General features: G+C 39.9%; 4 protein-coding genes across 7 annotated transcripts; 3 read left to right on the forward strand and 1 right to left on the reverse strand.

Annotated features, from left to right (window-relative positions):
- Positions 1-26,990: 26,990 nt before the first annotated feature.
- Positions 26,991-31,239, reverse strand: ido1 (indoleamine 2,3-dioxygenase 1). The gene is made up of 10 exons (XM_042488509.2): positions 31,062-31,239; positions 30,467-30,562; positions 30,272-30,391; positions 30,052-30,170; positions 29,935-29,949; positions 29,740-29,839; positions 27,963-28,080; positions 27,833-27,884; positions 27,588-27,736; positions 26,991-27,497 (listed from the first exon to the last, which is right to left on the reverse strand). Exons 1-10 carry the CDS (start codon positions 31,152-31,154, stop codon positions 27,115-27,117), a joined length of 1,245 nt encoding a protein of 414 aa, XP_042344443.2. The 5' UTR covers positions 31,155-31,239; the 3' UTR covers positions 26,991-27,114.
- A 141-nt stretch (positions 31,240-31,380) lies between these two features.
- On the forward strand, positions 31,381-47,194 carry rhobtb2a (Rho related BTB domain containing 2a). 3 transcript variants are annotated; one of them, XM_088076934.1, is made up of 10 exons: positions 31,381-32,702; positions 37,297-37,498; positions 37,716-37,819; positions 37,910-38,095; positions 38,195-39,135; positions 39,234-39,352; positions 40,255-40,405; positions 40,512-40,600; positions 41,319-41,424; positions 42,395-47,194. In XM_088076934.1, exons 1-10 carry the CDS (start codon positions 32,680-32,682, stop codon positions 42,598-42,600), a joined length of 2,127 nt encoding a protein of 708 aa, XP_087933060.1. In that variant the 5' UTR covers positions 31,381-32,679; the 3' UTR covers positions 42,601-47,194. The 3 variants fall into 3 exon arrangements, with proteins under 3 accessions (XP_087933060.1, XP_042344660.1, XP_042344661.1); XM_042488726.2 differs by lacking the exon at positions 31,381-32,702 and adding an exon at positions 32,712-35,533; XM_042488727.2 differs by lacking the exon at positions 31,381-32,702 and adding an exon at positions 35,668-35,731.
- A 50-nt stretch (positions 47,195-47,244) lies between these two features.
- On the forward strand, positions 47,245-110,461 carry pebp4 (phosphatidylethanolamine binding protein 4). Of its 2 annotated transcripts, XM_042488584.2 has the most exons (7): positions 47,247-47,383; positions 49,052-49,155; positions 50,151-50,283; positions 72,732-72,830; positions 101,598-101,643; positions 103,076-103,192; positions 110,266-110,461. In XM_042488584.2, exons 1-7 carry the CDS (start codon positions 47,381-47,383, stop codon positions 110,355-110,357), a joined length of 594 nt encoding a protein of 197 aa, XP_042344518.2. In that variant the 5' UTR covers positions 47,247-47,380; the 3' UTR covers positions 110,358-110,461. The 2 variants fall into 2 exon arrangements, with proteins under 2 accessions (XP_087933062.1, XP_042344518.2); XM_088076936.1 differs by lacking the exon at positions 72,732-72,830 and having other exon boundaries at positions 47,245-47,383.
- A 2,474-nt stretch (positions 110,462-112,935) lies between these two features.
- On the forward strand, positions 112,936-121,615 carry egr3 (early growth response 3). The gene is made up of 4 exons (XM_042488229.2): positions 112,936-113,279; positions 114,255-114,304; positions 115,435-116,178; positions 118,829-121,615. The coding sequence occupies exons 3-4, from the start codon at positions 116,025-116,027 to the stop codon at positions 119,905-119,907; spliced, it is 1,233 nt and encodes a 410-aa protein (XP_042344163.1). The 5' UTR covers positions 112,936-113,279; positions 114,255-114,304; positions 115,435-116,024; the 3' UTR covers positions 119,908-121,615.
- Positions 121,616-121,896: the final 281 nt, after the last annotated feature.

Consider the following 121,896-nt stretch of genomic DNA (forward strand, 5'->3'; position numbering starts at 1 on the left):
ACGCATTTTCCACTGATCCATCAAGAACTAAATCAAACTATGAGAGCCTGAGAAGTGCAAACAAGGCAGGGCTGGGTCACGGCCTCTCCTCTTTGTCTCTGTGAACAGCAGGGCGGATATTAACACACAAATAGCAGATAAAGCAGTTGAATTAAAAGGTGATATAAAAACACGTTGAGGAAAGACATGCTCAGTTGTTTTGGCTCTTATCACTCATCTCCACCAAAACAATTACTCTTGAATGAGATAAATAACTACTTTTTTAGCTGTGTAATATTTTCCAGGGCGTCCAAATGATAGGCTACATGTTTTCTACACATTATTATGATAAAGGTTTGTGAGCACATACTCTGGCTGGCTTTAGTGTCAGTGTAGAGTTGGACTTGACTATATTGTAAATACTATAGTGTTAGTGTTAATAAGTCGATGTAGCAAAATAAAAGCTGCGTGTTTACACATCCAGCAACACAGAAGACCATTAGCATTCATTTGGACTAGTATTTCTCCCTATTGGTGCAATGCAGTACCAATATGCACTCATTGTAGTTTTTGGTTTTTGAGAAGCCCTTGAATGCCTCAGGCCTGGGTGGTAAGGTATTACCTTGTTATAGCCAATGAGTGCCAATCAGAGTTGAACATCTTAACCTAGCGGGTTGTTAGAGAAGGCATGACCTAGAAAGAGGAGAAACACACAAAGAGGGAAGAAAGTATGTGAAAGAGCAGAACTAGTTTCTCCACCGCACAAATAACCACTGGACAGGAGATTTGAACAGACTGCTGCCAACTGCTCTCTGAGTTAAAGGAACAAATATTTTTCTTGAGGATTTCAATGAGTTCCAACAAACGCACCAATATTGTGGTACCACAAACTGAATTATAACATTGCGGGCATTTTTTTTTAAATTTTATTTTCTTTGGGTCACCAGGCAAGGTTAAAGGTGTGTTTCAACTGACTTGGAATGAATATTTCCATTGTCATTTCATGCCATCCTTGTGGTGTATGAACCATCATGCGTTAAAATGTGTGTGTTAAAGTGTAAATGCATGGGAGTTTTGAACCAACTATAATAATATACCCATAACATAAGCTAACCAAGCTTCTCTGCACCTGAATCAGTCATATGCTCTAATATATCAGTCTTAGTTTTACATTTTAGTAGACCCTCACCAATTTACCTCCATGTAAGATATTATCAGATGCACTGTGGTTATGTGTGCATAATAATTCTGTGACAAACTTGGAAGTGAGTAGGTGAGCTACAGAGGTAATCACTAGCCAGTAATATGTTTGTAACACGTGTAATCAGGAAGGCTGCGGACACATAACAAGTGGGGTGACAAGAGTAAAGAACGAAGCCGTCTGTGTGAGGAGGGAGGTTGGGGCGGTCACAGAACACAGGACTTTCCCCCAGGAGACTGGTGTTCAGAATTGTGTGAAACTTGAGTTTTGGTGGGTTTTTTTTCAGGTATGTCGTCACCAGGATTCTTTTTCTAAACCTAACCTTCATAACTTTACTTGCCCTAACCTAAAAAAGCCCACCCGTGTTTCTTTTTTTTAAACCTAACTTACAAAACCTTATGTTAGGTATGTTATTTTGTCTTCAGTGCTCAAATGTATGTTATGCACATTATGTAATTCCGAGCTTGCTAATTAGTTAGATATCATACAAACTGTTGTATCAGATGTTTGGTCATTTAAGATTGTGGCATAGTGATGGTCCTAGAGCATAGATCAGCTGGTCATCAATGTTATTACAATTCATGGAGACTATGAAGGAAACAAATTTAATAATTGTTTAAACACTTAAATCTCAACCAAATTGGTTAACCAAGTGACATTCCCATCCTTAGAGATAGGAATTTATTGATTAGTGCATCCTTGCTAAATGGACTTGTGCTTTTCTGGTCGTTCGACCATTCAAAGCACTTTCACACTACTTGACATTTTTACCCATTTACACACACATTTTTAAACAGGTGGCAGAGACTGCTGTACAAGGTAACTTTATGCCACCTGCTACTCAGTTTTTATGCCTCTGCGCCAGCAACAGCCGTGGTTTGAGGCATTATGTTCTTGGGTTGTCCGTCTGTCCATCTGATTATTGTGAATGTAATATCTCAATAACACCTTGAGGAAATTTCTTCCAATTTACCACATTTACTTGGACTCAAGGATGAACTTATTAGATTCTGGTTATCAAAGTTCAAGGTCACTGTGACCTCATCTGTCTCATTCTTGTAAATGTAATGTGTCAAGAACACCTTGAGGGAATTTTTAAACATTCGCGCACATTCAGAAGGAACAGCTGTCCTGAGCAATTTGGGGCTCATTATCTTATCCAAGGACACCTCAACATGCAGACTGAGGGAGCTCGCGATTGAACCACCAACCTTCCCATGAGTGGGCAACCCGCTTTTCCAACTGAGCCACAACCGCCCCCAATTGAAGTGGCATTAAGGCACTTGCCAATGTGCAGAATTTTATGTTGAATGAAAGTCAAGACCAAGTTAAGGGAAATAAAGCACATGCAGTCATAATTAGTTTAGGGTTCATTGTTTAGAGATTTATCATTTTGCAATTGGACGTACCATGTCCAGCGGATGTGCTTGATAGTTAAAACCATGCGTCCAGTGGCTTTGGCACACATTCACAACATCTTTCAGTCTTTTCATTAAACCTGTTTTGGAAAGTTTGAGACCAGTTTACTCTTTACTGTCCACAGTCATTAGAATTAGAAGAAAGGGGACAAGAAAGTCTCACTGAAGGTATTTTCTTGCGTGGCTGGTGTATATGTGTGAGTCAAAGGGAAAGTAAATGAGTGCTGTTTTTATGACTCCTTTTCTGTAGCACTTCGGTCCCAGGGGTTTATATAATTTTGCAGCATAAACCACATCGAACACTCACGGTGAGTGGGACGAATAACGAAAACAAGAGGGGTCCTTGTAACCTTTCATGTGAGCATTCTTGGCAAATCCATGTTCACTTCCCTGAGACATTTTAAATTTCAGCTGCCCAGTTGGAGAGCTCTTGAAAGGACTGGAGCTATGATGCATTAATTGGCTCACATGTTGCTCAGAAGCACGTGGATAGCGTTAACTTCAGTGTACTTTAATAGTCATAATTATAGATTTGATAGTGTTACATGTGTTTGAGCTAGGAATAGGCAAGTGTCCTTTCTTTGCTCCTACAAAGTGACCAGAAAAGGTTTGATAAGTTGGTTTAATGTGACAGTGAGATTGATGAGCTCCACTCTGACCATTGCATTCAAAATCCTCGCTTAATTATTAGAGTTCAGCATACTCCACTAGTGATGTTCACGGTCTTCATTCCTGGTATTTGTTAGTGAGTGTGTTTGCATTCTTGTCTAGGATGACAGATAAACCAGCTTTGCTTGCATGGAAAGCAGAACTGAAGAATGGCTTTGTGCGCAGTGGGGAATGTGTAAACCACAGTGTCTGCAAATGTCCTCAATGGACCCTGGTGAGGTCTATCAGGTCCCTACAGTTTCAAGATGTAATGGTTTACATACAGAGCGCAGCGGGACATCATTACCAGCCACGACAGTGGGGCTGGTATTGTTTTCACCTTGTAAGTCTGTGTGTGTGTGTGTGTGTGTGTGTGAGATCATGGCAAATTGTGGTCTTGGGGGTACCAACTGTAACGGGAACTACCACAGAGTGGTTTTAAGTAGTTTGTGGACAGATTTCGTCACTGCAATAGCGTTACAGCCGTGCAAGATGCAGTCACCAAAACATTACAGGTGTGTACAAAGAAGTCAGGAACAGTGATGGGCTTTGGAGTCGATTTTACATAGTTGCAAAATGTGGAATTATACCATCCAGGTGCATCATGTAATGCCATGGGGCCAAAAAAGATTTTTTCCTATTGACTTACATTGCGAAAGAGATGTATGTGAATCAGTGGATACTTTTTTTTAAGCATCATAACCCCTGAAAAACAACTTATTTAATCAGCAAGATTTGATCCATTCAGTCTGACAACATTTTGAAAGTCTAAAAGAGCCACACAATTTAATCATTTTACCCCCATTCAAGTTAGCAGAGCACCAAACCTGACCTTAGCCATTTGGACGCACCCAGTGTAGTGCACTTGCTCTGTGCTCGGTATTCCTGTAGAAATAGAGCCTTTTTGGCTTCATGTGTCACTGAGCAACTTTCTTTGCAATTAACAGGGGCTGGCATCCAGCACTATATCCAGGTCACTTTATACATCCATGGTGTGTAGTTGAAATCACAAGGCTGAGTTAAAAGATGGGTGTGGTTCAAGCAAGGGCACAGAAAGCAGGGAGATAAGAAGTATGTTTTTATGTGGTGGATCACTGTATTGCGGCTGTTGTAAACCTGCGTTTTATTTATTATCATATAAGTGAGCAAATCTTTTTTTTACAGTGATGATATAAGCAATTCATTATTTTCATTAGTAGGGCATTTATAAAGATTTTATAAAATACTTGAATTTATGATAAAAATTCAGATACATTTAAAAAATGTATTATTAAGTTAGCTGAAACAGAAAAAAATAACAGTATTCATCCTTGTCTATTTTTGTTCGTCTCTTTTGAAATACTGTATTGTATCACAATGAAAAGGACCTTGGAGAGGTTAATATGAAAGTTTTTTTAATTCAAATAGCATATAATAAGCTTTTGATAAGTAGCCCAGGCAAATTAGTGGTACAGTTGTTTCAGCTTGGCCTTCTCTTTAGTGGTTGCAACTCTGTTGAATTGACTGAGTAAAGAAAAAGAGACATCTGAATTTCAGTCTGTCGGTGCCACAAAACCATTCATTGCACAGAGAATTGCCCTCTTAATGTTAGATCCACTGGTAAAACATGGAATAATAATGTTGTTCAAAACCTTATTTTTCCTGAAAAAGCATCTTGCACTATAACAGCATAACAAAGGTCTAACGTGAAGTCATGCAACATTTTAGTGCAGTTATCTAATGCTTGTTTTTCTCCTGTTTTTCTTTCTCTCTTGTCTTTTTTTTTTACTCCCCTGTCCTTCTTGCACTATCTGGGGAGGAGACACGATAATTCAAAGTGAGGTTAAACTGAAAACTGCACAATTTAGACGCAGCAGTTTTATGTGGAAAAGGAGAAGCGGGCACTTAGTAACACATCCAACAACACTGCCTGTGACTTTGTTGGGGGCGAATATTTTCCATTAAGAAATTCATGAGCTTGTAAACAGCTCAGATCCTGGGAAGCATAGTTACATCTGGGATGATAATGGGTGAAGAAATGCTACTCATTTTGTTTTCATTGACATACCATTTTCTGTTGTTCTGCACCAGAACAGCTCCCCGCTCACTTTGCAATAAACCCCGCACTAATCCTGGAGGAAGCTCTGCAGAATCCACCTCCGCTCCAACGTTTGCTAAAACTTTTTCAGTAGATTACAGATTAAGTGAGTGTTACTGGGTGTTCGCATGTTCACGGCTGCTTTCTTTCAGTGCTTGGCAACCTCTGTGTGTGAGCATGCAGGTGCACACAGAGAACTGGTGAAGATGAGTCAGTGCAAAGTCACTTAGCAGCTTTATAGAGGATGTTTGCAAACTTTAAAGGGCCACCTGTGAACAGCCATAAAGCTGCCATTGTGCCAACCGTGTGTGTGAGCTGAGTCACATCATCTCGCCATGCTCCGCTCACATTTCTTATGCCTTCTTCTTTGGCCCGTGCTCTTTGGGGTGACACTGCTCACTGTGCTGACATCAGTGGAAAAAATTCCCCTCATTTGAGGATGACGTCTTCTAGGCTTGCACGCGATAGATTTTAAATTCGAAACATAAAAAAAGCCCATCAGAATTTCGTTTCAGGTGGGGAACAATAACCAGGGTCAGCGCTAATTAAAAATACAACTAAAAGAGGCAAAGGGGCAAACATAAAATGCAGCACTCTAGGAAATTGTGGGCCATTAAATAGCCTCAAGAGCTCTTACCTTGCCTTCGTGCTTATAGTCTTTACTGAAAGTGATTACTCACAAATGCAATGTTGGTCCGTTAGAATATAGCTCTATAAAGCATAACATAAGGTCATGCTCTGGATCCAAAACAAGTCTGCATTACTGAGTAATTACTTATTGTAGTGGATATTTTTTTGTGCTATATTTTATCTCTCTTTTTATACCTTTAATTGGGTGCAAAAGTCTGGCATTCATTTTCTGTTCCCCCGTCGCCATGTGTGGTGCCAGAGGTTTTCAAGTTAAAGTATCGGTTACTTTGCTAAATATGAGTCCTGCTGTTACTAACTTTAGGGCGTCTTGTACACTTTATTTGTGTTCTGTGGAAAAGTCTGGCTTTTATGATTGAGAGCAAAGACCAAAAAACAAAAAACAAAAACAAAATATCCATAACTGAAGGAATAATAACAGCAAATGTGTAGGTGAGTGATTCTTAAGAAACAGTCAACATGTCAGTTATATGACAAAGTATTGCATTGTTATGTGTGAGAGCATTACTGATAAATGAGTGCAAATACCAAGAAGCTGTGAATGACTGCCCTCTCGGCACTCACAATCATTAACGCCAATTATTCACATCTTGAATGGGAAGCAGGGCAGCTTCCCGTTCACTTGACTTCATTTCCTCCTGTTGCTGTTACTGCGTTGTTTATCCTGTGTTTCTTCCTCTACGAGTCTATCCGTCACGAGCACTTCAAACGCTTTGCCCTTCAGTCTACACTAAATAGTCTTTCCCTTTCACACTTAAGTTGGTTCCCATGTGTTTGCAAAGCAGTTCACTCCTCACTTGCTCATACAGGGACTCATCAGCAACCCAGAGATCCTTTATCCAGTCCTCCCAGGATGCACAGCTGCTTTTCTGCGCTCTACTTGCTGGAAAGTCTATTTTTGTGCAGATAATATTAGCTACATCCCCTTGTTTACACAATGCTGAAAACTGAACCATTGTATGTGGAGCAGTCAGGGTCTCTGGTGGCTCAGAGTCACGGCTACAGGCAGGGTGTAGGATTCCCTTGGAGAAGAAGGATAACACCGTCCTACCTGTTCAGTGGCTGGGCTGGTGTAGATAGACTGCAGGGAAGAAATGAAATCTGAGAATTATATGGTCACAGGGCGATGTCATTTAAAGTGATAAAAACTAACTTTTTACTTACTTGGCTGTCTTGTTCAGCATATAGTTGGTAAATACCATGTTTTCTTTTATGACTGCACAAGTCTTTGACGAATTGAAGAATTGGTTTGAGAGTTTTTACTGACTCAAAAACATGTCTGTAGGGGATGATTTTAAAAAGTCTGCACTGCACCAAGTTTCAAGTCAAACCAGTTATCAGATTGTTTTTGATTTGCTTTGTATTTATTTCCCAATAACTGCTCTGTATTAACAGCTCCACTTTGCCACGTTTAACCTGTGAAACCTGCAAAGACATCAGTTTTCTTGTGGTGCATTCAGATGCCTTTCACATCCATTTAAACCTTTGAGACCTGAGCAAATTGGTTTCTTTTTCTTTTGAATGCGAGGATTAAACAGAAATGAGCAACTTGCATGGAATTAGGAAAAGAAAATCACCTGAAATTTAGTTTTAAGAAACAGAGAGAGAGAGAGAGAGAGAGAGAGAGAGAGAGAGAGTGAGGAATAAAATATTGGAAGATGATAATAAAAACTAGGGAAAACTGTCCAGAAAACTATATTATACTAACCTATACTAAACTGTCCCTGTGTTAAAAACTGTGTCTGGATCATGCTAACATTATATCAATCAATAAGCAGTATGCAAAATACCCAGTGGCAATCGGTGGGTCCCCCCCATCCAGTGCTCCAGTGTTACGCTGAAGACTTACACAGATTGAATACTCAATATACAAGATTATATTTACTGCATATAAACGCACACACATCACCAAGGCTAATATCATTGACAATTAGGCCACTTGCACAACCACACAATCCAGCATAACTGGGCTCTGCTGCTGCAACAAAACCAGTCAGCACATATGCGTTTCTTCCGTGCGCACACACACACACACACACACACACACACACACACACACACACACACACACACACACACACACACACAGAGGCACAGGCACAGGCACACACCTAAACCTGACATACGCATACGTTTACAAGTATGTCACTGTACAAATTTTCACCTCAAGCACAACAGGTGCTCACTCTCTTACACTCTGAACTGCTGCCGAATCTCTGTCTCAGTCTCCGTCTTTGGAGCCCTTATCCTCAACTTGGTCAGGTTCTGGGGTGTGGCTGGGCGGGAGGTGGCTGAGCGGTGACTTTGTTATTCCGATTCAGCTTTTTAGTGGTGAATCCAAAGTTATTAAGCAATGAACTCTGCTTTCTCTTTGACATATTTACCTGACTTGTAGCGTAGCTAGGCCTACTGAGTCCACCGTTTTTAACCTTGTGTAACTGTGTTGAGGTGGAAAAAAGTTCACTGCTTTCATGCTGTATGGGGGTTATGTTAGATCATAGTTTGCAGACCATTTTAAACATCGCCACCCACGGAGGGATGCTTTCCCAGAGGCAATATTTTTGTGCATTCTTGTTTGGGAATAAATATTTTCTATTTAAATAATTAATACAAACACTTTCAAATGGCATTTATAGTGACAGTCGCAAGTGAAAAATAATTTTTGAAAGATTTTTTAAGAGACCCCCCAAAATTTTGCAGTTCAGGCTTTCAGGGGGTCTCAAGTATCAATCAAGGGGTCTCAGACCCCCTGAGACCCCCCATATTGTGTATGTACACACTCCGATACAAAAGGTGGCAGTACGCACATAGTTCACAATCTGCCAATACAAAGAAGAGGAAACCACTACAAACCACTTATCAACTAGGCAAATTTGTTCTTGTTCTGTGCAGAAAATGGGCCCGGTGCTGTGCGGATACGAAGGTTTTGAAAGAAACAGGAGACATTTAGAAATGTCTTTAAAACTCTGCTTGCTGACTGCAACTTGCAGTTGTAACTGTAAGGTGAGATACAGAGCAGTTAGACAAGCTGCAGAACTAGTTACAGAATTTATGTTATTATAATGGCAGTGATCGCAGCACACACATGAACAGGCACGGTTTCTTTCACAACTCCTGCAGACCGCACTCGAGTACACGTGAATCATACTTGAGACCACCTTTTCAAGCAGACTCTGGCACGGATCTGGTGCACTTGTTTCACACAAATCAAATGAACTGGACTTTGAGGTCAAGCGTACTCGGATGTGGGCCTGGGTCCCTAATGTGAAACCACCCTCAGACTCTAACAACTTCAGGAGAGGAATTTGTGTTTTTCAAAAGTTATTTGGAGTGGGAATGTGGCGACATGGAGCTGTTAATTTGAGCATTCGCCACTTTACAATCGGCGTCTGATTTAAAGAAAGTGTGGAAGTGATACAGTTTGGAGTTTATTTTATCTCGGTCAAACATTGCTTCCAAGAAATCCACAATGTGTTACTTGTAAAGTGGGAAATATCCTTCCGTGTTGCTGCTTTGTGACTCAATGTGAATAAGGTGGAAGTGGTACAAGGCAACAGGGAACGGTGCTTTCCTCTGCGTTAAGAGTGCAGAAGTTTGGTGTGTGTTCTCGTTGAGTCACAGATCCTTTTCCAAAGCAAACTGGATGGAGGCCACGTAACATCTTTAAACTGCTGTACAAATGAGATTGCCTCACATGCACGCCCACCATGCAGCTCTGTACCACCTTGATGTTACATCTTAAAGATTTGAAACCTGTTACTTCTTATTAACCTGTCTGACATTAAACTGGAGATTGTTGTTCTACCACCTTCTGCGCACAAGATCAACAACATCCTTTGTGATAGCGGAGGAACTGACTGCTTTCCTTGGCATCATGTCATACATAGGGAGATATTCTTAGGCCGTCCTGTATGAATTAGGCAGTGTTTGCCGTTCTCTCTGTGGGGCAGTTCAGATCTACCTGATTTTAAGGTTGCTATTAGCCCTTCTAATAAAGGCCAGATTGTGGGAAAACTGGTAATTAATGTGACCCGGCTGTGCCGTGCTGACAGACGTTCCCACCAGCGGTGTAGGACAGAGGCTGCTCCATTTTCCTATCCACAGGAAAAATGCTATCAGCTCCCTCAGTGCTGCAGACTCTTTACTTTGCATTATTTTCCCTTGAGAGATTTAATAGCCTTCTATCTTACTCTTGACATCAGCTGCGAGATTCAATGGCTCCATTTCGAATAGTCCATTCACTGCGTTCTGTGGCAGAGTGGCAAACTCAGCTCCACAGACATGGACACAAAAACCCAGTCATATATCGAGATACCCCTGAAAGTCACTGTGACAAATGAGAATAGTGCTTTGTCATGCAGATTATCTTCAAGCTCTTAGGTTTTTAGAGACTTATACATTCTCGATTAGTGTCAAAGACACAAGACCCTGCAGGGATATCTATTTATATTTAAATGTTATCTGATTGTATGAGGGCGGTGTATTGTTACATGAAAAAGTGACAAGTGTGGACCATCACTCATCCTCAAGAACTTAATCATCATCACAGACTTACTCGCTCTGACATGTTTGCACTCGTTTGAGCTGTATATACCTGGACTGGCTCCTCGGGGTCTGGGTTTTATCTCACACATGTATTGTCTGATGTTCTCATGGCTCACTTTAGGCAGAATACTACTGTAAAGATTATCCACTAGAAGAAAGTAGGGGATGTCCACTGCCAGAGCTCAGTGGGCAGCTTGGATTTCCTGTCTAGCAGCAGTTTTCAATTGCATCACCTTTAATATGAATAAAAAGCAGCTATTGTCATTTTATATTGACAACTGATGAAATAACTATGGGCATACCATATATATTCATATATATGCAATTCCCTTAATTCTACAAACATTTTAGCGTATTTTGACATTACTGTTTAGAATCACTTTCTCCTGTCTCATCCGCATTATTTCTAGCTGCAGCAGGCAGCAGTTTTTGACGCCACAGTACACTACCAACAGAGCCATGTTGTTCCTAAAGATTTGGGGGAAACCTCAACAGAGCTAAAAGGAGAGTGAGTATTGGATTTACTTTCACCAGGTGGCCAAAAGATGACTTCAAATGAATGTTGATGTTGCTGCATGTCTGCTGCAAGTGTGTGTGTGTGTGTGTGTGTGTGTGTGTGTGTGTGTGTGTGTGTGTGTGTGTATGTGTGTATGTGTAAAACTACATGAGCATACTAGTTATTATCATCGTACTCTCTGTATATATATATATATATATATATATATATATATATATATATATATATATATATATATATATATATACACCTGTTACAAAATGGCGCTTATTTCAAATTGACAAATATGTCTAGCCCATACAAATATGTATGTTTATGTCTATGTATACTGATACATTTTAGGGATGTGAGATAGGACTAAATATCTGTCTCAGATTCAAGGAGATTTCAAAATATTGAGCTATATATTGCGTATTGTGATATAGCCTAAAAATATCATGATATTATTTTAAAGCCATATTTCCCAGACCTAATACATTTATTTATTATGTATCCCACATTGCTATTTATACATATAAATAGACTATAGGTATATGTAGAAAATATGGTGTAGGTGCAGGTATTTCATGTTATACTTCATTGCTCACTCTCACTGAAGACTCCCAACCAGAAGCAAAGCCAGTGCTCTTGCTGAGGTATCCAGGTGACCCGTTTATGTTGGCAAATAAAACATTTTCTTAATTAATGTGGGATATACATGATGATAATATATGTCAGTATATAAGATACATCCTTTCAACAAGGATGTCAAATATCCATAAGAAAAACATGTATAAACATAAATAATATTTTCATATTTTCTTCTTTTAAATAAACTTAAAAATATAAATGTTACATAAATTATTAACATTTATTGTTGCAACATATATTGTCATATAAAAATCATCATACAGATGATATTTTTGATGTATGTACATATCCAAATTTTACTATGGGTATTTCATAATTGTTCAAAATGTATATCTTCATATATCCAGAGGATGCATCAATGTAATAATACATTTCCTTATAGGTAAGATGAAATACATTATATGGCAACATTACTCTTGATATAGGGACCTCTATGTCATATCTTACATTTCAGTTTGGAAAATTTAACTGAAGTATACAAAGGTTTGTGTAACTGCTTATTCTACCGAACCCTAGAAGCAAAAACAAGTCTTATAAAGATCTATTAACGCTATTTTAAGTAGAAGGGCACTCAGAGAGTGCCAGCCTGCACCAAGGCCAAATGCTCTAACTTGCCATGTTAAGGAAAGTGAAAAGTAATTTGTGTTTCTATCCTGTAATTCAGATCTGCTTTAAAATTAAATGGGTTCTTTCTTGGCCTATGCTTCACCCTAACATCAAGGTCCATGAAAATCAGGCCAGAATTTTTTTTTCCTTAATCATGCTGACAAACGAACAGAACCGAAAACATATAACCTCCTTGGCGGAGGTAATAATTGGCAGTGCCACTGACTTAGCATTTTCATTTTCTTTTTTCCTTATTCTCTTTTAAAATTGACCAGGGACTAATCTATCAATATTACATGGTCTTAGTTATATAACTTATTATAGTATTTATATCACTTATATAAAGTCAGTCAAATACATGGTGATAGCATGTTAAAACGTGGGTGGTAAAAGGTTAATTGACAAACTCCATAAGCCAGGATGCACAGCAGCCACAAGACCCCGTGGGCTAGTATTTTGCGGATTAACTTTTTTTGAAGTAGAAAAGCAGTGTTCATTATGGTATGGCTTACAATATTCTACAGCTGAATGCATCTCCAAGAGTTGTCCTGAGGCACTGCGGGGAATTAAACTATGATGTAAAAGTTGGCAAAGAAAGCTGAGATTAATGATATAATAACTAAAAATAACCCGTTGAAACCAGTTTCCATAATTTCCATTACTTTTGACAAATTTAATGCCGCTCTCTGCAGCGCCACACTCCACCTCAAACGTCAGATCTTTTCCACCTAAATCACATTACAAAGCCTCTAATTGGCATCCAGCTTTGCACCCTAAAGCACGGTGAAACATGTCTGTCTCCGTGGTCCTCTGTTAATGGAACAAGCTTGTCTGCATGAGACCGTTTAATTCAAGCTGCTGCGTGATAATTTCTTCTAGGTCTGCTTGGTGCCAGGCCAGCAGGTGAGGACTACACAGCCAGAGTATCCTGTCCCATTAACCACAAAGGACCTCAACTCTAGTTCCCACAACATTTTTTTTCAATAATTTGGCTCATTTCTCAGAACTCACATCAAACACACAGGTATGGATTTCATCTGTTGTTAAGAAACATTACATACATTTTCCATACTTTTTTCGATTCATACAGAAAACATGCTATTACGTCATTTTGAATCTTAATTATTTTTAAGTGCTTTGTGGAAATTCTGGCAAGCCGGGGGATTAGAAACACAGGTAGGGTGGTTGCTTGGGCAAATTGCAACTAGCTAAAACTTCTCCTGCTTAGAATTGCTTCAGTGCTCATTGTTCAGGATTTTAGAGCCCAATTATAATCAGAGGTCTCTTCTTTTCCAAAACAAATGCACCGGGTGATAAAACCCAGTAAACCCCGAATAAAGCAGTTTCAGATTATAAATCTGTGTTTCTCTTAAGTTCTATTTATGCAACTATGAAAATGTTATTGTGTGGTCATTTTTTGTTCTCATAATTTAAGATCCAGACATTCAGGATGTTTTTACCAGGAGCTGAGACATTAGCAGCTACATTACGCAGTTTCATGTTAAAAAAAAAAAAAAGAAAAGAAAAAAAATCTGTGTTTTACTTACACTGCTAGTCACGATGGAGCTCCTAACATAAAATAATATGGGAATGAGCCTTGTCTGCTCTCGGCTACTGTAGAAACATAGCGATCTCTGTGATGAGGATCTTCTTAAATAGATATAAACAGCTCATTCTAAGGTTTAATAAAATGCAACAATTCTTATTTTAAGATGATTATACACTAAAGAAAACATACTTATTATATTATATTCCATCTCTGCAGTATATCCCCCTAAATCCTACAGACTCAGGAGAGTAATGTTGCAGCATTTAAGCATCAGATGTACAAAACAATTGTAGCAAAGGTCGTCAGCCGGAATCAAACTCACCACTCCAGTAGTACACGACACAGTGTGCTGAGCTAAGAGGGAGACAAAAAGTCACTGAGCCTCATAAACATCAGTCAGCGTCCTGCTACAGTGGAGCTGATGCACAATCGCTCACAGCGGGACGATGTGCTCGAGGATAATCAGCTCAATAAAAGTACATCTGCCTTTCACACTGCTGTATACTGGGACTGCACAGGGACACAATGTCCTGTTGTGCTTTTATCTGTCACTCCACTTGACAAATATTTACATGCTGGAGTATGAACATTAATCTATCCCTCCATACATGAGGACTTTCTCCTAGGGATGCAGTTTATTGTGGGTTTTTTTTTGAAGGGACATGCCAAGTGACTTTTGTAAATTCATTTCATGTTATGGACAGCGGCCTTTTTTTGAAAAATTATTTTATTGATGAGCCTTTAACTTGTGTCACAACAGCATCTGTTTTCAACAAATTTATGAAGCACATTTCATTACATGTGCTTTGCATTAAAAGGTATACACCAAGATGTACAGAAGAGTAAAATACATAATATGAAAAAAAATGCAGTGATAACCGAAATGAAAGAATTCAAGGACATTTGAGTACAAGTTCCACTTTCGGAAATTTCCATGTGCTTTCATCGACATTTTGTGGCCTTCATCAGCAGTTGTAGCTGGATTACAGTCTTCAGCCAATATATATTATCATGTGACGGAAATTTCATACTTAAGTGATGTGATAATGACTATTACTATTACTGACTACAACTATTTCCATGACAACTGAGTAAACTTCATCCATTGATGAAGACCACATGCAGCTGTACGCTCTGGAAAATTTTAGCTGGCTTTGTTCTTATTGTTTGCCATACAGCTATATTCCAATTCAAGACGCAGATCTAATAGCTCTATTCATAAGACTGTACTTAAGTTTCACATCAAGAGTTACTAAAGGTTTCTCAATCTCAATCCCATGACATTACATCATTATGTAGCGGATATGTTTTCAAATTTATAAAACTGTATGTTTCAACAGTGCATTGATTAACATGTGGTTATGTTTTGGTAACCAAAAAACCCTACAAAACATTCAGTGATGGTTAGAATAAGGTCATGTTTTGGCATAGAAAACCCAGTTTTTGAGCAAATTTCCAGCAGGGAAGTGCATTGATGTCTCTGTGAAAAACAAAAAAAAAGATTCTTTTCAGAGGCACTAGCCCACTGGGAAAGCACAAATGGTTCTCTACAAATCATCCACCTTAGGTGCCTAAGAAGTCACTGTAAACACAACGACTAAAACGCCACCAGTTTTGTTGTCTCAAACAGTGGTCTGCAGCTTGGCTGCCGCCCCCCCCATAGATGTCATCCACCATCCCCTCCACCTCTTGACTGATGAACTAATATATTCACTTATTTTACAAACATTGATGTGATACTAATGAAATCTGCAAATGTAGCGTATCTGTGGTTTGCAGAAATGTAAAAATGGCAACATTTTGTGGCGACTGGACTGGTTGTCTTGAGGCTTCCCAACGTCATCATGATATGCATTGTCAGTTTTATAGTTCTTTTGTCTTTCAGTATTTACAGTAATCATTAGACTTATCAGGGGTTGCATCATATTTACTTCATGACAGTAATCTTGAAAATTTGGATGTGTTGAACAGGTCACAGTGCCCTGCAGTGTTAACACAGTCTGTTCAGGGCAATTACATTTTATAGAGCTCTCTTGCTTAGAGCCTGGTGTTGAAAAGTGAAGATTCGGCCCCTGCGGTGGAAGATTTACTTCCTGTGTATTTGTGTGTGCTGTGTGCACTCTTCACTCTCATGTCTGTTGCTGCTTGCACTGCTGATTTCAATATGTCTCCACATAAGAAAAGAACTCTGTAATTTGTCAACTAATTTTTACAATCAAGCCTGTTTAAAATTATAAAATTAGTGCTGGCCAGACTCACTGTCTTGACAGAGAAGAGAATCATTTCACAGAATTATTTTTGGAGAAAGTTTACATTTATAGGAGGGGAGCAATAAGCAGCAGCGTGCGATGCTGCAGACGATGGGAGGAGGGCTGAAAATGGTGTGCGGAGACATTGTAGACATGGGAAGCCAGAGAGAAACTCCTGGAAGTTGCTCACATACAAATGGGTAAGAATGAATAAGAATAAAAATAAATGTTAAAAGAAACCTGGTGTGAGTGCCCAAGACTGCCAAGGTGCCACATGATGTCTCAGAAAATATGGTACGCCAATTTATTTTAGTAAATAAAATGTAATTTTTTCAAGAGGATTTGTGAGCAGTTAAACATCTGAGGTTGAAATGGCGGCAGATCTTTCAGTCCTGAACATTTTTATTTATCCTACTAGACTTGTCAACTTGGTTCAGTGTGTGTCAGCTCTGCATATAATGGTTAATATAAATATCTGAGCACAAAGACCCTCTCAGAGTATTTAAAACAAGCTCAGTTATTTGATTATACAGCAGCAGACTAGATTATATAATTACACAAAAGAAATGAGAAAGAACTTTTCGCCCTACTACTGTATATTTGCACTTCACAGCAGTAATCCAGATGACACCACATAAGAGGTTCCCAGAGCTGGAACAATATTTTTTGGATTTCCTGATTTTTGCAATAAAAAGTATTTTAGTTCTCAGAAACTAATTTTATCCATGAAAATACTGAACAAGTACATTTGGCAAGCACCTATTTATGTGTTTTGCATTAAAGCCCACTGCGGAAAGTAACAATGTTGGCTTCCCCAATTTTTTAAATAACATGGCAGAAAGTACAGCGTCTTAAATCTAAATTTGGTTGTTGTTGGCTTAGGTGAACATGTTTTGGCAGAACAAATTGTAATAGTTTGTTTTATGAATACAGTTTTTCAGGACATGGTGCCTTGGGAGCAGAGACGAACAAAGTGAGCTCGCGCTGTGTGGGCAGCAAAGGGCCGACCTCGGGATGGGACAAAAGGTCTGAATGTTCTCTTACATAAACCAGTGAAACCAGTGCACAAAGCTTTTCAGTCCGTATGAGCAGCTATAGGTGGACCATGGTGTCAATCAGCCAATATATGTTTAATTTCTTATATGATATCAATGTGATCTATAGTGATGTTAGTTTCCAAGGCAACCAAATCAGACCTTTTGTTTCTAGCCATGGATGTTAATGTTAACTGGTCCAGAACTGAAATATCTCAAAAACCATGTAATGGATTACCATAAAATTTCATATTAAAGGGTCAGTTTACCCCAAAATCAAAAATGCTATTTTTTTTTCTCTCACCTCTAGTGGCATTCATTACTCTAGATTGTTTTGGTGTGAGTTGCTGATAACTGGAGATATCAGCCATAGAGATGTCTGCCTTCTCTTGAATATAATGGAGCCATGTGGCACTTGGGTTGTGGTGCTCAAAGCATGAAAAAAAAAAACCTTTTGGAAAACTCAACAGAGATCATGATCCGCTTACTCAAGATGATTCACAGACCTTGCTGTGAGCAGCTTCATGTAGAAATTATTTTCTTTCTGTTGAACAACACCCACCGACCGCATGACTGCACAGAAGGAGGCGTGCAGTTGTTGTGCATAAAAGTAGAGCTCTACCCAACTTGTGTCAGTCAAATTAGATTTGACCATTAAGTATGATTATTTGACGATTCATTTTGTCTTTTTTTATGAAGTTTGAATGTGGCTCAGCAGGACGTTCAGTGTGACAGTAGCATTTGTGTGATATTGTAAACAAGCTAATGGCGCTAACAAGAGATTTAAATTACAGATACAATTTCGCAGCAACATTTTTTGCGTACACTCGATATACAATAAAAGTCAGAGGCTGTGTCGTATTAAGTTGCTGTGAGCTGTAAATTCATCGCTTCTAAGCAGAAGAGAGAAGATAATGTTATCTCGGAGCCTTACAGTGCAGAGTGTCTCTTCTTCCTCTGTGTTGCTGCATCACTTCCGCTGCAGCCTCTACTAAAGAGTAGTGTGAAAGTCAAGAGCGCTCAATCTACAGCAAAGTCTGGCAACCAAAATTTCCCCAGAAGCACACTTCACAGGACAAAAAACAAAAAAAGACTGCTCATCTTGAAGCTATCTCTGTCAGCTGAGGAGTGATGACTTGAATCTCTGACTTTTAGAGGGCAGCCCTACATAAAAGTATGAACATGGTTTCCATCAATCATGAAATCTAGGCAAAAAAAGTAGGGTATGGGATGCTTGCAGTGTCTCTGGCTTTGCTGAAGTGTTGTGACCATTATGAATGTCAATGACAGAAGACAACTATTCACCTTGAAGGCTTGAGGAGCTAGGTGAAAGATGGTGCCTGTTGTATACTGCACTGTCAGAAATCTGTCTAATTTTTTGTTACTCTTTTGAACATAGACTCAAACTCTCATCTTAAGATGAGATCCTGTCCTCCGTTTTGACCAGTATGAAAATAATCCACAGCTGATGCAAACAGAACAAATCTGCTCACGCGTCTTCATGTCTGTGGTAGAACATAGCAGCTCCTCATGTCAGTGGTCTCCCTAGGCCTGTAAGTTGCACCTGACCGCTCCTCCCATCTGCCTGACCCCGTCTGTCTCCAGCTTGTCCCCCGGTTGGAGCAGCCCACCCTCTGCCTGCCTCAGCTCTGCATGCGAACAAGTCCGGATCTCGCCTGGGAGGAAGTGGAATGTTTTTACTGGGAAGTTTGGGATTAGACGACCATTGAAGGATTTTCATTCCATCTCTCGGTAGCTGCACTCCAAAGGAAGCCCCCTTTTTTTTCTTACATAAGTAAGCCATCGCCAATGTGGATTAATGAGTTTTATCCCATGCAGAAAAAGCAAACTGGACAGTGTGTCCAAAAATTGCAGTACAAAGTGTCCATGACTGGACTGCAGCAGTTTCCGGGAAGAAAGACTCTCCTTTCTCTGCTGCCCATTGATGAACTGCCATAAAACAATTTTGTTGTGAATTACAGCACTTTTCTTTTCACTGCTTGGAAGCCTTTATCAATCATTGAAATCTGATCTGCCAGTGTTTGTCCTTTTCAGTCTGTCTGAACGTGTTTTATGTCTGTTACATATTTGGCTTGTCATTCAACCTGAGGCAGAGCTCGAGTCTATGTTGTTGTTGAATATGGAGGTGTGAACATCCCAGTGGTGATATTATCTCCAGTTCCCGAGGTTACCGGTGTTATCTTTTTACACTGACATGCAGTGTAACTCTGTTTTTAGCATGGGATACATGTGAGTGTGTGACAGGGAGAGATGGACTTTTCTTTTCCACGCAGGAGACCCCCGGGGAACTTCCTGTATTTTTGTAACCCGGATGAGGAGCTGTTGATAACATGAGCGTGTGGGCGCCAGCAGGGAAGGTGACATTAGCGACAACTCAGAGGAAGAGGAAGTCAATCAGCAGAGCGAGAGGGAGGAGGACAATAGCTATGTGGTATGAGAGGAAAGCCAAGTGGGGAAAGTGGGAGTAAACACACACACACACACACACACACACACACACACACACACACACACACACACACAAGGTATCTCTGTCTGCAGGTCAGACGCAGTGAGCTGCTACGTCTGCACGTGCATGCATGCGTGCTCATTTGGGCATGGCGTGTGTCTGCACATTTAAGTGCATTTGCATGTGTGTGAGTGTGGGAGTGTGTGTGTGGGATCGCGCAGTTGTCTGTTTCGCACCTGGCCAGGCCAGTAGTGAGTCAGCAGTGGTGAGAGGTTGAGCTGTATTCCCTGCCACACAGCTCAAAGTTGTGTTAACCTTTAAGACAAAAGGCTGTGACGTGTGTGGGCTTCTGCTAATCCTGTGAGGAAAGCCATCTGAATGTCATGTATTCTTCTTGCTGCCATCAAAATCTGATTTAAAATGTGTGATTGAGGTCTCTGGGGAAACTATTCGGCAAGTCTGACTGAATTGTAAGGGCATTCCAGTCACTGTGAGTGTTCCTGCTCTAATAACACTTAGGCTACAGTTCAATGAGAGGGACCAAAAGCACACAGGAAATCATTTACTAGAAGCTTGTACTTCCAGAATGATCTGCTGTTTTGATTAGCTGCTGTTTTTCTTTCAGTAATTCAAGTTGACTTTGTGTTATTACAAGTATTTGTCAAAAATATTAAATCAAACCTCATGGGGAAAAACATGTGCTGACAGTACTTTTCGAACTTTATTTTTTAACTTCTCTGTTCAATGCTTTCCACAAATGTAGATTTTAAAGGTCCAGTGTGTAGGATTTAAGGGGATACATTGGCAGAAATTGACTGTAATATATAAAGTATATTTTCTTTAGTGTATAATCCCCTGAAAATGAGAATCACTGTGTTTTCATTACCTTAGAAAGTGCTGTTTCTATCTACATAGGGAGCGGGTACTCGTCCACAGAGTCTGCCATGTTGAACCATCATGTTTCTTCAGCAGATCCAAATGGACAAATCAAAAAGTGGCTCTTGATAGGGCCATTTGCATTTTCGCATTGGCTGCTGCAGTAAGCAGCCCCTCTGATACATGCCAAACAGCACTGGAAAAAAAACTGATTTTTAAAAGGGAACTGCTTTATTCAGCGTTTTACTAATATAAATCCCCAGGTCCATTTGTTAAGGAGTGAAAAAAACCTCTGCAGGAGACTCGGTTTCTAGTAAAAATCCTCTGAATATCTGGATCGTAAGTTATTAGAAAAAAAAGGTGAGCACACAACAGTTTCTGGGCTAGCCTGTCTGTGACAAGACAAACAGCATCAGTGAAACAATGAATTATAATGTCAAAATGCTTTATTTAGCATTTTACTGGTTTTAATTACCAAGTCTGTTTGTTTTGGAGAGGAGGAGACCTCTGCAGATAATGTGGCAACTGATATAAATGTCCTGAAAACTGAACACTGAAGCAATTCTAAGAGAATTCTAGGAGAAGTTTTTAGCTGTTTGCAATCCGCAATCCTCACTACTAGATGCCACTAAATCCTACATACTGCTCCTTTAAGGAGGATAAGACTGGAGTTCTTCAAAGTTTTTGATAGAGGGTTCACATATCTTTAGCCCTTAAATTCACAGTCTGGCTAGCAGCCACTACAAAGACATGAAAGCATGAGGCATATCGCTTGGGTTACAGTTTTTAGTGGCCACATTTCCTTTTTTCATCAACCTTGTCAAAGCAGATTTTTTTACAGTATATATAAAACGGAAAACCACAAGAGCATTTTAAAGTTGCAAAAGTGCATTTATTTGAAAAAGGCCAAAGGTTTTGCTCAAACATGAGTGGAATTGGGACGGATCAATAAGCTGACTGTGCTGGAGGTTACTATAGTGTAAGTGTTTTGCAGGACAGTATTTTGACCCTGCAGTTCTTGTACACAAAAATAAGATTGAGAGCCATCCTAAGGTCAAGACTAGGAGAAGCACACACACACACACACACACACTAGTGTGTGCACACAGACTATCTAGGGACTGGAGTGTCTGTTGGTTCACTTTGGTCAAAACTGAAATATCTCAAAAACTATTGGATGTATTACGATTAAATTTCCTACAGAAACTCATTGTCCCCTGACAATGTATCCTAGTGACTTTCCCTGTTACCCCACAAGCTTCAGCTTTGTGGCTTTGAGTGAAATGTCTTGACAACTGTTGGAATATAGTTCAGCCATTTACAAATCAGGTTGAAATTAATTTCATATCTTTTGTTATCATCAGGTTGAATTTCCAATTTGTGCTTTCTTTTCACCAAACAGCCTGCAAACTATGACATTTCCGTAAGCCTCAGCTGTACTTTGTGTTTAAGTGTTAGTGGGCTAACCAAGACGGTTGACCTGGTAGACATTATACCCATAAACTGGATTAAAGATGATTTTCCCTTCTTAACATCTTCATGTTAGCATTTTCATTGTGAGCATGCTAACATGAAGATGTTAAAAATTAACCTCTATGCTCAAATACAAAGCCACTTCCAAAGGGTCAGTGGTGACTCAACAAAACTGGCACAGCAAAGCCATTTGAACACATGAAGACAATCTCCTACGTTTATCCAGAGAAACAAGAATGGAGCGTAATTATCCATCAAATGCAAAAGTAAAAGGATATCTTTGCAGTACAAAGCAGCATGACGCTGTATCTCGATCACAGGGACCAAAGTGTCACGAGTTTTTGCCTGTAAGAGGAAAGACTGCAATGTGACGTGCACTTTCCTGTCACGTCATCTGGGCTGGACCATCAAAACTGGCAACAACAGTAATTCTACACCTGAAAAAGCAGCCTTTCAAGCTGGCTGCGAACATGACAGTTTCTTTTTTTTCACCCTTTTTCATGTGGGCAGGCTTTTTCAGTCGAGTCAGTGGGGAGGAAATGATAAAGTTGCTGTAAGATGACTACATCAAAGGCCTTTAACCTGCCTTAACAGACTGCACAAGCGATGTTCAAAGAGGAGCTAGAGTTTAAAAAAACAGATTTCAAAGACGGGGAAGGTGAAAGATGAGCTTGATGTCTTGTTTAACAGTGACAAGTAGGCAGAAAAGTGAAGTCTGAAAACCCACAACACAGTGAATATCAGCTACATTTGCTTGTGTTTAGAGAGGCTTCTATGGAAACTCTCCAAATGGAGGTAGAGATGATTCACCAGTCAGCAGGTGATCATGGCATTATGAGAGTTTGAGACACTACAAGTAAAGAAACCAATGCCCATGGGGTATACTGTCACATTTCTTTTAGACCACTAAATGGATACTCTGTGGGAGGGGGAATTAGAGCGATGATAAGCCAGAGTTACTTTTATTAACTTTAATTATCCTCTATAGACTGAGATCTTTAACACTGGTTGTGAAAGAATGGTGGTGACAGCCGATCATTAGGATATATAGAGCTCAAATTTAACCATGGGTGTGCCCAAACTGATCAGTAAGTGAATTATGAAGACATGTTTGACCCCTGGGTGTGTAGACAGATGTTTGAAAAAGATAGTGATGTCCAGATGAGTAGAAAGAGGTAACACACCCAGAGTCACCTACTGAACTGAACACACAGCTCATAATTCCCCGACTACGCCCGTCATGTGCACGCCAAAGACAATCAATCCCTAGCTGCTGCCATCGCGGCTGCTCGCTCCCAGGGTGAGAAAAGGTCCTGGCTTTGCTTGGCTTGAGGTGAGCAGCAGCATCATAAATTCAATTTTGAAATAACAGAATCCAGGATATCCTGTGGTTAACCACCGAGGCACAGATATCCGATTGTCTAACCAAGAGGAGAACCCACGCCTGTAATCCTGTCGGCTCTGATAGATGGAATATGGATGTTTGCGGAGATTTCATCAAAACAAGAGTGACTCCAGATGCCTTGCTGTGAGGAAAATTACTTATTTAGCTTGCCGAGTTGATTCTTGATAACATTTGCTTGGCGAGTTTGCACTCAAATACTACAGATGATTGATCCCTTTAGAACATATAAAGGGACAGTTCACCCCGCAGTCAAAAATACAAATTGCCTTTTTTTTCTTGCCTGTAGTGCTATTTATCTAGATTGTTTTGGTGCGAGTTGCTGAGGGTTGCACTCATCCCTCTGGATGGTGATAAGTTTGGCGGGTATAGTTCAGAAGACAGAAAATAGTTCCCATGAAACTGTTCACAACAAAGTCTATGAATTATCTTCAGCAGTGTTGTGCTCGTTACTCAAAAAATGTAATTTACTACCCATTACACTTTTTTGTTACACTAGAAAAATTACTTCTGTTACAACTCCAAAAAATTGAAATGCGTCCTTTATCTTCAAAATCCAGACTTTGCCTGTGCACCTCTGTTTGAATGTAAAGGAAATCTCCAGTACGTGCAGCTGAGGCTAGATAGCTTGCAAATGATTTGAATGGGAGTCTTCTGTTGCCATCAATATTTTCCAAGGATCTGTATGAAAGACCGAAAGTCAGGCAACATTTATCCACCACATGTCCGGCCACAATCTTCATTCATTCTTTGTTTCTTACAGCCTGCAGCTGTCCATGATTAAAATCCAGTTATGTTTTTTTAGCCAGTGTAGGGTTACAGCTATCATCAGCGGCCGAGGAGGGCTCAGCTTTGGTGAGCTGTATTTCCAAAACGTTAACGTTGTTGTGCTGTCTGTGTTTTAAGTAGTTTTAGGTTGTGTTTTTCACATCGGAAAGAGTTTTAATACCACTACTTGGAACAATGATGTTTTTGTCATCTTGTCTGTCGACAAAATCGAGTAATGAGATTATTTCTAGCTACTAAATGTTAGGTAAGCATTTCCGTCTCCTAAGGTAGCTTGCTGCTTTGTGACGTGCATGTGCTCCTATAAGAAAAATGAATCCAGGGATGGGATTTATTATTAGATTTCAAACTGAGATTGTGACAAGTTATTTTGTGTGTGTGTGTGTGTGTGTGTGATTTGTGAGTAGTGTAATGAAAAGTAATATTACTGTGACACGTTCATGCCAATTACCGAACTTGATTAACCAGCTCATAATTTCTTGCTACTGGTTTTTCAAATGAATTTTTTGGTGCTCTGAGCACCACAAGCTGAGTGCCATCGAGTTCGATAATATTCCAGAATATATCTATGTAGACTGTTTAACAGCCGATATCTCCAAACACATGATTGATAAATAGCACTACAGGTAAGAGGAAAGATTTTTAGGTTTTGGAGTGAACTGTCCCTTTTAGCCAAAACGTCCTGTATATAATAATCGAAAGGTGACATCTTACAAACTATAATTGTGTAATATGTCTCACTGCATTGTCAGTACAAAACAAGCAGGTTTGTGCCTGCATGTGTGTGTGTGTGTGTGTGTGTGTGTGTGTGTGTGTGTGTGTGTGTGTGTGTGTGTCATGTCTTACATTGAAACCAGCCACTGTTGTGATATGAGGTGAAACTTCAGCGGCCGTGCAGGCCCAGCCCCGACTACACAATGAAGACATCCTTAGAGATGGCTTGTGTTTACTGCCGGGTTGTCAGGGAGTCCTCCACAGTCTGGCAATAAGGAAGGGGATTATTTGCTTTGGCTGTGGAAGAAGGCTCTAATCAGATCACTGTGACATTTGAACACACTATTTGTCCTCCGCGCCACCCAACTCTCTCCGTCCTTGCGTAGTTTCTGTTCACCTTTCACCTCATCACCTCGGGGTCGTCCTGCAAACATTGTCTCAGGTTGTGAATCATGTCTGACAATGGTTTGCAGTGACTACCAACCCAATGACTTCACTTTTTAATGTATTTGCTGTACTTCAATCAGAATGAAATGGCTTTAAACATCTGTCTTTGTAAACCCATCCAAAAAAACCTTTGACAAAATGCCTCTCACACTAAAATCTTGCCAGGCTGCATGTGTAATTGTTTTCTCTCTCATTTGCTCTTCCATTGTCTTCCCAGCTACCCAGCTACCCAGCATGCGAAAAAGAAAGAGGGCAAGATAAAGTAGATCGCTCAGGTTGGAGGGAATTGTCATGTCTAATTGCCACATCGTCTGCCTTATCTGATCTTGCGAGGCTGTTATTGTAATGAAACACCGGTGGAGACAAGCCAGCAAAGGTGAAGATTACACAGCGTGAGCCATTCATGGCACAATCCATCCCTTCATTGCTCTGGGTTTTCCACACACACTCAGTCCAGGAAGTATATAGCAGGGCATGTGAGGGCTGGATGTGGGCTGGAGTAGTGCTGAGGTAACCACTCTGATAAGTGATGCATCTCTGCGCTGCATTGTGCATTGTGCTTCATGACAACCCCATTGTGAGGACACGTTGTGGAGTATTTTTCTGAGAGGGAAAGGTCGGGTTCCAGCCTGTCGATACTTTGGTTTGTCAGGCTGGTGTGGATTTTACACAAATGATTGTTATCAATGATGAATGTTTTAATTCATCAGATTGGCTTTGTATGTGACTGCGCTAAATTAGGGGCTGTTGGTGCACACAGGTATTGCCCACTGTTTTAGCTGTTTAAAGGTAAACCCTGTGAAATCTTCATTTTGTATGAATTGAAATTCTGCCCTTTAGTGCCCTGCCATGGATTCACAAGGTATTGCAATATATATATGTTTTCATTTAATCAGTTTTGACAGCTTCTCTCAGTTGTTAGTCTCAATTTGAAACCTAAGCATATTGGCTTGCTTTCTGTCAAAAACATAGGAATAAGGCAATGAGCAACAAATAAAGAAGCAGCCCAAAAATTAGTAAGAAATTAGTTAAAAGTTAAAGAAAACTACTTGAAAATTGAAAATAAATAAAAGAATAAAATAAAATAAAGGAAAAAAACAGCACGACGAAAGTGCTAAAGACTATAATAATTTTGTAACACAATTATAAATATTTAATCATGACAATTATAAATTTAGTTTCCCCTAGTTTTTTTCTTTTCCCCCTAGACATTTTTTTCCCTAGCTTTTTTCTTTTTAAATTCTAAATCTACTAATTTGTAAAACATTTGTTACCACTTTGCTCAGAGTTCAAAGGTTCAAATACTTTTAAAAGATATCTAAAAGCAGCACAAGAAACGTGATGGCGCTCCAGGTTTCAAAGAGTTAATCCAGTTCCACCAACCCTAAAGAGAAAAGAAGCAACAGAAGACAAATCGTCTTTGTTATTTCTAAACTGGATTTTCAGTTCCAAAACGTAAGGGGGTTCAGGAGTGACTTAAGCTGTCTAATGTCCAAATGTCTTCTAGATACGTGGGTCTGGAGCAGATGTCTGATGCATTTTTCTGTCGTTCCAGTTTGGATTAAAGAAAGAATTAGTGGTTGAATTTAATGGAAACTAACAGCGACGGTTTGAATTATGGTTTGGACTGAATGATGGGTATCACTCATGTCTATTAAGCTGGGGTTTGTTTACAGACACAACAAAGCTACATGTAAGACAAGGCGATGGAGGCCGCTCGCTCTCATTCTGCCACAAGGCATCCTTTTTAATGACATATAAAATAGCATGTTAGGTAATCAGAGGTGATTTAAGGCCTGTTTTATGTGATGCAGTTGACACACTGCTGTGGATATTCAGCAATGATCAGCTGTGGCTCGTCTCAGGCATCAGGGCGTCTTTTGTGTGGTCCCTCACAGTTTTAAGGAAGGTCATGATACCGGAGCCACCAGTGCCCCTCTCCTCTAACGCTGTGGGTGCTTTGCCGATCATCTCCCCCTCTGTGTCCTGGCTCTGAGTTCGAAGTTGCCGGGCGCGGGCAGCTGGGACAGTGATGAAGCGGCTGACGACATTGATGTGGTAGCTGCGAAAGGCCAATAGTTTTGTGACACAGTGCTGATAGGCCTGGTTAAGATGCTCGCTGGACTGCTGCTGGACAAAACTTTTCAGGGAGGGTTGCAATGAGATGTCCTGGATCAGCTGCTTGTGAGCAGGTGGCATGTAATTCCTCATGCGTGTTAGAAAGGCAGCTATAAGAAAGCAATACCATCACAGTGAGTCCCTCCTAAACCTCTTTGGATTGTTGTGATCCATCAAAGAAAAAAAAACAGTCATCTTACCACTTTTTGCTTCATGTTTGACTCCAAGAAGTTCATCAAAGCAGTGCAGCAGGCTGCTCTGTGCAGCACTCCCACCTGAATACTCCATTGGCTCTGCCTGGACCCCTTCATAAACCAGCCCCTTTGACATAGAGGGGTTGTCTTTCCACCTATGCATGTAAACATAGACATAAACACATTTAAAAAAAACATGTTTCGCTTGTAAAATGAATGAGTAGAGTGAGATAAAAGAGAGATTTCTGTACCCAGACAGGTAGATCCTCATTATGCCATAGAAGACCGAAGGCTCCACGTACACTAGAGAAAAATCACATCAATCAAAATAGTTGTCGATAGGGAAATAATGTTACTTTAAAGTTATGTTTAAATGGTCACCATGCATCAGTTTGAGTGCATCTGTCATGTCCTGTATAGACTGGCTGATGTCCTCCAGGGCTCTGGCCACAGCCTCAGTGTCTCCGCTCCTGACACCATTGATCACAATGGGAATGTTCTGCAACGCAGGAAGTTACAGTGGCTTTGTCTGAAATGTCCTCAATTTAAAAGTCAATTTAAATTAAAGAGGACTTTAAAGGTTCAGAGTGTAGGTTTTTGGGAATATATTGGCAGAAATGGAATATAATATATATAACCAGTGGTGTTCAGCGTTGTGTTAAGATGAAGTGGCTAACAGGATATCTTAGGAAACGATCTCCTTTATTCTGGCAAAAGACAGGGCATCAGGTGGCTCAGTGGATAAAGCAGGTGTCCCATATATGAAGGCCATGTCCTTGCTGCAGCGGCTGCGGGTTCAATTCCAGTTTGTGGGTCTTTGCTGCATGTTATCCCCTCTCTCTCCCCCTTTCACACTAGCACTGTCCTGTCCTATTTAATAAAGGCAAAAATGCAAAAAATATAATCTTAAAAAAAAGACTTAAATAATAAAATCCTCCGTCACTCGCCATTTAAATGACTTGAGCCCCTATACAAATTAAATGACACAGGACTGTGTTAACATGCGATACAATAAGTTTAAGCTAGCAGGGAAAACTTAAAAATTTAGTTTAACAGAAAGGCTAAAACAGACATTTCTGTCATTTCTGTGACCACACTGTCACTTACCTCTCCCCTAGGGAAAAACAACAAAAATCACAGAGGTAAAAGCAGGACTCACGTAAGGAGGTGCCGGAAGTGAACCTAAGGGTACAGCGACTGAGCCTCACAAGTTCTAAAAATTGACTCTGGAGGCCTGACATCAGGCCATCAGGTTAACTATTTATAAAGATTTGGACTAATTATAATGCTACACATTACCAACAGATGTACTACTCTGTCACACATTTTGCTGGTTTACTATATAATTGTAATTGTATAATCACCTGAAAACAAGAACCTGTGTGTTTTGTTAGCGTGAAATGAGCCATTTATATCTACATAGAGAGCAGTTCTTGTTAATGGAGACTGCCATACTGCACTGCCATGTTTCTACTGCAGCCCACAATGGACCAACTAAACACTGGCGCTAGACAGGGCCAATCATGTTTTTGCATTGGCAAACATGGTTAGAAGTGCATCTGTGACAAGCATCATTGGAAAGTCACTGATTTGTAACCTGAAACTGCTTAAAGTGTTTGTTTTTTTTAAAGATTTTTTGGGGCTTTTTATGCCTTTATTATAGCGCAGTTACAGAGTGAAATTAAAGGGGGAGAGAGAATGGGGGATGACACGCAGCAAAGGGCCGCAAGTCTGAATCAAACCTGGGCCGCTGCAAAGGACTCAGCCAACATGGGGTGCACACTCTACTCACTGAGCTAGAGGTTGCCCCTGCTCAAAGTGTTTTTAACGGCTTTTATCACCGGGTCCATTTGTTCTGATCATTTCTGATCTGATCAAAGAAAAAGAGTGAGCACACAGCAGGAGCATGCAGAGGGTAAACCGCCCATCTCCGACATGTCAAATGACATTGAAGAAACAATCATTTATCACGTGAAACTGGTTTATTCAGTGTTTTTGCTGGTCCGTTTGTTTTGGATAGGAAAAGAGCTCTGCAAATAATTCGGCTCCTGGTAAAAACCTCTTTAACCCCCCTTATTTTTATACACTGAACCTTCAATAGCTTTTAAACAATTTAAACATAATTAATCCCTACAATTTTATGAATTGACTTATTCACCCTCAGTGCAGGGACTGCTGCCAGCTCCACCAGCAGTGTAACCATAAAGAAACCTCGCACATTGTCTCCACCTGGGAGGCTGACCAGCAACTCCAGATTCCTGTGTGAATGAATATGAATATAAAAGAAAATCTCTGCGTACCTCAGAATATCATGATACAACATGTGTAGAGGACCAGAATTAAAAGTACTCACTCCATGTCCAAAGGCCTGGCACAGGAGACATAGATACGAAAAAGAAAGAGAACAGATTCACACCTGAGACTTGTTTAGGAGACAACCAAACCACATGCAGAGGATTGCTGGCCTTACCCCGCTGGATCCCTCTTCTTCCAGTTAGCCAGCACTCCATCTGCATGGATGAGAATTGGGGGAAGTCCTAAGCGCTGTGACACCTCCCAGTATGGAACTGCCAGGTTATGTGGCAGCATCTTAGAGGAAGATAATTTAACATGAAAAGTCTTTCATATAAATTATAGAGCAACTGATAGCAGGCAGAATGATTGGGGAGGAAAGAAAAACTGAAAGATACCTCCACTGTGTTGTTCTCTCCCTCCTGCCAGACGTAGCCCATGGTCATCACGCTGAGAGCCAGGTGGGCCAGTCGTAACTCCCGGTGTTTCTGCAGAAACTGGCTGCTCAGCAGCGGCATCTGAACAGACGACGTATCATCGCTGAACCATGGCTCCATAAACAAAGTGAATTGTCCTTGTCAGTTTATTGTTACCTTGTTAACATGGAGGCGCAACTCGTGAGACTGCACAAGCTCTGGGACTCGCCGGGCAATATCCATCCATGGCTGGTAGTAAGCGGGAAGCTCTTCCTTTGAAAGTCAAGTTGGTCCATCATAAGAAAATGTGGATCACAGTAGCAAAAAGAAACTGAACAGTGCACTGATGTGAAGGTACAAATGATGGATTGATCTGAGACATTTTCATTTTAAGTTTTAAGGCCTCTCACCTAAATGTGCATTTCATGAAAAGTGAACTTGGACTTGGCGGAGGGATTGAACAAAGCATTATTTTGTCCACATATGCTGCCTAAGGAATAAAGTTCATTACATGAAGCAAACGGGAACAATGCCAAATGTCAGCTTCCCTAGGTCAATTGGTCTAAATCAATACCACCAGTCACAAGTTTACAGTTTTATAACTATGAGTATTATTTTCATTTAATGCAAACTACATTATAAATTCAGTTAAATGACAGTCAAAGGGTTCCTGACAGTTATATATTTCATCATGAGTGCTTGTATATAAGGCAGAATGTAATACTGTAAAACTATAGAGAAAGAAACTTATCCAGTGGGCTTTTCCACCTACCAGAGGATCAGAAAGGATGAAGCCGAGCTCCTCAGAGACATGGTAGGAGTCCAGAGAGAAAAGATGTTTAGAGTCTGATTCAGCAGCAGCCATAGGGAAAGGAACAGAAACAGACCGACAGCGACGATCCTCTGACTGCCTGAATGGTTCAAGAGACCCCAACCAGTCTGGACTCCGGCACAGAGTTCACTTTAAAGCTGCTGTCAATAACGGTTACACAACATTTATCCCCCACCTCTACTATTGTGCAATTCAACCGAGTTATGTGTAGCAAATCAGTACCTGTGCTTCGTTTTGTAAACCATTAAGTAGTATGTGAATTCAGGACTTCAGGACTTTGCTGCTCATTATATTACAATACGCCTGCATTTTACCAGTTTCTGTTGAATTGTATGACTGTGCGGACTTTACTTTTTAGTTTTCTCTTTCGTTCCCAAAACATTTTATGCATGAGTTATGTGTCCATTATCAGACCATTCTGATAGATAAGATCATTTCAATGTTGTCTTTGTAAATTACTGCAGTGTAATTTAAAAGGCAACTGAATGTGTAACAATGCTGCATTTATAAAAATAGAGTTAAAATAGTTTAGAGAACTTAGTCAACCCTGAGTCTATTTTGCAGTAGACAAAAACAGCCCAGTGCTTGTATAAACAGCACAAATATGCAAACAACCTGGTTTAAAAAGTGACGTATTGACCAAAAAAAACACATTTAAGAAAGCCTAGAACACCAGTAAAAGCAAAACACAAAAGGTTATATCAAACTCCACAACCAGGCCTCCAATCTGTACACATAATGACACAGAATCTAGGGTTTTGATTTATATATCTATTATTCTTATAATAAATTTATAAATATATTTTAATCAAAACACAAATGCTGCATATCATTATGTAATACATGTCATAGTACAATGCATTACAGTTTCCATTTATTCTAATTGTGAAGACAATTATTTCAGTCTTTGCTCTGTTTTTACATCTGATTATGTTTTGGCTCAATGTTTGAGGATTGTGGGAAATTTAGACTGTCAGCCTCACCTGGTGGAGCAAGCTGAACATTGCAGGAGTTACTCTACAACAGGCTTTACATGTTGGTAAAAGTGTAGAGTAAATCAGAGTCACTCAGTCCTTCAGAAAAACATAAAAAGTGCCTTTAACTCTGTGAACTGGTTGATATCATTTTGGAAAGTTGACCTGACATGTTCACTCAGACTAGAATTTGAATAAAATAGAAATGCAAAAGGATATGAATCTGTAAAAGTATTTCCACAGAGTGATGCTTGTTGTTGAGGCATTTCTTCCACAATATCGGCAGTGCAGCTTTGGCATAAATGTCTCGTAAAATTCACCAGTATAAAGGTCGACTGTAATTTGATCCTCTTGGTCCTGGGACAATGTTACGAGATACAAACACTGGATTGCTTTGTTAGACTGTGTAATGTGAATGACGCAGTGCGTGACGGAGATAAAAGACAACTCTTGAGACTTTGATTTATTGTGGATATAAAGTCTCCCTAAACTACATCATCTGAGGCTGTGAGGACAGTTACTGAATCGAACTGCAGTGGAAGTATCCTCTATTTAACAGAGAAACCTTCAACCATTTGTGCAATATGGCTGTCAGTACCTGTGAGTGGTGAGTAGCCTTTTATCACAGACCATGGCAGGTAATTTCTTTGCTTAGCACTCTGACGTGAAGTTATCAGTAACTGCCACAAAGTGCTTAACACTAGCTAAATTGATTGCCAATAAGAGCCATTACAAAATGTGTCAACACTGTTAAAGACAAGAAATAATCTGAATCTAATGCACACAGGGTAGATTTAACCTGTTCAGCATTTCTAACATGACATTGACTGAATTATTTTCAGGTTTACGAATCACACTTTTTTAAAGTATTGTGAGCAAGTTTATTGTCACACAAACTGTGATCCATAAGAATTATTCTACCTTGTTGGTCTTTATAACCCAAAAATCGTATTATGAGATTTTTGGATATGCAGAAAATAACATTTAGGCCTACGGATCAAAAAGAACATAAAAGTTTCATGTAATATATTTGAATCAATAATAAAAGTGCAGCAGTAGATTAAATACTGTATTAAAGGCATGATGATGCCATCAGAGTTATCTTTAACCTTGGAAACGTCTAATCTTTAAACAGAACAGGCAGCATTACAAACCGAGGTCGTGGTTTGATAGCATTAACCAGATGTTAAGGGTCAAACAAAGAGTGGCCACTGGTTGCATCATGGGAAGTGTAGTATTGATTATTTCTGGATTTTGGCATGTAGGAATTAGAAGTCAAGAAGTTTTAGCCAAGAATTCAAGAACAAGTTTTTTTACTTTTTAGAAAATAATATGTGTCTCTGTTAAAGGGCACTGTGCAAAATACAGAGTGTATGAGTTATCTGGACACAGTAAGCAACATGGAGGTGGCAGCAACTAATTTTACCATCTCCATAAAGAGAGCTAAACAACAGAAACACTGGTAAAAGAGATAACGACGTTAACTTGGTGTGAACTGGAGAGCGGGTGCTATGGTTCTACTACAACGTAGTCCCAATATCAGTGGTATGCTAACTGCTGTATGAGTGCAGTGGAAAGCAGTGGGCATGAGCTCGCCAGAGGGATACAAACTTGCACTAACATGCATGCGCGGCCAGACCAGTTTACCACAACAAACCACAGAGAAGCTCAGATTACATCAGAGGCAGCATGACTTCATTCTCTGCTCAGGATGCCATTACTCCATTATATTTTTACAAAGCAGATGGTTGTCTGCTGCTATATTACTACCGTCACATACAAATATGTTTCACGTCCTCAATCTTTATGAAAGTCTGGCACTAAATTGAGTGCTAAAAAAGCTGTATCAAACAGTTGAGCTTCCTATTTGATTTCACCTTTATTTATTGAATACTTTTCTCCAAACGTATCAGAGGAACTCATGCAGAGTCAGTCAGTAAATGCACGGTTTAAAAGAGCCAGCGGAGTCAATTTAGCAACAGGAAACAGCTCATCATTTATATAAAGCTCAACAGCTGTCATGACTCATGCATTTTTTCTTTTTACAGCCCTCTTGAATGATACAGTGATAAGTGGATCCAATCAAACTGTTTCATTGTTTGTGTGCCAGCCAGTGTTGGGAAGGTTACTTTTGAATGCAGATTACAAGTCCTCTCTGTAATCACCCAAATTAACTGTTATTTAAATAGGCTATTTTTTCCCTCAGTAACTGCACCAGATTACAGTTACATCTATTTTGTAATTTAATCACCAACTCCATTACATGTATCTTGTTACTCCAGAACGCTGGTATCAACCTTTTATATCCTTTTTTTGAAATTGAACATGTGTCATGCATTTGCCACACATGCAACCATCACTTATGTGTGTGTTTATATATGCTTTTTAGGCTGTTGTATACACACACATGCACAAGTTAATCACTAGCCCCAACTGTCCCAACTGAAAATCCACTAGACCCACCCCTGGGTACAACACTGTGAGTTAACCCTTTGAAACCTGAGCAAATTGGTTTAATTTCTATCAAAAACATGGGAACAAAAGGCATTGAGCGACTTGACGAGAATTGTCCTGCAAATTGCGATAAATTACTTTAGTTTATCGTTAGTTTAGTTTATTTACTTTACTTTTTAACATTTTAAGCCTTTTTTTCTGTAAGCACTTTTTATTTTATTTTATTTATTTGCTAATTCTCAGGTATTTTTCCTGTACTTTTTACCCCTTTTTTTTTTTTGCCAATTTCTGGGTCATTTCTTCTTAAGTTGCTCATAACCTTCCTCCCTTTAAAAAAATATTATTTAATTTTTTTTGTTTCATTTTTCAAGAGCTGATCATTCATGCTTAAATCTGTAGTACAACAATGTACACGAGTTATTTAACCCAACCTGAATGCATGTGTGGCGTGTAAATTATTTTATCACACTCACAACATAAACACTGTGAACTGTGCAAAGTATAATCCAGATTCTTTTAATGGAGAGGTTAAAGGAGAAAACACGTGCTACGCTGGAGGCCAGTCTATCCAGGCTACTTAGGAGCTGAGGAATGAGATTTGCGCGACTTTAAAGTGGATCAGTGTTTTGTAATGAATGGGTTTTTTTCAGTCGGTGCCTGCCTATTATTAGCTACGGAGGCCTTACAGTAAGCGGAGGTGGTTCCATGACAGTCAGGGCTGCAGCTCTGCATCGCACCGACAGGCTTCACATCAGCGATCGTATTTTTGGCAGTGCTACCGGACTAATCGCACTGATCCAGGCAGCAGGAGGACGTTTCCTGAAACATCTGCGGGTCGGCCGCCTATTTTCAAGCTTGGTTCACCTTGTCTCGAAGATGAAGTTAAATACGAGCTGCCGTCAGGTGCAAGCCGCATCCGATGGAGCCCTGCTTTTTGTCTCGTTCATCGACCAACCCGATGCAGCAGCACTTCCTTATGTTGCGGTAAGACTGGCACAACGTTGGCTATTCCCTGCAAATGAATCAAACTGGTTTTTACATCCTTATGGCTGTTTTTTGTGCGCTGAACGCGGAGCCAGATAAACAGGCTCAAGAGTCAGTGACGGGGTGTTACATAAGGTGTAATGCAGCAGAGCCTCATGACTAGTGTCTCGGTGGTGGTGGGACTGTTCGGTCCTTCTGGTAGGATATGCACAATTTTATCATGTTATGGATGATAACGGAGACCTGCAAGCTTGTGTAATGATGATTTATTTCGGATAGTCTACAGGCTTATTTAGAGTGTCTGACCATATAAATAATGATGAATTAATTCGGGATTTGCGCAGTGTAGACTGTAACTGAAAAGGGCATATGAATGAGCAATATTAGAGGCGGTGTATCTCTATAGTGTAATACAGGCCCAGCCTAAGGTCAGACTGTCAGATGTTTTTAATATACCTATAAGTGCAGGTGAGCCTATAGGGATGCAGATTGTGCAGTCAATGAAAGGCTGCTTTTATGAATGGCTGCAAACGTCAAATGACCGTCAGAAAGAAAAAAAATCATAGTAATAGTAATCTGTAGGGCATTGTATACAAGTATTAAATCTTGCAATAAGTATGTTGTTTTCTGATTGTATTCCAAGAGAAATAGAAGTGGTTGTAGGTGTGCAAAAGTGATGCTTTAGGGAGGCGGCCAGTTGTTTCTGTAGAGCAGGTCCTTTGTGTCCACGAACAGCAGGAGCATCTGACCTCATTCATAAGAAGTTAGCACCATCTGACTCCTCCGATCAAAGGTTCCCAGTGCAATAACTCTGTCAAGAGAAAAGATGCTGGGACAAAACTCACATCTGACATTTTTTCTGGTCCATGATATTATAAAGCTCGGATGTAGTACAAAAGAGTTTGACGTCCTGCGTGCTGCGGTGGCTGAAGTTAGAACCAAATTAAAGCAGCAACACCAGCATGACAGTAACAGCAGTTCAAAGTAACGTGTATATTCTGTTGATTTTCTCAAATAAGATCATGATCAGTGTGATAGATGTAAGATTGTAGGCTGTGACACACAAAGACACGGGCTACAGTTCCCTTGGAAACCAGCTACCTAAATCATCAGCCACCATTTTCAAGAGACAGAAGTAATCTGTTTACCTTTTCCCCTCCATTTCATTTAATCAATGTGTATTTGTGGATGGCAAATTTTTAGTACTCCACTATTGTTGTGTGTTGCTGTGGTGATTGAAGGTAACATTTGGATTGTAATATAGGAACTGTAAACATGGAAAGGTATTTTGGGCTTGCAGATGGTTGATGGGATTACATAAATATCTGCATAGGACTGTGTCTGCCTTTTTTAACCCATAGTATGCAAACTAAACTGTTCATTTTGAGATGGGCTATTGTTTTAAAAATAAATGTGCCATTGCCTTGTAATTTAATTCAAATGTTGAAAATTGTCATATTATTTTTGCAGTACTGAGCTTGTTGCAAACTCATTGGTTAAAAAAAACAGCTCCCCTTTTTTGTTTGCTTGTCCCTTTAAATTTTTTTCTATATCAGTAGCAAGGACAGGGAACTTGTGAATGGGCACAGGGAAGTGACGAGACCGTCCATTGATAGCTCTGCAGACGGAACGAGCAGTGCAGATGAGGAGTAGTCACAGTGTCTAATGTCCATATTGATCCATGTTCCTGCCCGTTTTCAGGACAATAGTTTAGCATTTCAGGTGCTGATTTGACTTTTCTGTGCTTCTTTGTGTTTTGACAGGTCCCAGCTGACAGATTCTGATATGGACTATGAGAGGCCAAACGTTGAAACTATCAAGTGTGTGGTGGTTGGAGACAATGCAGTCGGAAAGACCCGCCTTATCTGTGCCCGGGCCTGCAATGCCACACTGACTCAGTACCAGTTACTTGCTACACATGTGCCCACAGTCTGGGCAATTGACCAGTACAGAGTATGCCAGGAGGTGAGTACGCAAGCTTCTGACTTTTAAACATTAGCTGCAAATTTTCTAAATGTGAAAATATGTTTTTTAGGATTTTTGAGGATTTTGAGGTCATTCAGCTAAAATAAATCTATACATGAATAAAACACTAAATGTGGCTAATGTGCACATTCACCTTAAGCATTCTCAATAGTGACTCACTGAAATGAATATCCCTGAATGTGTCACCTGCTATTAGGTATTAGAGCGCTCCAGAGATGTGGTGGATGATGTCAGTGTGTCCCTTCGCCTCTGGGATACTTTCGGAGACCATCATAAGGACCGGCGTTTTGCATACGGCAGGTGGGATATTGTCAAATTCAATGTCAGTCTATGACATTGTGCTCTTTTGATAACTGACTTAAGTAAATTTGACCTGCACCTTCCCTTAAGGTCTGATGTGGTGGTACTGTGCTTCTCAATCGCCAACCCCAACTCTCTATACCATGTGAAGACCATGTGGTACCCTGAGATCAAGCACTTCTGTCCCCGTGCTCCTGTCATCTTGGTGGGCTGTCAGCTGGACCTGCGCTATGCAGACCTGGAGGCGGTGAACAGGGCACGGAGGCCTTTAGCTAGGTAGTTGGACTCGTGTCTAAGCAAGATTTAAAGAGATTGTTTGCGATTTACTCTTTTCGCGTTCTTGAATTGCCTTTGATATAATTTCTTGTCTTTCAGACCCATTAAATCCAATGAGATTCTTCCTCCAGAGCGAGGCCGGGAGGTGGCCAAAGAGCTGGGAGTGCCATATTATGAAACCAGTGTTGTTGCTCAATTTGGAGTCAAGGACGTCTTTGATAATGCTATCCGAGCTGCGCTCATCTCGCGCCGACACCTGCAGTTTTGGAAATCTCACCTCAGAAATGTTCAGCGACCTCTCCTTCAGGCGCCCTTCCTGCCGCCAAAACCTCCCCCACCTATAATCACTGTGCCTCCTCCCCCAACTACCACAGAGGAGCATCCAGTCGGTCTTCTGGAGGACCCACACTGTGCTGATGTCATCCTGGTCCTGCAGGAGCGACAGAAAATCTTTGCACACAAGATATACTTGGCAACATCCTCTTCAAAGTTCTATGACCTCTTTATTATGGACACGCAAAATGAGGAGACTGAAAGGCCCTCTCGTGGTCCTCTCTCTGGCCGAGAGCTGCTGATGCGTGCTGCTAGCTTTGATGTTTGTGAAAGCAGCGATGATGGAGACAGGGCCAACCTGAGGGCTTGCACTAGTGATGGGACCTTAAAAGACTCTGAGGGGGGCCGACGGGGCAGGCTGCTCTCCTCATGGAGCCGAGCTTTTGTCAGCATCCAGGAGGAGCTGGTAGATGACCCTGTCACATACAGCCCCAGGCCCATGACCGTAGTGCACATGGACCAATCCATGCAGCTCGGTCCTTTCCGAGCAGTGCTTCGCTACCTGTACACAGGTCAGCTAGACGAGAATGAGAAAGAGTTAATGCACATTGCACACATTGCTGAGCTGCTGGAGGTCTTTGACCTGCGGATGATGGTGGCAAACATACTTAACAATGAAGCCTTCATGAACCAAGAAATCACCAAAGCCTTCCACGTACGGCGCACAAACAGAGTCAAAGAGTGCTTGGCCAAAGGCACCTTTTCTGGTGAGTGGAAATCCTTCATTTGTTGTTGTGTTGTGCTTGAAATAAAATGGATGCAGGTGTAAGTGAGGTGTTTTCTGTGTCTCGCCTCTGTATTACAGATGTAGTATTCAAGCTAGATGATGGGACCATCATGGCCCACAAGCCTTTACTCATCTCTAGTTGTGATTGGATGGCAGCTATGTTCGGCGGGCCTTTTGTGGAGAGCTGCACCAAAGAGGTAAATTGACTTACATTACTTGTTTATTGGGCTGTGACATAAAAGTTGACCAAGGCTGGTACTGGGTAATTTTACATGTATCTCATAATTTCTAGTGGTAGTGGATTGAAGACTTGCTCCCTGGTCAGGGTTTCACACCTAAGTTTGAAATCAGAGGACTGTGGAACGCTGACTTTATTCTGACCATCTCTGTGCAGAACAATAAAACTTCAGCTGCCAGTTTGAGTGGACTGAGGTTACAGATGCATAAGTCCAATTCGAGTCCAGTGATCTGAACACAGTCGATATATAAAGCATTTGCATTTGAATGTAATCACTTTATAATTACACAAAGCACGCGAGTGCAGCAAAGATCATTAGCCTACCTGTACTGACCCAAGTAGAGCACCAATGAAGTACGTGATCTGTGCACAAGGTGTAATTTAATTAGAGGATTGCAGGTCTGTTGTAATACAATTATGCGGGCTTCTGTGATCCAAACATAATGTAGTTGTGTGTGCTCAGTTTGTTTTTCTGCCTGAACAGGAAATAATACCACTGAAATATAACAAGAGCAAGAAATTCTTCTGCGAATAGTTTGACATCCAGATACTGTAATTTCAAACTATCAAAAAAATATTTTTAGATGCTCTGACCGATAATCAACTTTAAGACACCTCATGATGTTTTGTTGTCGTTGTTGTTGTTGTTGTTGTGGCTACTGTCCTGCAGCTAAAGCAGATCTGAAAATTAAACTTAGAATTATAAAATAACTAGATTTTCTCTTGTGGTTAATCACTTAACATAAATACAACAGTAAAAAAAAAAAAAAAGATTTCTCAATGGTTTTCTTTTGAATGCAAAACACAGTTAAATCTGTGGGCCTCTAAGTCATGACTGTGTCACATGTGTCTGTTTCTAAGGTGCTGTTTCCCAACACAACTCGCAGCTGTATGAGGGCTGTACTAGAATATCTCTATACGGGGCGGTTTTGTTCTCGGCCTGACCTGGATGCAATGGAGCTTATTGTTCTTGCCAATCGTCTTTGCCTCCCCCACCTGGTTGCACTAACAGGTACTACTTTTGGTATACTAGTTTTTACCTTGTAAACCACAGGAACATATTACACAAAGGCATTTGTGGTAATGCATACAGTGAGTAGCTTTTATGTTTCTTTCAGAGCTCTATACAGTAACAGTACTGACAGAGGCAGCGATGATGGGGGCTGACATTGACGGAGACGTGCTGGTGTACTTGGATATGGCCCAGGTAGTGTTACCTGTCAATCATCAGTAAACAGGGAGGGCACTTAAAGCTCTTATATGATGCTTAGGCAAATTGCAATTTTATTAATGAGGGCATTTCTCTGGGAGAGCTGCTCTGGAGGCTGAAATAATCTTTACACCTCGTAGGTGGAGCCAAAGAAACTCTGTTTTTCAGAGTGCTAGTCAGCTTTTTGGCAAAATGAATAGCAACAGATCTTTGGGGCAGTGGGCATTTAGGACACAGTGTACTAAAGGAGTCAGCCTCTGCATTTTAGTTTATCTCATCATTCAGCTGTATTTTCACTCAGCTGGAGTTCCTCACTGTCATGTGTATGGCTGGATTACCAAGAAGGCAAAGATGCTCGGGGACTACATGTTCATTTCATGACTTTCTGATTTCTTTGGCATAATGCACCACTACAGTACAAAAATAAGATATAAATTGAAATGGAAGTGGTCTTTTCTTCCCTGCATTTTTCTGTCTAATCTTGAGGCTCCATGTGTACTTTTTAACCTTAGCTTGCAATTCTAAGTATTAATGTTAAAGTATAAGTGGAGTGCCTTAGTGCAGCTGATCTGCAACTACTTACATTTATTCAATACTAAATACTAACAAAGAACCACTGAAACAGACAGTGTAAACCACAATAATTCATTACTGCAGCTGAAGCTGATGTATGTTGAGGAAGACAAAAAATATAATATGATTTGCATTTTGACAGTTCCACGGCGCCCAACAGCTCACTGGCTGGTGTCTTCACCACATCTGCACCAACTACAACAGTGTCTGCCGCAAGTTTCCCCGAGATATGAAGTCCAAGTCTACAGGTAACACACGTGATTTGGTAGCACACAGGCGAACTTTAACGCTCTTTTAGAATGCTAAATACTAACCTGACATACAGCATGGCAACAAACGTGTGTGTCTTTTGTGGTCATTTGAGCGCAGACCTCCACCTAAACCAATAGTCCAATCTTCTATGATATGCAAATCTGCAAGTGCAACCACTTACATGTGTCAGTATAATGATGTCAGGGTATAATGAGTTCCATCGTATCTGTGCATTTATGTTTCCATAGCCACACCTTAGTTTGAGAAAAAAGTGTTGTTATAATATGTAATGGTGATTGTGATGAAAATCAGGACAGTATTTTTTTTCGTAATCCTGCTGACAAACAAACAGACTGAACTGAAAAAAATTCAAAAATTAAATTAAATCTTTAAAATTAACCTCAGTGGACCCATTCAGCCTGTGACAGATACATTTAGTTTTTAAACTTCAGAAGCAAAATTATTATTTTATTATACAATCAAGGACCACTAGGATTAATGGTTATTGCCTGGTTATTGTACTGAAATGATAAGTAATCCCCAAAGATGCCTGTATCATCTGGTTTTTAGGTTGCTCTCTTTTCTCAGAAAAAAAGAAAAAAACTTTTTTTATTATTAAAAAACTGTTTTTTTAATTATTAAAAAAATAAGTAATTATAGTAGGCTTTTATATTATTTTTTAAGTACCTTCTTCCTCTTTGAATGATGTTATTTTTGCTGCTGAAACTTAATCCTATGTTTGTATAATTTTAGCAATTTTACACAGTAAGATTTCCTCTCCCTATTTCTTGCAAATTTATTATTTAAAAAAATGCAAATATCACTTAAGTCTGCTTTTTCCAACTTATATTTTCTGCAGTTTGTTGATGTGACAGTATTGGAATTTAAAAATCATTGTGGGAAAACTGACTATTTCAATTCCTGAAATGTCTTTTCAAATTCCTTAAATAATTTATTCTAATGCAGAGAACCAAGAGTACTTTGAGAAACACCGCTGGCCACCTGTGTGGTACCTGAAAGAGGATGACCACTACCAAAGAGCACGCAAAGAGCGCGACAAAGAGGACTACCTGTACCAGAGACGGCAATGTAAACGCAAGTGGCTCTTCTGGAACCTTCCTTCCTCCCCTAACTCAAACTCTCCTTCCTCTGGCTCATCCGCTGTCATCTGACGGAGCGGTAAGGCCAGGTCCACTCTGAAGTACATCAGTGTGGATGCGAGTGGTGAAAGATACAATAGAAGAGAACCACTGCTGGCAAGGTACGCCCCAATTATTCAGGCACACAGTCTCTCCTCCTGTTTGTTTGTCTCTGCAGTCAAACGGCACTCCTCCAGGTCTGCAAGGTCAGCTCAATCTGACGGTTAAAGTAATGAGTTTTGTTCCTTAGATTTTTAGCTTGGTGTACACGAAACTCAAACCTCAGTGATATGAACCTCACTGACAAATGGCACAGTGTAACTGGCGCAAATAACAACTCATAGTGATTGTTATATGTTCCACCACCTGAGTTTTAAAATAAGGACTCTGCTGGCACAGAACTTTCCACCTATGATCATAGTTATCATCAATTAACCTGAACTGATAACCAAGTGCTGCTTATCAGCTGCAACAACCAGCAATTAAACACAGAACTTCTCCGTCTCAGAGATATAACACTTTGCCCTTAAGTGTTTGTACAATCTACCAAACTATGTGTACAGTATGATCTCGTCAACAGGATGTAACGATAGTGTGGCCTGCCAGGAATCACTTTTTGAGGTCAATCACTCAAACCCGGCTGATTGTGATCGTGTAAGCATAAACGAAAACACCGGCAAGTTCTGCTCTTGTTAATTTGTGTACAGTCATTCTAGTTTTGAATGTTTTTGTACAGCTTGCACAACTAAAAGTGATGTGAGTCTGGACAAATTTAGCATTTTCATGTTGTGATCTTGTGATTTGTGGCTTCTTGTCACAAAAGGGCTTTAGTTTACATGAATGCATTCAGTGTCCTGAGACACAAGAGATCCCAAATCAAGGAAAATATCTGTATTTTTCTGTAAAATGCCAGCAAAAACAAACCACTATTATTTCCTATGTGGCGCTTGTTGAGGCTTTTCAGCACACGTTTCCTTCAGTTTTATACTGAGTGATTCCATCAGCTCAATCACTGTCATCCTGGAAAGCAACACATAATGCATCTCCGAGCAAATGCACGATGTGGTTTAGCCAAGTAGGACACGCTTCTGGATCAACATCCCACATTGCAATCAACAAATCAAAGCCGTCTGACATCATCAGCTCCTGCGCTTCTGTCAAATCTCCTTTGTGCCTCTGTAACAGAAATAAAGACAATAATGGAAATCACACTAAAGGCAACAATCATGACAAGACTTATGGGTTGCAGTGACATCAAAATTACCAGTACACTACACTACACACACAAGATAAAATAATGAATAAATAATTATATAAAAATGACTAAAAAATGAAGCAAAGAAATGGGGAAAAAATGGGAAAAAAACAAGGAGGCTTAGTCTCACAACCAGGCAGGGAGGTCAAAGAATCAATATTATTTAGGAGATGTCTCCATTTTTTTTCAAAAGAGTGAAAGGAACCTTTCAGGGCAAATCCAAGTTTCTCGAGTCTAATGCATGGTAAAATGTCTTTCAATTTAATAGATTTTTAAAGAAAACATGCTTTTAAAGCCCACTAGTGGGCTTTGGAGTTCAGAAGGTATTTAAAATAAACACACAAAATATGACCATTAAAAGTTGGATGTCCCTCTGAAAATCAAAAATTTAGGCTAACTCCCACTAAGGATAATACCATTCCTCAGTTGTGAAGCCCTACTTTTTTTTATATATCCTATTATTTTTTTTATTTTTTATTTTTTTTGCAAAGCTAGTGTCAATCTGGGACCATCATCACCATGCTGACCCTGGATAATGTGTTTGTATTGATCCTGGACTATCGCCAAAATTAGCTCACTGATGATATCAGAGGGCTGTGATTGGTTGATTGCAGTATTGATTTAGAATTGCATTGTGGGATGTTAAACCCGCAACATGTCCTGCTTGGCTGAATCGTGTCGCACCAGACGGCACTCGCAGCATTTCCAGAGCTGAAGCGACCACATCATGTTCATCATGTGCACCCGCCCTCTGTGTTGGTGTGTTTGACGTATCTGTCACTGGTGGTGATTTGGCCTTTAGAGATTTTTCATTGTCGATCAGAGGATGCTCCCCTGACTGTCTGCAGTTGGCTATGTTAGACCTGTACATGCAGGAGGCTTCCTCATGCCTGGGTGAAGTCATCCATACTACACACCTCAAGCACTTTTTGGACTCTTCTCCATAGAGACACACACAAGAACCTCCAGTAGCAGCATCTTGGGGAACGGCACTAAAAACAGTATGGTGTCATGACACTCTGTGGCAAATTTTAAAACAAAAAGGAACTGGCAAGGATACAGAACCCTGATATTTAAAATGTTTAAAAAAGGTTGTGAAGAGGTTTGGATTAAGTCATTTTTTCTTGATTTGTGTTGCACACCTCACAGTGTATGTTCAAGATTGTCATCTACCGTTATACTTGATTGTAAGATGGGCTGCAGGGTTATTTGGGTTTGTAAGCGCGATGCTCAGTGAGGAGGGGTAGTATTGTAAATTGTACAAAATATCAGATGAACTGCAAGTAACTTGCATCACTTTAATGTGCTGTTACCTAATATTGTGCACTGCAGGCAGTGAGCAGAACCGTACAGTATTACTGAGTAATACATATAATGAATATAGACTTGACTTGCATTTAGTTACTGTGCAGCTACAAACTGTTGTTGAAAATAACTGAATATTCATTGTGCTGACCTCCAGTTACATCTACTATATACTGTAGTATACATGCAAATTACAGGCAGTTCACACAAACAGTTGACTAATAGTAAAATAGGATTACAGTGTAAAGTAAAGTAGACACATGTTTATATAAAGGACATTATAAAGACTTATGGTACATTCATAAAACATGCCATTTCTATCAAAAAAAAAAGTCAATTCTGATGGCAGCATTATGTTAAAGAAAGGGTAGCTTTAATCCTGCATATGATTGGTTAGACTTTTCCATATAGTTTTTGACTAGACTTAGAGCCCAACAAATAGCGTAAAATGATGTTGAATCAGTTCAGTGACAAAATCAATTTCTTGCTTGTATTAACTCTTGACCTAATGACTACACTGCATGAACAGGGCTCACCAAAATAGATGATGTTTATTCCTTGTCATTTAAAGTGTAAGATGTAGATATAGAGTAGTGGTGCTGGTGCTCTAAGCAGTAGCTTTAAATTGTTCTCAATTACATTAACTTTTGTTTATTGCTGAGTAAACACGTCTCTAAATTGAACTAATCTTTTGGCACCCATGGTCAGACGTTAAGCTGGAGGAAGTTTTATCCTAATTCTGAATGTTTTCCTTCATTAGAGCATCTGCCTAATAAATAAAGTGTCCAGTCTTCACACAGAAAACGGTTTATTAAAATAGTTACACAGCAGGAGGGTCTATATTGTTAGAATTTGCCTTGGTTGTGTGATTGATAAATATCATAGACATGCATTTCATTCCTCAGTGCATTGCATTTCTCAACGAGTCTTCTGCTGATGTTTTGCATCAACAACACCTCATGCCTTAATGTACAGTATAGTGTATGGTATCGAATGTAATGTAGTGTTATTGTGATTTCCAGTTTGTTTGCTCTGTGTTCAGTTACCATGGTGCTCTCTAGGTTGTGTGTGTGTGTGTGTGTGTGTGTACCTGTAAATGTACATAATCCATAATTTGGATCTAAAGCAATCGACGTATGATCGATTCATGAGTGTGCTTCAGTTTGAAGACTGCGGAGGGTTTGTGTCCTTTTGAAGCCGTGAACATAAAACTAATTAAAAACTCTGACCATCAAAGCCACACTAGACTAACATAATGACAAACCATCAATTTGTGACATTAACCATGTAATGAATGCAGGGAATTTAACTCAGTTCCATTCTTTGAAAATCGCTTTATGCTAAAGATCTCCAGTTTTGGAGTTTGCATAATTACAAAATGCTGAGACAGTGTGGCTATTGGAAGTTAGACTATAACTCGAAAATGTAAATAGAAATTGTGTGATGACTTGCAATTCAAACTTGGCATAGCAATTGATACAAGCTATTGCATAGTTTAACATATATAATGTTTTTGTACTATGCATACTGAAATGTCTGACTTTGAAATTACAAACTTGCACTGCTTTGTAGCACCAGGTTCTATTCAAATTGCATTAGATGGAATAGCAACATCAATATTAGATATGTAGACAACATCAGGTAAAAAAAAAAATAAAAAAAAGAAAAAAAAAAAATTAGATCATAAATTACTAAGAAGTTGTCACTGGGGCCCTTTTCCATATATTTGGGTGCTAATTTCACCGCTGCAGAGAAGCACAAACCAAAGGGAGCTTTAGCAGCACCAGGAATATATTATATATGCTGCACAATCACTATTGCATAGTTTAAGAGGCCTTGTTCTGAAATGGTTTAAAATTAAATAAATAAAAAAAAAATGAAATGAAAAGAAAAAAACTTGAATGTTTTCTCAGTGTTCAAAGCCTGAATGACATTTTCTTTAGTCATCAGGTATTTTTGTTCTCAAGAGCTGTTTTTATTGTTTAGGAGCTGTAAATCTGAAATTCTGTAGCATGTGTTCTTGAAAATGTGTAAATAATATTTACTAAATAAAAAAGCAGCAACGTGTCCCGTCGCGTCAGTCTCTTGTAAAACCTATTTTTAGTCGTGTTATGTGACACTTTTGCAGCCTCACAGGTCGACAGAGGTCAGCAGGCTCGTGCACTGCGCAAAAAGGGGGCGGCGGCAGCAGCAACTGCGCGTGAACCAGAAGAAGAAATCAGCAGCTAAACACTACTGGACAACTTCTGAGAGATGGTAATGCTAAACACAAATAAATGTATCTACCCTACGAATACTGCGGTTTGTATGCAGTGATATTTAATGTCTGAGCTCTATTTCAACGGACATTTGATTAACTGCACTGTCTGTGTCGACGTGTAAACGATACACTGCACAAATATAAACAAGCTAAAACAAGTGCAGGCTAACTTTAAGCTAATGTGAGTATTGTGCTAACTTACTGATAAAATTCTCTTCAAGAGTCAAAGTTAGTCTGAGCCTTCTCAGTTTATCAATAGTTAGTCATCAGGAAGTAAATATCTGAGTGACACGACAGGTCGCTGCGTGTCTGTCTGTTTTATGGCAGGGTGTAGCCAAAGATTAATGTTAAATATAGACACGCATTAGCAGCACGAAGCTTAATATGTTTGTTTTTTTAGTTGAAGCACAATTAACGCGCGTGACACACATTAAAATATTGCAATTCAACTGTGACATTGAGGAATAAAGAGCAGTGTTGTGTGAAGCAGAGTTCTCATCATGTGCAGTGTAGTGTTGCTGCTGTGTCATTAGTTCAGCAGGTGCAGGCAGAGCCAGGTGCTTAATAATGTCATATATCAATTGTTATTTTATACAATTCACAGAGACATTGTTAGTCGTTTTTCAAAAAAAAAAAATGTTCTGGATGATCCCTGCTTTTCTTTGACTTATACACACTACCATTAGGCCTGTAACTGTTGTTCAGACTTCTTTTCGCTCTGAGACAAAGTAATTTATCAGACTGTCAATATTTAAAGTAATTACTAGCTGCACGGTTGATGGTATGAAGCGCTTCAGTTACAGTTACTCCTCACCGCTGGCAAACGCAAATTTTATTTACTTTTTAAGTGCTATACTGCTTGACAGATGATAAGGTAAAATCTTCCCTGACTCATATGCAGAGGTGTAGTGGAGGGTGTACACTGATATACAGGTTATACCCTCGTCGACAGTTTAGCCAACTGTCAGCCAATAAGACATTGGAATATATTGGAGAGAATAATTTATCAATCTACCTAGTATTACACCCACCTCATCAATACCACTACACCACTGCTTGTATGAAATTACACTCAGTATTATTAGGTTTAGAATTGTTGTCGATGTTGAAAATAATTATTAGCTGGCAGCCTACATTAAAGCTGTAGGTAAGAAGACCTTCTGTTACAGTCAGTCTGCTGTTTAAGAGTCATACTGCTTTACAGATGAATGATATGTATAGCGTAAACTGCTACTGAACTGAACCAAAATGACAAGTACTAAAATACCAACTGTCAGTGCGGACAGGTCTCCTTTGACATTGACTGTCTAAACATAATTAATGGCATTTCTGTCAGATTCCTCAGGCTAGTGGAGAGTATACACAGGTATACGCAGTATACTCAGTATAGCCACCTCTTTTTCAGGATGTTTACAGTATATCCACCTATTAGCCACAAAGCCATTGGAGTATATAAGACAGTGCACCCACCTTCTCCTCAGTAACTGGCCCCTACTGGTACACCCACCCCATCGACTACCACTGTAAACACTAGTCACATTACGTTGCTCGGCAAAAGAGTATTACTACTTAAATCTAAAAAAAATTAAACAAAAACAAACAAAATGTATTTGTCTAGTCAAAATATTTGCTTTTTGACTAACTTGAACACTGCTATTCTGCAGGCTGTGCCGGCAACGTTTCTGGTGTTCTGTGCCTGTGTTTTGGGGTTTTACCATGTGGAAGCAACACCAGACACCCTGAGCTCTCAGGATTCTTCGTTCTGTCAGTAAGTAGTCCATAATGCCTCAGAGAGCTGTGATTAGAAACTGTGAAACTGTATGCAAGTAGGAGCAGGACAAACCAAACACCATAAATATTGACGGCTATCATGCAGTATACATTTGCTTATGTAATGTGTCTGGAAAAAAATGCAACAGAAAAGAGAATCTCACCTGCGTGTGCACATATCCCATCATCCTCGACTGGCTGTCAGACATTTACACATACTTCTATTAAAATGTCCAGTTACGATAAGTAGATTGTTCAGCCGGGAAAAAACATCCTGTTTTAATTTCTTTAAATATATAGCTACCATACAGGATTTTCCTTAAAAACAATGTACAGACTCACAGAGAAGTACTCCCTCTCAATCATCACTTATGACGCACTACAAATGTGTGGTTTCGTATTGTTCTGCAGAGACTCTGCCCTCCTCCTGTATTTCGTACTTTTGTCTTTTGTTCTGTGCTTGGGATGTTAAGGTGATTCGGGTGATCAGTTCAGGGGCCAGACTATAATCAGAAGGTATCCAAGAGACAGAGTGCTGTAAAAAAAAGCAAGTATAGCAAGGCAAAAACACCAAAACCAGAGTAAATTTGGGGTTGGCTTTTACCCTGTCTTTTGTTGGCAAACGTCTTTACAACCAGTAATCGACAATACTGCATACCTTTAAGGGTCATTATAAGTTATACATGTACGATTAAACTGTGATATTTTCTGAGATGGTTATCATTCTGTGAAAATCTCATCAATGGCAATGACAGGTAAAAAAAAAACATATATAAAATGAACACGGCAGAGACAGAAGGATGTGAAATTAAGCTTTATTTGCTCACTCAATGTTGCACTTGAGCACTATTTACTCATGACAGTACTGGAACCAGTTTAAGTATGTTGGCTATGTTTATCTCAGGGTGTGAGTCTGTTTACTTTGCCATCAGTACAGAATGTAATACAGAATTTTGTTATATGAGTTTCCTTTTCTATCTCTCTTCAATAAAGTGGCGGACTAGAGGTCATCTATCCACAGCTGGACATTGACAAATGCCTCGTAATTCCAAAGGACCAGAAACTCAGACAAAAGATCAGCACACTTTGGGAAGCACCACAGATTTACTTTTCCGGAGCAAACAAGGTAAGAGATGTGTGTATGTATGTATATGTGTGTGTGTCTGTGTGTGTCTGTGTGTGTGTTTATGCTGTTTGTTGTCTGGGGGTTGTCAGAGTGATCAAATAGTTTTAGTTCGCTGGTATTTATGTGCATAGTGATTATATTTCCACTATTGTGAGATATTAAATGAGAGAACATTTCCCACCCTTTTATGAAATAGTTGACAGAACAACAATATTTTATATATTCTAAATTAATATCCATTATTGGTACATCTTTGATACCAAAACAACATACTGTAGATGCTGTCAGTTTTTCATCCGACAAGCTTTGTGTCTGTATATCATCTCCCTCTCTCTTATCAAACAAATAATATCTTAGACAAAATGTCTGGATTATGTTTTTGTGGGTTTTTGGGATTTTTTTTGACATTATACTAATTGTGAAAGTCTCTGTGTAGTCTGTATTATTTGGCAAACACGCACATGCTTATTTTGAACACTAGGGTGCAGTAATAGATCAAACACAATGCATGTCTACTTTAACAGAGAAGGCTTTAAGTTATTGTAACAAGAAACAAAAGGTTCACAGCGTTTTCATTAAGTATAAGCATAAAAAAAATCATATTTTTAATGTCTGCTCATTATCCGGTTTTGAGCTTGTGTGCCAGCTTCTAATATCTATCACCTGCACAGATTACTGATACGCTGTAGTACTCTTTGTTACCAGAGGGTGGTGCTAGCACATCATGCTAAGTAAGCCCTGCAGAGAACAATTATGTTAAACCAAAGTAACGTCCTATCTACAGTTTATACTATTCAGAATGTCTGATAACATAAATGATAAAGTTGATAACATTGTCATTGATGTTTTAAATCCAGTAACAGATTTCGTCTGAAAAATGCTCAAATCGCTGTTTCATACTAGTGAAGCTACAGACAATAATAAATGTCCGTCCTCAGTTAGGTGTCATTACAGTTATTTAAAAGAATTACAGCTGAGAACTCACAAAAATGTGCGTGCTATAGAGTACCAGTATGTAAACAGGAGACTTTAGTGGTAACTCGTGTTTAATTAAAAAAATATATCCTATATATATTTTTGTAAAAACTGAAACGATGGCCCTAAGACTAAAATCCATTTATATATAAGATTAGGTTGCTTTCGAAGGTAAAAGCAGTAAAATTACAGTTTGAAGTTTGTGCTTTGTCACAATATTTCTTTAGATTGGACATTCATATTTTGCTTGTGCTAAATACAATTTATAAGCCATAAATTGCAATGTCGGATTATTTGCTAATGATAAAACAAAGAAAAAGCTTTTGTGAGGAGAATGACATCAACATTACAGCCCTTAAATAACTTTCATACCACATACACTGAAAAAAAAACATGTTTAGAAAATGGGTCGACAGCACATGAAGTGAGGCTTATATGACATGTAGTACATTCTTCTAAAAATACTTACTCTTGTCATGCCAGACATGAAATGATCACAGATTCATTAAAATATGTAGTATTCATGTATTTATACGTGATTTTCAGTGAATCATGTTCATTTATTGTTGAGCGACAAATTGAGAGAGACACAGTTCCCAGTCCACAGAACCCCTGCTGAAGCTGACAATGAAACTGCATCAAGCGTATACCATATCCTATATCTGTAAATTGAAAACTTAAATTGAAAGCCACCTCGATTTAGGAGGTAGTTTATGAATTCCAGAGCTAAGCAGTCTAGCTTGAACATGATCTATTGCCCTTCTCTTGCCCAAACTCCATTTGATCTATGGTCGTATTATCTATAATGCTGTCTTACATGATTCTCTTTTATTGCCAGAATCAGTGTCAGACAGCAAAACAGATTACATGTTAGATTAAATCAATACAAACTTTATTCACTGGGCTTTGAAATGTAATTCTCCATTTCTCCTGACACTTAAGTAAGCACGCACTACTGAAGGATCAGATTGTTGCCTGTGGTTCTGTGGTTGGTCTGCTGGTCCACCACGCTTTCTGTCACCATGCCACGCTGCCAGCGCTGCTGCTATTCTCTGCCACTCAGCCCTTCTACCCAGTAGCAAGAATACAGAAAAGTGGCCGCTCAGTTTCAAATCCACCCACTGTAACACCCACTTCATTACTGGGACGGGATGCATGCCTGCTGAGTAATTGTAATGGAGCGCAATGGGCAGTAGTCCCATAAACCCGCCTCTAAATAGGTGCTTATAACCAAAAACAAAAGCAAAAGGGCCACAAAAACTGCAGATTTCTGTGTTCAAACTTCAGATCAGCAATTCAACGCTTGAACTTGTGTGTTAGTGAAATCTGGCATGTGTGTCGGTGAAGCATTTTTAGAAATCCTAATTATACTCAGAAGCCAAAAGCATCTACAGTTTTATACAAGTGGGACATTAATTGGCTAATAGGACTAAACTGTAACAACAGGACTTGGTCACAGTTAGTCGCATGAATAGATTAAGTGCAAATTGGTAATAAGAAATGGAAATTAAGCAAACCTGACCATACTATTTTGGGGAAACATATTTAGAAATTATTGTAATATGTTTGAAGTACGGATTGCTAAAGGTCGCCATGTAAGTTTATTTATGTATTTTTTTAATGAGTGCAAAGTGCATTACAAAAAATAAATCAAGGTAGTGACAGACAATGTATATGTGCGGGGGCTGCTGAAGGTGGGAATATAGACAAAACAAACAAACAAGCAAAAGATAATCAGTTATAATAGTATTACTGCTGTTATAGATATGTAAACTAGTTGTTTTTACTATACTATGGGTGGTTATTATGGGCACTCCTGTGCATGTGTTTGAATACATCTATGTTTGTAGCTGATAAAGGAGAGAGAGGCCATGTAAGTTTAAAAAGACATGGACTTTCCTTCACTTAATTTTATTAATAAATTAACCTCTGGACTACAAAAGACAACAGTAGAAAATTAGACTGTCATCTGAATTTCCTGTTAAAGGTTTTGAAATACTTGACCACGATTGTACAACAAAGACTAAGAAAAGTTTTGCACTTATATTTAAAACAAGTGCATTAAGTGGAACATCTACTACATCTGATTAGATTTGAGTTACTTGTTAAACACTAGTAAATTCTCTATAACATAAATTAAATGGGATATACCCAAGCAGAACAACAAATGATCAACATTTGTTAAAATGCGAACTCAAGCTTTTCTGAATAATAATATCTGAAATGACAAAGCACAGTGACCTCATGAGTAGTGTCTTTGTTGAAATTAGGGTCAATACTTGAGCTGAAAAGCCTCGCTTCTTGCTCCAGTCTCACACACTGATGCATTTTCTTAGTAGGAACCAGAAGTATCTGTTAACTTTCTAGAAGTGAGGAGCCAAAGCTGTGATTATATTTGGAACCAACTCCTTCTAGATTCACAAGATAAATATCTTTAGTTAGAAACCAATTGTTAAAAACACGGTTTGTGTTGTTATAATAGGGTCTCACTGGGCAGGAAGTCAGCTCACTGTTGAATCATAAAAAACAAAAAGTATTGATTGCAAATTTCACTTTTGGTAAAATCCTGATACCTGCACAAAAGATCATTTTTTGTACTTTAGACTGTAGTAACATTATTGTTGATTATTAATTGTTTAATAAAGATGCAGATTAATTATGGACTTCTTAAGTGGCTTCTAAATGCCAAAAGGATTTATTAACTCCTTGTCCTGTCTAAAATGGAGAATGTGTGTCTCAGTTCAACACTAATATCTACTCTAAGTGCCAAAATGCTTTTAGGATTTTTATTTCCCTTTTTTTTATTCTTTTGCACTGAAAGGAAGACTTACTTGAGTTTCTCATGTTGGTAGAGGTTCTTTGGAAACCCAACAAACTTGGCTACAGGACAGAAAACCTCTCAGATAAAGCTTTGCCTGCAGAAAAGAATAGAAGACTAGTGGAAATTAAAAAAGAGTGTAAAAATAACCAAAGAACTTTGAACTACTGGAGAGAGGATTAAAAAGGTCCTTATGTGTTTGGCTACATGGCAGCTCATCCAGGTGTGCTTCTGGCAAAACTAAAGAACGTGAGATTCATTGTTCTTAAACAGAAACTTTGTGTTGATTTGGGCTTTTAACTGAGATTTTCAATGTACTTTGTAAACATCCCGATTACAGTCATTTTAGTTAGAATGTTTTTAATTGTTTTGTTTTTTTTTTTTCAATTATTTTATTTTGAATTTTGTCACTGTTCATCAATGCCTGCATTTCTGCCGGATACATTTCCCTGGACATTAGTGCAGCATTTAGCAAAAGTAAGCCACCTCAATGAAAAGTGAAAAGTGTTTGTCTCTAGCCTTTTTTTTTTTTTTTTTTATAAACTGCATAATTCAGCTTTTTATTTTAGAAGGCAGAGAGCTGGGTCTTATTTGCATCCACGGGAGCATTCGTATGTTTTATCTCTCAGATCAGATCACTGACATTAATGATTGCTACATATTATTTGAAAAAAAGGGTCTTTATTTTGATGCAGGCGCGCTCATCGCTCCTCGAAGTAGTCGATGTAAACAACACAGGCCACTGGAGCTATCTTTACCTCGTAGTTCCTCCAAAAGTGGAGACAGTTTTGGAGTTGTTGTTTTCCTTTTTTTTTTAGTAAGGACCATAGCCACAGGGCACATTCTTAGACATGGGGGATTTCAAAGCCTTGTTTTTGGGTAGACATTTCTTGCATCTGGTGGATGGAATGAGGGTTTAAACCATTACTGCGATTAGAGCTGCCTCACTATGATCTCTTGAGCTTGCTTACTGCTGCTAATAGCTGTTTCCTCTCTATTTCCCTCTATCTTTTTCTTTTTCGCTTTCTCTCTCTCTGTGAATGATTTTTATGCTTTGCTAAAACATGTGGGGGCGTTGAGAGAGGATTTAAATGCAACGATCCCCCTCCTCTTTTTTTTTTTTTTTTTTTTTTTTGGTGAATCTCAGCGTTCTTTTCTGCAAGCCTCTGATGACGACAGGGCAGCTTTAAGCCTGGCAGTGCCCACGGCAGGCTGCCGTCTCAGCGCTGCCCACTCTCCTCTGTGTTGGCATGCCGGAGAAAGCGAGGGTGGGGTTCCTCTTTAGCAGACCCTGTCATTCCTAGGAAAGCCTACATGTCCACCCATGCAGGATTCCTGATAGGTCTTCATGTTGGGGATGTGAGAGCGCAGAGATAGGGATTTTATTTTCAGTAGGCGATGGTCTTGCTTCAGCAAAGAGTCAGGGATGTATATTTAGATAAACAGGCGAGGCACTTCCTTGAGCCGTTACATGACAGTGAGGGTCAACAAGTGAAGCATGTTCTGTAATATCCATCTAATTGCATATTCTGTGTCATCAGGTGGGTGTTTTTTGGCTCTGCTGGATTAAATAAGCGTGTTTGGCCGAGATTCAGGGAGTTTATTTCCTTAGCTAATGTTCCCCTTTGTCATTATAACACCCTGTTAAGCTGACCTGCGTCCCGCTCCATTCAGTCATTGCCCATTACTACACAACATATATATGATTCATGCAAGCTTCCTTAAGAGAGGAAAGAATTACAGCCTTCTTCTACCAGGAGCGCTGGATTGATTATGCATATTCAGTGAAATGAACAGAAGCAATAAACCTCCTAAGCCACCTTTCCACACAGAAGAATAATAATTTGCACCTTATGAAGCATGGCTGTTGCATGCGGACCACTACAGGTGCAAGCTACTCAAAGGGCCATGTGCAAATGTCTCTCATGCATATTGCGCCTGACACATCTATACCTTCTGACCAATATTTTCCTATTTCTCTCACCTCCTTTTCCTGTCTCCTTCTTCCTTCCACTCACCGATGCATTCACTTACAGACTGACAGTATATTTTTATTTTGTCAAAGCGACCCTTTTTTACCCTGTTGTTGCGGTAGCACGGTATTCCTTCACCTTACATTTGGTTGAAGAGCGTAGGCAGCAATACTTTTTACTCCGTGGCTGTGAGTAAAATATGATTTCAATTACCATGAAAATGTATTGTATTATCAATGGGAGGATAAGAACAGATTAAGGAAGCTCTGGGATGCTCTTACAGATGACAATGGTCAGGTTTCTATGCAAGCTGCGGTATTGGAGAAAATGATAGATTTGCACCGTTTGACAAAAGCTCAGAGGAAAGGAGGTGGTTCAACATGTAAAGCCGATTCAAAAGACCGTGATATGTTTAAGATGGGGTTATTTGCTTCGATACCTTTATAGTATTGGTAGAGAGGTCAACTTCACTCACTCAGCAAGCTAAAAAAAAAGTCAGAAAAATGTTGGGTGAAAATGTGCAAAAGTCAATTTCCACATGTTGGAATAGAGTGCAAATTTCCAGCCCAAGGCCACACATGATTATTGTGAAAATTCATTAATTAGATCCAAATTTGTCGCAGCACAGAGGCAATAGCAAAGACTTAGAAAAGCAGCAGATCTTTAATACCACCTGAACCTGTGCCTCCTGATTATTATTCAGTCTTCACACAGAAATTCTATCTTGTCAGTTCATATACATTGAAGGCCTGATCTGTTCAAACAGAGATTCATAATCTGCATGGGAAGTGCATCTGCTGCTGTGGATACTTAGACAAACATACAAGATTAAATTTCTATTTATATGAGCCACAGAAACCTAACATTTACCAGAGAATCATTGTAAGATCTGGAGAAGACTGGGTCGCACTTTGGCACAGTGAGAAACTTTATTAATGTGATGTGTCCAGTAGGGTGACGTCTGCAGCCTCGTGATCTAAAACAAATCACCTTTTAAAAAGCTTGAGCTGCCCTGTGCTTTTTCAGATTGTCTGCTTACCTCTTGTCTTGCATGATCTCAAACAATCGCCATGCCTCCCATCTCTAGATCCTTTCTTTGTGAGGAAGTTTAGGATAAGAATTGAAATGGAAACTTTATTTTTTGGATTGAACAGAATTTTTGCTGTTTTAGTCTGAGATCTCAAGATTTAGTCCTGTTGTCTATTCCTATTGCACAGAGCTGGGAAAGAAAGCTTTTATGTGCTCTCCTTCCCTCAGATGGAATAGCCTTCAAAAAGAGAACTGATAATTGCTCTCTCTGGCTGATTTTAAATCTCTCATAAGTACAAGGGAGGATGAATCAGTTGGTACTTGTCATTGTGCTTAGATTTTTTTTAAAAAAATATTTTGGCATGTTAATTCATATCTTCCATGTTAATGTTGTTTGTTACATTTTTTAGGCTGAAGTCTTGGCCAGGTCTTCCTTATAAAGGAGATTGTTGATCTCAAAGGCGTTTACCTGGTCCCGGGTTCTTAAACCTGGAAAAGGCATGAAATTTCACTGTCTCATTTTCCAGCTCTGTGAAAGTCATGGAATTTGTAAAATCTTTGAAAGTCTTTGGCAAAGTCATGGCATTTTGTTGTGTGATTATATTAAATGTTACCATAATCTTCTGTTGATAATCTTCCGCACAATGCCACAAAACAGCAAATTTATTGTCTGCAGCTCTAATGTGTGCCGATTTGTGACGTTTTGTTGACCATCAAGTATGTTTCATCATTCTTTTGCCTGCATCTGTCTCTCTTGTCATGCATATCAGCTAGCTCAAATTATGTTTCAATAGATATTGAATCTGATATATTTATATAAGAGAAAGTGTTATACCCCACTACTACGGTACTGCGTTTATAAAAAGGAACATTGCTCCTGTTATACATTGTGAGTGGTCATGGACATGTTATTGTGGGTCCTTAAAAAGTTGAGGATAAATTTTGAAATTTTGCCCATGAAAATGCATGGCAACCCTGCTGGTTAAATATTGGTTATATAAAATAAATGAAAACAAACAAGATTCTGTAATTTATATTTAATAAAAAGAGTTATAATAGAGTTACTCGTCAGGACTTTGCAGACAGGATTACTGCAGTGCTTATGTTTTAAACTGAGGTAATTTACTTTTTTTCTTTGACAGCCTTTTTTTTCTCTGAGAACTAAGTAATCACAAAGTTAAAAGTGGTGATTTGAAGTTTACTTAAGACCCAGATGCTTGGCTTAGTGGCACTTTGCCCGAAATGTTTTGTGCTTCTCATTTGTGGTCCGGCGCAGGGTTTAGTTACAGTTGTGTCCCAATCCTCTGATTCACCTTCTTTAGGAACAGCTTCAGGGCTGCTCATAATGCTTAACTCTCCATAATGCCATCCCCTTCATCTCCCCAGTGGTCTTATTGTCTTAACTCTGGATGGAGAGACAGAGTGTTAGGAAAAAAAACAGGTTAATACACGTTTGGCACAGTGAAAGTAAAGTATCTTTTCAAAGATGCACTCTATTCAAGTTTTCCTTTGGCGAATGCTTTTCATCAGATGATTTCTGTTTCTTCCAACTTGTTTAGTTACCTTGTGGGTTTATTTTTTGACTGTTTTTTTTTTAAAGATATTTTACCAGCGATTCATTCTGCTTTTGACATTAAAAGGCTGTCGCTAATGTTAGCAGCAATCAGGTCCAATGGTGCGTTGATTGACCTGAGAACAGGGGATGATAAAACTGCCTTCCTTGTCATTCTCCTGATCCTGTAGTTTGGAAGCAGAGAAAATCAGAGAAAATGTTATGCAAATGATTTGTTAATCCCTTTACATTATTTGTTCCATTTCTCCCTTTCGCTTTCACACTCAATTTCTAGCACAGCGAGCTGACAGGCGGACACCCTCAGATTGCTAATTCTCAAGATAGAAAAAAAAAGTCAGCCATCCATTTTGTATTTAGTATATACTTGCTTCAATTAATTAATTTGGCTTGAGTGATTTACCTGAAAATTGCACAAAGAGATCCTCAAAGCCCTTTGAGTACTTCACTTTAGAAACCTTCAACTTTAAGCTCGATCTCCCCTTTGTGTTTGAGTCTTGAGTCTAAGCCGAGAGAGCAGTGGCACATGAAACTGTGACCAGTGTTTTTTTTTTCTATAGTTTTGTTGTCCCAAAGGTTGGTGTTAAAAATAATAAGAAAGAGGTGGGATGGTCTTAGATTCAAGAAGCTTAAAATGCAAAATCTCAAATAAGCCCAATTTCCCCTAGCCAATCGCATTGCATTTTGGTGGGCTTGTGTTGATCGTCTCAACTGACTCACATACCGCCCCTCCCCAAATAAAAACACTACAGATTTACGTGGCTTTTCAAAAAATGTATCTAGACATTTATCCAGCTTAATCTTCTTAACATATTAAAGTGATTTGCTTTACCCTGAAGTGGCTGAAGCTGCGAGCTCACCGCCCCTCATGGCACTAAGACCTGAGAGGCATTGTGGACATCTTACGCTCCTGAATAAGAGCGAGGTGGGCAGAAGTCAACCTGCTTCTCAGCTGTGTAGCTGTGGCTGTCCCCGCTGTGCGTCCATTTTAATTTTTTTGTTCTGTTATTAGTCCAACTGTTGCACTCAGTCAGTGTTCTTAGGCACATGGCTCTGCCAGAACTGCCCACACTGTGGTGTGGAGGTTTGGAGCTCTCAGCTTTTGAGCTGAACTGAAAGAGCTCTCTCACAGAGTAGGTGTTGGCAGGATGCTTTGTTTCTTTCTGTGAATGTCATGAGAGGTATGGATAATGAGAAAACTGAAGCACAGTGATGGCATGATTTATCTGGGTGCCAACTTTATGCCTGACTGCAGATCTGGGCATTTTCAGATAGATGATGTGCTTAACCTTTTCTTCAGACGCGACACAAATCTGAGAATCACTAGTGACGGATACAATGTGTTTTCCCTTAAAACACCACTTCACAGGCCGGGCAGCTAAAAGGTCTTGTTCAAACTCAAGTACTGCTAATGTCCTCATTTGGCATAATGCTCTATGGATCTGCTTCGGGGCATTCGTTTTGCCAGATCGCATCAGTAGAACTGTAAGTTTCAACATGGAGACATTCATTGTAGCTGAAGCCTTAGTCCATTTATTGTCTTCATGGTATTTAGCTTAATGTCTGTCAAAGTTAAATCAGACATGATGGGGTCAAAGTAAATGTGGCCGTGCTACAAGCATAATTTGTGTTATCTGCCTAAGTTTTCAGAGTTGCCTGATTTATTTAGACATTTTTTAAATTATCTTAAAAGTTGCTGTAAATTAGTTTTCATTTGTTTTATCTCGAGGATAAATATATTTTAATGTTAAATGAAGGAGTGTTATATCGGCAATCATACCATTCTGAAAAGACAAATGTTCACGTTTGTCTTCTGTTCAGAGCAGATTTTCTCACTTTTTCACACTTTTTGGCTTGATTGCTGCTGAAATATTAATCTACTACGGCCACACTTAGTGGCTTTAAACAGCTGCAGGGTCTCTCTCCTTGAGATACATCCAGATAAGCTGCTGTACCAGAAGAAGATCAAAAATAACAATATAGAGCAAGACATTTCAATTCTATTACTACTATGAACGCTCATATTTAATATTGTGTATCTTGCTTAATCTTGTGAATTGCTTAACCTGCTTGTTAATTTATTGGTTATTCAGTTGATTGTTTTATCTTTCAAATATCAGAAGAAATTTGAACCAAAACACACCGTACCATATTTACATCACATATTTTGGTGTAAAATATTCAGATCATTAAGGATGAGAATCACGAAAGAACTCAAAATATGACGTTATCACAATACAATGTTATTGTGATTTTAAAGGTTTTGCGCTGTGCTGAGTATTGCAATGACTAATATTATAATAAATCCTGATCTATCAACGTTTTTAACGGCAAGTTGTGTACTGTAAGGAAAACATTCAGCTAACAAGACGTCTTCAGCGTAAAGAACACCGGCGGTATTTGTCTTTTCTGATTTTTGCCTCTACTGTGCACTTTTTTTGATGCTATCAAATATACTTTTGGAGTTTTATGCACTGCTATTTTACCTACATTGATAAAATATTGCCACGCAAAGTATGTGTGCTGTATCAGTTTTTCCTCCCACCCCTAAAAAGCATAAAATAAAGAAATGACGCAAATCCTCACAATTTAGACGCTTAAACATTAGATTGTTTGTACTTTTGCTCGAAATTATTTTTCTGTCAATCAAATAATCATGAAACTAATCGTTCCAGCTCCAATTTCTTGTTGTGACACATCAATGAATGTTTTTCTGATTTTTCATTTATTGTATTTTGAATATGTCGATGTCAAAAGATTATAAAGTTATTATCATCTGTATAAATAAAGTTTGTTTTTTCACCATGATGTAATTCAACAAAATGACAAAATATAACATAATGCAATATGATATTGAAAATTATGAATTATTTAAAGTGTTTTATCTATACACAGAAGAAATAGTCCTGAAGTCCCCAGCTTGTGCGTCACTGTGTCTGCCACAGTTTGTAATCGCTGAAGTACCAAACCTTAGAGGAAGAAGAGAAGGTTATTTACCAACTTGGCACAACATACAAATATAGTTTTAAGGAAATGCTGCAAACAAAACAATTTACCAACCTGCAAATAGGAGTGTGACAGCACGCAGTGATGACTTATTCCTGCAGAGAACAAATGTCCCTGTCATATATGTGCTTCTGTGCCATAATGAATTAACTATGATGTGTTTCTGTACGTGTCCACCTATTAGGATACCTCACGGGATGAAATTTAGCGTTTTCCTCCATCCGCCCTCTTATTCAAACTGACAGGTACTTGACCTCTTGTACTTGGATTGAATGTCTGACAGGTGTTAAAATCATACACTGAGGCTGTCCATACAAAATGTAGTTGAACGCAGCACAGCTCCACACAGACGAGCACTTCAAACAAACTATGAGTGGTTGCTTCTTTTCATATCACAGAGAATAGGAGAAATTGATTGGAACTGGGAGGCTTAGGACTGGATTTTCCTCAACCATAATATTTTTTCTTTAACAACTGCAGCTTAAATTTAGATTTTTTTCTGGCTTTGTTTTTTATTTCTTTGTCCAAATCCTATCGAGTGGTGCTTCAGGTTTTTCCTTGAGTAAAAAGTTGATATTGTTGTGGGGAGGGAGAAAGGACTTTTTTCATGTGTGCAGGAATGTAGATTTCTTCCCCCCGTGAAATCCTAATTGTGCCTTGGAGGGCTGGTAGGGTATCTCTGCTCGGCTCAGCTCAACAGGATTTGTGTCTGTGTATGTTAGAGTATGTCTCTTAGCTTGAATGCGGATATAACCCTTTCATTGCACAAGCTGCTGATATTTCAATTTTGCCGATAGGCTGATCCTGTGCATCCGTAGCTTTTTTGGGGAAAACACTGAAAGTTTTTGTTAAAAGAAGCTTCCATATTTAATTTTCTTTCCCTAAAATATATGTGATTTCTTAAGAGTTGATGCAGATAACAAGTGGACTCCATTCCACTGATCAATCGCGTATGAGAACTAAGCTCCTGAGCGCAGGTTTTGTCAATGGCATACGGTCAGATTGAGAATATATCTCAGGTCAAAACTACGTTTGTCCCATGTGCTTCTTGAGTTATTGCTGCACATTTATCTATGCAAATCCAGGATAAGATCCTATCTGCCTGCAGCGACATATCCCCCTGGATTTGGTCTGTGTGAGTTAGGCAGGTTATGGTTGACAGTCAAAAAGGAATTGCAACAACATATATATGCGAAGATTATTGCTGTAGTCATTAATTGTTGCTTGAAAGGGGATTAGGATTACCAGTCCTATAGAGCACTCCAACACCTGTCCTTCTTCATGTCTAACAATGTGACTTCAGTTTTCCTTATTTCAGTATCAGTTCAAGTTGGCAAAATAAAAAAGGCTGATTTATTCAAATGAATCATCAACGCTGGAAATGATTCAATATGTGCCACATTCAGATGGGTGATATATTATTCCCTTGGGGAGAGGCAAAGATGGAGCTGTGGAGCTGTTTTATTTGTGCTGTCTTTATCAGTGTGTCAGGCAGAGAGGCTGAGCTTGTTCTCTATGAATGGACGAGCCCTTGAACCATAAACCTGTACCTCCTCTGATAACAGTTTTTGCATTGTGATATAAGTGCCATTCTCTGTGATGTCCCCTCTGACAGCGCTAAATATATCAACGTACACAAAATGATCTGTCAAACGAATTATTTTATTTCAACCAGTTCTCCAAAACTAAGGATTTTCAGAGCTGCATGCGCAGTGTGTGTTTTTGAGGACATATTGTGGATTTTGTTAAGGATTCAAATCAAAGCTCAGTATTGTGGTTGCATTTCACCAAGCTTTGCTATTCATGCTCTTAATGTTTTGCCTGTAGGTGAACAGCTTTACTGTTCTTTTTTTGTCTGCCATACCTTGTGCTGTCTGTTGTTTAGTGCTATTTCTGCTGCTTGGACCTCAGACTGCTCTGACGTCTGAGATTGCCACATCTTCTAAGGTGATAAGAGTGCTCCCTGAATTACTCAGAGCCCGTGTGATGACATGGCCCTGATTGTCAGACGGGTGGGCTGGTGACACTGGAACACAGACGGTGCTTGTCTGTTTGAAATATTCTGTTTCAAGCTTCCAAGCCCTGGGCAGTCCTCTCTCCCAGTCTCCCAACACCCAGCTTCGCCCACTGAAACAAGACTCTTCCATACTGGAAAATCTGGCCCTGTCAACTGGCAGTCTTGACTAGGTTCAGCCCACACGCCAAGCACCCCCCACCACCAATTCCACCCCTTAATAGGCACTAGAGTTTGCCACCCCATGTAGATGCCTTTTGGTCGCCATCCATGGATGGCGTCAATAGCATCTTCCTACACAACAGTGACTGAACGGAGGGCACAAGAAAATGTGGGAATAATTTACACTTTCTCACTGTACTACCATCAGAAACCATAATTAATCATGATAGAAAAAATGTGGAAGCCATCTTGGCTGGTGAGACACACAGTGCCTGTGAACAGGCCTGACACCTTTAACAGCTCTGGTGGCCAAATAGGAATGAGTGTCAGAGTGCTTACAACTAAGCTCCCGTCATGGCAGCATGTATCCCATCGTCTTCAGAATTGTGTTTGCTGCATGATGCTTCTCCACAAAGTGTAAGTGCTGTAAGCCTTTCAAACATTATATTATAGTGAATTCTTGAAAAATGTGGCAGTTAGTGTCAAAATAGATGCAACAATAGCAACAATTATTCTCCTATAAAAATAAACAAGACTGATAATTTTGCACAAGCTTTTCTCACTCCAAATAAAAACTGGAACAATTGGTTTCCACAAGAACAAAATAGCTGTCAAAATAAAATGTGATGACCCAGATAAAGTTAATTTGTATAACACATGTTAATAATATGAGCGCTAGGTGTTTGCAGCTTTGAAATATCATGTGGTGCACTATGCAAACTTGCTTGTTTCCAGTTGCACATACCCTAACATAATCACTTACCATACATCCAAATTTTTTCCTCACTTTTTCTCCAAACTTCCCCTCAGTACTTTTAGAATCAAAATAGTTGATTTAGATTCCCAAATCCTGGTGAAGTAATTAGAATGTGCTCACCATTAACTTTTATAGGCTGCACTTGGTGGTAAAATAGCAGATCTATGACTCCCAGCGTTTGACATGTTTGACAGGCTAATTATGGACGTGAGTCCAGTGCTGCAATTTGCCCTGTTTGACTGTGTTGTGTTCTCAGCAGCCAAACTACATGACAAAAATATTTCCCTCTTGCCTCATTTAGCCTGGCTGCATGCTACTTCAGAGTACCTGTTAGTGGTAGTTATACTGTGTTTGAGCATGTGCATTTGCAGAAATGCTTTCATGGCAGTGAGTAGGTGTATGTGTGTAAAGCCACCACTAGAAAGTGTTGAAAGCCTCAGCTAGCAAGATCGCATCCAGGGTGACTAATAAGCTTAACATGAGCACGGCTGTGTTCGCAAGCATGGTGCGGTGAAAGAGGTCTTCAGTGTTGAGAGAAATGCAGAAATGGTTCCCTAGGCTGCTACTAATTCCTTCACCCCCCTCAAGCTTCAATCAGACTGTGAACCATCTTACTGTTAGCTATGGCTTCATAGCAGTTCCAAACTGCACCACAAAAGTACGAGGCTTTGCAAACAGAGTTCAGGACAGACTGCATTCAAATATTTAGAGTTTATCAGAGAGCTCTTTATTTGTGGTTTTACTAGCTAAAAAGAATGGATGTTTAGTGATATGATACTAGTTATTGTCTTAGACTGTTTATTACAGTATCACAAGTATTGTAATTTCTGCTTTGACAGGCAGCATTACTGTAAAATAATGTAATTTTCTGAACATACCTATCTGTTCCAGCTATTCTATTATTTGCCTTTACCTACTTCATTATATATATTTTTAGTCATTATATCCATTAGGGATGGGCATTTTAAATTAGGTCCATGCTGAGTACTTGTATAAGATAATTATAGAGTACTCGAGTACTTGCAAAAATAAAATCTCACATAAGAATGTAAATGTAGAATTCCAACAACTTAAAGCAAGTGCCATTTAAGATTAATTTATTGAACAACCAGGCTTCAATAGGTCTAGTAAAAAATAAATTCAAAGTTAACCTAAAATAAATCAGCAAACTTTCTGTTGCTGTCTTAACATTCGTTAGATGCAGCTCTCAAGGACCATCTCTCGAATTTGCTATGGTTCTCCTGCCGACAACCACACCAACACCGAAACAGCTCATTAAACCCATTAACCATTACATAATGTTAGCTGTGTAATGCTAACAGTTAGCCCTGTCCTGTATGTATGTTAAGTCTCATCAACCATTTCCTGTTTCAGAGCTCACATTCATGTTAAACGGAGAGAGTGACAGCAGGCCAAAATGGTGCTGCTCGAAGCAGCACAGCTCTACAGTGAAACGAGATTCTACCCATTGTCAATGTTAAAAAAAATAATTAAAAAAAATAAATAAATAATATATATATATATATATATATATATATATATATATATGTACATGTACATGTTCACATGTGGGAGGTTATACACTAACAGAATCCTGACATCAAAATCAAGAGTTCAAGTACTGATGCCCATCCATAATATCCACATTACTGAGCATTATTTTGCAAAATCTGATTGTGTGAACATTTACTGAAAGTACTAATAGTAAACCATACAACAAAAAAAATGTAATATTTTATTTTCATATCCCCCTGCCCTAGATTTTTCCATGTTCTGCAAGTGACAAAAAGGCAAACAAGATTCATATTAGATATGCAGAATCTATAGGCTATATATATATATATATATATATATATATATATATATATATATATATATATATATATATATATATATATATATATATATATATATATATATATATATTGCCTTGTCTCATCTTACCTTCAGTCATGTGTTAATTTGATAGAAATGTATCATTGTAATCCATGTCTTTATGTTCAAACAGAAAACGTGTTTATGTGATTATGTAATTATGTAAACTGGTGTTTCATATTCTTCAGTGACTCCACTTGAACCGCTCCTCCTCATGCTGCAGCTCACTCTTTTGTTTGGCTACCTAGCGGGAATCTAGTAGCTGTGTTGTTGTCTTTGGGCCTAGAATATGCGTTTGTATCCACATGTGACTTTCCTTTGACCATGTGGCTCCTCGAAGTGTGGATTTATAAGCCACTTCACACTCCACTCCTGTGTGGGAGGGAGGCTGAGTTAAAAATAGGCAGGTTTGGAGGTAGTGAGCAGCCCGCACTGTGTGAGGCGCTTAAGAACACACTGAGAAGTATTGGCATTCTCTTTGCATATCATTTATATGTATCAATAATCAATGTGAGTGTTAAACCAGTAACTGTAGTTGGTGCTGGCTCTTGTGAAATTCCCCAAATTATCTTGTATTATTGTCTCAGAAGCATCAATAGCACAAAAGTTGCACCAAAGTGGCAAGAAGCACTGAGATTATGTTTGTTGCTTATTTATTCTGCCTTCTCTGCTGTATTACAACATTGAAGACATCAAATGGCTTCACTGACAAATCACCACATTTAGCCCTTTCACCCTATTTGCATGTGCATGTGCATATGCGTGTGTGTGTGTGTGTGTGTGTGTGTGTGTGTGTGAATCTCCAGCATGTGTCTATTTGATAAACATTTTTTTTCATCTTAAGGGGGAATTCCAGTGATTTTGTTTTGTGTTTTTCATGAAGTAAGGGACAGACAATTTGTGTTTGTGTGTGTGTGTGTGTGTGTGTGTGTGTGTGTGTGTGTGTGTGTGTGTGTGTGTGCGCGTGTGTGTGTGTGTGTGTGTGTGTGTGCAAATCTAAGCAGAGGAGGCTGAGATATTCTAATTGTAAATCAGTAGTGAACTCTGCCTTTTAGAAATTTGATTTATTAAACTACCAATTTATTTTTCCAAATGTTTTTTGAGTGTGTTTTCACGGTAAAGGAAGTGCTACAGTTTTGAATTACACTCAAGTGTCAAGGAGGTTGTTGGGATGGATGCTGGGCCTACAATGTGCAGGACTGTGGAACTGGAGACTGTGGTTATCATCCTAACCTTGTGGAGTCCATCCACATTAATACGGTTTTGGTTTTAAAAGAGCATTTTAAATGAAAAACTATCTCTGTACCCATAAGCGTTTTAACTCCGTTTCAGAATTAAGACCAAAGATTTCTTTGCTTGGATGGACAAAAAGTTGGAAATGTGGATCTCAGGTGTAAGCGTAGCAATAGTTTGCATTTTAATAAGAAAACATTAGTGTTGATGTAGCTTTAAAGGTTAGTTTAGTGACTTGTGTTTGTATTTCATCAAGACCTAAACTTAACTAAGTGCTTTGTGTGCCTAAATATAACCTTAAAGGTACCCTGTTGATGTTATAACCACTGGTTGTGCTCTTGAGCAATGTTTTTATGAGTGAGTCCCTATTTTCTTTGTATCATGCACATGTACACGAATTTTGGATTTACATCCTGCCATAAGTTTCACGCTTGTTAAATGATTGACAGTTGGCGGCAATAACAGTCCCAACAACAGTGGCAGTGAAGAGCAGCACTGCTAGCAAGGAAACATGGATGTCAACAGTGCACAATTTAAAATATATTTTAAAAAAATGGCTCTGCAAATGTTTTCTAAAGAAGGAAATGCATTCAGTGCTTGTTTTGTGGTCTTGCGAGATTGTAGATTGAATATGAAAGTGTCAAGACATTAAACTTAGAACATACAAACAATAAAACATCCAGCATTTATATACTAACAAATAATCTGACCGCTATTTATTGAGATCTGATTTAAATATCCTCTTATCTGGGCTGTAAATCTATCCAACTTTTAAACCTGCTGATCGCGCGACAGTCGTAGGCATTTCTAATTATGTCTCTGTAGTCATGTAGTCATTTTTCTCTCTACAGTGATAAGATACTGTTAGACAAGATTCCCCAAAAGTCACAGTTTTTCTCATTTTCATTTCCTTTGTGGCAGATTAGTGATCTGCCCTTATGAATGCCTATGACGGAGGTTTTATAATTCTGCTCACAGTGGGGAACAATATGCTTTCAAAGCTTCTGCAGATAAAAGTTTGAGGCCTTCTGTTATTAATGACCAACGAGGTCCTCCTCACCTGTAATGATGGTGACCTTTAGGTGAGTGTCACACCCCCCCTTCTATCTCTATCTCATTTTTGGGTCTATGCCCCCCCCACTCTCCATTCAGGATTCAATTACTGCTGTCTGGCTGACCTTTGACCTCCCCTCTAACAGGATGAACCTCCTCTCCTGAAACTGACCGTGGTACCACTGTTAACCTTACCCATCACTTGCCTCTCTCATGGCTGTCCCGCCTCCAAAACGAGACCTTATTACTTCGTCTTTAGTATAAAAGTCCACACAGCTTTGTTTTATGAATCGGCTTGATACAACATTATATATTCAGCTTAATTTCAAATCTTTTTAAAAAAGTGTGGCTGCAAAAACAATTTTAATTGTAGCTGAGGTTGATTTTCATCATCTGAAATTTTACTTCTCCGGTCGCATTTAGAGTTTCTATTTTTCTGTTTTTACAGATCGATCTTTCAACCTTGCTCTAAGCTGCAGTCGATGGTTGTTAAGCCATCGCCGTGTCTTAATCACAACACAGATACCTGTTAATTACCAAACGAGTTCAAGTATTTTTGCTACTTAAACAGGGATTTGAGATCGATGCGTTGCTTTGCCCCGGGTCGAGCGGTGAGCACAGTTGACCATTTAATGAAACGTTGTGGGTTCTGTGCGCAGCGGCTGAAGGAGATAAAGAACAGGGAGGATAAAGCAATGGGTATATTAATAGGCAGCTGCACGGACGACACTGTTTGGTATTGGGTCAGGGATAAAGCATGAACTTGTAAACTCACAGAGGGGCCTCTTCTCCTTCCCTCCCTCTCGCTAACTCACTCTCGCCCTTCATGGTGTCATCAGTTAGCAGAGCTGGGCTCGATAGCCCAGGCAGCTCTACGAGAGCAGCGATTAGACATCTCTCTGATTCTCATCCCCAGCAGAGTTCACTCAAAGGTAAGCCAGTAGTTTACATCCTTAGAGACACTGGTATTCCTCTGCCTTTGTTCTTCACCGTCTTCTGTTTTGCAAATAGTGTATCTACTCGATGCTATTGGCATGGAGTAGGAGTTTTGTGTCATCTCTTGAAAATACAATATAAAAATTTATATTGAAAAGCTGCACCTGACTTTATGTATTCAGAAAGTGACCCCCTCCCCCCCACACCCAAACTCAATCGGTGTCACTGAAGAAATCACCTCCTTCTTTCCTCTCTGCCACTGACCAGTCGCTGTGAGAGAGACGCCCAGTCAGCTGCAGGGTTTATTCCAGCCGCCTGGCGTCTGAGGCGTGGTCCCATTGGGCCGTTTTGCTGCGATCACAGCAGGCAGTGGGAGGTTAATCCCAAGAGAATGCAGGCTCGATCTCCCCCCACCTCCAGCCTACACCCAGGAGCCTCCTGTATAATGGCCCGATGGAGCTCTGTGGTCTGTGGCCGACACCTACCCAGATTTCACTTCTGCTCTGAGCTCTCCGATTATTCTGACATTTTCAAAGTCCTTTAGAAACCATTACAGAGCACAACAGAGTGGGCAGCTGACCTCTCCTCTCTTTTACAATAATGCAACTTAACTAGATAAAAAAAGATTAAACATAGGGACATTAAAACTATTGGAATTCTTTACTAATAGCTTTGTAAGTCCTCCAAAATATAGAAAATTAGCTGTAATCAGTGATTTGATTAGCTGCAGTGTTAAAGCTAATCTACATTTCAAATTATCACCAGGGCTCAAATGTTAGGTTTCCTCATTAGTATTAGTGGTTAATACTGATGACATATTTTTGGAAAATGTGTTCCCTCCGGTATCCAGCCACGAGAATTAGCCCTGTTAAAACATGTTTTGATATACATTTAGTTTGTTCGAGCCCTGATAAATTATTTCAGATGGCAGAATATGCATCTGTTTTTCCCTGGAGTCTTTCACACATATCTGTGCGTAATTAATGTGGATTTTGACAGATGGAGAAAAAAAAGTGTCCTCGTAAGAGAGAAGGGTACATGCCACAATGTGTGAAGTGCAAGCATGGAGGGAGCCTCTTGTATTATTTGCTGCCCGTGCCAGCTGGACCAGCCAGATTCTTACAGGTAGAAATTCAAATATGTGCAGAAATCATTGTAATTCGGTGCCCACCATAAATAGGCCATGTGTTTGTTCTTACAGTTGGAAATTAATGTGAAATGCTCTTAATGTTGTTCTAAATTTGGCTTTGGGAGAACTAAGCCTGGCCTATACAGCGTGTCTCCATCCATGGTAACTTTCGTGAAATATCCAATAAAGTGCTATTTCTTTCAATGATAATTGTGACTGGAGGTCATTTTAAATTTAAATGCTGAAATTGCCTTTTAGTCTGTGTGTGTGTGTGTGTGTGTGTGCATGCATGTGTGTGTGCTGTTGTTTAAAAGCATGCTATTTCTGAATGCATCAGACTTAAATATTAGTGTAACTACATTATCACAGTGTTTTTTGCCTGGTAGCAAACATGTACAAATGAGGATTACAACTCTTGAGAAGGCAACAGGTCATGGTTGGTAAGCTGCCCGGGGGGGTCACTGATATAGAGTCACTTTTGACAGGCTGTGGAGGAGGCTCTATTGTTGCTGGTGTGTCTGGATGTTACCTGCAGGCACTATCGCTGAGACTACAGTATTATCCTATTATTAGGCTTAGTTGTTTACGCTTATTACTGCTTGTCAGGTAGGCAGAGAATCCTTCTGAAAATGAGCATCTGCAGAAAAATACATGACTACTTCTTTATCTCATTCAAGTACATCGGCTTACGATAATTTTCAGAGGCCTTTAAGAATGTCTTGATAGGACACAACAAACAGGAATTTAAGGTTTATGTTTACATGCGAGCATTTGATTCTATGAAATGTTTCGCTGCACCACAGACAGTGTTGTTTGGCAGTCGGTGAAGGAATGTAAGAAGGGCTGCATCTGTTTTTTATGTATTAAAGCTGATATCATTATGGTCTCGCTTCGGTTGAAAGTACATATACAGTACGAGGACATCGTGGATTGAAGCAGCCTTGATTAATGTCTCTGTTTGTAGAGGAAGTGAACAAAATAAAAAAAGCCCATCATATGGTCTGGCAGATTTTGGGCACGGGACCAGGGATGACAAATGTGCTCTCGCAATAATTCAATCTGCTCTCATAATTCTCTAACTTTTAGGGACAGACAGAATGAAAATTTTCCGGCAGTTAAGCCGCCAAGTCAACGTCCAATAACTGTGATCAAGTGTTAGTTAAGATGCTTTTTCTCTCACTTTATCTATTGACAGATTGAGGGGTACAAAGATACTGGGTAAGTGGCAGAAAGTTACTGTGAATATGTTAACGAGAGGATTTGGTTTCGGATCCAAAATGTTGTCATTTTATTGATGTCACAGTAATTATATTAAGTTTAAGGAATACCACAGAAGAGACAGAGCTGTACTTTTGCTATAAGTGTACTGCAGTTGGTGATTAGCATGACAGCAGAAGATTTTCTCATGTATTTCTGCATTTTTACAATATTGTCTCATGTAATATTTTTTTCCCAAGCGACGTTTTAGCCTTGACAGCTGAAGTAAGACTGTGTTACGATAATGTGTCAAGCCAACAAAAGGCAAACCCAACCTTCTGGTACGAACTGTCAGCTTTGTGTCAACAAATCATGTAACTACGTAAAAAAAGAAAAAAAAAAAAACAACACAGTTTTTAGGAATAGAATAAAATTATAAACAGAATACAATTCACACTTTGCAGCATTTTTATAATAAGTTAAAGCTAAGAAAGTAAAGTGAAGCATCTGTTTTGAGATATTTAAACAAATTGTTGTTTGCTGCAGAGATGGCTGTCAAGCCTTGGGCAGTGGGATGCACAAACAGCACATGGCTGCATTTAGAAAGGGATCAGGTACTGCTGTTACTGGAACCGCCTCTGGGCCAATCAGTGTGTGTGGTACTGTAGTAAAGCACTTTATATTAAAAAACAATAATGTATGAATCCTCCTCTGTTTGCAGAAAAAGATGTATGTTCTGGTGATGGTTGATCCTGATGCTCCGAGGCGCATCAACCCAACAGCTGCGTACTGGAGGCACTGGGTGGTCGTGAATGTGCAGGTACAGTAAGTCTGCAATAACCTCTGCACTCACTTAAAAAAGCAGCCTCGTGTTTTGGTGAAGGTGACACGGGCAGCATTTGTGATTGGATTAGGAGCTCATATGGTACAAATTTATGAAGTAGCATTTGGATTTTTTTTTTTTGTGAAAATTGTGCATTTTCATAATCTCGGGGTCTCGCTTGGCATGTCTCGTGTTTACATCTGCACTGGGGCCGATCACAAGGCTGAAAAATTATGAATGGTTTTTAAGCCTAACTTGGTGAAAAAAAGGATGCCAAGTTCAAAAAATGTTAATTTTTCATATCATGTATCTTGTGCAATAAATGCCTGTGACAAAAGTGTGGGAGTAAGTCTTTCTAAATGGCTGTGAAAGTTTGCAAGGCCCTGTCAGCAGCAATTTCCCTCTGCTGCAGAGAGCCTGGGACGTGTCAATGCAGGCGTGTGAGACTGAGATTGAGGAGAGCAGCATGCGAGGCGCACACTCTTTCTCCCATAGAGCTCCAGTCCCTCAGCTCCCCCTCCAGTGGAGAGATCTTGGCAGAGTGTCCTCCCTTCATCTGTTCCCCCAGGCAGAGCAGCTCCCCCAATGATCCACACTTCTCCATATTTTACACCCCCGAAATGGGCACCGCTCCGATCCCCTTATTTCTCTTCATATTTCACTCCTTTTTATCCATTCGTTTGTGTGTTTTCACATTCTTGCATTCTAACGCCAAATGCGTGTTGAGTTGTTGATTGCCTCAAATATTTGGAGGTTTGCAGACATTTTATAATCCCGCGGGAACCGGGAGATCAACCCAGTAGATTAAGACTAGTGGTCTGAAAAACAACCACACAAAGACGCTTCAGCGATGTATCACTGCTCCCGTTTCATTTTATAAGGCGTAGTTGTACATTAAAGTAAATGCCACATTGATTCAGAGATCCAAATGTGATGTATCTGGGGTATATATTTTAGTAAACCTCTCAATGGGTATGAATTCAGAATTTTTTGTGATTCAGATCATCGCCGCTGTGCTTTAGAGATGATTTATGCAACCACATTCCTGCTTGCCTGTGAGAATCTTTACCTCATATCACTCACATACATCAAATACAAAAAAAGCAAGCAATTTCCACTTTATGAAATTGCATTAGGCATCACCTTTGCTTCTTATTTTTTAGCGCATAAAGTCTGCCTGGCCGTGTGACCAGCTGTGAATAAACAGATGTCTTTCAAGTGCTCAGACAGACCACATTCTCTCGAGCAATTCAATTTCCTGTCACTTGTGTGGGTGTTGACCTGCGTTGCCCATGTAGGGATTGGCCAATGTGACGGGATGTTTTTCTGATTGTGACTGGTAGTTGGTCAGAAGGGTTAATGAGCCTTTTGAGTGATGCCAACCTGTAGTGGGAGGTGTTTAATTGACCGGGGTGGCTAGGTGACATCACACAACCTCGGTTTTGTTTTTTTCAAGTGTCGATGTGAATGTGTTGGATTTTAGTTTTAGGGCAGTTGTGATTTTTGATGGCAGCGTAGGTCAGTTATTGAATTAATGCATATATGTAATTCAACAAAACAGACAGAGAATCTGATTGAGAAATGCTTCATTTGTTCGCTGTTATTTTCTTCTGTGAGTGATGAGAGGAGAGTGAAGTACTGTACAATAACATTTTTGGCATTTAAATGCTATTTCTGGCAATGTGTTTGATGGTAGATTTATTTGTAAAGCAAAGTAGGTTCTTTAGCTGAAGTCAGGGGTCATGCTTTCAGATGTCAAATGGATCAGTGTTTTGATCCTCACTCGTCAAACAGCACGAACTGCAGCAGCCATACTCTTTTCATATATATTCATTACTCCAAGGTCATGCAGTCTTGCCCTAGTTTTTAGATGTTTCCATAATTAGTGTGTATTCTTTATCCAGAGCCAAAGCTAAAAAGGTAAAAGATTTCCTTAATTCAGCCCAGAGTGAAGTGAGGTCAGGCTGGACTGAATAACGCAGCACTGTAGATTTACACCGATTCTCCAGCTGAGGTCTCATTAGAGAGGCGATGGCAACAGAACAAGGACAAACTGGACTACCTGCTGTATTACAGACTCATCACTCACCTTGCTGTGAACTGAATTATGTAGCCAGCGCTTCACTTATCAAAACATGTGCTAAAGGATCTCCTCACTATGTGTTAGCCATGCCAAAACCCTCTTTACCTGCAGAGAGAGAGGTTCGAGAGCCTGATATTTGTTGTCGGACACTGTACAGTGCCTCACATACTTAAAGTACTCATCTACAACTGCAGTGTGTGGAGCCTTATGTGAAGCAGAATTGAGCCTTGGCTATAGAAACAAGCAGGTTGATTGGTCTAACTGAGGAGAAAGGGCTTTGCCTGTTACACTTTTCTAAAACATATTTTAAAAAAGTCTTCAATTACTGATTAGTTCTCCCAGATGGATGTGTCTAAAAAACTGAATTGTGTATAAGGAAAAAAAACAATCAATGAAGTGGTTGTCAGTTATTAGATTAATTGCCAACTAATTTGTTATTTGATTAATCAGAAAAAAATCTAAATTCTCTTCTTAAATGTGAATATTTTTCTGGTTTCTTTTCTCCTCTAACACAGTTAATGGAATATCTTTGTGGTGTGGTCAAAACAAGATGTTTGAGGATGTCATCTTGAGCTTTGGGCAAGGCAAACCCACATTTTTCACCATTTTATGATGTTTTTAGACAAAAGAACTAATTGGTTAATCTTGAAAATAATCGACAGATTAATTGACTGGGAAAATGAATGTTAGGTGCAGTTCTAATGTTGTATTTAAGAATTGGTGTCTTCTAAGACGTATCTGCCGTACACAGGGAAGGAAAGTCGAAGCTAATACAAGAAAAATACAATATTTTAAGGCTGACACAGAGAATGCAATGTCTTAATTCTACATCTTTTTACTGATTACTACGTCACTGATTACTTTTCAATAAATCATAAGCTTTAACTGTATAGGGCTTTCTTACTCGTGCCAGTGTGATTTTTAGCAGTTTTCTTGTAGGGCTGGGCGATTTGAGAAAATTGAATATCAAAATATATTTCACCAAATACCTCTATATCGATACCTCTATATCGATATTGCAACTATGTTGTATGCATATTTACACAATGAGATTTTTGGTAAATAGTCATAAGTTATGTTAATATAATAACTAAGGCAAGGCAAGACAGCTTTATTTGTATAGCACATTTCATACAACAGGGCAATTCAAAATGCAATTCAGGAGCAATAAAATATAAAGCATAATAAAAGATACAGATTTACAATAAAAGAGAAAAGAGATAAGATATACTAGTTAAAACATTACAGGGGGGGGGGGCACTTATGATGTCACAGTATCCAAAATCTATGATATCTCATATCATGATAGCGATATAATAATAATATAATTTGCCCCAAACAGGCAAATTACATTTTAGCAGTATACTGAAAACAGCAGAAAGGCAGAACTGAGTACACTTTAACATCTGTTTGTTTATTGCGAGTAATACTCACAATACTTAAGAATTTTGTAGCATATTTTCATGCAGTTCTACTAAATATGCAGTTGCTAACATTTAGGCTCTGTAAGCCAGAAATGTTTCACCGCCGCATTAGTATTTTTTGGTGTGAGCTGTCTGCTTGTATGTGCACAGTACAATAGATAACATAACTAATTTGCTAATTACATCTGTGTATTTAAGTGCATCCATGTAAGCATCAACACACATATACATTTTCACAGTAACCGCCCAACGACATGTTAATATTTTAATGTTTATGTTCGGTGTCAAATCTTTAACTTAATTGGCTGTATCATTTATCACATTGTTGCTATGACTGCCAAGAACAATTTACTCCAGCAGTAAAGTGTAAACTGTGCGGCTAGGTGTCTCGCCTTCTCTCACCAGCTGTCCAGCCTCTTTTAGAACTCACATTATTAGATGCTGTATATGCATTTTTATCACAACTGCCCATTTTCACTGACCCCTCGAGCTACAGAAACGGTAATTTAGAATCTTCTGCAACACACTCTGTGTTTTACATCAATTATGGACAATTACCAAAATAACCATCAACAGATTGTTGTCTAGCTCTCGAAGTCGAATTCCAGATTGCGAGCCTCTCCCTCCCTCTCTCCGCTCTCCCAGAGTGTAAATCAATGCAGATGTTCCGGTACGGTCTTGCAGCGATAATTACTATAACAAGCAAATCATTAGTATCTGAATAGAGGCAGCTTATACAAATACAGCACTGGGTCTTACTTTTACTTGTTAATACTTATTCTCTCATTATAGTTTTTGTGGTTTGTGAGTCAACATGATGCAATATGAACTTGCCAAAGAGTGCTCAGCTAAAGCTCTTTGCTGCTCTGAGAAAAGCCAAGGTGTTCATTATCGCTGTAAAATCCTATTTAAATGGTGATGTACAGCCTTGGGTTTATATGGATTTCTTACTTTTTAGGATGTATGAAGTTTCTCTGCTGAGGAATTGTCCCTAGGACAGTTTCTCTGCTTCAGATTATTACTTTTTGTAAAGTGATTCTATAAAAAAATAAATGAACACACCACGTCTTTAATCCACCTAAAGCAAAAGCATTAAGGCTATCAGCTTTGTTGTTGTTTGGATTGGATAGCAGTTTTTTGACAAACTAGACATTCTTGATCCATCATGATCTTTTCGGGCTGTGGTCATTTAGGCAGTACATTTCCAGATTCACTTCAATAAGGTCTTTGGACTGGAAGCCATCATGTGTTTGTTAACTTTCTCTCCCTGGCTAATTGAAGGCCAGTTGGACAGTTCAGCACACAGCATGCTGTGCTCATTATTATGGTGCATGAGGGACATGCGTGCTTTCAACATCCATCTCTGTTGTTGCAGCTCCCAAAGGGGGACAGAGCCTGTGTTCTGCTGCTGGTCAGGCAAATACAAACAGTGAAGTATTGTGACTGTATCAGACCAGCTGGCTTTGTGTTTGTGAATTCTGCGGCCTGCAGAGATCGTCTGCTCCACACCTCAAGATGTCCTTTAACTGCAAACTATTAGGCGTGTAATTCCTTACTGCATTTCATTTAACGTTCTGCTCTCAAAGGGAAAACACTGGTGTTTGTTTCTTTGTTTTTATCAACCACTCAACAGGCCAACACCCACCCTAAAAACAAGCAAACAGTATTGTTTCTGTAGCTTTTATTCTTTTATTAGCATTTCATTTTTTTAAGGAACAGCAATATTTTATGTTACAGTCAGAAGACTAAGTTAAATCAGGCTGTGGCTGCACAAAACCTTCTAGTAGGATCAATTTGTTTGTGATTTTTTTCATAATACAGATAGGGCTGTTGTGGTGAGAAAATTCCCCTGTGGTGATTATGGGTCGCTCATTAGGATATTACCGCCATTTTTTGTTGGTTTTTGCATATTACTACATTCATGCTGATTTTAGCACTTTGAAAATAAGCTTTATTGTTGGCTGTTATTGGGTGTATTGTTTCTTTTTAAATGACAATGATGACAATGTAAAGAAGGGCAAGCAGGTGCAGCGTTTTCGTTTTTTTTTCCAACAGAAACGCCATGTTTGCAGAATGTCTGCTAAAGTTTAAATGTTGGCACAAGGTAGAGTAAGCTAAATACCTGCTCTGGATGAGCTAAAAGAAATAGGGAAAGACGGACCTCCCAGTCCATGTTTTCAGTCTCCATTCTCCCCTGTTGTTGTTGTCCAGCGACGATTGGTCTTGTGGTATTTGTCCTGCCCCTCTTCCACTGTGATTGGACGGCTGTGTAAAAAGTGGAAGTGATGAGTGACTGCAGGGTTTTACCTTAAGTTTAATATTGTTCCACTCTTAGCTACCAGGAAAAAATGACAAATGTGCAGCGCAGAATGTGCAGAATAGATGCTCAGCGGCTCTTTACGTTACTGTCATTTGTGGTATTGTGTCAATACGTGACGCTCCCAGCATTTTTTGCTGGGGGTTGCTTGCCATCCCCTGCATTCAACTTGTCAATAGATTATTATTGGAACTACTTATTATTATTATTGGAGTATTGGAACTCTGCGGTTGTCACGACAGCCTGAAATACTGGTGATAAAAAGATCAAGTGTGGCATCCAGGACAGTTCTTTGGTCAATTAAAACTGGTCCTCTTTGTCTTGTCACAGAAACATTTATGCATAAACACTTAGTGACTCTAGAATATGTCTTTTTCTTGTTAAATTACAGTTTACGTTGACTTTTGCACAAACAGTCACAGATCATTAGTATTTCAACAGCAGCAGCAAATGATAGAACTGAGTGCTGAAATTACATTTCTAACCTCCTCGATAGCCTTAGAGTTTGTTTTAGCAAAATACCTTTCCAATATTGCAAATAAACATACACAATTGCATTGTTCTTTATCCTGTAATTATCCCTACTGTGGCATGTTATGATTTCAGCGTTTATTTTTTTTTTGACAGACAGCTGCCCCCATATGGAAGCCAAAAACAATTTCCCAAAGGCCAGACGAACCATAGCTAGCTTCATTGTGAGAACAAAGAACCATTGGTATTATTCATAATTAAACTCTTATTGTGTACTCTGCTGAATATTTCCATTCTTCTGCCTCTCTCCTGCTCACTCTCGTTTCCCCTCTCCGTACTTTGCACCTCGTGCTGGGAACATCTGTCTGGCGTCAGAGAGGAGCCTGGCTGTGCAGATTGGAGCAGGTAGAGGAGCACATTGTAGCCCAGCTAATGATGAGAGTGTCTGCCCTCTCTCTTGGAGGAGACGCAAGCTGCTGCTTCGCGCTCGCTCACTCCACTCATACGCCCAGGGAAACAGATTTCCAAACATATGCAGTATGTTTTTAATCCAGTTGAGCACTTCATTTCCCAGCAAACACAAATAACCTTACGGGACATCCATATCTTATGACAAGGGGGTGGGCGCAAAGGAATTGAACAATTTTCCTTTTTAATGTGATTTTTTTTTCCCTCCAAAGTTGCTAAACATGCTCATAACCCAGGTTAACAGTTTGCTTGTTTATGGTTTCACAAACTTTTACACAGACGTGCCTCCTGGCTCCAAGTCATATGAAGCAACTTTATCCAGTCGAAACTCCACTTGGTGCACCTGTTGTCATCCTTTGTTTAAACTGAAACTGACAGCACAAACACATGTTATTTGTGTGAGGTGCCTTAAAGAATTTGAACAGATTGTTTTGAATGAAATATATGTGAGTAGTAGGTAAACTAAGTACATGATGAAGAGTTATGCCAGAACTTACAGAAATGCTTTAGTAAATTACCAAGAAGTCAGGAAACAGCTTGTATTTTGTGTTGTGCATTTTATATTGCAGCTTGAATTAGTTTGACCCTGATAAAGTTTACGTGCGGGTCATTCATCTTTTTTCACAACTATCCAAAACCTCCCTTGGTACAAGTCAACAATGGCCCTTAACATGGAGGCTCAGCTGGAGGTGCTTAACATTTAGAGCGGTGCTCATCCTGCTGTCAGCTACAGCCAGACAAATGTCAGAGGTGCTACTACATGGAGTTCAGCTTGTGGAAGTCATTCCCTCACTAAACCTCATCAGACTCTCCTCACAGCCTCTCAGCCAGATTAGGTTGCTAGTGTTTGTTAGTTTGGCTTTTTTAGCTTTAGCTTGGCTTTATCCTTTTTTGTTTTTGCTTTTTAGCTTTTTGACCTTTTCTAAGGTTGTACACTTTAATGTGTGTCTCATCTGTGTGTGTTTGCGCTGTCTGCGTGCATTGATTATTTTGCATGTGTGAAGGAGTTTAACAGAGGCTAATGAAACTGGTGCTTTGTGGAAAGTAGAGGTGGGTGACATAGCCAAAATCCTCAATTATGCTATATGTAATTTTATATCAGACTAACAGTATATATCACGATACAGTAATTCTTCAGCAAATTCAGTTAAGAAGTGGTTTAAAATAACCATACTGACATTCTGCACGTGTATTTCTTTATTTGGTACTTACATACAAACAGAACAACTCTTCTTTATTACTGTCTAAGTAGCATTACCTTGTGTGGCAGCTGGGTTTGACAAGATTGTCGCAAGATCACGTGAGAATTCTGCCCTGAATATCTCCTGCTAGGCCCCCAGGAAGTGATTCAGACTTTGAAGACAGTTGTCATAGTGGCCAAACAGTGGAAACTTCTGGCTCTGTCATGTGATACCAAGGAGCCATATTTTCCCCATGGACTTATGTTGTGAGAGAGACATCTGTAAATCAGTGGATACATTTTTTGAGGCCAACAACGAGAGCCACACCGATTGTGAAATTCTGGGCCATAACCCATGACGATATTTAGAATAACAATTTGGCCAGAATCCAAAACCAATACAGATATTTTGTTATGCAACAAAGAAATTGCATTGCAATGCTTCATTACCTTCTCCCCCTTGCTGATGTCAACATAGATTAAGTGATCTCTGTACGTCCCACATGTTTTCTATTGTCCCCTGGACGATGTTACTTTCGATCTCTGCCTGCCGCCGTGGGCAAAATTGATGTGACACAAAAGAACAACATTTGCAAATGCCATCTTCTTTGCTGATAGTCTGATGGCAGTCAAGGAGGCAAATATTGGTCGATACCGATGTGTGGGCGACCAAATGGTACATCCCTAGTCGCAAACCCAGTAAAATGGCTCATTTTACTATCACAATTTGGTTCATTCAGTCTGATAACATTTGGAGAGTCTACAAGAGCCGCAACAATTTTATCCCCACTCAAATTAGCAGATGGCTAAACCGGGTGTTGCAGGCTCAGCCGACTGAAGTCTCCAGTACGCATGTTTTAGGGGCCCAACGGTGCTTTATACATCCAGAGCTCTGGTGGTAGAAGCACTATTGTCAAGTCTCTATCAGTGCACACATTTCTACTGTCACACGATATACCGGTATACAATGATATTGCCCAACCCCAGTGGGTAGCCATGCTGCCTTTGTACCTGACATTGTTGTCAGTGTGGCCTGTGTCGCTATCACTCGTCCACATCCAGGCCCCCTTGGTCTCGTGTACAAACAGCCTGTAATAATTCTATCGATCTTAACTTACTTGCAGCTTATTAACAAACAGGCTTTTCTTCAGTGTGGGCTGCTGCTCTCACTGTTCTCCGCCACCTAAAGGGAGAATTACATAAGAATCCTCCGCTCAATTGTCAGCTCCATCCCCCGTCCACATACAACAAACACACACACACACGATACTGTAGCTGATAACCTACCAAGCCTCTTGCCATCTCTATAACAACTGACCTCCCTGCTGTGGTTGCCGTGGTGAGATGATTGAGGAGGTTTCACTGCATGAAGAACTTGAGCTGCTATGGTTTCCTATCAGAGGCTGTTTGGGCAGCGTGGAAACAATCATCCATAAATTATTCTAATGCTATACTATGCTGCCTAATATTTTTTCTAAGAAAACAAAATTCCTATTGATTTTACCACATTACATTTTGTTCAGTTCTCTGACACGTTTATTTTATTTAAGGAAGAAGGCCTACTGTGTGGCAGTGTGCTACTTTAATTTGTACCCTGCACATTGTCCTGGATATATCACGATTAGTCTCCAAGAAAACAAGGACAACCTGGAAAGCCCCCTTTGATCCAGTCTGTCACACTATAGCCTAGTAGGGGAAAAAACAGAACAGATTGGACCTTCTCCATGCAAATGCAGTTTAAAACCAGTAGCTCTGCACACATAAAGGCGCTTCTTTTAATATGTGCCCCCTTTCTTCACACCCACGACCATTGTGTATAAAATCCTGTTTTTCCTGAAAAGATTTCTAGTCGCAGCCGCAGACAATGTTCCCCCACACAAGCTGTCGTCTTTGTCATCCCCCCCCCCACCCTCCACTTCAGTCAGTAAAGCAGGATCTCTGGCAGTCGGCCCCGCATGCGAATTCGTGTGTTTCAGGGTACAGGTGGGGGGCTCGCCGTGAGTCTGCCTACCTGTTCCCCTTTATACTGGTCAATTTTTGACTGACATGGACAAGAAGGAAAAAAAGCAGGCATGGAACTCAGACGGGGAGAGAGAGGGGCGGGTAAATGAACAAATGTCAGGGTTAGTGGGGGGTTGCTGGGGCCGCGGCGGAGGAAAACACTTCCTCTTAGGGGTGTCTCCTGATAGGGTGCGGTGAAGGGGAGTGAGGCATGCTGATAAAAACAACTCACTAACAATTATGCTCACCTAAAATAGCCCTTACTTAAGTATATAGCAAGCTTGCCAGTTAATTGTACACAAAAACAAAGACTTCACAAAAGACCTCCTGCAGCCAATGTATTTTCTTTTATTTTGGCATGATAATTAAGTGTGACAGCTATGAATGCAAAGTTGGCAGATATTATAGTGGCCTGTCTAACTCTACGTACTGATTAGGATTGTTTGTATTCCAAAAGTTATACCAAACTATAAAATTAGAAAATTGCACTATAGACAAAGAACGACATTATATAATGAACAAATAATAAGAACTGGTCTGGCAGATTGTGTATCATACAATAAACTTGCATGCCAGAAAAAGTGCAGCCACCAAGATTCAGCCATCATTGTTATCCAAGCTTGGGAATGGAGGTTTGACAATAATCTGTAAATATTTGCTCATTTTTTTGTGAAATAAGTGTTCCTATTTTTGTGCGTATTTTTGACAATTGCAGAAATCGTGCAAGAGATGAGTCCATTCTCCACAGATTACACCCAATATCTGTTTCTAACTGAGCTGCTGTCTGCATGGGATTTAATGAAAGCATTCCTAATATTCTCAGGAGATAATGCTTTTCATAATGGCAAGCAAAAAAAAAAAAAAAAGCCACCATCAATACAAAGCGTTCAGCAGAAGCCAACATTTCATCTGTGTTACACTTGAATAATTTGTGTACCATTGCTGCATTTCCTCTGAATTGTTCTCTGGATTTGTTCAACTTGTTCTTATTGATATGCTGTAGGACTAACAACCATAAAATCTACTAAGACCTCTGATCTGTGCTATTGACCATTATCATAGCCAAGAGGTTTGTTACAATGTGGTATTTTTATGCTACACTTGGTGAGAAACCTGTTTACATTCCAGGGTGCTGTATAGTTCACTTCTCTCCGCAGCTCAGTCGGATTCCAAAGCACTGTATAGATTTCTTTCAGCTGATGAAATTAAAAAGACAGCAGTGTGTGTGTGGTGTGCCTTCCAGCAACGCGATTTGCCTGTGAGTTCACGATACGGGTTGAGAGGGGAGTTCCTTTGGGGGGGATTAAATAGCTCCCTCTCTTCCTTCCCTCCTCCCCTGCCCTCCATACTTGCAGAACACAAACAGCTTGCAGGGCTGTATAGTACTTGTACAACATGTTTGCCACAGTGCTGCTCACAGGTAACAATAAGCCAAGGTCAAAGGTTAAGAGGGATTGTGGAGCTCAGATTCTTGTGTGTTCCTCTGGCAAACATTGCACACACAGGCACAGGAAACAGTGCCCATAGTATCGCTGGGAGAAGGAAAGAGTGAGAGACAGGGAGAGCGAGTTGGCGAGGGTATCAAAAAGAACAAGACCGGGGCTGGTTTCATGACGATATGCTGGACTGGTCTATATGGTTAGGACATCCATAGATGAGTCCATATGGTTAGGACAGTCTCAGTGTTGCTGTTAGTCATCCGATACTACTTAAACAGCTGCACAAGGATAAAGACTGATATGAAGCTTAAAAAGAGCAAAAGGCTGTCTTCCTTTTGTAACAATTGCACCTGCTGACAAATGGAGCCTGTCCTCTCCAAAACAATCACAGCAGTAGTAGTTTGTTCAAGCCATTTAAAATGACTCATGTTTATGTGGGCAACAAGTAACAGTATGGGAAGTGTTTGAATTTGACTGATGTTCTCCTCATTGTAGATTGCTTTTAACCATGAAAGCAATCTTTCCCTGAACTGAACTTGACTATCACAATCTGCTAGTACGAGCTACCTAAAATCAAGGGTGGAAGAAATAGTCAAATATTTTACTTAAAGTAGCTTAATACAAAACTAAGAGTCTTAATGGAGCAGCAAACAATGATATGCTATGTAAAGATATAGTGGAGTGATCTATCTCTGTGTGTTGCAGTCGGAGTTTCGCTCTTCTTTGTTGTGGTAGACTGTCTCTTCACACATGCATGTTAGTGATTCTGTATGTCCTTTTGTGTATCTCACTGGCTCGCTAATAACCGTCGCATTGCACTGCGTTCATAGCAGTTACCGCTGTTAATGCCATCCTGACACTCGGTGGCAGAATAGATTGTCGCAGAAGAAGAGCGGCCACCCTCTGCCTTCCCCTCATGTTAATACCGTTAGCTCTGTCAGCACTGTTTGCACTTTTAGCTGTAAGCCGCCGGCTCAGTCATTTCCATGTTGAGAGCTGTTTTAAGATGACCTCTGAATCATAGATATGCTCTGAATGTTACATACAACTTCTTGAAATAAAAGTAGCAATAGCACAAAAAGCCCATCATAAGCCCTGCATTCAAATTAGTACTTATTTAGTGGAGTAAAAGTATAAAGCTGCAGTGAATGAAAATACCCAAGTAAGGTACAAGTACCTCAAAATGATAAATTCAGGGTTTCGCACACATTCATTTATTTGTGGTGGGCTGCCACAATTGAAACATCTGCTGCCACAAATAGATTTTCTAGCGCTATTGAAATATATATACCATGCGGTTATTCATTGCACCACACACTCAGTGCGCCGGGCTAACTGATGTCACAGACACAGCAGCAGAACACCAGGCACAGTTAAAGTAAAACTTAACCTTTAATTGTGAGTCCAAAAGATTGCATTCAGTCACTCTGCACTCTGATCCATCGATCTGATCAGTTTTGAACAAATCAACTGATCAGTTATCCAGGCCGCTTCTCAAACTGCTGCTGAGAGATAAAAATAAGCCATGGTGAGTTTCACCTGCGCTCTGTTCACGGACCCGCTATTTAGATAGTGGGCACAGAATTTTTAATTTTTTTTTAAACAATAAAAAGGGAAGTTTGTGACACCATCCAAAATAGCTCAGTGGTTTTGTTTCCATCTCACCTCCTCTCGACTTAAGCTGTTTGTTCGCTTTCCTCACGTCTGTTTCTCTTCTCATGCACTGAGCTGAACTGCCAATCAGAGTAATTCCACTCACCGACAGGCTCTAATGCCAATTCAATATGTGAGTTTGGCACACTATTGCCAACAACGCGGACACACCGCAAAAACTAGGGCAACAGATGCTCACCGACAGAGTGATATTGATCAACGACCGCATGTCAGCTTGGTGTGTCAGGGCCCTTAACTGGAGGAACAGTAGTTCAGAAAATGGGTTGTCTTTAAAATACTTAAATTATAATTTTTTGTATGAAGATTTCAGGGTCAAGTAACCACAAATGTCACCTGCTGACAAGTAAACAACTTGCTTGGATAAATTAAAAAGCATATTTATTGCCCTTATAATTATTCTTCTAGTCGTTCTCTTAATTGAAAAGAGTCATAATTTACAGATAAACAGAACATGTGTTTCACCTAAGACGTCAAAAACAGCTTATGGTAAGTGGTGAACTTGGATGTCTATCTGAACCGATTTAAGCCATGGTAAAAGTCTATCTTTGTGAAACCAGATCCCTGCCTCCGTCAAGCTCTTTGAATGGGAAGGAGATTATCCATTTAATCTCTTAATCATGCACACAGTATACATAGTTGGTCCTGTGCCTAAAACCTCTGTCCTGTTCAGATGTATCAACGCCACCTTTTTCGATGATCCCCTCTAACCCACAGACCGATTCAGGTTAGCGCCGACAGACACTGTTGCACATGTTCCTCTCAAGCTGTCAGTATATTATACCCCTGGTGCCCTGTTAAAATGTAACCCAGACCAACGGTGCATAAAATGGGTTGTGGAAATATGTAGATTTTAAAATAAAGCTTTTTAAAATCCCTCATTGCCGCAAATGTATTCAGAATAAAGGCAGATGTTTCATAACGTGAATTAGGTTACTGTACATTTTGCACAGTATATGTTCCCCAAAAAGTAGGAATTAATAATGAAGATGCTTTTTGGCCTGAAATTGCTATTCAAACAATTATGTACTTAGTTTCTTCCAACAAATGCATTCCACATTATTGTTTTGCCTCATAGCAAAGCACCCAAAAGACTAAAACCTTTCATTTCAGCAAAGGCCGCTATTGGTCACCGTCAATAAAAGCATAAAAGCATTTATTTCCCACGTTTGTCAAATTAACAGCATACTCCATCTCCCATAGGACTTGTAAGGTTCATTAACCTTTCTGTGAAGTGGGACAGGTTTCCAGCAGTTACCATAACCTCTGTCTCGCTCCTGCCTCAATTATAATAGAAGAATTAAACATCCAGCGATTCAAAACAGTAATGCTGCCTCTTAAATCCCTTTGTACCAGCTCTCAGTTGTTAATGACTAAAGACACTGAATGAACTATAGAGTTATCAACAGATATAACCGCGGACAGAAGCATATCAAATGGCTACTCTCAGCAGCAGGGATTACTGACTGCATGTACAGGTTTTTGTTTGATGGCCAAATTTTACTGTTTCTGAAATTGTTATTCAGTTTTTAAATGGTCTGTTGCCTTTGTTTTCTCCAGATAACACAATGTTGGATTTATAGTACATAAAACTATTGTATGAATTTTGTAAAACTATGCCACATCTGTATGGAAACAGACTTGTGGTCATTCATTAGTTAATCAGTTTCATTGCAAATTGCGTGATATTTCAACCAAATTTCCCCATCTACTTGTGCCATGGTCCCTCCAAAGTCAAAAGAATAGACTGACCTTGAACTAATTAAGTGGTCAATTACACGCCTGTTGATCTCTTTTAATTTCTTAATAATTAGATTAATTGTGTGGGCAAAGAGTTCGTTCTCTTGTCCACCTACTCCTCCTTCATCCTCCACCTCTTCCTCTCACTTCTCTTTCTCCTACTCCTCCACGCCCAGGCCCACGATCCTTCGATACTCATTTATTTTGTGTCACACTTCAAAAAAACTGTTTTAATTCTATGCCATTGACTGTTTTAATAAGCTTAATCTTCCTCTTCCTCTTCCACCCCCTTAATTCTCCCCCATCCTCTCATGTATTAATCAAAATCCAGCACGTGCCTGGATGCATTTGTAGGCATACAGCTTTATTATAACCTATTAATTTACTATCTCTGCGGATTTCTGTTGTTACTGCCGGAAACCGCTGTAGCCATGGAGCAGCGAGGCCTCGTGTTTGTGTGTGCGTGTCTTCTGATGCTACTTGTAGGCAAGCTCAGGCTGGGATTTTCCAGTGCCACCCCCGTCAGTGGGAAGCCCTATATGGGGACATGTCAGCGCCTTGTTTGCTTGTTGTGCTGATGAAGCTGGGGGTGGGGCGAGTGGGCAGCCTTGTTCAGGTTCCAGGATTCCCTTCAAATGAGTCAGCCAGCCCCCACTCAAACCGACTGTTACCTTGGGAACTCATGCTTGGGCTTCCCTCAACAGCACTAAAGTACAGACTCATCAGCACCCATACTCACACACACAGGAGCCTGTGAGGGCTCGGAAGCAGCGCCCAGGTTGGATGAAATTATCTTACTAAATTGCTCTCACTGTGGCCTTTACTCTGCCCTGTTAGGCCCAATCTGCTCTATGAGAATAAGATGACCAACCCATTCATGGCCACTTTGTTAAGGCATATTTGTAATTTATGCAAATTAGACTGAATAAATGAGTCTGATAATGAGTTTGGGTGGCTAGTTTCTTAAGTCAGTGATTTGAGTAATAGTATGTCTGCCCGCTAATGAGCACGGCCGGTGTCGTGTAGGTTTGGTACATCATAGTGTGTCGGGTGGTGTCAGTGATGGCTGGAGTTCACTTAATAACTGGACTGTTTATGTTTCCAACTCAGTTCATTACCAAAGCCAAATGAGTTTCTTTACCAAAGCCATTATTCCAGCAGGCTATTGTTAAGTAGGTTAATTTGTTGATGCACTGAAGCAGATCATGGGTGACTCCCCCACTGGCTTTCACCCTGTCCTGCTTAGGCCAATCCATCCCACTCAACTGATCACCGTTAGGTTGCTCTACCAACCAATCAACCCGGATTCAAGCCCATTAGGCTTTTTCACAACACAGGCTCATTTACCGTTACTGGAGACTCCAGAAAAAATGATTAGGTTTGTGTTTGATTTTATAGGGGTCAATATGATCAGTTTTATTCATTTTGAAAGGGAAATTAGCCATTAATTCTATGGTGAAAATTACATCGAAAACCTGTATAAAATACGGAATTGAATCAATACGGCATCATGTATTTGATGTGCTAAATTATTTAATTTTGAGTTTATTTATTGTGGGATTTTTCCTATCTTGACATGGAGTCGGGGGAGCAACTATGTGCCTGATATCAGACAGAATTGTCAACTCAGTACATCCTGTATTCATCTTCAGTCTAACACTGCGTCCACTCTAAACAGTTCCTGCAAGGGGACTCATTTTTCCCTAAGCAATCACCAGAGACCAACATATCTGCCTAAATCTAATGTCACTTTAAACCACACTGATGAGTAGCCATGCCAACGTACTAGGGGTGTGCCACGTTATTTATGATAATACTAGTACAGTTTTTAATATTATAAGAAAAATTCATATCATGATAAAGGCAATATTTTGACTTGTTGATGTAATGGCGTCATATCACTACACACAGCTTTAAAAAGCATGGTTGAAAGCAGCATTGCTACCAGACATGAGTGACTTCAGAAGTGTGGCATCAGTGTTGTTGTTAAGCCTGCGCATTCTGAATGTTTTATGAACAGCCCCGCACTTTTTGGTCTGTTTTTGTGACTTATTTCTCAGAGTAAACTGTCAGCAGCTCTGAGCAGCACAGCATCTCTCCCTCTCCTGAAAAAAATGCAGGTCTTGTGCTGTTCTGTTAAAGAGTGGAGTGGAGAAAAGTAAAACAAACTACAATGTCCAGCGTTACTGAGAAGGTAATTTACAACAGACTGGAGAGCACTGTCTCTCTTGTCTAACGTTAAGGAGCTCACCGTTGTTGTTGTTGTTGTTGTTGTTGTTACTTCTCAGTGGTTCCAGTGCACGGCTCGACAAGTCTTGAGAATGCTGTTAATCCCGCCCATGGCGCTGATTGGCTAATCAAGTCCCCTGATGTGCTTATTGGTCGTTTTTGAAAGAAGAAAAGAAACACTGTTTCATGTCATGACACTTGACAAATCAAATCAAACTTGGAGTGGCTAAATCCTGCACAGCGCCATTCAGCCGCGTGACTGTTTTTCCATATGCCGATCTAACAGAGCAGAGGACTCTGGCGAGAGAGGAAGAGGAGGCGTGTGCTTTACAATCAGTAGGGACTGGTGTGTCGGTGGGAATGTGAGGTGCTGTCCCGTTCCTGCCATGGATCATTGCTATACACTGTTCAGAGGCGGCTGTAGAGCGGTGCTGCCAGTATTTGGGAGGAGCAACCATGCGGCCGTCTTGTAAGAGTTGGGATATGTGGACAGTTAAATCATTCCACAACAAGAAACCATAGATTACCAGAGCCATGCGGAAAAACAATTAGAAAGCAGCAGCCAACAATGAAAGAAGATGCAAAAGGACTAAATTACAATGCACAAGTTAAAGGAGCTGATGGGATCACATTTCACTGGAGTTGTACCTTGTGTAATTCCATGTGACAAATGATTGATTGGTTGATTCAAATGTCTGGATCATGGCAATGCTGCTACATCACTACTTGTGCTCTGCTAACATGAATAAAACATACTGTGCACATGCTTTAACTGCCATACACATCTGCCAGCTGCTCAGCTGAGAAGTAAAGGTTGCCTGCTGTAAAATAAAGGCTGACATTACTCCCAGTTCATGCAGCACTGGGTTTTGTCTGTTTGTGTGCCATCTTGAAGAAGATAACAGGTCCCAGCTAATCGTGACCTGCGCAGGCCAAAGACTAGCTTTTGAAAAGAGCTTTCAGTAGAGGAATATGATGTAGTTTGGATTGGTAAAGCCATCTGTTAGCTGAGCTTTAAAGTTGTTCTTCAGCACCTTGTTCAGTCTCTTCACACTCGTTTTGCCTCAGTTACAGAACCATATATATACAGGTTTTTTGCCCCTTTCCCTTGTGACTTTCACAGAGATGAACTGTGGGCCATTGTTTATGGAAATAGATACCATCGAGCAAAAAGCAACTCAAGAAAGTCTGTGACTGTGCAGGTTGTAATCCAAGTCCACAGAGACCCCCTGTAGCAGGGTTGACTAAACTTTTTTGATGGGGGCCAGATTAGATCATGTGAAAATACTTGGGGGCCAGTTAGTTATTAAAAAAAAAAACTAAAACAAACACAAACTGTATTATCTGTAAGTGAAAAAGTCTTCCGTTTTCCATCGCTCCTGAAAGCGCCAGCCCTCACTGTTGGCTTTATGCGTCTTGGCTGTGACCATGTTGGCCATGTTGCAGGAAATATCTGGTGTTAGGTAACCGTTATTTTATTTACCTTCTATTTATGAAAATACATTAACTTCACCTACGCAGTTCCTACTCTGTGCTTGTCTACAAACTGTATGATTGTCATGCCATCATGAGGTGAATGAAAATAAAGGCCAAGTGATCTTGCTCGATTAATCAAAATTCCATTAATCATATAGTATGTTTTGAAAATCAAGTCGAGGGCCATTTCAAATTGGTCTGAGGGCCACAATTTGTCCCTGGGCCAGACTTTTGACAGGATTACCCAATAGCCTCCATGAGTGTAAGTCATAGATCAGAATGGGAAAGCATTGGTGGTATTGTAAGCCGTAGAGCTCCCTGTAGACGTGGTTTCAGATGTGCTGCTGAAAGGTGGCTCCTGACACTGTCCTTGAGATCTTTTAGGGCCACCTGGCAAAGATGGACCAAAGCTGGGAGAGTGTAGTGTCCTGCTCAAAAGCCAGTTTGAAGTATATATATATATATATATATATATATATATATATATATATATGTTAGGGCAGGCCTCGATTAAAAAAATTAATCTAATTAATCAGAGGCTAATCAAATTAATCGCATTTTAATCGCATATGTCTACGCTTACCATCCGCCCGCTTTTTAAAACAAAATTTCCCATCCATGGGGCCAACCAAAGAGGTCTCATCTGCTTCTTCGTTCATTGTTGTTGTCTGTAGCATGGATGGTCTGAAGTCATGAACGGTAGGTGGTGTGCTAGTATAATCGGTCCCCGGAAACTCATCAAGTGAGAAAGGTTCCACGGTGCAAAAATTGGTGTGATTAAAATGCGTTAATTTTTTAACGATTAATTTTTGTGTAATTAATTAATCGTGATTAACGCGTTAAAGTCCCGGCCTAATATATATATATATATATATATATATATATATATATATATATATATATATATATATATATATATATATATATATATATATATGATGCCTTAGCTGATTGTTTCCAGGTCTGAATTTGTTGTTCAGTGGGAAATGTAACTATGCTCTTCCAATCTGGAGCCTTACCGAGCAGCTTTTCTCTTGCCACCAGATCGAGGGCAGTGCACTGACGTCCAGTCTCTCCTGTGGGTGAGCAGGTACTTTGTCCTGCAGTTTTAGAAGTGATGGCAGAGAGTGGTGCACCAGTTGGTTGACCATGGACATGTTTGGCTGGAGAAGACACTGGTGGGTGGTTAAGAGCTGAGTAGCAGCCCAGATCATTAAACAAAGTGGCTTGTTGTTGCAGCCGTAGTCAATCAATGTTAAGGAGGCCTGATCGACTGAAATTCAGAAGTATAAAGTCCATGCCGAAAAGTATGTGACACGATGAAGAAGACATAAATAGAAGTTTTGGTTTTGCTCGTCAAGTCTGGTGTACAAGCTTAAAATGGTTTTATTTTATGCAAACCTGCTGAACTAGCATTTATCTTTGACACATTCTTGCAAATTAAGAGGTAGCCTACATCAGTAACCTATGCTGATGATGTCGCTGTGCTAAATCTAACCCAAATTGCATTAGTATTAAGCAATATGACAAAATGGTTAACATTATATTAGGTATATATACAGACTAGACATCCAGACAAGGCTGGATGAGGGAGAGTGGCTCAAGCTGTATTTGTTTACTAGAAAGTTCAAGTATTTCTTGGAGTTGAAGAGAGGAGATACGGCAGAGTTTCTCAAAAAAACTAAAACTGCACCAATATGACATCATTTTGGATATGAAGCTGATGAAAAGCCTGTCTCACCTGGCTGCGTGCAACATGGAGCCCAGTTTAGAGATAAACTTTTGTCATACGCTGTGTTTCTATTAATTCCTGTCCCTCTCTTTGAAAGCTCCACAAAGGATAAGCAACGGCCAATTCATGAAGTTTGAATGGGGTATTACCTATACTATACCTGCTTACTTCCCTCCAAATCCCTAATTAAGGGGGAGGCTGGCTGGAGGGAGATCACTAAGGTGCGGAAAGTTTTTCATAAGGTAAATGACCACTGGAAGTAATAAGCTAGGCATTTTGCTGTTGGCTATATTTAATGTCATTCTCTGTAAATATTACAAAATAAATTATGTTTTCTCTTTTTAAAAAATGACATTACAAACATAGAAAGATAGCAAGTGGGCTACTCGCCCATCTTTTAAGTTGTTGCATCTCCAGGCTGATCTCAAGCACACAGCTGATAGCTAGGTGGATTGTTGATGTGATGTAACAGAAGTGCATATTAAAGGGATTTAATGTGGAGAGAGAGCCCAAATGCTAGTTTTCTGTTGGGACAAAGTGTCATTATGTCATTACTCAGGGGAAAGGCTGCTGAGTCTGCTTGGTCGCCTGTTCAGTTCAGTACACCGGTCTGGTCTGGTGTTTGGCTAAACTGGTTTAAAAGATTTCACAACTGCTAAACCCTACAAGGATGTTTTTTCAAAATGCAGTAAAACACTATGAATCTTGACGCTTTTTGGAGGCAGTGTTATTGCTATAAACCTCAAATTGTACTGTAGAATACTGTGATAAATTAGGGCTGTCAGTATTAATGCATTAATAGTGACATGATTACGGTTCATACCTAAGTCTTTTATTTATATATTTACTTATTCATATTTTAATTGCATTTATTGCTGGCCGACATTCCCGTCTTTAAGAGGCTCTGCCAGGCTAAGTTTTAAAACTAGAGTGGTGAAACTGGCGTCATATGAAACTATTACCTTGTCATGGCTTCTCAGGAAGGTGGCTTGATAATGCTTTAAATTTAGGCTAAATTTTGGCAGTGGAAAAATGGCATTGCCATTTCACAGGGGTGCCTTGACCTCTGACCTCAAGATATATAAATGAAAATGGATTCTGAAGTTACCCGCAGGTCTCCCCTTCACAGACACGCCCACTTTATACTAGTCAGATGCATTTTTTTCTGTCATTTAACAATCTGGTACGAATTGCTTTACCTGGTCAATATGAGCATCACAACTGTTTTTAAATGTGAAATGATGGAATTTAAAAAATGTGATTTATTGTTATTAACTATTGAAAGTCTGCAATTAATCGCAATTAAACAGCCCTATAATAAATTTAACTTCTGTATGCTGTTGACGTAATTTAGGGTACTGACACTGTAAAAAAACGGTAGTATGCTGGCAACTACAGCTGCCAGTAGTTTACCATGATGTAACAGGAAAATTTGTTATAGTGTACAGAGTCACATGTCCTAGAAATAAATGCTGATTGTAACCTTGTCCATTAAAGACAAAACCCAGATGTTAGTGGGTGTAGTGGGGGTTTTAGTCCAGTGAAAAAGAGGCTTTAGAGTAAGAGAGTGGACAGCAGGAACTGAGCAGCCTATCCAGGGTAACGCAACGACCAACCTATTTCTATAGCATCATGCATATGCTTTAGACAAACCAGCTACTGAATGAGAACATCTAATTGGCACGTCTTGAAATGTCAGACCTGTGATATGTGACAAACCTGTTCAGAGTGTCCCTGACTTTTTCAATGTATGTTGGGATATGCTCCAACCCCCTGTGACCCCGAACAGGATAAGTGGTGAGACAGTGCATGGGAGGCTGTTGATATGAAAATAAGATTTAATTATGAGTAACTAAGTATTCTCAGTTGTTATATAAGTCCAAATCTTTTGTCAGTAAATTTTCGCATACTAATGACTCTAACTCAAAAGTCAGGTGATCTCTCTGGTCTCCTTTTACTCATTACACTAGAATCCAGGCACCCAGTCATTTAATGTTCACAGGTGACAGATTAAATTAAAATACCCCTAACCCGATCCTTAAAGGAATTACATTGTTATGAGCAGAAATTCAATGTATTGTCTTCCTCAAGATATCTCATTCCCCTAGTTGAGCAGTGATGTGATTCCCACTCTTTTCTCTTGCAGAAAAAAAGCTGTTTAACCTGTAAACGGTCAGGTTTCTTGTGAGACACAGACTTTTAATTCACAATAACCCTGCAAATGAATGGGCTGATTACTGAGGCGAAGATGAGGAGGCAGTCATAAGCACTTGGCTTGAGTGGAATAGGCAAAGGGGGGGAGGGGTGGCTGTGGCGGTACAAGTCCAGCCTCAGAAATAGAGCTGTGAACACCATCTGTCATGCTCTCTCTCCCCGTCTGTTAGCCTGACTGCAAGTAAAAGGGAGAATGATGCTCTCAGAACTGTATTAGAAGGACGTGGGTGCTGATTGTCGTAGGTGTGGGTTTACAGGGTGTGCTAGGGAGGGGGAGGGAAGTGGTGTGTATACAAGGAGGTGCATGAGTAACTGACAAAGGGAAGCACTCACCCACACAGAGAAGGAGAAGGGTTCTTGGGCAAGTGGGTATTCCTGGTGAAACCGCACCCCTGCACCTACTCACCACCTCCTCGCGGACTCCTACCTCTTGTCAGAGGATTCCCAGCGGAAGTTATGTAGACACGTTATACAAACACGCTGCTCATCTTCTCCACTTAGGCCTGGAGGAACTAACAATGCATGTTGATATCAAGATTAATCTCAAGTGTTTAGCAGGTTTACCTTATTCATACCTGGCTTCCTTGAGACCCACAGGAGGGGCATCTGCGTCCCATCAATAATAATTTCCAAGAATTTGTTATAACTACTTCTGATTCATTTTATTGATTATGATAAATTCATTGGTCTGGATCAGCCTCAGTTGTGCTTCACTTGGAGCTCAGAGCCAGATTTGTTTGTGCTGAATATTGGTGGTTAGAGTGTCAGGCTATTACGTGACCCACAGAGAGACAAAAAGCTCTGCTGCATTGCTTTTTCCAGATTTTCAGAATTATTCATTGCTCATAACGTGTAGGTTGTTCGGGATCCTTTCTGCTTTTGTCTGAGTCAGAGTGTGAAATGGAGTCAGTAAAACATGAAGGCAAGCTGGGCCACGATGAACAACAGGGAGAGGCAGGATGAAGTGTCCGAAACAGCGCAGCTGGACTAACATTAGTTAGATCTGCAGTCTTAAGTGGTGACTGGCTCTTACATTTGAACAGAGCAGAGAAAAATGGAAAGTCCTCAGTGAAAATGGTTTCTCTAAAATGTAGGAAGAAGCAGTGGAAAATATTCATAAGTTTTATATTGAAATCCATGTTGCTGTTTACAATGACTGCCCCTCACAGGGCAATCAGAGGTCAGGGTCAGCTCTACAACAGCTTGCTGGGACTCTCTGTTCTTTTTTAATGGGCCATTTATCACACCTCGTGGTTCCTGTTGCCGAGTCTTGAACTCAGGCCGCTCCCCTTGAAAGGTGGTGTCCCTACTCATGGTGACCTTTGCTGCCACAAATATGTCAGTAGGTGACTGGACAGTTTTCAGCAATGTCAGCACAATACAAAACAATATTTAGCCACTGGTATTGTCAGGATTTACACTGTTATAGAATTTGTATGAGTGAATTTAAAAACTGAAACATAGCATTGATACAAAGTCCAGGCCTCCCCTGATTCAGATGCCATAACTTCTCTCCCACTCAAAGTTATTGCTCACTGGTTCATAGTCTCTTTTATATCAAAAGGAATTCTCTCCTCTTGAAGTAATAATACATCTTTAATCTTCGGAGTATCAAAGTCTGTTGGTCTTAAAGAGTATTCCATTTTGATGCTTTCAGTTTTTATTTCTGTCAGTTTCTGCCTCTCCCACACTGCTCAGTATGTGATTCACTATCACAGCCACAAGAATGGGTATTCCCCTCCTAGAAAGATGTAAAGTGTGGTCACATTTGGTTTGACCTAATAGCTCTCAGTTGAACTCAATTCAGGTCATTTGTGTCGTTCTCTGTTTCGTTGACATAAAAAGATTATTGCATTATGCTGACTATTGACAAATGATTGGCACTAAAGCTCCGTGCTGTTATCATTAGTGCTGTGATGAATGACTGTTTGATAATTGTCAGGGTTTGGTGGCCGGAATTATTTTTAATCTACATCATTTAGTCTCAGTGATTTGTGGTGATTTATTTATTATTAAGATCAATACTTTGCACAGTGTTCAAATTGTATCTGAAGTATTTTTGTCATCGCAACAATGTTTAAAGTATCCTGAGTTTCTCTGTCTTCTTAAATGCAGGATTTTATAATGTGACTCTAGTATATGATATACTGAATATGTATTCAACCTTTATACCTGTCACACAATAAGAGCAAAGGAGCAAAAATTCAACTCTTGTACATATGTGCTTAAGTAAATATAAATTCATAAAGGCATCTTAAAGATGTGTCCAAAACATACAATATGACCACAAAAGTATGTTCATCTCTATGAATGATTGAACCGAAAAGGCATTATGTGAGTCATAAACATATGAATTTAAAGCGTAAGTGCCTTGGTGAGAAAATATTTAGAAACTCTAATAGTGGGTTCCTTGGTAACTGCATAAATAATGAAGCGGCAGTTCCGAGTGTTTTTCAACTTTCAGCTGTTGAAATGACATAACTTGCAAATTTCCAACAGTTGAAACACTGACACAGCAGCCGTGAGTACTCTATTGGGCACTTGTAGTAAAGATGCACATTTTAATATTCTGCTGCTTTTCAGTTGAGTGCAACAAGATAAAAACCTAATTGCTTACAAAGACAATAAGTGACTACTGGACCCTTATGTCCATATGATTGCTTTTGTGTTATGAGCGAACAATGCTGCACAATTACAACCATCCAAGCTTCTTTTTCTCTGACATCTGCTTTATGCAGTGTAACTTTGATTCTCAGTTTGAGGCCAGCACAGGTAATCCAAAATTAAAACAGTTGCAGTTGGTCAGTGTACATGTATAGTATTGCACTGCAAAAGAGTCACACAATTGATTCTGTTTGAGTATGTTTGATATTTTTTAAATGTATGTATATATTAGTACACCATAGTATGATACACTAGACAATACAGTCTATGAGAATTAACAAAACACTTTACATCAAAATTTCAACCATTATTACATATTTACAGAGTCCCCACGGTCATGGGAAACTTGGAAAAGTCATAGAATTTCACATTTTCCAGGCCTTGAAAAGTCATGCAATTAGTAAAAATCATTGAAAGTTTTGGAAAAGTCTTGAATACTGTGAGTAATGACATTTTTACAGTTATCTTCCGTGTATAACCTTCACGAAATGTAACATAACGGCAAATTCATTTTCTGAGGCTGTTGACGTTTTGCAGCTCTGATATACATCAGTGTGTGAAAATGTTTTGGGTGGTATTACATACGTTTCTTCATTTTCTTTCCACATTTGTCTCTCCCTATGAAAGCTAGCTGAAATTATCTCTGAATAGAGTTTGAATCTTAAATAATTGAAAAACTCTGCACAAGTATGGAAAAAATATGTTAACACTTTGTCATGGATCCTTGAAAAGTCATGGAAAAGTTTGGATTTTTTTCTATGGAAATGTGTGGAAACCTTGTATTTATTACATAGTCATTAAACCATATTATAATAAATCAATTTTATACTTTTCTCATGACATCCATTATGGGATTTCTTTATTGTCACCAGTCATGGTGTCCATATTAAGATAGATATCTTAGTGTATAAAGCACAAACTGTTCATACTCTTCGTGTTTTTATTGGGGAGTTTTACTGTATCTGGGGTGTCTTAGAGTCTCAACGCTTTTAACTTTTCTAACCCTGAGCTCAGACTATCATCCTAGCTGAGGATATCATTGATCGAAGATTAACTTCATCAATGCGTGATGTGGCTAACAAAGCTGTGATGGATTTACTGTATGAAAAACTTTCTGTAGTGCAAGCAGCCACAACATCTATCACACATGCAGCTTAACTGTAGTTGAAATAACTTCAATTAGAGACCTATAGCGTAAGTGCTTGTTCACCAGCTTATTGGTGGGTACAACAGGAACTGTGTGATTCTTGTAATCATGTTATATCCCTGATTTATGACATCATCATTCCCAGATTTTGCACTGAGTCACAAGAAAATCATCTGACAGGGCCGGGAGGCATTAGGTGAATATAATTGGGTTGAACTACAATGAATTTCAACCCGCTCAAGTAACACTAAAGTCTTTTCAGTCCCTCTACATGCCGTCATTGCATGTTTCAAGTTGAACCTTTCTTAATAGCCAAACACAATTAACACAGCAAGCAGCTGTCAATCATTTGGTGGTCAGAACTTTTCACACTCTGTGTCCCGCCCCCACAGCAGGGTCCCTGAGGGAGGCCGCCCAGCATGTGAGAACGTCCTGTATATTAGTGTGAGCAAGTCCGTAACTCCCCAGTTAATATCAAGAGTCTGCGACCTCGACATTGCCCTGCCCTGTCACAGCCTCTGTGATTTCAGCTCTGCTCGGTGATAGATAAAAACGCCACAACCACAAAAGTGATTATTTTCAGGGTATTTATATCTTGTGAATATTAATAATGTGATCAACTGTGAGTTCTGCTTGTGATTGACTTGTCTTTTATTGTTTGGTTGACTTTAAATCTTGTATTAATTTGCTGTTGTTTTTACTCTATATATTGTAATGAAATTAAAAGGGCAGAGGGTGCCATGGAGAGTGAGCGAGAGCCGAGCATTAAGATGTGGGAAAATGTTGCACGCTCAAATGTTGACTACCTGTTGCTATGGCAATGGGTTTGGATCCTGCAGGCTGCAGGACTCTTGCTATTTCTAAATAAAGCTTTTTTTCTCACTGATCAGTGGATGAAGATACTCACAGTTGAAACTAATCTTCAGAATTTCACCAGGCTGTGTAAACACTTGTGCTCTGCACTCTAATACTTACAGCTAAACCTCCTAAACAGCAGTGACAGGATTAGAGATGAGATGATGCACAATAGAGGACACATGCTTTGATGCTGCTACATTTTTACTTAAAGAGTCGAATAGAAATGACAAAATTATGATTCATTACAAAGCGTATCTCAGTCATTCTGGCGAAGATTTACAGACACAGAATGTACTTATGACAATAGAGTTGTAACATTTTAATTGGCGCTATGTACTATGGTCTCCTCCAAACAGCATTTGTGATCGGTCCAGTTTTCTAATTCTCCACATATGACTAGAAAGGAAACAAAATCTTTCTGTTTCCCCATCAAAAATATAAACTAAACACTATAAGTGAAGTTATTTTTTAGATTACTGAAATGGGGGATCAAGCTGTCTTTGCAACAATGTTATATTTTAATTTCCTTTTTAAAAAAGTTCATAATTGCTGAGTGCAAAATGTGTGTGCACTATTCCCAGGAGGAAATAAACTCTACAAAATACATATTTCTGTTCGTAACTGGATAAGTCCACGTCCCCAGTGAGAAATATGGCTTAATGTTTCTATACTACTATAGACAGTTTTTTTTTATCCATTTTAGCTCATACATCAAATTATATGAGGAAAAAAAAGCCCTCGTCCTGCATGTCTTTTGTCCTCACATGCTGTCTAGTAACACAGTACCTGTGTTACCCTGTGGGGGGAGCTTGTGTGTGAAGAAAAAGAGGACAGAAATAGGTGCTGAGACCAGATATCTGATGCCTGTGATGGGGACTTCCATGCTTACCTCAAGTGGGTTTTGGGCCATTTCACAGACAACATATTTAGTCCTTTTCCTCCCACTCAAGGATGCAGCCGTCTTGCAGTAAGCAGCCAAGTCTATTAAACAAACATTCCTGTGTGCAATTTGCAGTGGCTGACTGTGTGCTTCCTGGGTATGAGGGAGTTTAACCTGACAAATATACAGTAGAAAATACTTATGAAAAATATCTGCGCTTCACATCCACTGACATGACGTCTGTTTCTAGGCAACAGGAAGTTAATATACAATTAATAATATGGGAAATTGCTACCTGGAAATGTACTCAGTGGTTTAATTTGCTTGGGAACTGCCTTTTTTTATTTTTAGATTACTAGCAATGATTGTCTTTTTCCAATCATCACCGAAGTCTCAAAGTTTATTGAATCTGTGCTTGCTAAAATCCTTTGATATTACAATATATGTGTAATTTAGTAAAAATTCAGCAACAAGCTCCAAATAATATTGGCTCAGGAATTAAATGGCCTCTCCAGCCTCTCTCTAGTTGGTAGTAGGTGCTAATTCAAGGACTGACCACTGAGAAAAGCGAGTGCCGAATATTTGGCTTTGTGAGTAAAAAGCTAAGAGAACAGTGGTGTTATGTTGTGTTGTGGAAGCAACATGATGACCAACTGTGTTTTCTTTCTTGTCGTGTATTTTGGCCAGAAGTGAACTGACCTAACTACCTACCTAATATTCATCAATCTCCCAAATGCTTTGTCTGACTAACTCAGTATTTGTATTACCAGGGCAGTGGACTCATAAAAGGACAGATGCACGGGACAACCCTCACTGGTAAATATGGTTTTCAGTTGCCCATTCATTATACCTAGGTATACTTAAAACACATAAGTTTATCTTACTCATTTATGTTTTAGCTTGTACTTTTTTTAAGTTCAGTTTTTAATTCGTTATCACTTTCACTACTGTAATTTAAAGGTATACCATGCGTGATTTTTCTGAAAAAAATTATAATAATAATGAAAGTATATACCGGTGTTGCTCAACTTATGGCCCGCGAGCCAAATCTGGCCCCCAATAAGGTGCTGGTTGACCCGCTGACGATTTTCTAATAAACAATGAAAAAAATTGATACATACTAAGAACTTTTTGTACTTAAATTTAAATAAGGTGCCAGAGTGCAAAAAAAGCATAAAAATAGTAATAATTGTTTATCTTTTAAAAAAGTGCCAGGAGAGGATCCCTCAGACCTCTGACAGTGGTCTGGGCCTCAAATGTCCTTAAATCCTAGAAATTCCCCAGTGTACACCTGACGTGAACAAGGTTTTAGCATCTGAATTTGCCTCTTGGAAAATGTGAGTGAGAACAGCAAAAACAACATTAGCAAAAAAATTTAATTAACTGGCCTCTGGCCTTCTGTCAGTGGTCTTTGGGCAAAGCAATGTAAGTATCTCTGGTTTAGACTCATACAAAAGTAATCTCTGTCAGTCACCATTTGTGACCCACTAGAAGTGTGTGGCAGTCTATCTGTATTTCCTTATTTTCTTCTTATTTAGCTGTGTTCAGGACATTCCTGGGCACTGTGTGCAGGTAAGGCCTGGACTTTATATAGCGACCAGGTGACAGACTGTAAGCAGCACACATCCAAGAGGAAGCTACAAAATTTGCGGCCACAGCGCTGAAAAAAATGCAAACATAGTGAGGCAAGATGCCAAGTAGATAAAACTAGGCCCTAAACAAGAGTGAAAGGTATGCTTTTACTGCTGGTGATTTTGTTTACAAACAGTAACCGTTAATCCCTGCCAAGTATATCTCTAATTTAACGTCATTATTGTTTATGAGTAACATTTATATTGCTCCTTCATAACCCCTTGCATCCAGGGGTTTGTGACATTTCTGCTCCTTACTGCTGTTCTTTTAAATCAGACATTTGAGTGTAACAGGTTCAACAACAACAAAGAGTTGGGTTTGTATGCGGTGTTGCATTGTTTGGTGTTGAATAAATAGGATTTAAAGAAATATTGTTAACTGTTAACTACCCATAACCCAGAGTGGCTGAAGAATGTTACAGCTACCTTTGGTTTATTGTGATCTAGAAAAATAATCCAGATGCATGAAGAGAATGAATAAATGGAAAGAAAGGGGATTTCAAATATTTAGCCCACTGTTTTAGTTGCATCATTGTCATGATGGCATACAGTATATTGCTCTGTAATATTACCAATCTCAGCTCAGCTAATCCTGATTTTTTTGTTTTTCCACACAGAGTATCATCCTCCAACCCCGCCACAGAAATCTGGTTTTCACCGCTACCAGTTCATGTTGTATGAGCAGCTGCCAGATGCACCAGTGTCACTCACCGAGCAGGAGAAGTCATCCCGTGGTAATGACTCCGCTCACCAGCACCTTGAGTTCACCGCACTGTTGGCTGCTGCAGTACCATCGATCATATACCAACACTGATCAACACAACTGCCAACATTTAGTTGTTGAATCAGCAATAGAAAGATTGCACCAAGGCATTAAAACTCAAGGCCCAAACATTTCTTCTCAAATTAACCACAGCATAGGTTTGTGGTTATAGGTTTTGTGACATAGGAAGTAATACAGGCAATTGCAGGTGTTTTTTTAAGCATTAGTAAGCAGATTATTCTGTTTCCTGACATACAGGAGTATCTTGTGTCATTTGACAACATTAGATTGATTTAGGTATTGCCTCATTTGAGTGGGCTTAATCCTTTATTTCGGGTGAAATGTCTCCATATTAGGTTTCAACAAACCGAGACACTGCTGAAGCTGCTATTATTAGTGATTTGATTTATTATATAATTTCCCAAGACACTGCAGCCAGACACCATCGCACCACCTTTAAGCCCAGGTTTTGGTCTGTGGCTGTGTTGTCAGAGGACACATGTTATTAGGTGTAATTCGCAGACAATTATGAACATTTAATCGAAGCCTTTACAATTGCTTTAGAAAGATGATTTTCTCCGACTGCTTGAACTTAACAAGGGAAATGTTAATGAGGTTAGTGAGTAAGTCTGCTGCAGTTTTAATGCCTGCGGGGTCAAGACAAGTATTGTTGGCTCCCACGCACACCTGCACGAGTCTGCCTGACCACGTCTCATTATCCTTCACTAAAACCTAAAATCCTTATCAACCATGTCAGTACACACCAGCAGTGTACATTAACTTACAACCTCGATTATCGTTGATGTGATTGCCAGATCAATTTCTACGTTTGTCTCTCAGAAGACAACAGTCTTGAAAAAAGCAGAGTTGTTTTGTTTATACTTGAGGTTTTCTGACTTTTCCTCCCCCTGAAGAAAAGTCTCTTGGAGGTGGGCAACTGCACTTGGATGTACAGTGCGGTACCTCACAGGAGGCGTGCCCGTCTGTCTGTTCTACTCGGGTCACAGCCAGTGATTTGAGGGGAGATCAGGGCGGTTTGAGACTTCAAGCACTGCGGCCGTGAACAAGTGGAGCTGCCAGTCTCTTCTGTTTGAAGTTTTGACAGCTATGTCAGCAAACAATCCAGGCATATTAGGCTGAAGTCTGTTTGATGTTGAAACCTCTGGAAAATGAAATGTCGAAAGAGATGTACTTTGGAGTATTTTACGTATCCAAACTCACATTTGGGGAGGTATTGTTTGGGTATTCACCGTGTCAGAATTAGTTAAGCTGAAGAAGTTGTAGCATGAATAATAGCCTGCTATTTAGAATATTTTAATATATTTTTTTGTACAAAACAAACTGGAGCATCCTTATTTTCTTATACAGTAGTTGCCCCCACATTATGAAGCGATTGAACTGAGTGGATCCACCCATCCTTAATCTGCTGGATGAGTTTAACTCACGCTGTTGCACTTCCTTTCTCCCGCAAACTGTTCTCTCTATTCAAGGGAAATGAAATTAAGGAATTCACTCTTGGATAATCAAATGTCTCATTTGATGGGTCAGTTCTGGAGAGGATAACTGCGCTTGTAAAGAGGGTAATAATGGAAATAGAAGCTGCGTGACATGTTAAGAATGAAAGCGCAGTCATGGCATATGAAAAGAAAAATATTCAATTTTACAGTCGTTATTGGTTTGGTTGAGTTCAGTGGTGTACCTGCTGTGTTATTGTTGGCCTCCACTTGGCCACGAGCGCAGTATTCCCGCACAAACAAGAGGAACGGAGGGAATCCCATGTCTCCCCACCTCCTCCGTGAAGTATGTTCACTTATTAGCGTCTGTCCTCCCTCCATGTGGTATGACACAGAGAGCATTTTTCATAGCCCATGACATTAATTGATGTGATTTGCAAAGGGAGAGCATTTAGTCGTGGGTGGGAGACTCCTAATGATCGTTTTCCACTTCCAGTAGCGCAGTCATTGACTCAATTTTATCGCAAATTTGTCGTCTTTTTTCTTTTCATCTCTGACCATCACTTAAGTAGTAAAGGGGGTGCACAATGAGAGGTGGAGCAGGGCTGTTGTGCGGAACCGTGGGAGTCTGGTGTGCCTCCTGTGATAAGGTTATGAATGTGGGTCAGTGAACTGATGGAGACAGCTGGTTTGTTATACAAGGAACTACAGGGGGGCTGCGCTCTTGGCACCGGGCACAGGGGCGTGATCGTAGGGAATCCCCTCCGCTCTGGCTCAGGAAGGCTGTCCCTGACTAGAGCTGCCCCTGTGCCAGGGTGGGGGGCAGGCGTGGGCACACAGGCCCTCGTGATACTTGTCAGCCACTTGGCAAGCCCTCAATATGTCCTGCTACTGTTTAGTGCCGCCGAGTCAGTTTGTCAAGGGAAACAGTGCTAGCATTTCCCGAGCAGGGAAACTGAGGCCTTGTGAGAGGCCATCTAGTGTTGTTTCAGCCTACACATTAGGTTGCACTGTTTACACATCCAGCCCCCTGTCTCCTGACTGCCCCCTCAGCTGCAGATTGATCACAAACAAAAACTGTGATGATCACCAGGAAGACAGCATCAGAATTATCGGCTGAAAATTAAAGTTAATGTCAAAAATTAAAAATTAATCAGCCCAAGTCTTTCTTTCCTCAGTTTTTTCGTAGTAAATTACAAGGCAGAGGATGTACGCGATGAGTATGTTGTGTGAATGAATGGATCACAGCAGAGTTAGCTGCTGGATGGTGCACGTTGCTCATCTTGCTTCCTAGAGCCCCTACTGCCAGCTCAGCACACTCCACAGTAATTGAAGCCATTTGCAATGTTGCAGTGTGGTAATGGGCAGATCCATGTCTACCACCCACCCACAGCCTCTACCATTAATCAGAGCTGCGTGGAGTCAAGAGAGCCAGGATTTGGTTGCTACAGCAGGCCTGAGTTTCAGCCAGGAGTCGGCTGCCTTAAAGGAACACTTTGACGTTTTGAATTTTGGCTGGATGTGTGTTTTTTTTTTTTGTTGTTGTTGTTTTTTGTTTTTTTTCTTTTTTAACAGATGCTTGTCGGGTTCGAGGTAGAAGTTTCTAGATTCTTCCTCAACTCCCCTCATCCTAAATCAAGGAAGAACTAAAACAATTAATCAATTAGTTCAACCACAGAAATAAATCGATGAATCATTTAAATAATTTTTTCAGGAAAAAAATGCCAAATATTCCCCATTTGATAATTAGGTTTGCTGCTTTTCTTTGTCATGTGTCCTAACTTTGGTTTTGGACTGCTGGAAGGACAAAATATTAAATTTGATGATAATGCTTTTGACTATAGGAATTTTTTTTGAGCATTTTCAAGAAAATAATGAGGTGCCCTCAGTAGAGTCCAGATCTTCTCTGGGTGGCTGCGTTCTGGCTGCATGAGCTGATCACGGCCACTCTAGACAAGTCTTGTAAGTGAATAAACGAAGGTACAATAAACTTATGAGGATTTATGTATTTTTGATTGCCTAAGTATAACACAGCCACAAATCTTTGATCCATGCCATTCATAACTGGACTTTTACCAGTATTAACTTTGCCTGTAAGAGACAGCACAACAAAATAGGAAATGACAACAACAAACACAATCAAAATAAGGGAAATAATTTAACTATGCAGCCTTTTCACTTATGGTAGAAGTACAAATAGGAAAAATGGCAAAATTATTCAAATCTGCAAGTCTGTAAAATCGGGCAGGCGAAATGCTCTGCTTCTGAAACGCTCCTGCAGTGTAGCAAAGGGGAAGAAAAACGGTCTAGGCATAGCAGCTGGACCACAAATAGCTTCGCAGCATGGTGGAATTGTCCCTCCAAGCTCCATTACAGTGAAGGTGGAGAAGATAACAAAAACATGGAGCAATTCACCTCTTATCATGCTTAACTTTAGTGGATTGTAACATAAAGGGTATAAAATTAATCTGCAGATGTTCTAGTTCTAAATGAGACTTTCTTATGGATGTCAGTGTTTGAGCCACAACAGAGGCCAAAATGTGGCCTACTGCAGATCAAGTCTTGTGTTTAGCCAAGCTGATTTCCAGAAGACTTGGCTGTATTGGTCTGCAGAGAGGAGTGAGGTTTCAGCAGTCAGTGGCATTATAGAACAGGCAGTAACACAGCAACCATGAGCTTACAGTCATAAATGTGCACACAAAATAATACGCTGATTAGTTTGCGAGATTTGTTTTGGACAGAGATACTCAAACTCAGCAGGCGCGCACAACCTAACACATGATGCCCTCCAGGCTTACGGCTGACAGAGATAATAACCATCAGTTCTAGTAGCTGAAACAATTAGTTGATTAATCAATTATTTTATCGACAGAAAACTAAACACCAACTATTCTGATTACTGATTCATTGTTTTGGTCATTTATTTATCCATTAATTTAGTCATTCATTTATTCCCTGCAATGTGAAAGTTTAAGAATACTACCCATATATAATTCAACGTGCAACATATCCCTTTAAGATTGAATATTCAGTCCCCGGCAAGGTGACAGCATTTGATAACAATGCAGGCTGCTATATTGACAGCAGGCTGTGAGCTGCGATCGGCAGCCAAACAGTGTGACACCGTTCCATCGACCCAGGTCCCTCCGCAGCAGTCAAATCTGCCCTGCAGAAGCATCTCTGAGCGAGACACATCACTGCTCCAGAGGCACTGCTCTGTGTCTGACCCCTGACCTCCAACATCCACAAATAATTTCCCCCTCATGATATCAGGATAACGTTGTTTTGACTGTCAATGTTATATTCTAAAGCTCAGTAAAGCTCTTCCCCTGATATGGCTCCTCTTACTCGACTGCGATGAACAGGATCACTTGGTTTTGAGTATTTTCGAGACACTATAAGAGGTTTAACAGGGACACCGCCCACACCACTAAATGTAGCAGTTCTGTGTCACCTCACAGCAGTCCTGATCTTCCTGCCATACCCAGACGGAGAAGCAAGGTGGAAACAAAAGGGGAGGCAGGAAGACTTTAACATCGCCCTCAGGTCCCACACTATCTGTCCTTTCCATGAGCAGGCAGATGGGAGAGGCAGAAACACGTCTCTGCACTACAAACAGACACCAGCCTATTTTAAGGTCACTTGTAAGTCTAGGCATTTGCAGGGTACCAGCCAGCGTGATAGCACCAGATATTGTGAATTTGCCTCACTTTGGATTGCGCCCAATGATTGCACAGCTTTAGACAGGATTATGTTTGTAAAGCCTTACAAGCAGCGCCTGGTTTTGACTCTCCGTCTGATCGTTAGTCTACTATAAAATGATCTTCAGTGTGACATTCTACGTTAGAGGAAATGTTGCACAAAATGGCAGGTTCTCTCCATAAAAAGGAAAAAGAAAGTTTGACTGTCATGAGAGTCAAATCTGCCATGTGACTCGCAGACTACATTCCTATATTCAGGGTAAAAGTTTGTTGCCTCACCTCTCAGCTGGCTTTAAGGTGCTACCTCTAAGGGGTGAGGGACCTTGTTCTGGACATGCAGGGGAATTTGGGGATCTGCAGAGGCGGTGCATTATCTCCCACTGAAGCATAGGCCAGAGGGGCCACCGGGGCCATGCCCTATCATACAGGCAGGTCACTTGACTCCATTGCCCTCACTTGATTATTGGAGTCCTTTCTGCAGGCAATCCTCATTCACAGAGGGGACTTGGCAAGCTTCAGGTACTCATCTGCTCATCTTCCAGTTATTATTCATCATCTTCCCCAGCTGAGCTCAGACCCTGACCTGACCTCGTGGCAAACACGGACACACTGAGGTGTCAGGCTCATAAGCTAAACATGTAGGGAGGATCAGGATGGGTAAAAAAATAGCAGAGCAATAATGTAGTAATATTGAGACTTTCCAGTTCAGACAGGTGTAAATAAATACTTTAGGACTAGTTAGGAGTTAAATATATTCTGAATATAGCCTGAAAAATCTTAGCTTCGAGTAAGACATTTTGTCTGAAATGTAAATGACTCCCTCTGATTTGTTTCTGCATTGATGGGAGGTGAGTGCGCTTGATGTGCGTGACAGTGGCAAAGTGTATTCCTTCTCCCAGATCTCCTCCACGATGCCGCAGGATACAAAATGTGGCTCCCTGATGGCGAAAACAGCCACAGTGAAGGCCTGTAAAGCAGCTGCAGCGAAAGGTGAAAAGCAGTAACGTTTCTATCCAGGCAGAGTCAGACTCAACCCCTGACTGCGAGACCGCTCTCTCTACAGATTTGGACCATTTCAGTAGTTGGCTTTCTTTACAAAAGATTAACTTTCCTAGGCTATTCTTGAGCAGCTGTTAATGCAATTTCTTCACATACGGAAATACCAGAATGTCAGCGATTCCCTGGATTGCGGAGCACGCCATTGTCGTATGTATACCCAAACACGTGAAGACGCAGACAGACAGACCGACAGACACTCGCGCTCTCCAGAATCTGTTGAAGTTTGCAAGTTTTAAGCACACAGGGTTTTGTTGCCTTGGAATAATAATTGTGAATTTGTCTTTTTTTTTTTTTTAAAGGGAGGGGAAGCTGCAGGGAATCAGCGGTTGTCAAAATCTAAGAAGTGATATTGTCATACCAGCCGGATGGCCGTCTGGTGTTTGTTTAAAAGGGGAGGGAAGAAAAAAAAACAGTCCAGGCGATTGAATCATATCTTCTTGCCAATACGTCCTTGCGTTCCCACCTCCATCATTACAGCAACATGTTTTATTTTCAGCAGTGCTGTTCTCAGTGACTCACATCCCAGAGCCATGTGCTGCTCAGTTAGGCCTCAGATCCCTTAAACATGGACCGAGCGGTCATGAGAAATACTCGTGTAATGCACCAGAGATTGCACTCAGAGTGTACTAAATTTATGCTGGATATTGTTGGGATGAAAACATGTTGTCCAAGAACTTGTGAAATTTAACGGCTTTAACTCATTTCTGTCTATCTGCAAAAACAGTCTTGAATCAGCCTCAAAACAAACTTGAGTTTTAAGCACATTTCATTTCCAAATATGTGTGAATCCTACAACATCTCTGTGTTCATGTGTCATCCTGCTCTCACAGGTAAATGGGATCTTCAGGCCTTCGTCAAGAGGTTTTATCTGGGAAAGCCTGTGGCCACTCTGCAGTTTCTCACCCAAAACTACAAAGACTGAAGGATGTTCAGATGTCTGAAACAAGAATCTGTCAGTACAACAATATAAAACAAAATGTTTCCCCACTTTCCTTGAATTAAACAGCATCAGTTCTTCAAAGCTTACAGCTGGTCAGCCTCTCTTTGCCTCTATCTTATCTTTGAGTTAGAAAGAGATTTCCTCTTTGTGTTACACCAGCTACAAGGTTTTGATGTTGCCCCGTATCTCTGTCACGTGGTTCAGAGCGAAGGATTTGGGAGATAGATTTTGACCTCACTGGGGATTTCTTATTAGTTTCCGAACACTGTCGACAAGAGAAGGAAGACGGCCCTGATATCACAACTCAGTATGGAAAGAGTTTATTCTAATTCAGGCACGGAAACACGTCAGGGCCAAAAAAAGGAAGTGGGAGGTGAAACCGAGACCGCAACACAGCCGGATGCTGCAGTGGAACTTGAACCAAAATACTCCACAGAGTGACAGGACAGGGGGGAGGGGCCGCAGGGCCTGTGGTGTGGCGGGTGGAGGGAACTTGCTGTTTGTGTAATTGTTTATCATATTTCCATTGACCACTTTCACCCCAGTTGGAAACATTTAGGTGATTTCAGATCGTTGATTGATTTTTTTCAAAGTAAAGCAGCTTGAACACATGTTGGAGTGTCCTTGAATGTAACTTTGGGACGTTGAACCCGTTTTGAACTTTGGACAGTTGCATAAGAGGCCTACCTGGCTGGTCTGTAGAGGATGGTACGGATAAACTTTTCAACCCTTCCACGAGAAGATACTTTTCTGACTTCCTGGGTCTTTGTAGAGGGTGGGTCAGAGTACCCCCCATGAGGAATATTGGTTTCTAACCAGCAACTCTCCTCTGGGAGGGGTTTGTATCAATACCCCAGATGTCTGGAAAAGGCTGGATTTACATGAGGGACTTTGATGTTCTGATGATCAATCTTTAGTTGGTGGTTTCATTGACCCTAATTTGGTGTCTCATCAGTGGGCTAGGCAGGAGTAGGTAATGGAGGTTTTTGTTCCTTTGGTGGTTAAGCCAGCCTTGGTAAACCCCTATGTGCCCTCTCCATGAACTCTGGGAGATCATTGATCAAATTGTCCTGCATCTGCTTTGTTTGCTTCCCCGACTTAGCAGTCAAAGCAGCCATGTCCACAAACAAAACCAAAACAATGCACATAAGCACACAGTTAGTCAGACAGTCCGTTGCTTTTGAACAAATGTTAAGTATCTGTCAGTTGGAATATCGCACTTGACCTTGATTTACCCATCTTATTTGACTTATGAAATCACATTTTTAACAATTGGCAAGTGGAGTATAATTCCACACTCATTGTGAGGCATGCCAAGTGGGAGAGCATTCTTCCAAAAACCACCTACTTGAATCCATCAGTACACCATTGAAATGCCAAGATTTGTACTTCCAAATACACTGTGCATTTTTTTTTCTCTATATCTCGGAGATATCCTGCCAAAACAGCTGGGTTTTGCCACTCAGCTTCCTTGAATGTGTTTATTTTTACTCCAAATGTCAGGAGAGTTGAAAAATTCTGATTAAGAAAAACTGACAGCTGTACTTCATTGGTGCACAGTATATTGCCTTCTCTGGAAAAAAAAAACAACTTATCAGATCCCCTGATGATATGGCAAAGGCATTTAATATTTTCTTAATTTATTCAAACTTACATTAATTAAAAGGAATTTGTATAATCAATTCAATTGCCTAACCGGCACTAAGTGATCTAATATGCATGCTGACTTGAGTCTCCATTCTTGTTTTCTCACTGCTGCTGAAGAAGTGCTGAAGATTTATTTCAACTGGGGACATCCTGCAGTTCATCACCAGTTGTGAGCAGTGGAGAAATGGATTTGAGTGTGACATCTGCTCAGTGCATGTCAACAGTACAGTATGGCTGACCACTTTGCACACGTATTTTCTGTGTGTTTGACACCCCCCCCCCAACACACTGGTATTGTTCAGCAAATCTGACTGCAGAGATTCAGTGTAGAGGAATTCATTTGAATAAACTTTATTCTCAAACTTTACTTAAACGCTCTTCTTCGCCAAAATCTGCCACCAGCAACCTTTTGGCCCTTAAACATTATCACAAAGGTATCTGATAGCCTTGTGTCTTAAATGCATGTTTTTGTCTCCAACTGACTGTGAAAACTTCGCACATACCCAGACAGATAGCAGTGATCGAGTAGAAGCTTAATGATGTTCAATATGAACTATTGCAAAGTGCTAGGCGTAATAGGAAACTGAATAAACATGCCTGGATGGATATGGATAATGTGATGGTGAAAATGCAACAAATAGCTTCTGCACATTTTAATCATCTGCTCCTCAGAAATGTGTAACTATTACAGTTTTGTAGTCAAGCATGCTGTTTTGTGAAAAGTGTGTTACTCTAACGTTACCTTCATTGAAAACAGAGATTATCCGCTGTTTGAATTGATACAAATGTTGTTAAATGAAAGGCTGTTAGTTCTTGGAGATTTGTCTTTTTGGGGTCATTTACTTATTAGAGCAACATTTCCTACAGATTGGTCAGCCTAATAAATAGAAAATATTTCTCATGTGCTTCACCATGTATTCAATCATTGTAATAACGGAGGCTTTTGCAGTGTACCAAAAAGAGATGTACAGTTACTGTTGATATGATAAGAAACATTTTATCTTTCCAGATCTTTAACTAACAGCAAGGAACAACAGTTGTAGTCTTCCCCATTAAGCCTGGAAAAAACAAAACTAATTTGCTTATATATCCACAGTGCCTGGGCAGTTTTCCACTGTGCTTTAAAATGAGCCTGTACTTCCATGGAATCCCCATATGCAAAGGAGCCGCAGTCAAAGAGATCTAACGCCGTTGACAAACACTGCAAGCCAGCCCCATGTGACCCAGCTCACAGTCGAGGAAATAAGCCTGCAACAGGTAGGTGTTCCAGCTGGGCTGGCCAACTTTCCAACCACAGAGCCACACAAATGCTTCCCCCGAGGAGAGACACCAGAAAGTCCTCAATCTGACCTGAGGGGATTCGATTTGTATTACATTTGTAAACACGATAGCAATGCGATGATCAACCTGTGATCATGGGCTGAACAAAATAACAGGAACAGCAGACAATCTAATTCTTTATCCCTGCAAGAAATACTTTAGAATTTTAAAGGCTTAAAATATTCCTGATGTGCAATCTGTGTCATGTATGATGCCATAGGTCATGGCATTTTTCCTGCATTACATTATACTGCCAGGCTCTCATGTTAATTAGTCCAAACCATGTTTATCTAATACATTCCTGTGTTGTTTATTATGCAGTAATTAGGGTTGGATTAATATGTTATGTTGTTTATTCTCCAAAGGAGTGGTATTTGTTGTTTAAATCATTTCAGGTGGTATTTGACCATTTAACAATTTAATGTTCCTCTGTTTCTGAAGCATTTTGCATGTTAGAAATTAAACTTTTCATAAGGTCTAGAACTTCTCCCATCCAAAGTTTGTTTGTACAGGCATATAGTATATTTTAAATCAATATGTAACACATTATTAATAGCCTCTTAATATATGTAAAACTAAATTCAGTTGCGATTTGACAGTTATTGTATCACAAATTGAAAACAGGGACATCAAATATCAGCATAAAATCACCAATTCAGTTATTATGCAGACATTTGTAACTTTTAGCTTTAACTCTTTAGAGCTCAGTACATGACAAATTAAATTTGAGTTGCCTTTTGACCTGGAACAATGTGCAAAAAGTGACACAGAGAACCAGTTTAGGGAGTGAGTCAGTATGAGGCAGATGAGTAAATTTACATTTTAAAAAAACCTATGTTTGTCCTGGCGCAAGGCTGTTGAATGTTGAACCAAGTCCATCAGGATCATTGTTGTACATTTTGTTGATTCAAGGTGCACAAGAGTGAACGAGAGGCCCTGAGAAGACTCTGCTCTGCCCGCTGGTATGACATGCTGCTCATAAAACACACACACTCTCACACACACACACACAGACATACACATGAAGGACTTGCCTGTGGTAATGAGACACACAAGATCACTGGCTGCTCTGTTTGTGTAAGCCCCCTAAACACAGAGCATGATTCAGACTAATTCTCCCACACACTGTGTTTACACTTCTGGTTCATTGAGGTACTATTAATTTCTCAGGTCTGAATATTCAGGCAGTGACATTTCATTCAATATTTTCTGTGAATTTTTGCAAAGGCCTGTGTGTTATATGAATTTACAGCTACAGCAGGAAATAGCTAAAGTTCATAGCATACTAAAACTAAACTAAACTAAACTATAAATTAGGGAGTGCAGAAGCTATGATGTGAAGGTGATATGAAAGCAGTGAATGACCCCAAAGGTTTCCAGTTATTCTTAGATTTTTGTCTAACGAATTAAATCATAAGGGGGGTATTTCTGAAACATTATAAGTCAACCACTGTGGGTATTTTTTTTCACAAGTTGGCAAATTGGTGAAAAGCGAGCCATGACGCTTTGTCCACTGACATCTCTTTGAGCGTCTGTGGCTTCCGATCACTTTTCCACTTCTGCTTCACCCGGAACTCACATGTCCAAATAGAGACACGAAGGGGCGGGGCCGGACACTGCCTTATTTGGAGTTTCCACTTAAGCGGTCACTTGGGCTCCAAGTCAAAGCAAGCCTGTTGAGGATTTACAACGCGCTTGCAATATTTACAAGCGATTAACTCCGCCAATTACTGTCTTTGTAAGTGTTGCTGCATGAACAGGAGGCTTGAATTAGTGTTCTGCAATACAGGACGGCACAAAGTGAGGGCACGTTCACCAGGAGACTATCCACAGACCTGTTTCTGTTTATGATTTGGAGAAAAATAGGCTAGTTTGAAATAAGTGCAAACAAAGACACATCATCTAGCATTTGATCATTTGAACAAAACGGTGTGTGGGCCTGACTGGTAACATAAATAATCTTTTTTAGAGCCACAACACACTCTGTCTCTCACACACAAACACAGCTGCATCATAAGCTCCCAGTGTGCCTGGTAGTCCATTATAGACTTCACAAATAAAGATAACGTTGAATCACTAATGTTTTCCACAGGGATAGGAACAGAGGAGAAGCTCATCCCGAAGAAGGACGCGGCTTGAGGTGCCGTGTAGATTTGTAAACTTTGTAGCCACTATCTATCTATCGGAGCCTTTTGCCTCCGCTGTAGTTTCCACAGACTGACGCGCGGAGAGCCTGGGCGCTGGGCGCTCTGTCCATATATGGTCATCTACGTCACGCAAATGTTCCATCCCCCTATTTAATACAGGCAGACTGGAGTCCCCTATCCAGCTCCAATAGAGCAAGTAGAGCCGCTCTTGTGCAACCAACACCACCACCTCCTCCTCCACTGATTCACAGACTTCAAATTCCCCCACAAGCAGCCCATCAGCTTCCACAGTGATCAGATTAATAACAACAGTAGCCTGTGATCACACAGGAGGAGATAACCAGCGCTGCTCGTCCTCCGCGGGATACTTGGATAGCTACAGCAACAGGATCCATCCCTCTCTCCTCTTTTTTTTTTCAACACGCCTGATCCACACCTGTGTTTTCCACTTTGAGAACACCCGCTGTTTTTTGTGTGTGTACTTGGATACCTGCGCGTTGTCCTTTTTATAAATGTCGGACTGAACATAACTGCTATGACAGGGAAACTAGCGGAGAAGCTCCCTCTTACGATGAGCAGTTTAATAAACACGATCCCTGACAGTCTGTACCCAGAAGAGGACATCCCGACGTCTATGAATATTTTCACCAGTACGGAATCTATTAACCACTATTCACAGATGAACACAGGTAAGATTTTTCATCTACTTTTTTCCCTGTGCTTTTGTGTGTGTTTGATTAAAGTAGTTTAAACTGCCGATGTGCGCGAAGGGCAACAGTTGTCTTGGGGCTCGGAGCACCTGTTTGCGCTCTGGCTGCTGCGCACAAAGAAACACTCCCGTACTCAATACTTTTGTCGGGGTCAGGTGTAACACAACCCACTACGAATTAGATACAACTTAAAAATGAGTGACTTTCAGCTCGGCCATGTTTGTTTGTTTGTTTTTTTTTAGCTTCTTTCTTCTTCTTTTTTTTTTATTCTGCCCGTGCCCGTAGCCGAAATGTTAGGATCTCAAACGCAACGTGAAAAAAACAATTGAGCTTTTGTCAAAACTTTTTTCTCTTTCTGTCAAATCACCGTACAAAATATTACATTTCAGCAAATCTATAAATCTATAGTGATTTTCATTTCACAAAGCTGACGCGTGTTTGGGGAAATGTCTCACGAACGGCTGTGGGAAAAAATTGCTGTTTTATGCAAACTCCACGTAAAACGTAAACGGTTCCCGACTGAAACTGAAACCCGCGTGTTATGAGAAAATGTGCCTAATTAATGTGGTCAAACTACAAACGCCACTGATTTAATAATCAAACATGCACCCGCAAAGATGGGTCAACTACTTTAGACAATGACTTTCATTCACAGATTGGATTTTAGTAGGCGTGTGTGCGCTTTTCCTCTATGTGAAACATGTTTGGACGCAGGGCCCCTGAACCGTCTTAGTCACTAAATTGCGAGGCCGGTGATATTGATTGATTTATTGCATAGTCCAGATTAAGGTATATTTCTGATTAATTCAGACGCCTACATACAGATGACTTGTTTGTTGGCTCGGTGTTGGCATTAAATCAATCACTAATTGTACAGGCTCACCTTCTGAGGTGATGGGTCAATGCTGCACGAAATATACTAAATTCCTTGTGTGTCTCAGATCTCCACGTGATGCACTGATCACAATTTACCTTGTCGAACATTGTTCATGATTATTTTTTAATGTCGAAGTTTTTTTTATATAACAAATAAAAACAACACCTCAGTTTATATTTAACCCGACGTATTTTCCTCTCAAGAACTGTGCGTCAATCAATTATCCCAGCGCCAGATCTTATAAATATAGTGCACTTGATTTTTTTTAAATAAGTGGATTAAATCTAAGTGACACACATTTGTCATTTTTCTGTAAACACGGCAATAAAATGTATTTTATGTGACCCCTTCACTGAATTTATTTTAACAAGTGAAACAGGAAAAAAAGATGCCACAGAACACAGGTGTGTGTTGCAGTTTTAAGCATGCCTGATCTTGCTGAAATTATCATTGCAAAATCAAACAATTATATTTGTGTAGTTTTTGCATGTGTGTTATTTTTAGGCAAATGACAAAAAAGATTTTTAAAGTAGCATGTTGTAGCTAATTTTAAAGGTAAAGCAAGTGTGCTTTCAACACTGACCCATAGGAAAAGAGTGATGACTTTATTTCATACACCTCATTCTGTCTAAGTATCCCACAGCTCAAATGACCTCCAATACACTGAAGATTTTGAGTAAAACGCATTAATATGAGCTCAGGTTTGTTTTCTTAATGTCATATCCTCCTAAAAAATGCCACAGGTGTCATTGTTCCTGTACCTCATGTATTGAATGTTATCATGCAATATACATAATTTAGCTTTTGTTTGTTTTATTATGATTTGCCTTTAGTCAAAATCCAGCAGGCTGTACACTGTCTATTACTGGGAGTGAACATTTAAGCACCCCTATGTATGATTTTCCTGCAAATGAAAAAAAAGACGTCTATTTTGACTTCTGTTTAAGAAAGAATTCTTTTCAAATGTCTCACATTAAGCCCTCGGAGCACGATCAGCACATAAATGTATCCCCATTAAGCACATCTGCATGTGATGTTTTTTATGGCATCTTTTGAATAAGTTAAATGTGTGTGTGCGAGTGTGTGTGTGCATATTCGATGTGAAGTGTAAGATTCTGTACAATTAAAAAATCAAGGAATTTTATGAAAATGTTGTTAAGCTCACTAATGCAGAGATTGGATTGGAAACACTTTTTTTTTTTTTTTTTTTACCCCCGTTATGTGCAGATGTTCTATGCTGCAAATGTGTTTTGAATCCCTGAGCGTGATAGATGTGCCGTCTGCCTTATAATCCTCCCTGCTGTAAAGAAATCAGATCTTGCCATTCAGTTTGGCTGTCCTCCTGAGGGACACAATGACTGGATCAAAGGGGGTGTTTAGGTCTTGATTTATGAGAGCTTGTGGGATCTGAGAGAGAGAGACACCACTGTCTCACATGCAGCAGTCACTCACTTAACTTACAGGTCTGACAGCGCTCACATTTCTGTATGAACTGTAGTGGACTTCTTTTATTTTTGATCTCCTGTTGGCACACTGTTGCAGAGATATGCAGAAAAGCTGAATTTTGGACAAACCGAGGACTCTCACTTGAAGTTCATATAGCTTGGCAAAGTGAATTTTCTAGGCTTTTTTTGTGCCAAATTATTACTTTTGCACGCTTTTCTTCCCAACTGATTGCATTTCATATTCATATTTGTGCAATCATGTGGATGATTTCTTCATGATATCTGTTTTTTCTTTGCTCTTATCTAGATAATATCATGGATCTGGGCATGGGAAGCGAGAAAGCCACAGCAGAGATTCAGTATGGATCCAGCTTCCAGTCCAACCGCAGCGGGCAGACTGTCACATATCTTGGGAAGTTCGCCTTTGACACTCCTCCGTCAGGTGGCATCGGTGGTTCTGGCTGGTGCTCTGATAACAATATCATCAGTCTCGTCAGCGCGGGGATCCTGGGCGTTTCTCCATCACCCGGCACGGTAACGACGCAGACATCGTCCTCCGCAGCCAGCATGGGCGGACAGACGTCAGACATGGAGCAGGTTTATGGTCCACCACTGCCTGCCTATTCCACCTGCAGCGACCTGTACCAGGACCAGGTCTCCTTCCACCACAGCCCAGCCACTAGCACGGCTCTAGCCTACCCTGGCAATGACTATCACTCCACATCCAAAGCCTCCATGGATGGCAGCCTTTTCTCCATGATCCCTGACTACAACCTTTTCCATCATCAGGGGGAGGTTGGCGTGATGGAGCACAAGCCCTTCCAGACCATGGACCCCATCCGAGTCAACCCTCCACCTATCACGCCCCTGGAGACCATCAGGGCGTTCAAAGACAAGCAGCAGATTCACCCAGGCTTCATCGGCGGGCAGCAACACCCTCCTCAGCACCACCCACCGCCACAAACTCTCACCCTCAAACCCATCCGACCACGGAAGTACCCTAACCGCCCCAGCAAAACCCCGGTCCACGAACGGCCGCACGCCTGTCCGGCGGAGAACTGTGACAGACGTTTCTCACGCTCAGACGAGCTCACACGTCACCTTCGCATCCACACAGGTCACAAACCTTTCCAGTGCCGAATATGCATGCGCTCCTTCAGCCGGAGCGACCACCTGACCACACACATCCGCACACACACGGGCGAGAAACCCTTCTCCTGTGAGTTCTGTGGACGCAAGTTTGCCAGGAGTGATGAGCGAAAGAGACACGCAAAGGTTCATCTGAAACAGAAGGACAAGAAGCCAGCTGACAAGAGCAGTGGGGCAGCTGGGAGCCACAGCTCGCCGCCCAGCTCCTGTGGGGGGCCGACGGTGGGAACGTCATGACCGTCATTACGTGCACTTGGACTGGACCCTCACCATGCCCCATAAAGAGACTTAGGAAGAAGGGATCACGTCCACTATGAGATAAATAGGTGACACTTTTTCCTCTCTTTTATGTCCCCTGCTCTTTTCATTTCCTTCTATTTTGAGATGGATGCCTTTAGTTTCAGTAAAGGGGGAAAGGCTGCTACGCCCTTCTCCTTCAAGTAACTCAGAGCCTCAGCTACTGTAACACAGTGCCAACACAAAGAAGGGCACAATGGCACATTATGTCCACAAGGCCACTGTATATCTATAGGTTTATCTATAGGATACACTTCTGTAATTTTTATCGACTATTTCTAAATTGGAAGGAAGCCAGAATCCATCATAGGAGTCAAAAACAGACAAAATTACAAGGGAGTTTAGTTAAAGGGTGAGTTGTCTGGGTTGTATGCATTATTTTTATTAGGCTGTTTAAAAGTGCAATTGGTTATATTTGTGTACTGTCATGGATACCTTATTAGTGGCACCTCCTTTCGTTGTTTTCGTTAAGGTGTCGTGTTTTTTTTTTTATGTTCTATTTGAATGTTGTTTTCTCAAAAGAATGTGCCAAATGTATTGTGGTGATACAGCCAACCTTGTTCTTATTATTGTGCCTGACATTTGCCAAACATAACAGTGATATCAGCTTATAGCAGACATGTGGATTCAAAGGAAAGATTCAAACACAGTTTCTCAGATTTAGATTTACCTGCACAATTTGGTGAAGTCTAGATAATGACTGAATGGGTTACACAAAGCAAACCGATGTCTTGTCCTGTTACATGTTCTTATAAAACAAACATGCCTGCAGCAATCAATGCCTTTGCCAATACTTATTTATTTGTAGTCACTGAGAGACACTGTGTATTTTTGTTGCCTTTTTTATACGGTGGCTTTCTGTGGTGTTACCAGTTTTAATTTCTGTTGCTTTTTATTTTTCAAAGCTCACCAATACTGTTCAGTTTTCTTGAGTTCTGCAATTATATGCAATATATTTGTGACATATGCCACCTACCATAAATCAAAATAACTAAGAGCACAGTTAGACAGAGTGAACTACTTATATAAATAACACTGGGTTGCAAACCAGCAGTATATGAACGCAAAGCTGCATGAAGGATTCAAAGTGTAAAAAGACTAAAATACTTGATTTAAATCACCAAACAATGAGCAGCATATGGTAAAGAGAAAAACTGAAATCTCCAAATCCATGTTTACATCTTTTCTAATACGGAGAGACTGAGTTGTAAACTAAGGACTTGTTGTTTTTGTACAGTATACAAACATGTATGCAGGTAGCTACAGTAGAAGTTTCACTTTTGTACTCAATTGTCAAATGCACCATAACACAGTATTAAATTGTGCATATATGTGCATGCCTTCATGCACACAATGTAAATATACAAATGTCTGCATAAACAAGAACTTTCAATTGACTGAATGCTTGTGCGGAATGTGTCTTAAAGCTTTTAGTAATGTAGTTATAATACAGAATATTTTGCTGTCATAGGTCATTGCAGATTTTTTTGGGAGCACTGCAATAGTGCCAAATATGGTATATTATCTTCCAGAAAAGAAAAAAAAGAATAATTGCATTTGCACCATTTGTACGTTTTAAAGTGGTATCTGGTTTAAGGAAGCACCATTGTGTTCTCTGAATAAACAACAAGATTTTTTTTACATTTTATCTCCATTATAGTTGCAATCACTTATTTCAATTAACACATCTCTCCCATTACATAGAAAACACTGGCTGTAGATTCAAAACTAAATGACTGGATCCTGTCTTATACAAAATACATTACAGGGCTTTGCCAATATTTTTCACATTCCTTAGTGATATTTGTCCTGATGAAAGGAAATAGATGTAGTGTCATTTATTGAAACATCTTGTTTAGGCTCATCTCTTACATTAGTTTCAATGGGATGTTTTGTAACAATATTGATAAATGCACAGCAATGACCACA

The sequence above is a fragment of the Plectropomus leopardus genome, chromosome 4 (genome assembly GCF_026936395.1).
Source record: "Plectropomus leopardus strain MGB_pleo_1.0 chromosome 4, ASM2693639v1, whole genome shotgun sequence".
NCBI lineage: Eukaryota > Metazoa > Chordata > Actinopteri > Perciformes > Serranidae > Plectropomus > Plectropomus leopardus.

What these genes read in the sequence shown, in the direction of transcription:
- egr3 (XM_042488229.2), top strand. Translation starts at nt 116,025, where the DNA reads ATGACAGGGAAACTAGCGGAGAAGCTCCCTCTTACGATGAGCAGTTTA. An exon ending in CTATTCACAGATGAACACAG is followed by an intron (nt 116,179 to 118,828) that starts GTAAGATTTTTC and finishes GCTCTTATCTAG; the next exon opens with ATAATATCATGGATCTGGGC.
- rhobtb2a (XM_042488726.2), top strand. Translation starts at nt 35,469, where the DNA reads ATGGAGCCCTGCTTTTTGTCTCGTTCATCGACCAACCCGATGCAGCAG. An exon ending in CAGCACTTCCTTATGTTGCG is followed by an intron (nt 35,534 to 37,296) that starts GTAAGACTGGCA and finishes GTGTTTTGACAG; the next exon opens with GTCCCAGCTGACAGATTCTG. An exon ending in CGGCGTTTTGCATACGGCAG is followed by an intron (nt 37,820 to 37,909) that starts GTGGGATATTGT and finishes CCTTCCCTTAAG; the next exon opens with GTCTGATGTGGTGGTACTGT.
- ido1 (XM_042488509.2), bottom strand. Translation starts at nt 31,154, where the DNA reads ATGGCTGCTGCTGAATCAGACTCTAAACATCTTTTCTCTCTGGACTCC. An exon ending in TGCGCCTCCATGTTAACAAG is followed by an intron (nt 30,392 to 30,466) that starts GTAACAATAAAC and finishes TCGTCTGTTCAG; the next exon opens with ATGCCGCTGCTGAGCAGCCA. An exon ending in CAGCAGTCCCTGCACTGAGG is followed by an intron (nt 28,081 to 29,739) that starts GTGAATAAGTCA and finishes CCTGCGTTGCAG; the next exon opens with AACATTCCCATTGTGATCAA.
- pebp4 (XM_042488584.2), top strand. An exon ending in CAGGATTCTTCGTTCTGTCA is followed by an intron (nt 49,156 to 50,150) that starts GTAAGTAGTCCA and finishes TCTTCAATAAAG; the next exon opens with TGGCGGACTAGAGGTCATCT. An exon ending in GGGTGGTCGTGAATGTGCAG is followed by an intron (nt 72,831 to 101,597) that starts GTACAGTAAGTC and finishes TTGTATTACCAG; the next exon opens with GGCAGTGGACTCATAAAAGG.